This window comes from Cuculus canorus, chromosome 1 (assembly GCF_017976375.1).
Source record: "Cuculus canorus isolate bCucCan1 chromosome 1, bCucCan1.pri, whole genome shotgun sequence".
NCBI classification, from domain to species: Eukaryota; Metazoa; Chordata; class Aves; order Cuculiformes; family Cuculidae; genus Cuculus; species Cuculus canorus.
Window position 1 is genome coordinate 181,909,574 of NC_071401.1, and position 122,065 is coordinate 182,031,638.

A 122,065-nucleotide genomic window follows, 5' to 3' on the forward strand; every position below is an offset into this window, starting at 1 on the left:
AACACCTCGTCCAAAACCTGTTACCTCCAAAATCCTACACCTCCCTAAGACCCTGTGAAGGATGTAATCAGGAAGGATTCAGGGGAAATTTAGCAACAAATAAATGCCTATTTGCACCAAAGCTGAGTAAAACTCCTTTCCTTTGCCAACAAGCAGATGATTTAACATGTGAACCTCTTTCTCTGTCTGTATTAAGACAGAACAGTCTTTCCCACATTTGATTGCCAGTATTATTAGAAATACTGAATCAACAGACAAGATGCATATTAACAAGAAAAGCATCTGAAGTTTTCAGCACAAATTAAGGCAACTTCCCCAAGTGCACGTTTGAAAACCCAACTGAGTGCAGTGCAGTAAGTCAAAGTGCTTTAATATTACTAAAAATCTCTTGTTCTGAGAACATCAGGCAGCTGGGGTTGTTTACCACCATGGGATTTATTAGCAGCTGTGAACTTGTAAAGGCTCCCAGAAAGTGGGCACTACTTTAGGGTCATATTGCAGCATCTCAATGAAATTTTTCCAGCAAAATATTTGCTGCCCAGTGGCTCTAACAGTCAGGGCCCTTCTTTTCTTTCAGTGATTTTTCAGCACTCTTAGATGCGAGAGGCAGGATAAAAGGAAACAATGCAGCCCTGAAGAACATCCCCAGAAGGTGGGTAACTGTCTCAAGAGCAATCTCCAGCCCTGAGGGCTGGCAGCTTGCCTGAGCGCTGCCTTCTGCAGAGGGGTGAAAAGGACTGGACTGGTGACCGAGATGGACAGGTGGCCACAAAGCAGCCATGGAGTTTGTCTGTAATTGCTACAACAGTCCTGAAGTTTCAGCAGCCCTGGGTTGGAAAAAAAGTGACTGAGGTATGTAAAGAAAAGGTTAGATAACAAAGATGGTGGTTTGCCAAGAGCAGAAGTCCAATCAGAAGAAGAAAGCCTGTAATAGCTGGTTAAAAATCTGCAGGGAAAATCCCCCATTAAAGGATTATGCTTGCAGAGCTGTCTAAAAGAGGGAAATATTTAAACCTTCCTGTGCTGCCATTCACTATAAACTTCCTATTTCTTTTTCTAGGCCCATTCAAACTTTCAGGACAGATTTTTTACAGAAGTTCTGTGCTTACAAAAGAACAAATAAGCAAAAGTTCAAATGAGAAAAGGTGTAAAAAAACGAAGTTTAGTATGATCAGTGGCTCATTTCCAAGCTGTCTAGTGTTAGCTGACTCACATTTTTTTAAGCAGAATTTATAAAGAGATTAATGTATTTATAGTTCATAGTTCTTAGCTGTCTTTCTATATCTATTCTGCCTGGATGTTAAAAGATCTGTTAGAGTCAGACTCCTTTCCTAAAAATTTTATGTCTTCACTGATTAACATTTCCAGTGTACCTTCAGGTAAGAGAAAGTCCCAAAATACAGCATCTCTTCCCTTAAACCTACCTTTGAAAGTATATCTACACACTATTCCCTAAATTCTACTTGTAAATTTTCAGTCCTTTAATTTAATTATTTGCTGATAGATGAGAAAAACATAAAACCACATGCTGTTTTTTAATTCATAAACTAGTGTTAAGCCTCTTCTTACATTGTGAAATTAAGACAGGCTTGCAGACAAGCATAAGGATATTGAGCCTTATTTCTTGCTCTCCATCCATGGATGGATGATTTCCATACATATCCCTGCCTATTAGTTTCACTCAAAGCATCCATGCTTAGGGCAACTCATGAATGAACTCTGGCCATAGACTGGTCCAGGGAGCCTGATCTCCCCCATGTCCATCTGCTTAGGTCACCCAAGAGGGCACAGGTGCCAATGTGGTGTACGCTGAATATCTGAGCCCACAGCAAAGCACATATCTGCTCATACACGACACAGAGGCCGGGCTTGAGCAAGGGCTTGAAACAAAAATGGCAAGTTAGGCACATCAGTGGTGTTTTCATACAGCTGCAGCGATGTATTTTGTGTCATTTGTCCAGGCAACGGTAATTTCCTAAGGAAAGAGCAGGACTCTATAAAATTCACTCTATTAACAAAAGTATAGGAAGAAGATCGCTCTGGCACAGTAGAGAAATGTATTGCTTGGATGCAAACTGTGTTGCTTGTATCTACGTATGACAACAATAAAAAATACAACAGGTGAAATCGCTGACTCCCTCGTCTTTTGGTTTTAAAATATAATATTGATATTGACTTTAGATCTTGCCTGATTTACTTTAATTTGAGCCAGACTTCTACAGAAACCTGTTGCCTAGGTAACAAATGCTATGTACCATAATAAGGCAAATTGCTGTTGAAATAAATAGTAATTACAGCCCTGGTTTCAAAAGTATTATCTTTCTCTTGATTTTAAACTATCTTTGAATAAGACTGTAAGAACCAGCTTTGTTCATTCGCATTGACTCATTGCACAGCACCTGGGGGAAGGGAGAGCACACACCTCTGCATCCTCCCTCTGCCCTCCCCCCCAGCAGCTGTGAACGTATAGATATTTCCAAGTGGTATTTAATTCCTCAAGGATGCATCAATACAAAGTGCAAAATTCCTCTCAGGAAAGAGTAGGGGGTTGATATTATTCCTGTTCGGCATCTCTTACAAAAATTGCTTACAGATGAGTGCCTTATCCCTGGCTTACCCCAGGTCTCACAGTCTGTTCCACACACCCTGCAGAGTCCTGTCCTGACCTGGGGCCTTGCATATTCACTCACTTCCATGGCATGCAGGGTTTGTTCAGCATATATAACTCTCCATCTCATAGTTTGGTGATTTGCAGACAAGCTTGAAGTAGCTATGTCATACCTAACATTCATCTGTTTGTGCTCATAAACTATCTGCACTGGAAAAACAAACATGGAAGGGAATTTTCATGGTTCCTTTCACTATTTCCCTTCTTCATCAGTTTTGGTGGAGTTTGATGATCTCATAATATACCACAACCAACCATAGTGCATTCAGCTGCCCAAAGAGTTCTGCAGGTTGGCCACAAAGAAGTACTGACCATGGGGAGCACAAGTTCTATTGTCAGCTGGGACTCCTGCCACAGCCCCACCACAGCACACAGCTAGACCAAAGTCCCACATCCCATCTTTCTCCACAGTTATCAGCCCCCAGAGCAAGGAAAACTACTGCCAATCAGATATGTGAGGAGTAAACTGCAGTGAGACCATACAAGAGACTCTGTAATTCTACCACATGCCGGAAGCATCAGTGAACATATCTGTGGGAAAGGGGTATAGAGTATTCCTGCTTGAACCTATCACCTACATTGTGGAAGAGGGATGCTCAGATCATCGCTCCACATGATGGCTTCTCTGTGATCGGCAGATGAGGACTGAAGCTCCTCTTGTTTCCCTCTGCAGAAAACAAACTTATTTGACCGTTGAAGGTATCTGCCTGGAAAGAGTGACAGCAAGCCTACTGCTAGATATACTTGCTAGCTTCTACTGACACCAGATTTACTGGGTTGTAATGAACTAAAAAAACCTAACCTGCCATCCTTCCAGGCTGGTAGACTTCTGGAGTATTTGCACTCTCTTTAAAACGTTCTTCATCTTAATAATGTTCTTGTGATTTTCCTGGTGTTTCTACCTCTGCTATATGTTCGTTTTCCAGAGCTTTCAGGCATTCTGCCTGATGAACTACCATATACACCAATTTAATAACATTGATGGGACAGCAGCCAGGGAAGTAAGAGGATATGAATAAAACAACTGTTCAAAATGCCACTTTGCTGAGGAAGGTTCTTTCCTTTACGTAAGCTAAGTCCTGGGGTGAGGGCAGACTTGGCTTGAGGTAGAAGAGGTAAGGACAGTCGACCTCTTGGCTTCTCCTCCAGTCTTGCAAGGAGCTGCAGCACTCCTGCATAATCACATTCTCACACCAGGTTTTTCCAGCATGCCTCCAATTGGGTCAAGGTTTCTTTCAAATGGGGCCAAAAGTACTTTATGGGTATCCTTATGTTCGTGCTCCTGGTAAGCTTTGCACACCTCTTTGGAAATTCAATAGGATTTTTGAAAGTAAACTGAGCTGAAGAACCAGACATTGTGATGTAAGCTCTGGGACACTGCCCAGGCAATGGGTGCTTAGTCAGGCTTGAAAAGCTCCATGCTGACAATGGAGGATCAGCCATGGAAAGTGAATTTTCACCTACTTTGGCTACTTTTTGAGACTTCCAAAAATGTGCAGAGCATGGATTCATTGCTCCCATTTTGAGAGAATGACATTTTCTAGGGCTAGCAGCCCAGCTTATTTAATGAGCCCTGAAACCACTTTAAAAGTGTGTTTGTGTGCATGCATGCATGTATGTACTGGAGGGCAGGGAGGCAGAGGGAATCAGAGACATTTTATCAGAAAACATGATCTGTTCTTTACGGAGTTTGACACACACAATTTTATCTAATTATTCAGAACATTTAACATCACCTAACTCCAGATAAAAATCTCTTTCTTCCTCCCCTGCCCCCTCTTTACTGAAACTTAATACACGGAGACTAATACGGCACAAAACTGTCTCATTGAGCTTTAAGATGCAAGACGACAACTCATGACCTTTGCCACTGATCACCAGCCAAGTTACATACATATCAGAGTCTCAGCGGGCCACCATTTGTCACCACGCTGACAGTGAAATACAGCTCAGCCTATTGTTCTGCAGAAGTAACCTCAGCCTCGGCTGGTGGTGACGGGGGGCAGTTTGCAGGACGTTGCACTGTGTTCCCCGGGAGACCCTGTTGGGCTCTTTACCCTTACTAATCGTTGGGGTTTGGGAGAGGCCACAGCCATTGAGGCGATGACAGAGCTATTCCTTGGAACAGCTTTGGGAACCACAAGTGCCAGCATTGCCAGCCCACAAAAAGGGTGAACAAACATCATGCTTTGGGAAAAATCATTAAAACTTGGTTGAGAAAAGTCTTCCTCACCAGTGGGTTTCTGCACATTTCATTTAGGCAAAGGAAAGAAACTCTTAATCAGACTGTTTACATGGATGTAGCTGCTCTTCCACTGTTCTGGCCAAGTGTGCCTTCTAGACTTAGACATACAGCTAAAGGGCAAGCAGGCTGTCAGACTGCTGTTCTTTATCTTCTGTTGCCCACAATCTAACAGGTACAATTGCAAGGACATTTTGCTTTGTGTGAAGCAGGCATATACACAGTCCAAGCAAGCAAGTGCTTCATCTGAACTTCTTCTGTGTGGGAAAGTTCTTTCCCTCCAATTAGTATCTTCTCAACAGGAACTGAGTTTCCTAACCAACTCTTGAAGTCCCAAATCAATATCCTTCAAACCTCCTTTCAACACTAGAGATGCACACAAAAAATCCTAATAACTTTCTACATTTCTGCAGATAAGTATACCAGAGCCACATCTGTTTTGGCAACACTGAACTGTTTGAATGATCATCTTTCATTTAAATCCTAGTAGCACTGCTCCATACCTAGTAACACAATACTGTGGTCCTTACCCATCATTTGAGAATTGACTTGATAACTAGGAATGCATTTAATCGCGTGGAACTGATGCTGTGATGAAGATATTGATATCCAAACTAGTGTTCTGATTGGGTACGTGTTTGCACCTATTCGGGTTAACAGAGGTGCTCTCCTGTCAACTGAAGTAAAACTGCAGCCAGACCAATGGTCCAGTGCTACTGGTATCCTCCCCAGCAGCGATAGCCACTGACCTCCCAATTCTATCAACTGGACTGCTGGGCCATCTAAATAAAAGCACTCTCGATATTCCCAGCTAAGAATGCTTCTGATCACATGCATAAAATATTCAGAGGAGGCAGAGACTGTCTCCTCTCTTACAGCCTATGTGAAGGCTCCAACTGGTGCTCTTACAATGCTTAATGTTTGTGCGATGTCCTTAAAACGCTGACTATATATGCAGTGCTGAACAGAAGCAATAGCACAAGAAAGAATGGCCAGAAACACCCTGGAAATGGAAGACCTGGAATCTCATCTCACCAGGCAGTGGAAGGATCTGAGCGCTGATCCCGCTCACCTCAAGTGAGTCCCCAGACTGCCAAGCTACCAAACAAAAGCAGAAGGAAAGCTCTCCAGACTTGTTATGAGAAATGAGATGGAGGGAACTCAGCTCCTAAATCAGCCAAAGTTTGCAGGCTCCCAGCCCACAGGGTAATGCCCTGGTCATGGTACCTTCGTACCTTTTAGCATCCTAGGCTGCCAAGTTTATCTCACATGTGATTCGATATTTAAAAATGTACAAGCACATACACTTTGGTAAAAGAATGAAAGCCTTAATTCTTAGTGCAAATATTTGTACTTCTGCTTCTAAACGCTGTGGTATTTGACACTGCTCAAATTAAAACTCCAAATATTAATCTGATGCTCTAGTAGCAGCAGCATGAATACAAACTTTCTTCTTTGTCTTCCCACTGACTTTAGCTATTTTCTCTAGAAAAAAATTCATCCCTAGGATGCCTCCATAATTTCTGGCTTATCAAAGAAGTATTGCTGTGAGAAATCCAGTAGGAACTCTCTCATCTCATGTAAAAAGACTGACTATTTCTCTCTCTTGTGTTTAGCCATATATCTTTGTGGAGTAAGGAAGAAGGGACCTTGGTAGGTTGCTTTCTATTTTGATCATTGGTCTTTTACTGGAAAATCATCCCCCACTTATTAAATACCTGGGTTTTTTTCTTCATGTTAATATTTTCAGACTTTAAGATTAGCTCACTACATTAGTCTCCCTAAGAGATGATTCAAATAAATTAACAATAGAGTAGCAATCAGAAGAATATGTTAAAGGCTGTACCATATCAGACAGATTGGTCCATCTAGTCCAGTACTCCACCTGACAGCAAGCTAACCTCAGAGGAGTGTGAAAGAGTATTGAAAACAGGGTAAGCACCCAGTAGTACCCCCTCAGCCTCCAACAATTGCAGATACTGTGCTTCAGTTTGCATGTAATAGACCTGGGTGGGTTTTGCTTACTTGGGTTTTTCAGCAGAGAAAAGTCATGCCTAAGACTAGAAAATACACTGAGGAAACGAGATAAATATCAGATTTATATTTTACTCTGCTAAAGTCAATAGATTTACATTTTAATAAAGCTGGTGGTAGAGAGAAAAATAAAGGTACATTTTAAAATAGACTGTGGATGGGCAGAAGAAATTGTCTTGACTGGAATGAACAGGAATACATCATGCTACTCTTTTATCCATCTTCAAGCCAACTCCCAGCTTCAGATATAAATTGCACGTGATTTATAGTTTTCCTACATAATGTTGAACACCTGCACTCTTCCATTTTATTTCATTTCAGCACATTTGGGGCATTTTTGTCAGATAAATAGTAAGATTGATAGCAATACTATTTCCTTTTCCATTCATGTTTGAAATTGAATTAATATATCTTGGCTATAATAGACATCCTACAAAAAAAAATAATACTGTAATTCATGTTCATTGGAGGAAGAGATTATAGTAGAAAAGTCAAAATCATCTCAAAGAAGGTAGTCAATTCTCTTCCACCTCTGTTACGCATGGAGACGCACTGGTAGTGTGCAAGACCCCTAACCAGGCATGCTGGCCAGTTCTGAAGGACGGATGCAACGACCTCACCACTTCCATCCTCCCTACTCCCTGAAAGTAGGGGAGCAGTGAGTTTGCATGGCTTGTAGCTCAGCCTTGATGCATTGCAATAATTCAGAGTGGCAGACAAGAAGCCTGGCAGCCAGGGATGGGACAATCTGGAGAGTGACCATACAGCACTGAATAGGTCTCTGCCAGTTCCTGGGTCAGGAGTCTCTCTGGAGGATTACTGACAATCTGTCTCCTTCTATTGATATAACAGATTATTGTCTTATCCTTCTTCTTGAGAATTATCCAAAGCAGAGCTATATTAGCAAGAATGGAGGATCATGTTATGATGGATATGACAAGAAATGTATACTTTTACTGTCACAGTACAAAACCAACCTGTACTGTCCTCCTAAAAATCCTTGAATATGCAATTTATCAAGACAAAAAAAAAAAAAACATGAGAAAGGAGAAGATTCGAATTCTGAAAGTCATGGGGATGTATAATCATAGGGTATGTCTCCACTGTACTTTCTGTGAGTGTTTCCAGTCCTGACAGATGTTTCCAAGCTAATTTTATCTTAGTTACGCCAAGTAGCGACAACAACAGAGCTAAGGAGGCATGGATTATAACAGATCAAAATACTTAAAGGTCATGGCAGTTCATATGAAGCTCATTACCAGAAGGGCAGTTCCTTATTGCCGAGAAGACGACTAATCCTTAAGTTGTGTTGTGTAAAACATGCAGAAGAGATACAGTTCTGGCTATAACGAACCATCAACTTCTGCCTTCTGAAACCATTTCAAGAGTCTTTGTCCAGTTTTGAGTAAATGTGTTCAGACCACAGAAATTCTGTCACACCTTGTACCTTCTCACATCTCCCTTGAGCAGTCCCAGGTGGGGCATCCTTTTGCTCTGAAAAATAGCTTCCATCAGAGTATTGCAGTTCATTGTTGCTACAGTGTTAGGGTGAATGTAATTATGTTCTTCAGAAAGAAAGAAAACTTCAGACTTATAGTGACATTGCTTTGGGGAGTAAAATTTTTTAACAGCCGCTCCCTGTTTCAAGACTATAAATAACTCAAATCTCTAAACTTCTTATGCTATGATGGTCTGAAATAATATGCGTTCATCTCCTTTACTTCTCAAAGTAACAAAGCAATGTTTCTGTGAAAAGTGAGACAAGATAGCCAGTAGCAGACAACGCCTTGTCTACTAATTTAATTGCATCCTTGCAGCTGAAATTTATCAGAAATTTAGCTACACAAAAGTCAACAAATAATAATAGCAGTTAGATTATTTACCTATAAAACATAAGATGTTCTCTAGTCTTTACATTCAAAGCCAGATTATTTCAGCAAACATCTATTGAACACTATTCTCTTCATTGAGAAAAAAAGAAGAGTGTATAAATATACATATGCTTTTTACATATTTATACTAAGTGAAATGATAATTGCAAATGAAGAGACACTAGCTGTAAATGTGCTGGTGATGATCCCTCTAGTTCCAAGCTGTCTTACAACACTGTCTGTGAACCTCTTTATGGAATATCCATGTCCAGGTCTCTTCGTGCTGTTTCAGAGGAACTTCAAAAGAAACGTGTTCTTTTTAAACCAGGATGTCTTTCCTGTGATAAAAAAAAAATATTGGATTCAGTGGTAAGTATAATGATGGCCCATCATGCAGGTGCCTTGAAAGAGATGATCTGCACATAGTTCTGTCCCTTGGCTTTGTAGTTTATAGGCCAGTTACAACTCATACTGCATAAATTTATTCTGCATGTGTTTTTCTGTGTTTTCTGGAGCAGAAGTTGGAAAGTCACATCAGGTGCCAGTTATAAATGCATAATTATTACCTGGAACTTCTTTCTAAAACAGAACATCAAAATTACAAGATCAGATTTGAAATGACAGTAATCACTCCTGTTTTTAAACTGTAAAGTTTATTTCAAGTAACAACAAAAAAAAGTCAATTAATATTTAGGCTAATTAAAAAATAAGCACTGATAGGTTTAAGCTATCCATTGTTTTAAAATTTGTGTCATCCTCGCTGAAAACAGCACTCTTTATATGAAATTAGGGAAATTTACGTGGAAGACCATGTATTTTCATCCTGAAAACAGTTATTTCTACAAAAAGGTGAAAGTCACAAAAAATTGCTAAATCTTTCTTCAAAACTCACTTTTGGAAAGATTCTATTTAATCAAATCTACAAGCTTTTCCTTCTAAAATGAGTTATTGCAAAATACAAAAAAACCTGTGAAGTTGACTTCCATAAAACGAGATGATGCAATCTCTTTCTAACAGCCTTCCAAAATTATTTCCATCTCTCAGATTTCTGCTGTTTAAAGTTCAGTTCTCTATCAGGAAAAATTTTGTTATCAAACTCTGCAACAAACTAGCTTTATGGTTGTCTAATCACATAAGCCCTCACTGCCTTTATCAAAAATATTTTGCCTCTTCAAATAGTTAATCACAGTTGTAAAATTCAAATGTTCTTGCAGTTGTTACAGTTTGGTTTGGCTTTCACTTTTCCCTGCAGTGTTTTATTTTTCTTAGTTTCTTTTGGTATGTTTGCCCTGTAAGGTTCTTTCTGGAATTTATGGTCTCATCTTGCTACCAAACAGATTTTTATTGTATTTTTCCACCCTCTGAAAACATATAGTATTTTCTTCAGTTTACGTGAAGCATTGCACTAACTGGTATATTTCTATCTTGCAGTGCTGGGAGTCAGCATTGAGACAAAAGCCACTGCGCTAAGGAGAAGTTAGACCCACAAAGACTCTTCGTTTATCATCAAGCCTCACCTAACGAAAGACCTCACAGCCTCTATGCGCCCTGGACCAAACCTGCTCGTTGAGAGGTAAGGTGTGCCCCTGGAGGAAGGTAATGAAAGAGAAAAGTTGGAGCCTTCTGAGGATGCTGATAGTGACACCTCACTTCATCCTGCCTCTGAACTCAGCCACACCAGAGCAAACTCTACACATTCACCCATGGAGCTGCCAGGAAGTAAATACATACCAGTTCTAAAAAATGCCAAAGGAAAGCTGAAGTTGCAAGACAGCTACGTGCAGTGTCTGATATCCGCTCTGTGGGAATTATTGCTGACTTATCTTTTTAATTCACATCTTCTGTGTAGTACCTTTTTTAAGATTTTGAGTTATGACCAACCTTCCACTGTTAGGCTTTGCACTTCAAGTGAGGAGTGCAGTTAGGAGTTAACCCCAGCGGCTTTCTTGAGAAGAATAATAGGACTGGCTAGGTTATGTGTCATGTTTCCCCTTAGGTTTCTTATCTGTTGTAGTCTTGCCTCCTTTACAAGCAATTTTGTTTTCCATTTGATTATCAGTCCATGATGGCCCTCAGGATGGGATCCACCTAGAGCCAATGCTAACTTTTTAAGAAGGCAGCTCTACAGTGTTGTCTGGGCTGCTGAGGGCATGCTAAAATTGAAGTTTGAACTTGGCAGAACAGTTGCTCCCCAGTTGGATCCATCTCTCTTTATTGACTACAGGCAAGATTTGGCTAGTTTATATTACTAGTTTACATTACTTTTGCACTTTCAAATTAGGTGAGTTGAATATCATTTTCAGCAATTACAGGAGCTTGAGCTATATGTTTCGAATTCTGAGGTGATGAGCTCTGCAAAAATCAGCTCATCAATGAAATCTGGAGGCCTATGTCTGCTTAGCAGCTCTAGCGAGTATCAGCAGGAAGCAGATAGAAGCACGTTGTTTCTTCTGATTCCCCTGCTCTGTACAGAGGTGTTGACCAGCACCTTTTGTTGTTACCCCAGGTTTTAATCCAAGTATGCTCTGGGCAATGTTCTCGCTATAACTATTTCAACAAATACCAAGCACAGGAAGAGTAAAAATAACAGTTTTTCCAGAAGGTTAGTAAAAATCTTCAGCAAAACAGCCTGTGAAGACACAGCAGTAGAAACCAAAGCTCTTACTTGAATTTTAATCCTAAAGTTTATATACAGAAACAAAAAATTTTGCCCTCCCTTGGAAGTACCTCGAGAGCAAGTAAATTACTGTACGGCAGATTACGGTTAGACGTATTTTTTTTTTAACCTGATATTTTGCAGTGAGAATGCTGATTTATTCAGTTGAAAGCTGATAGTCTGCCAGTACTTTCCCATAATTTCCCTTGAGGGATAAACAGATTCTCCCCAGACTGACTGAGAAAGCACAAGGGCTAGGAACTACGCAGCCAGATACATGCAATAAACTGCAAAACAATGAAGAAACAACTGTGCACATGTGGGTGTGCAGTTCACACCCAACTAACATTAATTTGGCTTCTGAGACCTGAATGATGATCTCCAAGGATAACTTTGAATTAGAACATACTCCAAATGAAACCTGTATATTCTCAAAATCTGAAACATTTTGATATTATTAAGGAAAGTTTATTGGTTTGGGAAAGATTTGTTTTCACAGACTTATGGGACTGACATTAAAATAAGGTAGAACTAGGAAAAAAGTTCTGGATAGAAGGATGGTGTTCAAAAAAAGCGACTAAATCGATCAGGATTTGCCAGCTTGGAAAACTGACAATGAAGGGAATGTAAGAGATACAAAGAAATAAAAGTATGACAGAGAAAAACAAAATGTAAGGAAAAACCATTCAGTATTTCTAAAAATACAGGAGAAGAGATCAAAAAAAAGGACAAGGCAGAGGTGTTAAAACATACAGGAGAAAGTGCTGGATTTTCTAATTAAATTGTGGAACTCACTGGCAGAGGACACAGAAGGGCAGAAGTATATACAAATACAAAACATGGTAGGAAAAAAGGATGGAAGAAATGTCCTTGAAGAGCAATGAAACAAAAGCCTGAGGAATCAGCAGCTGGCTCAGGAAATCCTCCAGCCACAGACTGTTGGAAACTGGGCAGAAAACTGAGGGAAACATCCCCCTATGTTTGCCTTGTTCTTGTGTTACTTCCCCAGAGATGTGCTGTAGGTGACAGGAGTTTGATGGGGCTTTTTGGACTTTTGTCCTGATCCAGTATAGCGATTTTTTTAATCTTACATAGTTGGTGTCTCTCCCTGGATCTCTCCTTCATTGCTATGGCTACAAATACTTCCTGAGTTTTTCCAGAGTAAAAATACCTTCAAAGTGCATTTTGTCAAATCTGGTGAATTTTCTCATATTTCCTAGGTCCATTCTTCTCAAGTTATCTATCAGGCCTTTGTCTCCACAAATTCACTATCTTTGTCATATTGAGGACTCTCATCTATATTTCTTGATACAAGCTTTGGGATATAATGAGGCTTCCCCTACACATGTGTTCTTTCTTAAACCTCATCAAAACAAAATAAGTATTTTTGTGAGAAAAATATGAAAAATATACTTTGTGATATTCTTGACAATATTAAACAATCAAACTGCAGTAATGAGTAAGCATGTTATGAATACCAAGTAAGGCGAAAGCCATGATTAAACTAAATAAACAGAAAACTCCTTCCAGCAATTTGAGGACCATATTTGATGCAATATATTTTTTTCAATTAGCCAGCAGAAGTGTGAGTATGAGTAAGATTCAAGAGCTAAAACCAAAACAATAAGCCAGTGTTTAGATTTACAGAAGAAGGAAGCATGAGCAACTTAAAAAGCAACTGAGAAGTGGTAAACAGAAAATAATAAATGCAGCTGTAGAGGGAATTACAGAAAGTGAAATGTTTGATGATGCGAAATCTAAGTAGTTTAATTCTAAGTGTTAATTATTTCAAGTGCTTTTTGCAGCATGCTGAGTCTAGTGAAACAGTATGAATCACTGTCTAGGCTTAAAGATGAACCATAATGGAGTTTATGCCAGTGATGGTGTCTGTTTTCCCATTTTTGTACTAAAGCAGTCTTCAGGCATTTTTTTATTTTATGGGTTTAACACCATTCCCCTAGCTTTTGTTTTCTCTTTGTACAGCACAACAGCTCTTCTTTCACAAACGTCTTCATAGCTGGATTTTAAATATGCAGAAGTGCCGTTTTTCATTCCCCTAAAGGGATGAACTGTCTTGATACAAATATTGATATCACTGGTTTACTACAGCTGCCAATAGTTTGGTCTCAGGATGGATTCATGCTGCACATCAAGCTGCAACAATGTTTTACAAGAAGTTCTGCTTCAGATATTGGCTCCCACACGTATGGGATTTGGGCATCCTGGTGGAGATCCCGGTAAACTCAGAAAGCAAAGACAGCACTGAAGTTGCCATAGTACTTTTATTCGCAAGGCATGATTCATTAGGCAGTAACTGACAATATGCTGAAGAAATAGTTCAGATCCTTCAGAAAAGAAGATTCCTTTGGTTTTTTCCCTTTTCTTGATTTATTCATCCAATAGAATAGAGGACTTCTCAGTCCATATTATTTATACATCAAAATGGCAGAGGTGAAGGATTCCTCAGAATCACATTGCCCAAACTTTCTCAGAGATAAATGATGAAATTCCGTTCACATTCCAGTGTCTAATGACACATGGAGAAGTCTTTCATTTCTTATATTAGCAGCCTTCAACAATTTTTTGAATAATTTAATTCCAGGCAAAGTTAGCAAGAACTAATGCATCTCAGTATAGCATTAGCTTTCACGGATGATATGGAGGAATTGAGTAAGTGGCAAGTTTGGACTATTATTGCTTTTAAAGAACAGCTTATGTGAGAATATGCCTCCCAAATTTCAACCAGAAAGGAAGTGTTAGGAACTTCAGTTATGCAGTGGCTACACAAATCATAGTAATATGTTAACCTATATCATTAGAACCCTAAATATTTACAATAATTGGGAAGCTATCTCGCAAAATTCTGTCGGTAAGAAATGAGCTATTATTTGGTCACAAAGTGCAACATACATTTATGCCACTACATAAATAATGATGGTAAAATATGATCTAAGTATTATCTCAGAATCCACGAGGTGGCAGTGTCATAGTTTTCTTAGTATCCCACCCCGAAACATTAATTTTCTTTTAAAATATCTAAATGTCATTGTGATATTTATCACCTTAGTTTTGAAAAAATTGGGAAAGTATTTGAGAAATCTCATTAATTTTCAAAACCTGACAATGAAAAATGATTTTCCTAAGAGAAGGCAGAAACTGAAAAACGAGCAGCCAGCTTCCTGCCAGGCATCTGTCATGTTCCTGGGTGCTCAGTGCTGGGGTGCCCATAGAGGCTTGTGAAAGATGCTGAATTCAGATGTAATCATATCCTGCACAGAAATCAGAACATCACACCCTGAAATCACCCAATCCTCAAAATCTACTTTAATTTACAGTAGTAAACGTAAAATTAAAAAAAATAATGGCTGTTACTCCCTATTTCAGTTTTATTTTGAAAGTCTAATCACTTCCTGACTTTGTTATTTTGCTAAAATACTGAAAATTAGGCCTACGTTAGTTTATATCGGATTTCTTTAATAAAAGGTCCTTATTTAGGAAGTGGAATACAAAATATGACCCTATGTTCATGAAAAAAAATCTGCATTATATTTTTTGAAACAGTAAGAACGCAGAACCACTAAGAATATTTATAGGGAGAGATATCCTTGTCCTATTCTACTCTTCCCAAGGAAACACAACATCCCTGTTGCAAATGAAGTAAAAGGTCATGAAGAACCTAATAAGTGGTTTCTTTTGGATTCCCTGACTGCCGTTGCCTTCGCACCCACTGTAAGACTGCTTGCAGGCTGTTCTGCTGTGTCCCAAGGGCTGGGGTTGTGGCCACCATCCTGGCTGCTGGCTTTGTGCCAAGGGGGAGCAGGGTGGCCCACACAGAGTTGCCATCACTTTGAGAAGATTAATGCAAGTGGATAGATCGCATCTGTCAGGATCTGTCAGATTCCCAGAAGGATGATTAATTAATGTAATCTTATTTAAACACAGTATATCAATTCCAAACTTTTGTACACTCAACATCAGCTTTCCTCCCTTATTCTATCAAGCTCTTCAATAAGTGCCAGGGATGTGAGGCCACGGACATGCAAACAGAGTTGTTCTCAGCAGAGCCAGTACTGGGATTTCCTAGCCATGTCTCAGGGCAAGAGCTGCACTGTCAGCTAGCTTGACCTGTCAGCTCCTTTCAAAATTACCAGGAGCTCCTTGGCAGCTTCTTGGCAGCTATGGCCTTCTTCTTGAAAACTCACATCTGTGACTGTACCTCTTCCTTCTCTCCTGACTACTCATCATTGTGATCTTTTGCTCTTACCTTTTCCAGCTCTCCACAAGGCTCTACCTCTTAACACCTTTCTCTGGTCTCTATCCGGACATAAACTCATCCACATGTAACATCTCAGCTGCAATGTGAGCTCTCTTGCCATTCCAGACATGGTGAGTAGAGCTCAACTCAGTGACAAAGGCACCCACCTGGAGGTGCCTACTTGCAGATGTCTGCCAGTGAGTTGGGTACTATCTAAAACAAGTCCCACCATCTGCAAAATACACTTCATCCCTTTGTCTGAGTCAGCCTTTCACCGTCTCTGTGAATACCTCCCAGATGAAACCCAGTTAAAACGCAGCTTTCAGCCTTCCTCAAAGCTTTGTTTCCTGTCTCCTGCTGCAAGCCTGAGGAATGCCACCACCACCTCAGACCTATCTGCAGATGCTTACATCTGGCCTGTCTCTAAATCACAGGTTCTGTCTGATCGAGATATCTGTAGCCTTTCAAACCCACCCATAGGTATTCAGCTATATCGGTAATGAAACTTTAGTGAAACTGTTGGTAATGAAACTTTAGTGAAACTGTTAATCATCACAACTAATGAAATTATTCCTGTATACTTTGCTACCTCTTTAGTGTCAAAACAAAAAAAAAAAAGAGAGAACTCTATAGTGAGGATAACATTACCTTCAACAATGAGAAAAAACATCAACAGTCTTGAACCAAGAAATTTAGTAGAAATTTAGAATCTGTATAAATGTTAGGTTTTCATGTTTTCGTCTGTGAATTTTGTCTGCTTTCTCTCTTAAAATGAAAATTACCTGCTTCAATATCACTTGGACAATAAAACTTAGCTGGAATATTTTCACTAAGACTTGATCTAAATTGACTTGATCTAAATTAACTTGATCTAAATTTACTTGATCTAAATTAATTTGAAAATTCCATCTTTTCCATTTTCTTCAGTGTTTTGCTGTTGCACACAGGCAGAAAGGCTGGGTTCTTGCCTGACTACTCGTCTGTAACTGAGACTCAGATAAGAAGCATTAGATGTCCTGCATCTTGTATTTAGTACATGAAGAAAAATAAAGTGATTCATATTTTAGATGCACTGAATTACATTCTCAGATATTTTCCTCTGTGCTGCTTTTTACTATAAAAGGAAACAAGACTGACAAGATCCCCAGCTTGGGAATCTCAAAAGGCTCGCAAAGTGAGCTGAGCCTTACCCAGGTGAAGGGAGAGGGAAGGATTAGATGTGAACCCACCCCTAACACACAGGTCACCCCACAGTGAGGTGATGGGGCTGGAGACCTTCTTTTCCTTCCTAAAAAAAAAAAAAAAAAGCCTTTCCTTTCTATGTCCAACTACACCTCCACCCCAGCCACTCCCCTGACATGTTTGGGTTGAGATTAGGCCTCTTTCCTGATTAATGTCAATAGGATGTGTGCAATGAGACACATCACAGCCTCCTAAGATAATGTTAACAATTATTACATCATTATTGTCATTAAAAAGCACTAACACATACCAGCAAAACGTTCACAATACATTTTAGCTCTGAGAAAAGCATTAAAAACTACTTGAAGATGTAAAAGATCTGTCTAGCCTTGCACATTCTGAGGAAATTGAAAACCCCCAAAGAATGGCCAGCCTTCCTGCATTGCCTTCACTGTAACTTCGACAGTTTTGCAGAACTGATGCTTTATTTCCCAGGGGACTGAGAAGACCAACTGAAGTGACCTAGATGCCTCAAAGCGGACAGCTGACTTCACAAGCTGACTTGACCAAGGCAACCAAGGTGACCTACTTCATCTGGTGACCAGGATGCTCAAGGAAGGTAATCAAATAACTCGGATTTTTTCCCTGTTTCTCAAGGAATGGTTACAGACAAAAAATCCTAGATTTCACAAACAAGATTTCATTTCTGTGAGCACCTGGCTATGCAAATATGTTACTAGTATATAGATTAACAACACAACATCAGCAAAAGGAATATTTTCAGAATTAGCTTCAAAACTCTACAGGTCCCTATTTCAAAGCTGTCTTTTTCATTTTGTTTTCACATGAGGCTTCCCTCCCTGGCCTATTAAGGCATCAAATAAAGTGTTTCCTTTAGGAATTTTGGACCTTCAGAAAAATAATTCTATATTAGACCTACTTTCCTCCTTTTGCTTCTCTATAGGCTTCCTTCTGTTCTCACCTTAGAAAAGACTGGTTTTCTTTGTTCCTCAGTCCCTTGTCAGTAAAATGAAGCTAATAGCACTTCTCAGCAGTGGGTTTGGGGGAGGATTAAGACAGCAGATGTTTGAGATGTTCTTCATACATTAACATGGGACACAGCTGTAACAAGGAAGAGCATATGTAAGAAATAAAGGGTAAAATCTTTCTTGTTTCTTGGTTGGAAGTCAAACTTTGGGAGCTAACGTGGGAGTCAGTCAGAGCTGGATTTGTCCTGATGGTAATTGCAGCTTTTATAGGATCATTTAAATTGTCTGTCAAATGAAAATATTTCTGTATAATGAGCATGCTATTAAAAAAAACCCTGCTAAACTAAGGGCAGACGTAGTCACCATATCTATGGGTGACTGATACAGATGCACAGCTACCACCGAGCTGGGTGAACAGCAACACGTGATGCCTGAGCCTTCCCTGCCTCACAAGCAGCCTGGGCAGGTCAGCAGGGCAAGTACTGTGATTTAATTTTGAAAAAAGCATCATCTTCTAGTTCTTCACTTCTGATGTACTCACACAGTTAAATCTCCTGAGCTGGATGGGCTTTGTCCTACTGGTCCCCTTCTTCCTGCTGCCTAATTCTTGATGGGATGCTTTTGTTCCTTCTTAGAGATAAAATTAAACCTGTGAAAGTGCCCAAAATCAGAAAGGTGTTCTTACAAAACCCAAATTTTAGCTTTGAATTTTGCCTCGAGACCACGTGTTAAAAACCACTATGATAGCAGACAGAGGAAAGTGAAACATAAAATTATAATGCTGAAATAACCACTTTTGTCTTGGCTCAGTATTGCCTAGAAACTCCTTGTTTCGTTCGATTTGAAAATATTTGCAATTTCAAAGTTAAACTTTAAACTCACTTGAGTCCTTGCTGGTATGTTAAACGTGCCCTCTCTGGATGACATGCACAGCCTCACTAACTCCCGAAGGAATTAAAAAAAAGGTAATATTTTAATAATAGTACAAGGCCACTCTGGTTTGTTTGTGTTTTTTTTTGAAGAAACATATTGTTATCAGTACAGATGTATTGTTAAGGGCATAAAAATTTCCTGGCTACACATTATGGGTGTGCTCCTGCCTAATTTAAATAATGGGATTTTAACGTTGACTTCATTCTCCATAGCATTAGGTTCATAATCAGCACATGAGTCTAATTAAATTATGAAAGTTATTGAAAGGAATAATCTTCTATCAAGATTCTTATGAGTTGGGCTGTATCCTAAACCAGCGTTATGAAATACAGCTTTTGGCAAATACCATATACTGACATCATTACAGAATCAACAATGTTATTCTAAAGTCAGCTTTAAAATGCACATTCTTTAATGATAATGAACCAAATCCAGGCCTGGCTTACAATAAATTGGCTTGGTCACAGAACACATCTCTTTATCTTTAAAAATGTATCAAAATAGGTATTGTATATAAAATGCAACACATTCTAAACCACGTCAGGGAAATTTTTTGAAGACATAAAGTAAAAAGCCACTATGAAGTTTTAGAACTGTGATGTTCTTCTTCATGGCCACATAGAAGACAAATTTGATGCATTCATATGTGCATAAAGGACCTGGTTTTGCAAAACAACAAATAATTCTGTATATAAGCCCACAGAGGTGATGAAAAGATGATAATGATTAAACCAAGATGAAACCACGGTTCTCCAAAACTAAGCATTACAGGCAAATTCCCACTATAAACTACATCAATCTGAGGTTTTGCCAAAGACCTCCACTTTGGTAATTATAGAGAGTTAAGACGAAGCTCTTAGGTCTGCAAACACTTATGCATGCAACTGATTTCATTACCAAACACGTTCCATAATGCCTCTCCTTTCTTTCTGCTTTCCACATGCCTGCTCAACATCATGCCACGGAGTTATAGGTCGATACAAGACCTATTTTTTCCTTTACTCCTTGGTGCTTTGTGGAAGTTCTACAATGATAATTTCTGGTTTTAAAATGCTTTCCTATCTCTATTATATGTTGAAAAAATTATTAAGGAAAAATCTTTGAGTTAGTCTGATAACAAACAAAGTGCTCTAAATGCAAAGGGTAAGTAAGCAGAAAATAATGGGATTTTTTTCTAAAATCTCTCTGTTGCACTCCTGAGTTAGTGCTTACAGCGGCATTATCTTTCTGAGATGCTTTTGGATAAAGAAGAAATTTGAAGGTGATGGTTCTTTTTCAGCTTGCAGGACCTCACCAACTGCAATGCTTGTGCAAATGGCACACTGTGGACCTACATCATGACCTATAATGATGAATACAACTACAGAAACCAGGCTGCAAATTTTCGTGGCACTCAGCGTCACCACACTTAGGAATGTGCTTAACTTTAGGTATCTGTTTATCTCTACTGAAGCTTGTGTCCTTCAAAAAGTAGTCTGAATCAGGACTGTGTTCGTTCAAGTGTGCTCACACGCGTACTAGTACAGTCACACCCTTCCCCTGCCCACCAGGTGCATGCATAGCTAGAGGCAGGATTTGTCCCTGTGCTTTTAAATAGGCAGATTTTCTACTTCCAATGATCTAGCTGCTATGACCTTTGTAAACACAAACAGCAAAGCGAAGGGGAAAAAAAGGCTGCACCTGAGTCACAGGAGTCGGACTGAAAAGAGATTTCTGGAAACTTTCTAGCAGTTGGTCCAAAAATAATCCTGGAAATGACATAATCAGAGTGATTTTACCACAAGACAAATGCAACGTTTGCTGTCAAAATCAGGGAGGAGAGGAATGCATTTAAAATGTACTGAAAAGAATGTGAAGAAACAACAATACTTGTCAGACCATTTTAAGACAACTAAATGTACAATACTAGTGTACATATGAATACAATATGCAGCAAATTCCTCACTTTGCAACTATCTGACTTTTGAATATCATTGGGTTCATTTCCAGGTCTACAAATCTACTGTGCCAAAGTGGCACATATATGATACTGGGTTTGGGTTTCGCTATTGCGCTTTGATTGGAGCAGTTAATAATGAGCTATGCTAGAAAATAGTCCTCTACAGCTTCTGCTGGAAAAGTCTTTGCTTCTGTTTTGTAATACGGGCCACTGTACTTGAATTACGTTCAGGGACATGAGCATAAAATGATAAAGACCATGCAGCTTTCCATCCCTGGAATGATTTCTTGGTTTTGTACATTCTGAGAAACTAATTCAGAGATTTAACGTACTTCAACACCGTTAGGAGGGGTGGCAAGACTGAGGTGAAGAGCAGCACTGCAATCCACACTATCTCCTCTCAGCTCCCCTGCTGCTTTCTGGAGGGTGAGGTGCCTCCTTGTTTGAAACTAACATAAATCTTGGCTGCTGCAAACCCACCCTCCTCCTCCTTGGTCTCTGACTTCGCTCTTTTGCAGGCACTAGCACTCATGTTACTGCATAGCATATGGATTTGAAGAGCTGATCTGCCTGTAAACTAATCTTTGTTCTTCTGAGTGATTAATTTTTGCTGGATTCCTGAACTTCATGTATCAGCTTTCTACCTGATCACTCAGCCACTGAGGCTGGCACAAAAGGGACACAGACACATGGCAATCCAGACTTTAGATGTGCTAACCCCATCCGTATTTTCCTCCATTCTCAAGCAACCCAGTTAGGTGGTGTCCACACCGATCAGATCTTGGGAATGCTCAGCTGCGGTGTTCTGTTACAACCAGAAAGACAAATAAGGGAAAAAAACACCATCAAGTTAAACATGGGATTTCCATTTGCTTAGTCAATAAAGAGAGAAAAGAAAGCACTTGTGATACACAGCGCAATTAGTGGAAACGCGGTTGGTTACAATCTGTGTTTCCATACAAACGGACAACTGCCCAGGATAGCTCAGTGGTTAGAGATTAGGATTTCTAGCTGGGGACTTCTATTTCTGGCTTTGCAAGGGACTTTTCAACCTTCAGCCACAGGCCAAAATTTTTTCTCGTGCGACTGCTGACCCCTTACAAACAAACATTAAGTACTTATTTAGCTTGCAGAATCTATGCGCTGGGTTAATAAGTGCCTAGATGATTAACAAATAGCCACAAAATACAGTGATGATCAAATCTTCGGAGCCTACAGTTCTAAGCATCGATTATGATATTTCGCCTGGTTTCCAAAGAGGCAGAACAACTGTCGAGGATATGTTTTCTCCAGAGCTCAATCCCCCACTCACCACCGTCTGTCCCTGCCCACTGCATGCAGAAGTGAAAGCTGGATTCTGTCAGAATGACTTCAAGGGACAAAAAAGTCACAGGGAACTGTGCCTTAGGCACAACCCCTTCCCTGAGCTGCCCCCGGCATTTGCAGTCAGGCTACCTGCCAGTAAACAAGGGGCTGCAGGAATTACTGTTACACATTACTCCAGCAGACTGTGGCACTGATATTTTACCTTTGAATCATGGCTCTGTAAGGCAGTTGAGTTGGGTGCAGTCATCTAAGGCTCTTTATTTGTACTCTCCCTTCAGGGAAACTCAGACTGAGCAACCACCAGCCCGCGCTGCAAGGTGCTGCTGCAGGAGGGTACCTGATGCCCACCACCACTAAGCTCAGGCCCACAGTTCTTTGTCTCCCATGTTCTTAAGCATTAAATTATAATTATGCTCTTCCACTGTATTGCTCCTTGTGAAATCATTTACTCATGAGTAAGCCCTGCTAAGTCAGAAGTCTCTAGAGCCTCACAATGACATTTGCATTTTATATGTGCTCCCAGAGGTGTGAATGACTGCAGCAGAGGACAAAGAGCAAATTTACAGATGGTACCATATAGCTGTAGTGCCATATAGCATAGTGTGGTCCTACAGAAATGCACAGTAGACCCATTTTTGATTATGCAAGCTTAAAAAGGTGATTAGATCCAGAATCACAGAGATATCTTAATATTTTCCCTTTATTAAAATTAAATAGCAATTTGGTACCTAGGTGAATCTGGTCTTCAGACTCAGTTTTGCTACCTGTAGTTAGAATCAATAATTTCTTAGGTTCTGAACACGAGTCACAAACAAACTCATAGGACCAAACTGAGCCCCTTAGTGTGTTGTGGGTGCACTACTGCCAATGCATAGAAATATAAATCACCCTGTGTTTTCATTCCTCATCTTTACGTATGAAAGTTCAACTTAAACACAGTCTTGCAGCACATTTTTCTAACCGTATGCTTGTATCCTTAGACAAGTGATAGCATTCGCTCATCAGCTCCCTATCTCGAAACACGTCAGGGCTGGGAAGCACGTGCCAATACTCTCCCCAGTGCGTTCCAGTTCTCTTGCTGAATAGATCATACTGACAGACTCTCCTTTACACTTTTGAATTGTTTTTTCCAGTGCCGTAAGCTTTCTAAAATGTGTCACACTATGATACTTATCCCTTAAGAGAGTACAGAGGACCAACTCCTTTTAGACAGGAGGGAGAAGCAAGGGAAAGTTATATAAAAAATGGGATGATAAATAATAAGGTCGTAGTTTCTTTTTCACCAGTTCCTGCGTCTTAAAGATGTGTCAGGCCTCTGAGAAGCTGTTCATGGCGCATACACATCGTTGCAAGACAGTGAAGGGAGTATCTGAGGATTATCAAAGCCCTGCTGCTGTGTAGTTGTCTCATACAGCTAACCTAAAATAACATGGCATCAGCGTGGTCAAAATGAAAGGAAACATCTGTTTCTCCTTTTTATGTTAGTGACAATCCATTTGTTAGTTTTCGAATAGCACAGGCTGTCCCACTGATAACAGCTCGGGCGCTGGCTGTTCAGCCTGGGCAGGTGCACGAGGAACTGAGGAGAGAACTCAGAAAAGATACCATGCAGGACTATCCTTAAGAGGATGAACACCAGACTGAAATCTTTATCACTTTCTTCCAAAACTAATGAGAACAATTCTTCCAAATCTGACAGAACTGTGTGGATACACACTGATTAAATGATCGCTAACTGAAACCCAGCAAGTAGTACCATCTAATCGTAATCATGCTTTTCCCTCTAGGGGTTGGCATTCTATGTGTTGCTTCTCAATTTCCCTTTTCTAACCACTGCTGAGTATTAACTGAAGTAAAGATCACTGAAGTAAATGGGCAAAATTTCAGGGACTTCAAACAAATGAGATCGGATCAGTCAGCACATCTGTATCACTGGCTAGTTTTTAGCAATTTTACCTTTCAGGGAGCAGGAGAAGGGACTGATGTTATTTTCACATTTTTCACATGTTGCTCACACATGTGAAATGAGGCGGCAAAAAGTATAACCTCACCTGTAGCCTTCCTACACTTTTATTGCTGAAACAGGCAGTCTCTTTTACTATCTGTTGTCAGCAAAAGATACTGCAGAGTAAGAATTTCACAACACTTAAAAGGTTGTGCGCTGCCTCAATCACACATTTGTTTTTGCAGAGAATTGGTTTATAGCTAGGTTAGATGTCTTTATCATTAGTGACAAAAAGCCCATAGGACAGAGACAAACAAATGGTGAGAGCGCTGCTGATGCAGATTAGTGGAAGGCTGGCTAGCTGCTTTTTAAAAGCGTTTTGTTCTGATGTATAGCTTTGCTTACATACACATCACAGTGACATCCGTAGGCCTTAACCAAATACATCCAATACTTCATTTAATTTTCCTTTCGGCATGTTTTGATATAAGGTCTGACACTGTCACATGGTTTTTCATGAGACTGAGCAATATTTCTTACGGTTCCTCATACTTTACTCATGCAAAACATTCATTGTTTTAAATGGTATGATTAAGGGGAGAGAAGTTGGGGCCAACAAGGGAAGTGTGCAAAGGGAAAATAGATGTCTCCCATAACTTCTAGTGGAATACGGAGCCTTTCATTTTAAATTTGGGTTGAATCAGTAGCTGCTCAAAGTCATTACCACAAAAAAAAAAGATGGTGCAGGCCCTGGTGTTGAGATTTGCAGTGTCTCAGCAGCTCCACAAGTGTACATGGCACTGCTCGATGATGCAGTTTCTCAGCACCTCTGAAAGATGAAGACATCATCTGCTTTGCAAACCTCGGGAGGGAGAGACCACAGCCTGTGCCATCTAGTACAGCGAGGGAAGCACATCTGGGCAGAGAGAGCTATTGGATAGTGTGTGTGAACTGAGGTCATTTACTCTGAATTACACATGTCCAGAGCACAGTCAGCACTGACAGTATGACAGAGGCAATATGGGCTGAATTTGTCGGCTACTACAGAGCCTGCGGGGCGCAGGGAGAAGCCTGGAGGTGTCCGAGAATCGCCCTCGCAGGGTGAGGCTTCAGCCCCGCTCGGGCGCACACACCTGCCCGTGCCCGGCGCGGGGGGCGCCGCGCCTGCCGCCACCCGCTGGCCCCGAAAACGCCCGGGTGCGGGGGAACGGCGGGTCCCGCGGCTCTGCTCCTCTGGGGAGCCACAGCCACCCCTTCTGCCCCCGGGCCGGAGGAGCCTGGCCGGGAGCGAGCGGGAGAAGGAGGGACGGAGCCGGAGGAGGGAAGGAGGGAGGGAAGGAGGCGCCCCCTCCCTCCTTCCCCCCGCCGCGCACCCGGGCTCCTGCGATGTGGTGAGTCACAGGCAGGTCAGGACCGCGCCGGAGGGGCGGAGGGAGCCGAGGGGACCGGCTGATTTACCGCTGGGAGCCGCCACCAGCGCGGCGGAGGCGCCGCAGGGCAGGGCGCGCAGAGCCGCCCCGCAGCCCAGGTGCCGGCGGGAGGACCCTGCCCGCCGGGGCTCGCAGCCCGCAGGTAGGGACTGGCGGCTCCCGCGGACGGGGAGCCCGAGCCCGAGCGGCGGGGGGGGGGGGGGGGCTGCGGGGCAGGGGCAGCGGCGCGGAGGGGCGGCGGGTGCGCCCCACTCCGCCCCGCGCAGGAAGCGCGGCTGAGCTGGGTGCCCGTGCGGGGCTCTGAGGTGCCCGTGCGGGGCTGAGAGCGGGGCTGTGCTGTGCTCCTGCGGGGAGAGCGGGGAGCGGGGCTGTGCCCGAGCGGAGAGAGCGGGGCTGTGCTGAGTGCCCGTGCGGAGAGCGGAGCTGTGTCCGTGCGGGAAGCGAGGAGCGGGGCTGTGCCGGTGCCCGTGCGGGAAGAGCGGAGTGGGGCTGTGCTGAGTGCCTTTGCGGAGCTGTGCGGGGCTGTGCGGGGCTGTGCGGGGAGAGCGGGGCTGTGCGGGGAGAGCGGGGCTGGGTTGTGCTTGTGTGGGGAGAGCGGGGAGCGGGGCTGTGCGGTGCCTGTGCGGGAAGAGCGGAGCGGGGCTGTGCTGAGTGCCTGCGGGGGGAGCGGGGCTGGGCTGTACCCGTGCTGGGCTGTGCCGGTGCCCGTGCAGGGAGTGGGGCTGTGCTCAGTGCCCGTGAGGGGCTGGGCTGTGCCGGTGCCCGTGCGGGGAGAGCGGGTTGGGCTGTGCCGGTGCCCGTGCTGGGAGCCGTGCTGTGCCGGTGCGGGGGGCGCGGGGCCGGCCCTCCGGGGACCATCGCTCCCCCGGCGGCGCTGTCAGCGCGCATCTCGCCCCGGGAAGCACCGGCAGCCGCGGGGAGGACGGGGGGAGCCGCGGGACGAGCCGGGAGCTGGGCGGACACGGGGCGCGGCGAGGGCAGCTCCGCTCCGCAGGTCCCACTCGGACCGGCGGCTGCGGGGATTGGTGCCGGTCCCGCGCCCCTTCCGTGGGGCTGTGGAATCCCACGGGCTCCCCCGAGCTGGGGGTTTGTACTTGGCGGCTGTGCGTCCCTGCAGGCTTCCCCGCACTCATCTTATGGTTTGGGGGCTTGGGGTGTATTTTGGCTATCTTTAAAAAAGCAGGATTTGCTTCAAATGGTAAATAATTCACACCGCAGAATGGCATTCCACCACCGCTTCCGTATCAGCGTTAAATTAGGTGGGCTTTGGCTTCATAAACGCTAAATGCTCTCCTTAAAACTTGGAAGTTTCACGCGTATGTCTTAAAATAGGGATTAATAATCGAGTAACGGTGATGTTTAACAAACTGTGCATTTGTAACCCGTGGGAGGTTGTTTAAGCTGCAGTGCCTGCGTCTTCCAAAGAACCTGTGCCATGTGTGGTAGTTCATTTGCTTTCATCCTACAGGTGCTTTTTGTATTGTCCACTGGCAAAAAGAGGATGATGTCTTTTTTTTCTTCTTCTTTTCTCTTTTTTTTTTTTTTCCTTCTGAGAGATTTGTATTAATAATCAGGCAAGATAAAGTGTCTCACATTTTTCCATAAGAGCTGGTGAAATGTTTACGGATCATACACTGCAAGAGCAAAAAGCTAGCCTTTGGCAGGAGCTGCGTGTTGAAAACAAAGTAAGTTAGGGAGTGACTGTATTGCTTATTCTTTGTGTGCTCTAATCCTTCTTCAGTACTGTATGATTCTTTTTTTTTATTGTTTTCAAATAAAAACTGAATCATTGGAAAAAGGAAAATTTTGTAAAATATTCATCACTTTTTACAGAAAAGAAAGTCATATTCTTTGCCTTTCTAGTGGGGAGGGAATTGTCTTCTTTCTAATCCTATAGGGCTATATTTTCTTTCCAAGGATAACTCTGCATAGCAGGTCTTTATTGGTATACTAAATGGCATGTGTTGTGCCTGGAGAGTGGTTCATGGAGGTCTCAGTTGCTCGGGAAAGATGGCAGTGTGGCAGTGCAGCCTAGAGATGGACAGGAGCACAGTGAGTCAGGGCAAGTCAGCCAGAAAGCCAAAACTCAGCAGAGGTTCAATGAACAGCTTGTGAATGCAAAACTTAGTGGCAAATGTCCTCCCAGCACTGCCTTTTGAGTTCTGATTTTCCTGCATTTATAGTTTTGTGGTACCTTAGCTGATGACCTGTTACCTCCTCCTGCTGTTCCAATGCAATTGAAGGGGCCAACCCAGCTACTTTCATTCTTCTATGGTCTGCAACTGACTGCTCTGTATTTTTCAACACAGAGGAGAAATTCAAAGCCAAATCTGGCTTCCAGGACTCCAGAGAGTAGCTGGCGCAGTTGGCTGCAGTGGAAGAGCAGCAGCCTTGTCTTCACAGCCACAAAAGGAACCTGATGCTGGCCACATGCTGTGCTGGGTAGCCAGAGGGCCTGAGCTGCAGCAGTGGGAGTCCCAGACCTCTGGATACCTCTGCTTTGTACCACAACTGCTTGGTGGTGGTAGTGGTGGTGGTGTGTCTAGACTTTCTTTACTTCAGGCAGAAAGCAAGGTGAGGTTCTACATCTCCACATGTATGTGTGGAATATGTAGTGTAAGGGGAATGCTGCTTAGGATCTCTCAGCGCTGCTGGAGCACACATCATTTCTTAAATGAGAAAGTGATGGAGTAGCTGAATAGTCTTCTCTGAAACTACAAGAACATGAAACCCAGAAGGGAGTTGCAGGATCTGCTTGGTGCAAAAGAGAAGGAACAGATTACAGTGTGATACTTCAAACAGACCTTCCTAAAATTTTGTGTTGCAACCACACCTTCGTGGTTGGTTCCTGTGAAACCCTTATGTCCAGGCTTCCCACCCCAACCTCCCCATTGCTGCCTTGCTGGCTGGCCTTAGAGCCAGTGGCACAATCACAATTTCATATTTCATTAGACTGTTACCATAAGCTGAGCCATCAACCTGTACATCTTGTCTGTCATAGCCACAGCCTGTGATTGCCTCCCACGGAAAGTTTGTAGCCAGTAATTAAACCTGTGGTCATGCCACGACAGCTTCCGCTCCTTCCCAAGCGGCACATCATCACTGAGAAGGCAGGACCACAGCTCTATGGAGGACTTCACAGATGTCCCTCCCTGCGCAGCCAATCCAGGAAGGTTTCTCTTGTTCTCTCCTTGTAAAAATGTTGCATTTTTATTGGCAATGGTTTTAACAAATCTATATCTCATACCTAGGGACTGATGCGAGTACATTAGCAGAAGCCATTTTTAAAATCAGTCTCCTTACCCAGGGGAAATGTAGTATAGACAGGGCCTTCAGGAAACGAATAATTAGGTGACCTTTTTTTCCCTCAGAATATCAGGTCTGTTTTATGTAGAGCTATTTGAAGTCACACAAATTCTCATTACTCTCCAAATCTCTAACCTTGCCTTGTTTAAGATACCTTTTAGGAAATCAAATCAGTGTTTCAATCTAATTTCCAAAGGCATTCAAACACATGGTATGTGTGCTAACTTGCTTCCTATAGCATTAACAAATCTAGCAAATTGCCAAGCTATTTGCCTTCAGGAAAACTATGATGTTGTACAAGAAGACAAAGTATTTTTTTCTTCCTATTTTAAAGGTTAGGGGAAAAAAAGAGAGGTAAAGTTATCAGACCAAATTGGTCTAGGATATAACTACTCTGAAGGAAACAATGTTCCCAAGTAGATTGCCAGGTTTTTTTTGATCTTTTCTGAGACTTTTTAGTTGCGCTGTGATCTTTTTCAGTCACTTGATGTGGCTGAATGGTGACTGAGCCTCCTTGGCTCTGATGGACCTTCCTTGAATTAGTTGCAGTTGAGTACACCCAATATCAGAATGAGAAACAGAAGTGGAGATAAAGAATTTGAGGGGTTTACAACCCTCAGATTTTAAGGGGTTTGTAGCCCTTGTATTTTAAGGAGAGGCTGTGTACACAACCCAGGCACAGGGGGCATGTGATGGAAACGGGGATGTTGTGGGTGCCCTGAAACCCCTCTCCTCCACCTCTCTCCCAGGCACACCAGTCTCCAGGCAGGCAAATACCTTGGAGTGTTTCATTTTTCAAGTAGCTTTCAATAATAGAAGGTATTCTCTATTGCTGAGGAGCTTGATAAGCTCAAAATAATTAGACATAATGCTTTTTTTTTTGTGCATCATACAGCTCTACGATAGTCTTTTCTGCTTGTCCCAAGAAAATGAACATGCAATTGTCCTTTTGTATGGAAGGCAGCGGAAAGGATCTAATTTGAATTCATGATAAATTTCGTTGTAAATCCATGCAAAAGGAAAATTGCTGAATGCTTTCAGAAGATTTTCATTTTGCTCAAGTGTTCACACCACGGCCATCACCATGGTATTTGATAGCTATCCATTTTGTTGTGTACATTGCAGCTTTAACCTCTCTTGGAAGGGTCACACTGGCGTATCTTTTCCCCTGTAGTTACAGAGAAATAACAATTTCTATGTAAGTTGCTTTCCCCTACCAGAGCTCCTTCATTTTGACGTTTATCCAACTAAACAGTATCAGAATCTTTTTGACATGTACACGTATCATTTATGCGAAGGATCAGTGACCTAGCTTGATAAATATAAAAAATCAGCAGTTTAACTAAATATGTGACATTTATTGAAATTCATTCTTTGCTATGGAGCTACTTTCTTTCAAAAATATTGAGAATAGTAAGGGATTGCAGCTGCAATTTGATTAAATCTACAGTTGTTACCATTTGCCTTCTGAAAATTGATTCCCTCTCCTTCCTGTCCCCCAGCTTGACATACTTATTGATTAAAAAACTCTGCACTGGCCTAAGCCAGCATTTATTTGTTAGTGTTTTTGTGCTTCCTGTGCAAGTTCGGACAGGCTTTCAACGATGGATGCTTACTCTATCCCTAAGCTATTGGAAATAGTAAGGTTCCTTAACAATTGTTTAAACTATATGATGACACATCTTTGAACCCCATTGTACAAAGGAAAAATACCTTCTGACTGGAGAGAGATTTCCTGTTTATGTGTGTGTTTGCTGGAATTAAGCCTTCCCTTGTGTGTTGGCAGAGTATTTTTTTTTTTTGTAATCCAAAATGGCAACATGGCAAGTCACCTCCAGAGTTTATTTTTTTGGACAGGATACAGGTCTTTTATTTTCAAAATGCCATGACTCTGGAGTTGATGATGAAGGATAGGGGCCTCTCAGTTACACTTCTACAAGCAGACTCAGTTAATTGAGGTGGCACAGTTATAAAGACAGACAGATTTAGGCAATAAGTATTTAACTTTTATTGACAATTTTATACAATGTAAGTTTTTCACTTCTCACACAGGAAGTTTTTGGCTTCAGGCAGATATTCTTTCAGTGTAAGGATATGGAATTTGCCAAATGTATAATTTATTTTATAAAATGGCTAGAATAGTCTTTGTTTGTGACTGAAGAGAGCCCCATAAAATTTTCTGATTCTCTTTATAGAGTAAAGGGTAGCCCAACAGATAGCCTCCAGGCTGGGCCCAGCTGCAGGAGGATTGCATACAGTACCTGAATGGCTTTCAGCTGTGTAGACATGACCAGGGGACCAAAAAATAAAGCATATTACTTCTACCTCTTGGTATCCAGGGTGCCTAGGTTTGTGGCCTTGTAGCATGCCTCTGCACCCTAGATGTCATAGCTGAACACCTTGGGAGTGGAGAATTGGTGTTACAAGACTCAAAATGGCATTTTGCCTATAACAGTAACAAGGCTGGACCACCCTGAATTTAGGCAGTAAAGTAATAGTTATTTATTAAATACAGTGTTAAGGTTTCTGGTTTGTTTCAAATGGTGCTCATTTTAAACAACTGTCTGGGACTGGGAGAAACCTGGACTAATGGACTGATTACGCCAAGTGTTTGTTAGGGCTGAGAGCCACATGGCCCATGTGTGGGATGTCCACAGCCTCAGCTCTGCCGGCTGCAACCCCAGCCCACATCTGGCAGAACATTGCCTTCAGCTGAATTCCAGTACCTTTATCTCCCACCACAATGGTTCGGACCTACAACATGAGTGCATCTTAAGCAACTTACTTTTTGTCACTCCTTTTGTGGTGGTGCTACTTGCCTGCTAGGAACCATGAGCAAGACTGTGGCCTCATGGTTGTCCCTGGAAGTTTTGCCACTGATTCTTAATGAACACTGGGTTTTGCTATGCCTTTGTGTGTTTGCACAGTATTTGCAAAATGGATTTCCCCTCCTTCAGCTTTAATAGAAGGTTGAGGTATCTTTTTTCCACATGAATTTTTTCTCATTAATACTTGTACAAATTGGTAATTCCTGCAAGAACTATTTAGTTTTGTCTAAGTTTTGTAGAAACAGAAATCTTTTCTGAACATGTCTAATAAGTAGATTAAACCAACTACCAGCTACAGTTAAAATTCTGTACTTACTTATTTCCCCTTATTTGAGGAGATATTGTTTCTTTTGTTTCTTTGTTTATTTTTTAGTTTGTTTGAAATGGATGCTGAACCTCACCTTTCATTTACATTGTTTTTTATATATTGAAAATGTTCTAGCTACCATGGTTTCAAGCTTGGTAGGGGTCTATTGTGCTGTGTCCAACGCCTAGAGACGTATGTGGGGGGGTTTCTGGCCTTCAAGAAATTTCCCAAATCTGTGGATTGTCCCAAAAGCATGACTAGAAAAGAACATGTTTTGCTCTGTAAAACTGAAATAACTTCTTCACAGGCTTCATTTGTCGTCAGATATATACTGGGGTAACTCTATTGTTAAAACTGTTATACTGCCAAAATTGTATTAGAATTTCTGTTATAGGAATTATATATCCTTTATCTGTTATTATATACCCTTTTACCAGTTATGGGTATTATTATGTCATTTTCATTGTCTTCATGACATGTCTTCTCATCAGAAAATACCATATTTTATTGATTAAGTCTGAGAAAACAGGATAAAGCAACAGGAGACAGGTGTTGATAGTTGTATTCATGTCAAAAGTTGGTTAATTCCTCTTTCCTACTGCCATTGAAAATACTAAATTAATTACTGGAGTCATACTCCATTTTCCTGTATACTCATAGAAAGTGGCTACTAATTTTAACTGTTATATATTACTGTCCTGCAAAACTTTTGCTTAAACTCTTTAGCTTATTGCTTTGGCTCTATGGATTAGAGGCCAATATTTTTCCCGGAGAAAAAGCTTTCTTGTTGAGACTTAGTAGTCGATATCATTCTTTACAAATGCTCAAAGCTTCAGAAAATAAAATACAATCATAATATTAATAATGCTTTAAAAAAGTGGGTAGAATGCAAACAGTATTGGATGCCAGTGAAGCAGGAAGCCAATGTGAAGCTCCCTATGTGATTAAGTACTTCTGCAGCAGAGAATATAATCCAAATTTCACCCTGAAAAATGTGTTTACCATCCATTCAAATCAGAGGAAAATGTTGTGCATGTTTGAGGATGCAATGTAGCCCACAGTATCTGATTGGAAATTTTATCTTAACTGTTGTTTAACCTATCTAATGATGGAAAACTTCGACAACCACTTTGTTGTTCCCTTCTCGGACACATTCAGGGACGAGGTGCTGCATGATAATGAGTTTTATCCTCATTTGTGTTTGCAGCGCTTCCAAATAGTAAGTGGGGGGGGGTTCTCCCAGACAAGATGTAAGTGCTTTTAGTTAAACTCATGGGGTCTGGATAGAAGTAAATTCCATCATCTTCAATGGAAGCTATGCAAGTGCTGAGAACAGGCAGAGGACCCTCACTCATGCTATAGCATTCTAAGCTTTTCTTTGTTTTCTTTATTTCCTAGTATTTAATGTTTATTGAGTATATTGTAGTCAGAATCTGAACTTCCCAAATGTCTTAGTTTTCCTAGTATTGCAAACACTGGCCTTACGTATGAACCACCAAAGAACATGGCACAGTGGCAACATTTTGCTGCATCCTTTTACCGTCTCAGAGGATTAAATAGCTCCTTGTCTGGGGATGTCATCTCCTGTGACATTCTCCATATCCTAGAAGGTTTCCATCCTGGCTCATCAGTCAGATTTCTGCAGTGGGAAAAACCTATTGAATCTACCCAAGATGAGAACCTTACCATAAGTTTTGTAACTACCTATGAAACTTAGTATCAATTCTGTTTGTACTTCAGCACTGCAATATATTAAAACCCCATTACATTTTATCTTCCATTAAATTCCACAGAATTCACTTACTCTGATTTATGTCAGATTCCATTGGATTTTTGTCCTTATTATCATGATCTTATGTATACAGAAGAGGTAGATTGCAGAGCACGGCCATCTGTGAGAAAGGGATGATAACCTCCCTCCTGGTTACATTCAGAAAGACCTGACCAACAACAGTTATCTTTTTTTTTCCTGGATGACTATGGCAGCTACATGAGAGGATTAGCTCTGAATGCAGAGCATGCTAAGAGAAGGTCGGAGGGATGAGAGCCAGCCAGGAGGTAGGTGAAGTCAGCACAATGTGTGTGAAATCACAGAAATCATTAATGACCTTCTAATTGCAGAAATGAACCCCATGTTTTTCCTGCAGGACTAAAAAGGGGAAACACTATGCATGGTCATTATCAGTCAGAAGGACTGTTTGCCAGTTCACTGGAGTTTTCTTTCCTTCTGAAAACACATTTATAAAAATAAGCATGTGTTTGTTCTTCTTCAGATGTAAGCTGCCATGCTAAAATCAGCCTGAGGAGAGATGTTTTTGCTGCTTCCTGAAAATTTCTGCATGATTTTTTGTTTGTTTGTTTGTTTTCAAATTGAGAGGTTTTCATATAACATGCTTTGAAATAACTCCTTTTATGTAAATATTACCACACTTCTCTCATAAACTAAACACAAGCTGGGCCAACCTCTGCCTGCAGATAAGCACGTGTGGCTTCCAAAGTTCCCCTGACTGCAGCGGGAGGCCTTCCTGCTTATCTGGGGAGAGTATGTGCCTGAAATCCCTGCAGGGCACAAAAATAAGGTAACAACCAGTGAATTGTTTTCACAGTACAAGAAGTCTTTCAGGAAGCAGCAAGGAGCAATAAGAGGTGGCTAAAGGATAATAAAGCACCCCTTTCCCTTCATGGAAAAAGCAAATCAGAAGATAGGTTATTTACAGAGACCTTCATTGCATGCTATTAATAGGGATAAAAGCCCATCAGTCAAATATTTGACTAGGTATGGTTTATAGGGATTTCAAAGACATATGAAAAGATAATGCCTGTGTCCATTAGCTAGTTACTTGGAAATGCAATGTAGGTTAATTCAGTCTTTCTTTAAAGAGTAATGATTGTCTTCATTAACAATATATAAGATTTTTAAAGATTTACTCTTCTGCACCTATCGTCCCTGTTAAGTTATGCCTTCTATATCTCAGTATATACCCTGTATCACCTATTGCTTATTTTAAATGAAGTAATATTGAGATTTTGTCATGTCAACAGATCTTCTGCCTTGCAGGCTGTTTTATGCACCATGTTTTCTAGTACTTACTCAGCTCAACTTATCACAGGAATCGATGAGAATATTGTTTGCATAAAGGTTACGGAGTCAAGTCTTGGAAAGGGTGGCAGCTTCACGGTAAAAGAATGTGACTTATCCTGATAAACCTTAGATCGAAACCAGGCTTTTATGTGAAAGTCCAGGCACATACGCATTTAGATCTGTCCCATCATCACCTCCAACAGCTGTATTTTGTTCAAAATTAAATTGCTCAAGTAAGTAATTCATAATCATGTGAGTAGTCCAGCTTTTTATCTGAACATGACATACATGGTGCTAATAGGCAGTACAATGTAATTTGAATTTTTTAAATAGGAGCAGGGATTTAAAATAAAACGTTTGTGTTAAATGGCACTGACCTTTCTTTAGTCAGTGCCTGAAGTATTGAATTCAGTGGTATCAACTACTTAGCAAAACCTCATGCTCAGGATTAATTGTTGCAATATGAAGTCCTAAATTAAAAATATACATTAATTGACATTTCCTGTTTCACCACTGCCATTTTATTTACATTTTGGGTAAACAGACCAAACTTAAAATTATGGGTAGGATCCAGAGAGGCTACTTTGGCATCTAAAATGTGTTTTAAAGTGAGTTCAGGGCTTTAGTCCAAGAAAGGGATCCAGAAACCTAACACTTGCTGGCCACAAAGCTCTCAGGTGCTTAGCTTAACCGGTGCCTGCACTGTGTGCTGAATATTCCTTGGATCTCACCTGAACTTCAGCTCTGCAGGAGAAGAAATTATGTAGAACAGTAAGAGGCCCTGGGTCCTGGCCTGGTTACAGCTCCCAGCTAAGATAGTTTGCAGTCCCCAGACAGGATGGAGCCGGGCACCACAGACAAGTCCTGCTGCTTCTGATAGGCAGTCCCATGCTAATGCCAGTCTTCCTTTTGGCTCGCTTAGCTCTGAAGCATGAGGACTGCTTTGCCTAGGCGGATTCATGTCCACAACTTCCACTGTCTGCATCTTCCCATTGGGACAGAAGGAGAGGAGCGAGGAATGGGGTCAGATGCTGAATCTCTCTCAGCCCCTTTATGGCAGCCACTGTCCTACAGTCAGCCTTTCTGTGCTGTGCCTGTTGTAAACACCGGCACTAAGCCCTTCATATTTTGGAGGTGTTTTGTAATAATGAGCTAACTTATCCTCATGTCACCCCTATGACAAAGGTAAATACTCTCTGAAGTCTGAAAACAGCCTCTTTGCTTATATCATATCACGAGCTCTTTCTTTGAATCCGGCTCCAGATTTTCAAAGGAGACACTTCAGGGTCTGAACAAGTCCAAAACCTGGTACCAAGCCCTGTACAAATAACAACCTGTGAGAGCAGCAATTGGCCATTTAAGCCTCCCGAATTTCCCCAAAATGAGAGGAAAGGGCAGGCTGGAAGAAAGTAAATGAGGCAGCTGAAAAATCCATTCAGAAAAAAGCAAAAGAAAACAACCCATTAACACAAAAAAACTCAGACCGCTCAGCCATCCTTGAACACCTTCTTCAAACTATTGAGCTTTTCAACATCTTCTGAAGGTCAGCATAATATTTCAGAATAAAAGCTGTGGCTGACAGACTCTCACTGAGGGAGATCTGCCAAAAACGAGATCAGCCACTCTACTGATTGCAGCTGTGACACTGTTGCCTCTGGTGAGAGCCGGGGTGTCAGATAGGCTGGTCCCAGGCCATTTCGGGATTTATGAACACCAATACAGTAAAGTCCTTGGAAGCAGATCATGAATCACAGGTTCACAGCAAGGCGGCAGTCATGCCAATGAGCCATCATTAACTCAGTTTCTAAACTGAGTGAAAGTAGGGCATCAGTTAAAGTGCATTGCAATAACATAAACTTGCAGCGACAAAAGTGAGGTCAGCATTAAAAAGAAAAGGTCATAACCTCCTAACCAAACACAGATGGGAAATGAACACTATCCTTGACATTGCTCCTGTTTGATTATCAAAAAGCTGCTATGAAGCTAAGTAGACCATCAGGTTATTAACTTTGGTATTGGATAAAGGATGTGTTCTGCTAAGCTAAGGCATAAATATAGACTTCATTACTTTCACTAGCCGGTTTACAAACACAGCCAATTCATTTTTCTCTGTAGCTGTTCTGAGGTTCTGCATCACATTTTTTTTGTGGGGCAAAGACCACCGAGTTAGTTTTGCGTAAAGGCAGTTTGTGTTTGGCAGAGTTAGTTATCTGAGAAACACCATTACACAATCATGGTTATACTGCTTGTGGAGCCAGCTTGGGCATGGAAGGAGTGCAGTGTAGTTTCCAGCAATACAGACAAATCAGTGTCAGCCCAATGGGCTGTGACAGGCCAGACTGGTTCAGCAGCCCTACAAAGCACCAAAATGCAAGGAGTGGACTTGGAGGCAACGTAAAGCCCTCTGTGCAGTGCTGACACAAGTCCACAAACAGTACTTTTTCCCAGTTCCTCCTTTGCCTGGATAAGGCAGTAGCCTCATTCCAGCCCTTCAGCAAGTTGTCCAAATCTGGGGCCCAGCTCTCTCTTACAGATGTGCTGATCTGGCTGGGACACTGTGCAAAGTTTGGCAAGCTATCTGTCAAGCAAGATGTCAGCAACCTATTGGAAATCCTTGACCCTGGGTTTTGTCACTAATTTGCCTTGTGGCTTTTGGATGCACATTGCCTGAGGAGAGTGAAGTCATGGCACTCAGTGGCATGCTTTATGCGCGCCCAAGGAGCAGAAAAGCCACTGCCTGACACTGTCCTGCCAGCTCTTTCAGAGAAAAGAACAAAGCCAGCACAGTTTTTTTTGATTGGTATCCTAGGTATTAGTACCATACCTTGGAGGAATTCAGGGAATTGTTGGGGTTTAGTTGCTGTTATTATTATACTTGTTATATTTAGTATGTTGTCAAAAGGAGACAGAATAATTTAGTGTGCATGTGGATCCTTTGGTACAGTTTTCATATAATATGGTATACTTTATCACCACTAACTGTTGATGTACAGGGTGGGGTGTTTTTAGATAGTTTAATATTTGGCTATGAAGAGTTATTGTCTCAGGGACTTGTAAGAACCATTAACACCATATGACAAATTGCAGAAAATACCTTGCCTCAAGATCATTCATAATTGCTGTTAGAACATTTGCATCAAATCTGTATGCTGTCTTGGTTACTCATGGCTATCTGCTTTTTAATCTTTTTCATTTTATGACCCATGCCATTCCTTTAATTATCACGGTATGGAAGGCTGTTAGCTTTACAAGACAGAAAAAGCTTCCAAAATCTGCTCTGCATTTCAATACAAGAATTCAGGTAGAAGTTATAACCATAAAGCATAAAGTAGAAAATCTAAGTAAGTGTGGAGAATAGTTAAGGGTATCGAGCTAAAACTGTGCTTGGAGCCAGATTTGCCAACTTGCCTCTTTACAAAAGGAGGAACTACATTCCAAGGAAATTGCACTGTCCATGTTCTGTACAGACAACCACAAAATGCTCAAGCTCATGCAAAAAGCTGATTAAGTATCGACTCAGAAATACCAGAAAACTGCTTTCCCATATTGTAAGGCATTTTTATACACACAGAAAAGGACATGTATCTTTACCTGAGCTTCTGTGACTTCCTGAGTGAACCAGGGCACATATCTGCATTTACTTGAAATGGCTAGAGTCAATAAAGGACTTTGCATTGCATATGCAATGGAAATACATTAAGAGATGAATTAGTCTGTCCAGATATGTGAAAAATCGGGATGAAAACTAGAATTGCACTATACTCACTCACCTGAAACAGAAGACCAATGTTACTCTGTGTTATTGGTCATCTTGTTCAATAACATGCATAACATTTTATTCTACCCCACATACAGCTCCTTTTCTACTTGGACTGAACACTTGGACAGCAACTATGAATAAGATGTTCACATGCTGGTTGTCAGGCCGAATTATTTGCTGCAGATACCCAGTTTAAGTCTGTGCTAGAAATGGATTTTACTGCCAATGCAGTGGTGAAGAGCCACAATAGCATCACAGGTGTTTTCTTACTGAAGCTTTGTTATTGCTGACTTGCATTTCAAATGAATAGAGTGGATCAGTAGTGTTGTGCTGTTAAATGTCTATTTTCTGTTTTCCTGCTATCGCCAGGCAATATAATAATTTTTCCAAATCCTCCCATCTTTGTGCATCCAGATGTGTAAAGCTGTCCTCCTGTATCTAAAGAGCCAAATCCATCTGGAAATACAAGCATGAACGAATAACAAAAGACCTTCCTTACTGTGGGTATTTCCTCCCTGATTTTCAAATATTCTTTGTATATTTTGAAGTATTCTAGTTCCTGTTCTTTGTGGAATTGAGTCCTTAGCCCTTAGAATGAGTTCCACTTCCTCACATGAGATATTTCCTTGAATCCCAACAAATGCTGTATACCACCTTTTAAATTAATTTTTTTTAGCTCTTGGTGTGCTCCACTCATTCATAATATATCAATGAATGTTTGCTGCAGTTCATTATGAAAGAACCTGTAGTATCATTCTGGCCCATCACAACAAAAAACGATTAAATAAATCCAGTTGTGATATGGACCCAAGACATGAGTTGGCTTTAGGATGCTAAGATCTGAAGCAAGTTTCAAAGAAAACAGTCTACACTTTATTGTGCTGCAGAACACCCACAATAAATAATGCTGAATGAGAATAAGAGCAACATTTTCTCCTCTATCAAAGGATAGATTAATGTTCTTGTGTTTTAATGCCTGTTAAAAACAAATGTAGTAGACAAAGAAAATGCTTCTATTGATAGCTGCTGTGAATTACAGTAATGGACCATGTATATTAAAAAGTATCTGTTATGCAGGGAGGATTTAGATTTTATATTTTTTATTTGACTAAAAGGCTTACATGCTAATAACAAAAGCAATTTCTTCTGACACACATGACTGCACTGAATATGTGGAGGATTTAGTTGATGGTAGATCTTCCAGCAATTGCCTGGGCTATGCCCTGCCCACCAGTTCTTCACCATCAGCCATCTGCAGGTACACACACACAACTTGGAGTACCATAGAAACCTCCCAGCTCTGTTATGAATGAATTTCTGAACTAAATCATTGCTACCGAGTCCTGTAACTCTATGTGCTGGGAAAATGCATCAAGCTAGTGTACATACCACACTGCAGAAAAGTTATATTCCCACCTTAGTCAGGATGAGTAACCTAAACTAGAGTTAAAACAATGCTGAAGACAAAGGAACATGGATTTTAATTGAGATTAATAATTTGAATTCAACTAGAGAATCATTTCTGTGTTTGTTCATAGAATCATAGAATCAGTAGGTTGGAAAGGACCCACCAGATCATCGAGTCCAATCATTCCTAACAATCCCTAATCCATGCCCCTCACCACCTCATCCACTCGTCCTTTAAACACCTCCAGGGAAAGTGACTCAACCACCTCCCTGGGCAGCCTGTTCCAGTGCCCAATGACCCTTTCCGTGAAAAATGTTTTCCTGATGTCCAACCTGAACCTCCCCTGGCAGAGCTTGAGGCCATTCCCCCTTATCCTGTCCCCTGTCGCTTGGGAGAAGAGGCCAGCTCCCTCCTCTGCACAACCTCCTCTCATGTAGTTGTAGAGAGCAATAAGGTCTCCCCTCAGTCTCCTCTTCTCCAGGCTAAACAACCCGAGTTCCCTCAGTCACTCCTCATAAGACTTGTTCTCCAGCCCCCTCAGCAGCTTCATTGCTCTTCTCTGGACACACTCCAGAGCCTCAACATCCTTCTTGTGGTGAGGGGCCCAGAACTGAACACAATATTCGAGGTGTGGTCTCACCGGTGCCGAGTACAGAGGGAGAATAACCTCTCTGGCCCTGCTGGTCACACCATTTCTGATACAAGCCAAGATTCCATTGGCCTTCTTGGCCACCTGGGCACACTGCTGGCTCATGTTCAGTCGGCTGTCAACCAACACCCCCAGGTCCTTCTCCTCCAGGCAGCTTTCTAGCCAGACTTCTCCTGGTCTGTAGCACTGCACAGGGTTGTTGTGCCCCAAGTGCAGGACCCGGCATTTTGCCTTGTTGAACCTCATGCCATTGGTCTCAGCCCAGTGGTCCAGCCTGTTAAGATCCCTTTGCAGAGCCTCCCTACCTTCCAGCAGATCCACACTTCCACCCAGCTTAGTGTCATCCACAAACTTGCTAAGGATGCGCTCAATGCCTTCATCCAGGTCGTTGATAAAGACATTGAACAGGGCTGGGCCCAGTACCGAGCCCTGGGGAACCCCACTTGTAACTGGCCTCCAGCTGGAGTTAACTCCATTTCCCACCACTCTCTGGGCCCGGCCATCAACCAGTTTTCAACCCAGGAGAGTGTGCGCCTGTCCAGGCCAGAGGCTGACAGTTTCTGAAGCAGAATGCTGTGAGAAACTGTGTCAAAGGCTTTACTGAAGTCCAAGAAGACTACATCCACAGCCTTTCCCTCATCCATTAGTCGAGTCAGTTTGTCATAGGCGGCGATCAGGTTAGTTTGGCAAAACCTGCCTTTCATGAACCTGTGTTGACTGGGCCTGATCACCCAGTTCCCTTGCATGTGCTTCATGACAGCATTCAAGATCACCTGTTCCATGACTTTCCCCGGCACTGAGATCAGACTGACGGGCCTGTAGTTCCCCGGATCCTCCCTGCAACCCTTCTTGTAGATGGGCACAATGTCAGCCAGCCTCCAGTCCAGTGGAACTTCCCCAGTCAGCCAGGACCACTGGAGGATGATGGAAAGGGTTTTGGAAAGTACATCCGCCAGTTCCTTCAGTACTCTTGGGTGGATCCCATCCGGCCCCGTAGACTTGTGGGTGTCTAGCTGGGCAAGCAAGTCTCTAACCGCCTCCTCTTGGATCACGGGAGCCTCATTCTGCTCCTCTAACCCCTGGGTTTGTACACTGAGGGACCAACTTCCCTTACTATTAAAGACTGAGGCAAAGAAGGCATTAAATACCTCAGCCTTGTCCTCCCCCCCATCACTGTTGTTCCTTCTGCATCCAATAGGGACTGAATATTCTCCCTAGTCCTCCTTTTATTGTTAATGTATTTGTAGAAAGATTTTTTATTATCTTTCACAGACTTAGCCAGTTTGATTTCTAGTTGGGCCTTAGCCCTCCTGATTTTTTCCCTGCACGATCTCACTTCCTCCCTGTAGTCCACCCAAGACACCTGTCCCTTCTTCCAAAGCTCATAGACATTCCTCTTCTTTTTGATGCCTCTCAAGATCTCTCTAACTCAACCAAGCTATTTTTTTCCCCCACCAGCTCCTTTTCCAGAACATGGGGATGGCTTGTTCCTGAGCTGCTAGGATTTAATTTTTGAACAGTGCCCAGCACTCGTGGGCTCCCTTGCCCTTAAGGACTGTCTCCCATGGGACTTTGCCAACCAGCCTTCTGAACAGTCCAAAGTCTGCCCTCTTGAAGTTTAATGTGACTGTTCTGCTAATCCCCCTCTTCATCTCACTTAGAAATGAAAACCCTATCATCTCATGATCGCTTTGTCCCAGGCGTCCTCCAACCATCACATCTCCCACAAGGCCTTCTCTGTTCACAAACAGCAGGTCCAGGAGGATACCTTCCCTTGTCGGCTCAGTCACCAGTTGTGCGAGGAAGTTGTCTTCCACGCACTCCAGGAACCTCCTAGACTGCTTCCTTTCTTCTGTATTGTACTTCCAGCAGATATCCGGAAGATTGAAGTCTCCCACGAGGACAAGAGGTAGAGATCTAGAGACTATCCCCAGCTGTTTATAGCAGAGCTCATCAGCTGCTTCTTCTTGGCTGGATGGTCTGTAGCAGATTCCCATCACACTATCTGCCTTCTTGTGGGCTCCTCTGATTTTAACCCACAGGCACTCAGTCCCTTCCTCACCATAATCCAGCGCAAGGGTATCAAAGCACTCGCTAACATACAGGGCTATGTTGTTGCTGACTTACTCTCTCAAATTTCCTTGTTCTCTCATTTTAACTCAAGATAGCTAATTCAGGTTAGCAATTCTGACATTAGAACATTTTTAATCTGTGGACATAAAAAATGGGTGAACCTCAGTAAGTGTTTTACATATAACCAATGTTGCCTACCGATACAATCGGTTAATTGAAAAGTCTGATAAAGACGGATCCACTGTGGGCTTAGTCTGTTGAAGCTGGTGCCAGTGCTGTGGTGCCACTATTGCAACAACAGATCAAAGCTGGATGGATGGAGCTGTTATCATCTCCCCCTCTCATCCGCCCTGTCCTGGTAAATAATGCTGCTGTCTCCATGATAGGACATCTGATCCACAGGAATCAGGTCCTGAACTAGCATGGATTTTGGTGCAGCGTAGCAATGCAAACCGAACTCTCAGGAGCAGTTATCCTACATAAATTTGGCACCATGAGTCTATTAGAGCCCAAAGTAACAAGGTGTACTATCCCATTGGAAAAAATATAAAGCTATACTATGAAATATTTCCTTAAAGAGGTGGAAAGTCTACTATTTGCCCACAGTAGAGTTTCTGAAATATGAATTAACATGGCTCTGCTGTTACCTAATCTGAAATTACCTATCTGTAGACTAACTGTGTTCTTGTACAAACATGCTCTATGTGGGATACGCAGGACCCTGTCATTTCCTTTTCTGTAATAAAGGAGGGAAAAATGAGGTGCACCAAACAATCTACAGAACACTTCTTGTGCTAGCATGTTGTCTTAGCTTGTGCAGATCCGTGCAGTGCTTTGTGATCAGAGTTAAATGGGACACAAGTTGTTGGAATGAGGGCTAGGAAAGCAAGTATGACTGTGTTTTCTGACTTCTTTGCACATGACAGCTTGAGCATTATTCCACAAGAATGCTGGGCCTAACTTGTCAGTACAGCGGCAAACCATGTGAAGAAGAGACATGATGTTCAATGTTTGCAAATTGTCACCGTAATTAGGGAGAAAGAAACTCACAGGCAAAAGATTACCATTTGGAAGCCATTAGTGGTACACAAACACTGAAGACCAAGCCTGGTGGGAAACATCAGCCATAGCACTTGAAGTTGCCAAGCGCACTATTATGACACATCATTACTAGCCATTTGCCGTGGTTGACCAAAATCCATTTTCTCATCAGTTATACAAGCTACTGTCTGCTGAGAGATGGAAAAATGAGCACATCGTGACACAGGCTTTGAAAATATCTCTTACAAAAGGAATAATCCCTCCACAGCTATTGCTTGCTGATAGTTATCACAGGCCAAAGCTTACAAGTCTTCTGTAGACACATGAAAGACACACTGACACACAAGTCATGGGAAGGTCACAAAAGAATGGAACAGCATCCGTCATTCAAACCAAGCAGAGAAACAAAGGGATTGCTTGTTTTCCTTCTGCAAGTGATAGACAGCAGCTAGTTCTTTGACCTGTACTCAAAAAGTGCCTAAATATTTTGGTTCTAATTCAGCAAAATTCTTTAAGTGCTTAAGTTCAACTGAAATTACATTTGAATATGTGCTAAGGAGAACTAGGACTATTGGACCTTTGAAAATAAGTGAATTTTTAATTCTCTAGTTTCCCTGCTTCTTCAGAGTGTATTCAAGTGAAGTGTATTTGCAATGACCTGCTCTAGAGGTTACAAATACCCAGCTCTGTGCTGTGGGTTGCAGCAGTGGAATAGAGAAAGACCCTGAGTCAAATGCAGTTAAAAAGAGGCACTAAACATCATGGGAGCTTCACTGAGGAATAGTGGATATATGTTATGTGAGGACTGTGGAGAAACAGGTACCAGAAAAAAGGGCTGCATGCTGTGCTCTTTGCATAACTCCTATGTCCTTCCTAAGCTATAAATGTCTCGCAGTAGAGCATGTGCCTTCTGATTTCAGGCACCTTGAGAAAAGATTCATGGTGTGGTGGAGACATGCATTGTGGGGAACCATCCTCCCTAGAGCTGCCCATAAATCTGAGTCTGAGTTTCCCATAGGTGGGAATCAGCAGATTTCTGTCTGGGAGGATGCTTGACACACCTCAAAAGCATATAAATGAAAACACAGTGATAGAGCTCAAATATAAGAGCAAAGATTACTTGGTTTTTGTTTATTGCTCATATTTTCCTTCTTGTAGTGGTGAATACAGTACCTATTATTCCTGGCATCCTTTGCAGTACACTGAATCCCGCCCTTGTTCTTGCTGTTATTCGTTCTGATCACACTTGCTAAAGGAGTCTAAGGAGGAATTTTCTGTCTCCAGAGCACAGACTCAAAGCAGTGCTGTCGCACCAAATGCAGGTAGAGTTACCTACCCAAGGATACTGGCCTCTCATTCCAAGATGTGGTTTGAGGGAAAGAATAAGTCAAACAGTATTTATAGCTCTAAGTTCCTCTGCAGTGCACACTGATATTTACTGTTGGAGATCTAAGGATCCTCTTTTTTGGACACTGGGAGAATGGGAAGGGTTATAAACTGGAGACTGAGGCACATACTGGGCAGGAAATCTATTTGGCAACATAGTAAAACAAAAACATAGCACAGAATATACTGCAATAAAGTAAGTGCCTGTCAAGTAACCTTGCATCTTTTTTTCTGTAATGGTGGTCGATCATCCTCATCTAACTGTTGTCCCAGCTATTGTTTTCTCTCCACTGCACTGCCGCCTCTTTTTTTTTGGTTTAAACTTGTTGCAGTAAACAATATACCTGCCTCCTTGTTGTGTCAGAAATAGAGCAATTTGGAAATTTTGGAATTTTCTGCTTAATCTAGTATTTGTCAGAACATGTTGACTCGTCAGAAGTAGATCTGCAGGAATGTATCAGCTTTAGCAGTTTCTCAAGTGGAAGTGCTGGCTGAAAGGAGACAGACAGTCAGACAGTCTCCCACTCCTCCCACTGCGAGGACATTCACTTGGCGCTGGCGAGGCAAAGAAGTGAACACGGTTGTTCTTGGATTGGGTGTGACTTCTGGGTATTTCACAGAAACTTTGAAAGCTCTTGGTTTCACCCCTGCACACAGCAGGAAAAATTCTGTAATAGCAAGAAGTTTCAGAAGATGAGAAAACAGTTTCCTGCTCTATATAATACAGAAGTCAGCACTCTGCATACTGGGACTATTTTCTAACTGTAGCAATATCCCTGCTCTTTCTTCTTTCTTTTTCTTTTTCTTTTTCTTTTTCTTTTTCTTTTTCTTTTTCTTTTTCTTTTTCTTTTTCTTTTTCTTTTTCTTTTTCTTTTTCTTTTTCTTTTTCTTTTTCTTTTTCTTTTTCTTTTTCTTTTTCTTTTAAACTTAAATTCATGTTGGTTTGTATCCAGGATCCTGTTATCACTAATTAATATCAGAAAATGTTGTTGATTTGAATGAAGATCTAAATTTCTCAACACCAGAAGCGTTTCTTGTTCTTTCCAGCTAATACTTGCAAATAGCTTCTATTTCTGATTTTTATCCTGAGCTCTCGATCATGATTCTTATCAGATAACAGGGAGGAAGAATAATTCTTTGTTTCCAAAACCTATTATTTTGTGTAATTAATGAGGCAAACCACAGAAGCTGTTTGATGCTGAAATAAAGTGTCACAAGAAACGCAGGAGAATTATTGATGGATTGTTTTAACTAATCTAGTGAAAACACTATTTATGCACAGCTGAAACAATTCTGGTCTATAGTAATTCTTCCATTTTTCTTAAAGTCTTAATAAAATAAAAAGTCAATACAGAGCTCGTGGTTCTTATTGTTATTTTGTCATTTTCAAGATTGTCTATTTAAAATCCTTTCAGTGATCATAAGCATTTCTCTGTTAGCAACAATCGCTTAAATAGAGCCACACTATAAGTATTTTCCCGAAGTATGTTATCATATTGCTGCTAGAATGCATAATTGTTTTCTCCATGAAGAAGCTAAATTGGGCTTAACAACTGTGTCACGGCATTAACAGAAAATGTCTGGTGTGACAGGGCATAGCGTGGACACTGCACCGAAACGCTCATAACCACAGCTCATTTAATTGATCTTCTGAGGGGGTGAAATATCACACTAGTCATCTGCCTTTGGTTTTTCGAGCCACATCAAACAATTGTGTGGAGAAGTGAAAAAAAGAAAAGTGCTAGGTTGTTTGATTTCATCAGTTAATGGCTGTAGGTCACTTGATACCTCTTTGTTTACAATACAGTGATATGCCTGTATCTTGTAAAGGTTCACCAGAGTGACTTATTACTGTGGTACAGGGCCTAAAATAAAACTTGCACATGCCAGGCACCACATGATGCATGAAATATTCTAACAATATATTACAAAACCTTGTCAGCACTAGGGAAAATGACTATTCCAAGAAGTGTAGGACTGGCTGAAACAAAAACCATTCTTTTTCCAAAACAGGCCCTTCTGAAAGACAGTGATTTGGGGAGCTGGAGGGAGGGAGAGACTGGGGTTTATTCCTTTGGTCTCATGGTGAGAAGTCTTTTCCTTGGTTAATCAAAAATGTCAACAGAATAAAAGAGAAGCCCACTTTCAGCTTAAATCTTTGCATTATTTCATATCTTTCCTATTTCTCATTTTTTGAGCATCTGTGCTAAGAACCAGCTCAGCCCCTTGAGGAACTTGCCAAATATCTTATATGCACACACTGAAGCACTGCAACTGCTTTGTGTGCAATTGTGTCCTGAGTAACCTGAGCAGATTTACTTTCAGCTACTTAGGCACCGTCCTGTTCCAAACTGTATCTGTCAGCTGGTTTGACGCCAATGTGGAAGGAGTCATCTCTTTTCTGATGCTGTACAACACACAGAGGGGACTTGCAAAATTCATCAGAAGAAAATACTTCTGTGAATTGTTCTGAAAGCAGTTAAATGGGTACCCATGAAGAACAGTAGTTATAGCAGTTTCTAGCACAGGACTATTAATGAGGCTAAGAAAGATTATGATGTTCCTTAAACTGAAATAGTTCAGCTAATACATGCAGCCTAGAAATTAATTTCTGTTGACTGATAAACTGATGTTTTAGTATATGAAATGTAACCACTCTTCCCTTTAAATATGTTTTGACAGATTAAAATTCTGACAATGAAGCCTTTTACCGCATATTCTTCTGTGTTTATCGTATTCCTGTTTGCCTTGCTGCAGAGGAGCCATGGACAATGCAAAGAAGCAGCTAAAAAATCAGAGATGAATTTGAGTGTCAAATATGATCTTCCTAACTTCATCGCAGAAACACTGATTCAGAATGTAGTTTTATACAACCGTCATGTTTATATTGGAGCAGTCAACAAGATTTATGTGCTGAATGAAACTCTGCACAACATTTCTGTGTACAAGACTGGGCCCGTTTTGGAGAACCCTGACTGCGCGCCATGTGAAGACTGCAAAGATAAAGCCAACTTATCTAACAGTGTGTGGGAAGATAATGTCAACATGGCACTGCTCTTAGAAACTTATTATGATGATCAGCTCATCAGCTGTGGTAGCGTGTCCAAAGGTGTCTGCCATCGTCACATCATTCAGCCTGACAACCCTGCTGACATTGAAAGTGAGGTACACTGCATGTATTCACCCCGGGTGGATGGAGAAGCAGATAATTGTCCTGACTGTGTTGTAAGCACTTTAGGAACCAAAGTTTTGGTGACCGAAAAGGACAGGTTTGTCAACTTCTTTGTTGGAAATACTGTTGCATCTACATTTCAGCCTCCTCATGTGCTGCATTCAATATCGGTTAGAAGGTTAAAAGAAACACAGGATGGTTTTGAATTTCTCACGGATCAGTCTTATATAGATATCCTCCCTCAGTTCCGTGACTCATATCCTATTAGGTATGTCCATGCCTTTGAAAATGATCACTTTGTCTATTTTCTGACTGTCCAGAGAGAATCTCTCGACTCCCAAGCATTTCATACTAGAATTATCCGCTTCTGCACTCTAGACTCAGAGATGCGTTCTTACATGGAAATGCCTCTGGAGTGTATTTTTACTGAAAAGCGGAGGAAGAGGTCCATCCGAAAGGAGGTATTCAACATCTTGCAGGCTGCCTATGTAAGCAAGCCAGGTGCAGCTCTTGCCTATGAAATGGGCCTTGGATTGAACGATGATATTCTCTATGGTGTTTTTGCACAAAGCAAACCAGACTCTTCCGAACCAACCAACAGATCTGCTGTCTGTGCCGTCTCTGTGCGAACTATCAATGAGTTCTTCAACAAGATTGTGGACAAACAGAACATGAAATGTCTCCAGCACTTCTATGGGAAAGAGAGCAAATATTGCTTGAACAGGGTGAGCAAAAATTTATTTATTACATTTTGGGACTCTCATTCTCTCTCTGACTACTCTACTGCCAGGTAGCCATCCCTCAGTTTCAGTTACAAAATGTAAGTCCTTGTTAATTTCAGATTACTTAGCAGTGGTGATGATTCATCTCTGTAAGAATTAGTTCCTGTAAACTGACTGTTAAAATCAGTGAGGTCCTTATGGTGCTAAGAAAGCATTAGTGGAACTGGAAAAAAAAAATATCTTTTTTTTATAATTTGTAAGTAGTTATTTTTCTGTACTCTTGAGAGATTGTGATGCAGATAAATGGAACATTGAGGCAGTTATTTCTTTCAGTATCTTTAACAAGTATTCATTAATATTCCTATCCATGTGCACTGAGGAGTCCCTGAAAATATCACTCATATTTTAAACTGTGGGAATGCTGAATCACTGCCCTCTTTAGAAAAAAAAAAAAAGAAAGAGCTGGTTCGGAACATGCCATGAAGAGCCAGATTGTAATACAGTTACTCATGCTCGACACATCAACGGCCCTGCTGAAATCAGTTTTCTTAATGAAAGAAGAGTGTCTTAAAAGTGTACCTGAATGAGGATACCGGTACTCCTGGATGTGGGGGTTGCCTCTCTGTACACCGTGTGTTCAGGTGGTTGCTGCTCTCCAAGCTAAAATGTTGTGAGTGAAGGAAGCACAGAAGTTATTTCTTCCTTTCTGGACGGTATCTGTGTTGGTGTTAGCTCTGGTAAAGGATATACAGAACCTCAGAATCCAGTACTTCTAACATTTATTTTGAAACATGAAATGTTAGCACTGTCAATTGTACCTGCTTATGCAGCAGGGTCTTAAATAGTGTCTCTTTTCTCCTATAAAATCAAATTGGAGCTCAGGGGTAGCACCCCCACTCTACCGGAGGACAGGGCCAGAGCTGTTATAGAGGTACTCTGTTCAGCCTTGTGAGCCAGGATGAAGCCTGTGTCAGGATAGAGCAACAGCTCAACCTGCCTTTGGGGCTGAATGAGATCCATTATGTCCTGTTCCTGGGAGAGCTTGAGGTGAAAGTAGGAACCACAGACGATTGTCACCCCAGTACCACCAGAGTGCCCCTCAGCATGGCTGCGCAGCACAGGGCATCGGGGCATGGTAATGGCATGTGCCTCAGTTGGAGGTGGGAGCCTCTTGCATGAAAGAGAAGGGCTGCTCTTCACTGCCAAGAATGAGAGGGACGGCCTGGGGGGGGGATATGTGTTACAGAGCTGCTTTGGCAGGAGAGAGATGTGTTACAGAGCTGCTTTGCCAGCAATGTGCTCAGAGTGGGGTCTGACCCCATAAAAGCATCATAACAACCTTGACATCTGGGGCACAATTGCTTATCACAGGCTCCAGGTGTTCAACACATATGTAAGCATTGCCAGTGGATGCTGATGCAGCAACCACAACAGACGTAGCATTTTATTCCCCTTTTCTGGGGGGAAGGCAATTTTCAGGAACTAGAAGCAAGTTAGCAAGCATTCAGCACAGTAACTTCTTCTCTTTCTTCTCTGTGTTATTGCTGTCCTAATTTTTCATTTCAGGTCTTAATATCCTTTTTTCCCCCTTTTTTTCAGTTCATTTTTAACAATGAATATTGTTATTCTGTGAACATCTTTTTTTTTTTTTTCTTATTCCTGGGGTATTTTATTTGTGAGTGACTGTCTTTAAAGCTTATAGCCTTTAACTTATCTCATTCTGTTCTTGCCTATACATCTGTTTCATAAAGGTGATCTTTTCATAGCGAAGTATACCATTAAAATATTGACAGAATAATTTGCCACTTTTCACATGCTGGGAAGTACTTTCCTGTTTCAAAAGCTTTTCCAGAGTCTGCTGCTGCTTTGCATATCAGAACTGAATGTCTTATACCGCAGACGGTTTATTATAGTTGCCCATTTTCAAGAAATGTCATCAGAACTCTGGTTTCTGCTACCTTAAACTGATAAAGAGAAAAAATGTTTTTGTGATTTCTTGTGGTTCTTTAAATGACATAAAGAGAGTCAGAAACTTTTGTGCTGATTGTTTGCTTAACACTGAAATATCAAGACTGTAAAGCTTTGCCATTCCATTTTCTTTGCTTTATCCTAGTGGACTCATTAAGGCTCCAGTGAAAAGTGCCCTGTGAGTTTTTTCAGATTTCAATTTGTCAAAAAACTTGTCAAGAATTTGCCAGGCATCCTTTGTACACTTGTTTTCCTCGTGTGTGTAAAATACACCTGCAAAGTTGGAAGGTGAAAGAAGGGAAGGAGCAGGCAGAAGGAAAACCCATTATATCTTTTGTTTATGCAGGAATGTCATATCTGATCTTCCTTGATTTTTCTGGAGATAAAATAATTAATAAAAAGAAATCTCAATGCCCTCAACTCTTCTTAGACCCTTTTTTATACATTATAAAAACATACATGAGGACATAACCCATTTTTTCCCCTTTGCAAGTCACCATCAGCTTAAAAGAAAGCTTTTATAAATGGTGAGAGTTTGTCAGAGTTTATTTTGGCAAAATTCAAAACCTGCTTCTTGTAATGTATCCAAGATGATCTTTCTCTTTCATGTTGAAAGAATGAAACCACAGACCACTGATGCAAGTGAGAGGCATTGACCACTGTGAGATTAAGTCATAGGACAGTGAAAACACTACAGCTGCGAATACGGTATACCGCTAAAAAGAAAAATGAGCCTTTAGCAATATTTGCAAGGGAGTGCTATCTGGTAATTTAGTTAGAGAGTGATTGATGAAGGCCATTTTGTGTTATCAAAAAAAATCCCAGAAGACAATTGTACAATATTTTATAGGACTTTGGGTAGTCCATCTTTTTAAGTGGCTGTTCCTCAGGACTGTTTAGTCTGAAGGTGCTAAAGGTAGAATTAGGCCAAAATAAACCAGAATAAAACATCCAAAACACTTCCCGAACCCAACTTCTTCTCAGATTTAAGCATTTAAAAAAAATTACTCATCTTGAAAATTTGCTAGTTTACAGCCTTGTGTCCTAAAGGAATGAAGTTTATGTGGTCATGGCATTGTATGTCTGTCTTTCTATTGGTTGTCCTGACAACCTCAACAATAAGAAATCTTAAAGATGTGAATCCAGGTGTGAAACCAGAGACAGATACAATGTACATTCAGGCTGTGAAAACCAATGAAGTGTAAGAGGCCTCTTTATAAATATCACAAGGACTCATAGGGACCGAAGCACATATTGCTCACCCATGGGAAAAGTCTCCATCAGAGCTTAGTTGGACTGCAAAGTCAACCAACCACAAGATATAAATCCAGGCACAACTGTGCTTCACTTATTCCAGTTCTCATGGAAAACTTCATAAAATCAAACTAAAACATTTCCACTTGTGTTTAAGTTTGATTGATATCAGATGTACCTCACTGGAGCTGTGACCACTTAGCACTTTTTAATTGTCTTCTTCAGTGAGGAGCTGGTTGTCACTTCAGTGACAGCATGGAGGAAACAACTGTCTTTGCATTAAAAGTAAAAGTTGGAGTCATCATAAAGGGGTTTTATTGCCCAAGGCAGGACAAGGATAACTGAAAGGTAGCTGCTATGGAGGGTTTTGAATCACTCTTCAGGAATCCCTTCACCCACAATGAAGAGAAAACTGGATGTAAGCTTTTAGCAGAGTTCCTTTGGTCACAGTCACTGTCAGTCCCGGTGTGGTTCTCCTCAAAGCAGAGGAGTACTTAGATCTTAGATGAGGAGTTAAATGCTGCTTACTTCATTTGCAGACGTGGTCCAGTAGTGTGCATCTCTATCATGGAATAAATGTGCTTCTCTAAGTGAGAAAAATGGGTTGAATTTATCTTTGACAATCTCAACTCTACATTTGAATTGTTGTTAGTTAGATCATGGGCTTTGCTTGGCCTTTCTGTCTGATAAACTGGTCATATCACTCTCATCAAATGTAAGGCACAAACACTTTGAAAAACTTGAAATGGAAACAGAAAATAACCAAAACAAAAGATAAAGTGACAGTAAAATAAACATATGGTGGTGCTTCTGTATTACTGTTACACACATGATAGATGAGTAAAATTGGGTTATGCTTATATTGTAATGGAAGAAAATAATTGCTGCCTTCTATCAAGAAACCGCAAAGACACTTATTGATCTGTCATCCTAAGGGTATGTCTAGGAATATTTAATAAAATAAACAGAGACAAATAACTCTTTTGAGGCCCAGTAACAGTAATATCCCACACCATTTGGCTTAAAACTTTTTGGCAGGTTTAAAAATAACAACACATCTCTCTGATTAGGAAGGATTGATGTGGCTTATTTAGATAATCTCACAACATGAACAAAATGTTTTTGTTGCAAGTAGAGCTTTGAATTGCCTGAATATTTTCATAGAATCATAGAATGGTTTGGGTTGGAAGGGACCTTAAAGATCATCCAGTTCCAACCCCCCTACAATGGGCAGGAACATTTTCTACTAGACTAGATTGTTCAAAGCTCTGTCCAAGCTGGCCTTAAATGCTTCCAGGATCCCATCCACAACTTCTCTGGGTGACCTGTTCCAGTGCCTCACCATCCTAAAAGCGAAGGATTTCTCCCTGGGATCTAGTATAAATCTACTCTCTTTCAGGCACCAGAAACTGTCAGATTTGTTCAGTCACTTATTCCTCTGGAAATGTTATATCAAATGGCATACAGTATTCTGCCTGGGCGCAAAGCCTGCTCCCATCCACACAGATTTTGTGCAAGCTTCTCTATGAGTCGTGACATCTTAGAAGAATAAGTTAAGAGGGACTTACTGATGGGCAATGTGCACCGACACTCTTTAAAACCAGCTTAAACTATAGAAGTGAGGCGACAGGCTGCATCCACGTTCCTGTTCTGGTTTGGGATGTGAGGTATAGTAGAGGAACAGTAGAAGTATGAGTATGGTTTTCTCAGGCTGGGCCAGACTCAGCAGACACCTAACTATAGAGGTAAGGGCTGTTCTGCCTCTGGGACTGGCCACGTGGACGTTGTCACAAGGGAGTTCACAAGAAAAAGGCAAGGCAAGGAAAAAGGTAGATCAGAGAGTTTCTTTGGGAAGTACCACACCACCCCAAGTTGTAGACATTTTTGCATACTCTTCGGAGTCCTAGAAGCTATAGGTTTCAGGGAATGACCTGTTATTCCCTAAGTGCTGCTAGGAGTTTTCCTTCTGATGTGTTAGGGGCTTTCCTCTGCTTGTCTCCCAGCACTGCTACTTTGTGTTTCGTCATTTTCTTGATGAAAATTAAATTTCTCTATGAAAAAGTGGTATCCATTAAACTATCATTTTCTGTAAAGGGCACTGCTTTATCAGCCAGAGTTACTAATAATGTTCCATTTTTAGGCTTTTTAATCAAATTCTTCCACCGAAGGCAGGGTTCCCTATTGGTTGTAAGTGCGGAGGAGTGACTGCTGCCTTTTTCTGAAATTGCACAGAAATAATTTTAGGCAGAAAGTAATATTTCATTTTTCTAATGTGGATACTGGATTCTCTGCTCATGTGGATTTTATGTTTCAGGGTGTCTGAAGGTCGTTAAATAACTCCGAAGACTAGAACTGGACACACAATAATTTTCTTGTCCTATGTAACTTCGCAAATTTTAAAAACTTCACAGTCCTGCAAGAAGAGATGCCCAAAATGTAGACTACCAAGTATGCATCATTAAGGACACTCACTGGAGATGTGTAATATTCATATCTAGGACAGTCTTCCTAGGTTCAAACCAAATTCTAAAGCTCCTTTACCCTGTTTAAGTTCCTGTCTAGTCTGCTGATGGCTATTCTGCAATGGGACTGTGTCAGCCCCTCCTGAAAGATGTGCTTAGATTTCTTTATAATAAACAATTCCATGTTTCAGAGAAAGAGAAGCTGATTCTGCAGTGCACTGCATGCATATCTAAGACCTGGATTCACCCCACCTGGCCTTCATAGGTAGTTGAGACATCTAAGTAAGCAATGAATTTTCCTCAAGTTCTGCTGCCAAACAAGAGAGACATAAATCCTGACAAAGCAGACATCTGCCTTTCAGCCCACTCAGCACCAATCTTACCTCAGCAGTTTCTCTACTTAACTCTACTAGATCTGACTCAGGACCACATATTGCTGTCATTATTGCTCACTAAAGCAACAGTAGGTAATTACTATCCTGGAGACAGTTGTGTTACTCGGACTTTCTAGGCGGCATGTGGGTCTCTGATATCAGATAGCTTTTGCATCAAAATGAAATTACTCTTCCTTGCCATACATACTAGTAAAACCAGAGTTAAATCCCACAGTAAATAAAAAAAAAATACTGCTAAGGAAGAAGATCCATGGCATAAATGGTTCAGAAATCAAGTGCAGGTCACAAAGAAATATTACTTGCATTGTCCTTGGACTGGGTGAAAACAATGAAATGTTAGAGGAAGAATCTTCAAGGTAGTGATAATAAGAGTTTCATTTTCTTAAAGCATGTGTTACCCTGCTTTCATAGACAGCCACTGGAAATCAAGGCAAATTGCATGATTTTTTCCTACTTTCTGGACTTCTTTCTATCCTACACATCTCTTGCGCCACTGTTTTGGCTAAACATGCAGTTGTTGTGCAACGTTATCTTGGAAAAAGTCTCCACACTCAGCATTATTTTAGGATAACTGATGTACTTGAAATTCGCAGCTTTTCTATTTCATCACAGCTTCCATGTAAATAAGGACTTCTATGAAAAATGCACCTGATATACCCTACAAATGTACAAGCAAAACTGCTTTTATCCACACAATGTCTCCAATGCATTATTTTATTTCTTCAAAATGTGAAATTAGTCAACACCTCTCCTTTGATAATCTGTATACTGAGTTACATGTTAAATTAATATAAGGGAAATCAGCAAAATACAAAGATTACTTAGGTCCATTTTCTCTGCTCAATCAATAGGATTTACTTAGTGCTAATGCACTAACCAGATTATGAGAACTAAGGCAGCACTGTTCAATGACAAAAGCAAATAACTCTTTGAATGATCTTGACAATAGAACAAGTAATCATCTTAATTTGTATTAACTGATTACATTTAACATGGATGTCTTTTTACTTATTACCTTAAGTGGAGCATCAGTACAGTAACTTCCTTACCCCCTCTCATTTTAGCTGTAAAGTAGATCAAAGCAACAAGTACTAAGAGTCAGAGGGATGTGAAATTTTACATCAATGGACTTCTTTTACAAATTTCTGTAGAGATCATAAAAATTTGTGAAATCTTTCCATTGACTTCAGTGTGTTCTAGACCAAGTCCTTGAAGTTGAAATTGTAGCTTAAGGTAATTAATCCTTCAGTAATTCCCTCTAAATTGTTCCTTATTTTGCACCAAGAAATATTTGGAAGTGGTGGCCTCCTCTGTAACTCAGTCACTCGCTAGGTAGTAGCAACACATAGTATAGCCACTGCATAGTTAGGATTGCTTGATAGTTTTCATCTTAGAGGCCTCTTTCCAGTTGTTTACTCTGCCTTCAGGTCTCCTGTATTGCAGCTGAGATTTGAAAAAATTATTCTCAGAAAGGGAATGTGCTTTTGTATTTTATAAAAAAATCTTTTAATTGCTTTCAAATACTTGAGAAGTGTTGGGAAGAAGAGGAAGGAAGAAGAGGGAAGCAATTCTTTGTTTAAAACAAAAAGAGGAAAAAGCTATTTTACCTCTTAGAGTAAAGCTTCAGTGCCTCAGCAGTTCTTAGAAACAGGAGAACCCAGTCCCCTGCCCAAGGCACATTCAGTTCTCCACTGGGCTGAGTTCATAGCACCTGTATCCTCGAAGTGTCTTTCACTGGTCAAGAAGAAACCAGAAGCACAGTGGATCTGCTTCTATTGGAATTGCTTAACACACAAATTTGTGTCCACTGGCAGAATTGAACTGTTTCAATTATTTCTTTTTTTTTTCCTTCCTTAGGATTCCAAGAAGAGCTTGGTATCAGTGTCTGGTGTTACTGTGCAGACATTTGTTTTACAAAGCATGTAGCATTTTGAATACTATGGTTTTCAATACTTTTATCTTGTCGTGTGACTTCTGAATGATTTCTGTTCCACTTCCCAGGAACATGGAGCTCTTGGGAAGAACAGGTTAGTTGTTTGGAAAAACAGGGCTTGAAGAAGAAAGAGAAATTCAGAAGAATTAGTACCTGTCATGGCCACATTAGCATGGAAGTTAGCTGTGTTTCTGTGCTGTGAGAGCAGCAGGTGGGCTACACACTATATATTCGCAGAAGACTGCTGTAGTCTAACGTCCGTGTAGTCTCTACGGCAAATAATAGCTGACTTATTCATTTGGGATACCTCTTTCTGAGGACTTACTAACCCTATCAATACAAATATGTGCAATAATTCAATATGAAAGACACAATCTCTTAATTGATAATATTCGATAAAGGAAGTGAAATCAGAGAATGCGAATGCAATGCAATCTTGATGCAAATAAGGAACACTATTCATGTGCATTTGGTCTGCTCTTGAACAATACTTGTGACTAGTACTGATGTACAGCCATGACTGTTTAGTTTCCCTCAATTGCTTCTCTTGGAAATGAAGCAGCAATTTTTGGGAACTCACCCTGCAGTTAATGCTGACCCAGTGGCTCAGGAGTCTCTCTGTGGACTTGCAGTTGATCATGTTGGCAAAACCGACATGCTACATTCAAAGAATTTCTGTTTCTCATGTTCCACAATTCTGGCTGGCTTCTCTTCTGCCTGTTGTACAGAACTGGAGTTTGTTCACAAGAGATTCTTTTCTGGTCAATTACTTCCAAAAAATAAATGTGTTCATATTTTTTCCATGTATCATCATTGAATGTGCTGCTTGCAACCATAAGGAATTCAGAAACCCTGTGACAGTTATGTATAGTGATAACAATAAATGTGACTATCAGGTTTTAGAATTGCTAGTAGTAAAATTTTGTCCATTTTGCAAATTTTCTGTCTTGCAAATTGCAGTGGAAAATATCCCTTTGTGATAGCATAGTAGTATAGAAATATTTATATATTTCTCCTCTTCTCCATTGTGCTTTATTGTCTCTAAGCAGCTATGGCATAAAATCATGTAGGAAAAGAGAAGGGAGACAGTCCCTTTGCCAAGGGAACTGATAGAAGAAGGCATGAAATGAACAGAGTCTGTAAATGCACCAGAAGCCAGCAAGTTTGTCCTGGTTATTTTTCTCCTCTTTCTATTTTGTCAAAGAGCCATAAGTACAAGGATCTTGGTAGTCATATCTAACTGAGTCAAGAATTAAAAAGACTGGAGTGGGACAGCTGGGAAGATGCATGAGGTTTATGAAATTTAAGGATTAATTGCTTTCAAAGATAATCATGATAGGCAGGCTAAATTTATAATATTCCTCACTTGTATTTACATGGGACTGGGAAACAGTCATTGTCTCAGCCACGAAGTGAATCCTGTCTTTGTTGAGTTACTGGGGCCAGAATTTCACTTCTTGTATTTCAAATAGCGAGAAGCGCACTTCTCACCTGAAAATAAATACTGCAAACTACCCAGAAAATCCAATTGTATTACAGAGCAGCAAACCTGTTAATTAAAAGTACACAAGAAAATTTAGAGAGGAAAATCTGATGGGGTTCTTTTATGTTCCTCACAGTTACTCTTCCTGTTTAGAGACTGCAATTCACATAAATTCATCATTATGTGCTTGATTCCAGTATAACACATCCCTGCAAACTAGTTTTATTATTCATCTTAATTAACTGACCTTCACATCCAAAAAGATAAGCAAGTCATACACCGTCTCAGTTTGTAATCAGCTTGGGAATCAATCTGATATGTAGAAACATCTATTTACTCACTCTACAGTGGTTTATTTGAAAAATTATTTTTGCCATTTGCAGACATCAGGATCCCGCTCATTTATCAGTAGCTCATTTCCCCCTGCTCCATGTTATGCTGGGGAAATGCTCTAAGGAGAAATGTTGTTGGCACTTGTGGATGACCACTTCTCGTGAGGGAGATGTCTATAATCTATAGCATAAAATAAAAGTTGATACTTAAGAATTTGATTCCTGACAGCCAACAAATTAGAAGTCATATAAACAAGCCAGCAGGTAATAAGACTCCTGCTTCTTCCTACTTTCACTTGAGTTCTCCTTCATAGCTGTAGTATTTTACAATTGACACTAGGAAATTTTACCTAGTTACTTTCAGACCATTTCTCCAATTTGTCAGATTAAATTTTCATTTTAATGATTTCCTCCGAGTTGCTCACAAGACAGTGTTAATGTTCTGCAGTAATTAAGTCATTAATTTCTAGTTTATTCAAGACATTAAGCATAATATCAAGACATTACACATAATATCACTTCCTAATTGAGCACTGCGCTTAACTAAGAAGAACAGATGTTGGCCAGCTCTAGAAAGACAAGCCTTGAGAGGTGTTTCTCTAAATGACAGTTGCTGCAAACAATGGAAAAACTCTCAAATAGTCTTTGGTTAAAATTTTGATTATTTTTTTACCCGAGTCTAGTTCTTCAAACTAGAGACTAGGCTTTATGATCGGTTCTGACTCTGACCTAAGTATTTTCCTTGAGATTTTCATCAGTGACTTTAAAATTTCCTTCTTGCTTTTGCACTTTTGGCTTCAAATGTGCAACTCTGAAATATTTTTATGCTCACTGAATAAGATATGTATATCATCAGTTAACTGCTAAACAGTGACAGTTCCTGATAGCCCAGTAAAATGGTATCTAGAGACTTTTTTGGCATGTTCATCTTCTGTGGACTGAATCCAGGTTAAATTCGGAAACACCACAACTTCCCCTACGAACAAACAAGATAGCATTGGTTATCTCCTACCCTCTGGACACAGCTAAAAAGCAGGCCTTGCCTACATCTTGTTGCATTCCGGTGGCACACATACATCAGCTTCACAAAGACCTCACTGTGAATCACACACACAATTGGCACCTCTCATCCTACAAGAGAAGCAATATAGCCCAACCCAAGAACTTACCCACTCTCTAATCGTCCATTGCAATAGTTGTGTGATTTGTCACTGGAACTTGGCATACTATCCAGAGTGCATCATCTGGCATCAGTTATTCTTCCACATTGACAGCCAAATGAATACTTATGTATATGCTGAGAGAGAGGGAGGGAGGGAGAGATTCAGGCTTCAAAGAGTTAATTTAAAATAGCTTCTTTGCCAATGTTCTCCATGTTATCAATCTTCTTTTAGTTTTCTACGTAGCCTTTTAATCTCTGCATTTCTACTCAAAGATCAAAGCCTTCCTATTTCTTAAACAGCTAACCTTGCATTATGGTTAATCCACGAAGCTCCAGGTTTCGAGAGTGCCATATGTGGACCACTCTGCAGGTTCTTGGGCAGACACCCAAAATTACAACATCTCTGAGGAAGGCTGAGCTGACCTTGTGGCTGAACTGACTTCAAGGAGTCTAGGAAAGATGTTGGGATACCCAGGAAAATCTAGCCACTTAAAAAAGAGTTTGCACAGGATTTCATGAGGTGTGTCAAGACATTCAAATTGTCTCTAGGATGACTAAACTACTTTTTTAAGGTCAGCACAGAATCATCTCTCCCCAAAGTCGTTTGCTCATGGAAAAAAAGGAGTTACAGCAAAGAGCAGAGATCCCAAGATGGGAGAGGGTAAATTCAGAAATCTGCCTTATTTCAAAAAGCATGAAAACTGTACATCATTCTGCGCTTGAACTATTCATACTCGCTGTATGAGTAATCTTTGCACAGATGTGTCAGGAATACTTTTAGAATGGATAGGATATGAGTGCAAAAGAATAAAGCTTTTAGCTTGTTTGGTGGCCAAAACAAAGAAAAGCTAAATTTGTCCCTTATTGATCAGTCAAATTAAAAATATTTAAAATATAATCAATGAATGTTCAGTGTATGAGCTCTGATATGGAAGCCTTCTTTCTATATCATTAGGCAGTGGACAATGATTTCAGTTACTCTTGTTTGGTCTTACAGATCTGTTTACGTAAGTGATACAGTAAATTGGCAGAGAAAAAGCTGGCACGACAGCTGACTGCAGCTCCTGGGGATCACAGAAAACTTCACCTGCCAGTGAAGTTGTTGTGTACAGTTCAGAAACATTACAATTTAACAGCAAAGGACTGAACTGTTTGGTTGAACATTTTGTTAATAGCATTTTCAATGCCTGTTTTTCTGTCTAGAATTCACCAGATTTAAGCCAGCAAGAAATTCTTGGTTCATTGCTTGCTTTCTGATAGTGCTTTCATTATAAGTAGTTGAAGGAAAAACTTCTGAATCAAGAAAATAAGAAAACATAATTTTACTCCTCCTTCTTCTTTAAGGGTATGATCCAGATCTATTGAACTTAGAGCAAAGGTTCTGACTGTCTTTATAAGGCATAATTCAAGGGGATTTGTAAAAAATTAAGACATGTTCGGAACAAAAAGAAATCAGTAAATAATTTAGGAGAAACGAAGCTCTGTTGATTTCAACAGAAGGAACCATCATACGATCCTTTATAATCTCCCTACTTCTTTATTCATAAAGTATGTCAGAGCGGGAATATTCGAGATGACTTCCAAATTTAAACTCGTTAGAGATCCTTTAGGGGAGTCCTGGTTATTATGTGTACCATCTCACCAAAACAGATGATGTAGTATCAATAGTAATGGAATTACCAGTTAATAGATTACTATTGAATTGTCAGGACAGTAGGTTATATTCTTCTCAAGAGATAACTTAAAGTGTATTGTTTAAGAGATGTTCCAATGAAAATTAAAAACACGTAATCTGTATTCCCAGACTGAAAGAGGAAACCCTGCAAATGCAGCAACTATTGTAGTACACTCAAGACATATATAGATCGGACAAAATAGTGCATGAGCAATAGATTATCAATACAATAGCCTAGGTAATTATAAAGACCTGGCTTCCCTGTGGTTTCATTTAAATATACTATCAGAAACATATTTTTCCTGGTTTATCTCCTTTTTCTCCATCTTTTTCTCCTCTTTTTTGTTTTATCTCTGAAAAAAATGTGAAAAGAGAAAGAGAAGAATACTGAAAAATTTTATTTTGACGCCAAAAAAAAGGTTAAAAAATCAGCAATGTTTAATTTTCTAGGAATAGCTGTTTTAGAAGCAGGTGTGTGTGTGTGGGCAGGCTCTGCAGTCAAGGAATTCTGAGACTCTTGGAGAAGAAACATTACAGAAGTCACTAAGAAAGAGGATACCTTGATTCATGTGCTCATATATATATATATATATATATATATATATATCATCTGGTTAAATAAGGACCCTATGGTTTTATTCCGAACAGACAGAATAAAAGTTGAAAGAAACATTCCCATAACATTAAGAAGTCTTTGCCTTGTTCATGGAACATCGTAACTGATGAGGCAATTAAGTTTGAAACATTTTTAAATACTTTTGGTCAAATGCATTTGTGCTAAATGACTTCATTCTGACAAAGATCTATTCCTACTCATAAAGACAGCACTCATCTGTACTCCATTTTCTAACAGGCGTTTTCAAGAAATGCTTCATACTGCAGAGCACAAGATGATGAATATCGCTTAGAAGTTACGACTCCTTTGCAGAGAGTTGACTTGTTCATGGGCCAATTCAACAGTGTCCTGTTAACTTCAATATCTGTCTTCACCAAAGGGAACCTTACCGTTGCTAATTTGGGAACTTCAGAGGGACGCTTCATGCAGGTAAATATTACTATGACACCTTCACAATAAAAAAAACTGTTGGGAGTTTAGCAGGATGATGAAAAGTGAGGAGCCGTATTACCCCAGTTTAATGAGGGATTAGAATATTGAAATTGTTGATAAAATTGAGCTTCTGCAATATGAACAAAGGGCTTAATAGAGCATTCAGTGTTTACAGTCTTCACTTGGGCTTCATGGTTTAGTGCAATGATTTTGGAGCAAATTCTACCATGATATCCACTTAGTCCAGTTGGTTCAGTTCACAGGACAGTTTTGGTCCATACAAACTAGATTTCTTTCAAAGGAAACTAAACTGAAAGCTCTGTCTTGTATACACATCAAATGTGCTCCAACCCCAGCTGGGGCAGAGATGTCTGAAACAGTGATTGATTCTTCAGAAAGTTTCAGAGATATACTTCATTTGGTCATTTGATCTAGAGGATCAGATTAAACCTAGTTCAAAGTAAAATGCCAAGACAGTTTACAGTGTAAGAGCAGGAGCCCTGGCATTAGTTCTTTCTATGTACTGACCCACTCCTCTGCCACCAAATTACTTACTAATGTACCCATAGACTATGACTCGCAGCTGTAGCATTGAGATTAGCTCCTCTTCCACCTACTTACAAGTCTCTCTGAGTGCATCTCAGATTCTTGGGCTCTTGCTCATTCTCACACTCTTCTTTTGGACAGCAGTTCTTCCTGTCTTAAATCAGGTTTTCCATAATAAGTGGTAAATTGCCTTCTTGAGAAGTCTGTTTCCCTCCACTGAGTACATAACTAATCTAGACAGGTAGATTACACTACATGGCTTCTTTGTAGATGACTAACAAAATAAATCTAACCCATAGAGCAAACAATCTTTTAAAAATTTGGCAGTCAAAATCAAACATCAGAAGACAAAGTACTTTGAAACAACCAATGCTTCCTTTATTCACCAGTCTTGTTTCAAGCATTGTCATCCTGCACTAACCACCTTGGAGAGCTTGGATTCTCCAGATGCCAGGAGGGTCCAGTCTGGATGTGCATCTCAGCCTGAATCCTTCTTTCACCCAAGGATCCATGTCCTTTCACTCTGCCAGTATTATTTGTCTTCTAGTGGGCCTCCTGAAGTACTGGCAATCTTTGGTCCTTCTTGCTCTGCACGCTACAGAAGGTGATCACAGTTAGTAGTGTTGTTCCCCCAACCATCATTAACTGAAACTTGATGAGTTTTGCCATCATAAGTTGTTGTGCCCTTCCAGCTTTCCCATTTCCCAAAGTCTTCCATTAGAAAACACTTGGGCACTTGCACCTTTTCATAAAAATCTTTGTGTCCTGTAAGTCATGAGATAAGATTAACTAACAAGCGTTTCCTTTCTTCTCTCCCTTCTTCGCATTCTATGTCTTTGCCACATACAGTAAGCAAGGCTACATATTGTCCAGAGCATTTGTTAACCCACTCCTGGTATCCTTTCTGAACAAAGTGAATTCTGTAACTCCACCTCTGTCTTCTGCACAGACTGGACACAGAACCTGCCCCATAATGCAAAATGTGTAATGCTGCAACAGGGAGGGAGGTCAAAGTGATCTACCACAAAGGACAGATGAAAAACTGGAGAAAATCAGAGAAAACCACATTTCTCTTTCCCCCTGAAAGACGGGAAATTAAGAAAACATTCAGTGACAGCCCTGCCAGTTTTTCCTGAACTTCCCATGATATCCTTGTTGACTTTAAACTGCAGTTTGTCTTCAGCACAGGAAAGGCAACTGCTGAAAGCTACATGCTGAGCACAGGAGCAACCGATGTTCTGTTCTTGAACGTAGATACTGTTTCACATGGCAAATGTGAACAATTTAACCTCTCTGAAGCCATTTCCTTATCTACAAAATACAATTAATAACAACTACTGTCTTTCTAGTGACATTTCTTCATTGCTGTCCCAAAGCTTTTAGGGAGGTTTGTTGGAAAGCGCAAGGCAGCATTATTTTTATTTGTAACATTCTTAAATTATTCATTCAGGTCCTGCACTGCACACTTCATTCAGACATTTGCCCAATTCAAGGAATAATTAAAGTATTTCCAGAATACATTCCCCATTACAGGTTCAGTTACAGATCAAAAGAAAGGCTATTGTGAAAACTACACATTGCCGTTAGCAGAAATATTCTCATCATTGAATTAGACTGGCTTGAGGTACAGGGAGAAGCCAGCACTGGGCTCATAAGTAGGAGCTTTTTCTTTGAGGGTCTAGTGCAACCAGCAGAATAAGCATACTGACTACATTTAATGATGCAGCCTCCAAATAAAAAGGTTAGTATTTGTTTTGCCTTTAAAGTGATCTTGGAAGGAATACTAGATCTGTAGATACAGCAGATGCAGCTTTCTGCAGAATGTAATGTTCACTTACATTAAATTTTTTTTTTCACTAATAGTTATCTAGGAAATGCTTTCAAGCATGTTCATTAGCAAATCCCCAACTAAAGTTGATTTGCAGTGTTTCTATGGAAATATAGCTATTGACTGCAGTAAGATGGGGATCGTTAAAAATTGAGCTATTAAATGACCATTACTGAAGTAAAATGGGTTAAAAAAATACGAGGATAATCTAACAATGACTTAATTTATCAAAAAGATATCCCCAAACACTTCCCCACATTTTTAGCAAAGAAATGTAATGATGTTCTTTGTTGCTTCATTCACAAACCTACTGGAACATATTGCAAAGAATCCTCATTTTTTTCACTTATTACGCACCTCACTTTTACACTTGCAGTCACTTGCACACATATTTTTAGCTCTCTGGACATGCAAATATTGAATTTTCCTATGCAATCTACCTGCAACTTGTAGCTATTCAGTTGGCTATATCTCTTCAGAGACAGGTATGCTTTCAAAGAAAATTAGTTGCAAAATTCTGCCTACCAGGGAAGCTGGTATAAAACTGATTATATTGTATTAGTATCTTGCAGATATATTTCCATGCCAACTATTTAAAAGCAAAAGAAAAAATATTCATATATAGGTTTCTAAAATTAGAAAATCAGCTCAGCCCTTCCAGTGAATCCAGTTCATCTTGTATCCTATTTGAAATACCAAACCTTACCATATTTAGACAATTTAGTTTATGAAATAAATTTCAGCACTAGCAGTCATCCGTGAAATTAAAGCAAATAGTAGCATAGTACCTCTGTCTCTGACAACTGCACCCTGAAGTGCCCAAATATGAAACAGCTTGGTGAAAGTAATAAACATTTTATTCACATTTTTGCTATATTAATTTAGGGTTTCCTTTATTGTCAAGAAACATTTTGTGGGGAAAAAAATATATTTAAAACATAGGATCATGCCACCTACATTGAATTGAAGCTCCAAGTGGAGGCCAGTAGGTGCAGCAGCAAGCTGCTAATACTCATCCTGAAAGGAACTGATTTGAAAATGTTTTGCATATTCTCCCATTATACTTTCTTATACCTGATGAGCAGCCAGACACTTGATTCTCCTTTTCTTTCTTTCCTTCTGCACTTTCTTCTGCTTATCACTTTCTGCCTTCCTGCCAAGCCCTCACCTCTGACTCTGTTTCCATCTCCATCCTTTTTTTCTCTCTTTACCACAAGGCTATAGCATAGCATTGCTGGAAAAAGTCAACAAGTGGTTTAACACATAGTTTCTGAGAACAAGGTTTTTCCTTCTGTAGATGATGGCTACCTGACTCTGGAGTTTTGATGTGTTTAGAGATATAACACAATGAATAGTTCCTATCTTCACAAGTGATTCCACTGAAGCTTATGGCATTACCAATCAAAATCGTGCTAATGACCCAACTCAGAATATAGCTTGCATTTTGCTTACTTTTAAAAAAATCACGTGAGGAGCCAGTAATACTCAAAATGCAAAAGCAGGTATGTTTTTTCCAGTGAAGGTATAGTCACCTGTTGTTTTTCTGCTTGTGCTTTTAGTTTGATTGCACAGAATTACTCAATAAAACAGCTCTGGAAAGCACTATGACTGGGAAGGAAATACAGCCTCTTTCTATAAGTGTTTATTTTTTTCAGCCAAAAATCTGAAACTAAAATCAAATTGATCTGGATAGTCCGAATGCAGAAGATTCATGAGTTCTTTTAAGGAGGATAATTGGGGCCAGGAGGTGAATTCCAAAGCTTTCCTGGAGAGTAATTGCAGCCCATTGACATACTGTGCATGTTTTGGCTGCATCAGAAATGTTAAATCTGTATTTGGCCATGAATAGATTGGAGTTTGTAGTTTACCAAATATTGTGGAGTTTCTGTTACAAAACAGAGCAGTAATAATTTTTCTAAGACAGCTGACATGCATGAGACAGAAAAGAAAAATTATTTTACTTCCTTCCTAAGCTGGAGCCTGACAACAACGGGTTTTTTCCCCCTTTTTTTTCTGTGGAGTAGTTGCAGCTGTTTCGGCATTTCTTATTGTGCTTGTTTTCAGAGTGTGACTGGGAACAACAGGCTGAAAGTACAGCTGTTGGATGCAAAGTGAATCAGGTATTTCACAGTGGTTATTTGATTAGAAAACAGCACCCAGTCACACTGCGGTACTTGGGGAATCAGATTTTCAGCTGGTGTAAATCAGCTTTACTCCACTTGAGCCCAAGATGCTATACTGAGAATATGACTCACGACTGAAAAAGACACTTTCATTACCAGACAGTATTTTGTAAAATTATAGTTTGTCAAAAAAAACCCACTGTGATATATTGAGATAAAATATCTTCTAATTTTGCTCAGTTTCAAGGCAGTTTTGTTTTGGTTTTTTTCTTTGCCTGGAGCTTGGTGTTATTTCAGAGGGTGACTTTTGAGTGATGAAGAAAAGAGCAAAGTTCTCTGGGAAGGGGAAATCTTTCTGATAGCCCTGGGGAGAGTGGAATATGGGAAAGTTTTAGGAAATTTATTCTGAAAAGCTCACATTTGGTCTGGCCTTAAAAATGAACAAGAAACCAATGTCCTTGACTTATGCAGAGGCTGGTTTTCGGCATAAAGCTGTGTTTGGAAGCAGAATATTGCGTGTGCTCCTTACCTTTGAAGCTGGCCTCACAAAGGTAAAGCCCAAGCAAATGCGTAGCTTGTTGGTGACCTTCTTGAGAAAGAGAGGGATAGAGAAGTTTTCACTGTATATTTTAAAACTACTATGGGCAGCCATTGTCTTTAAATGCCATTTTGGCAGCAAGGCCATCTTGTCTTTCTGACTATAAGAGTGAAACTCAGTGCACAGCGGAGCAGCACTGGGCTGCATGCAGAGTGAGGAACTCCCCGTGTGCCCTTCCATCTTCATGGGTCAGTAGGATGTTCGCCCTGTTGCCCCTGGTGGTAAAGAAAGGGTCTTCCCGTGGATAAATATACACCCTGAGATGCAGTCAGACACATGCTGACTGCAGTCCTGTCCAACAAAGCTGGACATGAGCCAGCTCTAGCTGAGATGCCAAGTGTTAGCAAAACATGGTCACACACTCTCATGTCTGAGCAGATTCTAGACTGAAAATGGCTTAGGGCACAAGAACCAAAGCATGATAGCACAGACAAGCATCATCAGAGTGGAGCACATCACAGAACAGGCCATTCACCCTTCTCAGGGCCTCTCTGCGCTTCTTAGACACAAACCAATGCAGAATAATAATGAGCCTTATTCTAGGGACCCAGTATATGCCAGTATTTTTAATCATATTTTAAGTCAGAAAGGATGTATAGGGTCAAGATAATGGTTCAAGGAGCACAATCTCCTATCTTTGTGAGGGGCTAAGGTGCAAAAGGGGGAGTTATGAGGCAAACAAAGGCACACGATACTTCTCCCAGTACCCTCCTGCTTCTGGCACTCAGTGGCCCAGAGATTCCCTGAGCTGGAAATTGCACCAATTCTGATGATTAAATAATCCTTGATGGACTGCTTTTCCATCAATTTTGCTTTTTATTTTTAAATTATTTGTTGTTTTGCCCTCCTCAGTATGCTGTGCCAATGACTTCCATAATTTCATTCTGCTTTGAAAAAGGAAGAGCTTCCTTTGGGGTTTCCTTAAGCACCAGTTTTATAATTTCATTTGGTGCCCGTGATTCTGTCTGATGAGGAATAGGGACTGAGCTCTCTCAGATCAGTGGCCTGGGAAACTGTCAGATGCTGAGCACAAACCTGTTGTCTTTCACATCCAAGCAGACAGAAAACTTGATAGTCACATTCATTTCCCAGGAATAGTTATGATTAAAAACAAACATCACCACTAACCAAACTGTAACACACATCTCATTTCCCTGAAAAGAGAGAAATTAGCATGTGTTTAGCTGCTTTAATAGGTTACATGCCAGGGAACATAATGCATACTACAGAAATTAGTATAGACAAAAATAATCACATCTGCTTTTTATTTGTAAATGCAGTCAAAGCTTGAAAAAACTTGGCCTTCATTCAGCATTGCTCTTCTCTTGCAAACAGCAGAGTGGCAAGACCTCGCCTCTCCAGGAATCAAGGCTCAAAGCCATGATGCCTATGAGCAACATGAGTTGATGCAGAGCAAAGATGCAGAGCTTTGCAGCTTACAGCATTCAAATCCAGTTTATACCGCAGCATATTGGAAGCCATTTCCACATTTGAATCAATCTAATATCTTTTGGTCTAATTCCAGTCCTACTAGACAAGCAGACTTGTAACAAAACTCACCAGTGCAAGAGGCAAGCCATGTTGAAGCAAGCATGTGGAGGTCAAGAAATAAATGAGCACAAACTTTAGAAAGAGTGATAGGATGCCTATGGAGTCATTGGAAAGACTGTCCTCAGAGCCTGCTGCTGTCCTTCCTCAGCGGTCCCACAATTCACCTGGCTTTTCAATACTGGTTGTCTGACATATTTAAAGCTAAATGCAAACTATGCACACATGCATTTGTAGGAATGTGAACAGTTGCAGTCTTTCCCACTTTATTGTTTTTGAACCAACAGAAAACTGTGGCAAAGTCTACATAAGTAACATTTTTGTATGTATGTAACAGTTTTATGATAGCAGTTCTGTCGGTGGTAAAGAATATATCTTGACGCTCCCAGAAAAGATATCAGCTATTGCATAATGTAAAATCCATATAGTCAAATTAAAATTAACACCTGGTGCCAAATAGCTGTTTTGAGAGCACACATGTTTTAATATTCAGTTTGAGTAGAAAAGCTTACACCCTTCGGACGAGATCCATTATACTCTCCATGGATTAGAATGATATACAGCATTTAGAGGCTACATATGTGCCCTTTGCAAGGCTACGCTGCATATCCCTGGGCATTTGAGGCATTACACAATAAAGTTAACCCTGAGCCTATCTCTACTGGGTAATGGCCTACACCTGCCAGACATCTATGGAAAAAATAACAATATGATACTTAGATGGGATTGCTTTTAGAAGGCCTCTCATTTTTTGCAGAAGATATTTCAACATGCAGACAGTAACATTTGTAATTCAATCCTGCTGACTAGCAGAACTGAGCATCAGAATGATTTTCAAAAGAAGCTGTTGCATGCTGGTTTTCAGCTCAGGTTATTACAGTCCTAATTTGCCATAATGTGCATAAACGAACCTAGAGTCAAGTCTTCTTACTTAAATTAATACTAGCTGATGGCAATGAAAGAATATTTAAACTAATTATTTTACTGCTCATGGACCTAAGTGATCATTGAGTTCCAGTATAAAGTATGTATTAATTAGTATATTCATTAATTAACTATTGGTTGTTATCTTCATGGAAGTACTCTGAACAGTTCTGGAAGTTCACATACTTTTTTGTTTTTCTCATAGAGGAAGATTGTGTGTACTTTGAGAAATATGTCTGGGGTTGTAGGTACTGATAATGAATGCGATTCTCCAAAATGTTGTTTGTAAGAACATCAGAAGAGCCACATAGGTTTAAGCAAAGTGTCCATCTAGTTCAGTGCTCTATCTCCAGCAGTGGTGACAAGTGATTGCCTAGGGACCCAGTCAACATACGTAATACCTTCTGCTTCATGCCTCCAACTGTTCTCCGTTCTGGGGATTTCCTGAGCTATTGGTTTTTTTGTCTGTTTAGCTCTTTCCATGTACATGTCGAGTTTTCCTTTGAATGTGTATTCCTCTTGCATTCACATCCTTCAGCAAGGAGCCAAACGGTCCTCATGTATGGCTAGGGAGCCTTAGTCTTGTGTTTGCTTTGAACCTGACTCTTACTTTTGTCTTTTGATGGTGTTCAGTACTTTTAGAAGAAAGTGAATGGTCAGTTTCTGCCCACTCATGATTCTGTATGCCTTTTTCATAGTGTTTCCACACCTACCCTATGCAGTCATTGTTCATTACAGCCTTTTGATCATCTTTTTTACCCTTCTCTGAAGTTTTTCCCATTTTAACGTACACTTTTTGTCATGAGGCAACCAGAACTGCACAGAGAATTCAAGGTTTGGGTAAGCCATGAATTTGTGTGATATCAGGATGTTTTCTGATTTGTTCTCTAATCCTTTTCTAATAATTCCTAAGTGTTTGAGGGGGGGGGGGTTGGCTGCTGCTGAGCAGTGTGATGATGGTTTTATGGGACTATCTGTCATATACACTTTAAATTCATCTTTTTTGTTGTACTTCACCTGCCACTTTATTGCCTTGACATGCTGTCTTGTAAAGTCCTTCTGCCATTCTTCATAGTCTGTACTCCTTGAATGCCTTCAGATCATTTCCAAACTTTGTCACTGGACTAATCAAAGACAACTCCAACCCCAGCACAGACCCCTTGCAGCACCTATGGTGACTTCTCACTAGTGCAAAAAATGACCATTTATTGCTAAATTCTGTTTGTTCTCTTTTAGTCACTTATTTATCTGTGCAAGACCTTCCCTCTCTAGTAACTGCTTGAGTGCAGGCACATAGATATACTTCCATTTCTCTTACGCTGTAGAAAAATGCTTGATTATTAAATTAATTATTAAAATGTAAAAACCCCCAACACTACCCCACAAAAATACCCCAGACAAAAATGCAAGCCAGCACTTTATTGTCTGTGTAAAGAGAAATCCTTCTGTAGTACTGAACCACTTCCATGGCAGAAGTTGCCACTATAAGTGGTGTGTCCACAGTAGATTAAAGGCACACTGTACACATACCAGCCAGTCCCAAGCAATAAAAATCAGAGGCTTCTGAGAATGACACTAGAGTCCTAAGTAGCCTCTTCTTCCTGCTGTAGAAGCTGTCTTCAAATTCCCGTTTCTTCAGGATTATGCTGGATAAGGGTAAGATAGGATTTCAAGGACTAGGCTGATGCGTGCAAAAACTGCATAGTTATATAGACCAAAAAGAGGGGGTTTGCATCTAGTATCTGTTACAACAGCACTGTAGGCTGGTAGATTAGTTCTAAGCAAACTCCAGACTTTCACTTCATAGTCTTAAATGAGTAAGGAAGTGTAATTTGAGCTCCCTGCGTGTCATGAGGTCAAAGTCTATTCACTTGGGCTTTGAGCAGGTGATTTGACTATCAGCCTCAGTAAAATAAAGGTCAGGCAGTGTTTGAAGTACTGAGTAATTTTTCCAAGACTGTAAAGATGGGATCCAAATTTTCATGTATTGCCCTGAGGTCTCAACACAGTTGTGTTTAAAGGGTTAACACTGTGGCTCAATCAGAAGGAATGCCTGGCAATAAGAGAAAGCCTGGATTAATGATAGAAAAGAATTCTTAGCATTTTATAGCAGTGGGTATTCAAGATGAGACACGGCTAATGATCAACTAAAAAGGTATTTGCAGCTGTGGTGCTACCTCTCCCCATAATGCTAACATTAATCAAGCTTTTTCATGCAGCTTTGCAGTCCATTCTATTTTTCATTGTCCTGAATACAAAACCAGAGCTCATGCCCTAATACACTGAGTCAGAGACCATACTTCTGTGTCACAGAAAATGATCAGACCTTATTGATTTCTAAAAGCTACACTTTCTGTACTGTGAAAAAAAAACCCTGTAGCAAAGTCTTTAACAAAGCCAGTTTCATTTTAAAGTAGAAAAAACCCTCTTATAACCCCAAACTGTAAATACTTGGGGGATGTGAAACACTTAACTGCCATGAATTAACTGCTCATATATTTTATTTAAGTCTTGAATTACAACAAAACATCAGCTGTAATTACAGCATCTCTAAGTCTAGTTTTGGAGTTAGCCATCTTGTTGAAAGACCTTGGCAGTGTGAAAAGCCAGTGAAATCATGTAAGTCAATGTCCTAGCTGTTCTGATGCTGCCTTCGGAGTCAGAAGAAAAGCTTCATTATGATGAAAAATTAAACATTTGACATACAAGTTATTTCCAGAATGGCTTCAATATTTTTAAATAATGAACCCCATTGAATCTCAACTTCTCAGCAAATGTTGATTATCTAAATTCCTTAAGTAAACTTCATGTGATGCAGCTTTTGAAACATGAACATGATCTACCCTCATGTAAACAATCCTCTGCCTTTGTTGCCTGATGCTATCACATTTGAGCGCACATCCTTCTGGATCGCAGGCCCAAGCCTATAAAATTTTGCTATCAAATATCCACCCCAATCTGCAGATGCTTTATGCCTGTGCTTAACAGCCATGACTCATCCCATTAAAGTCAACAAAGTTACAGTAGTAAAGTTAAGCGTGTGTTTGCAGGAATAGGCCCAAGTTCTCAGAGGTATTTAGGTAACTCAAGATGCAGAGAGATGACTAGTGGGGGAATTTCATGCTGGTGTGACTAATCTCCATAAGATCTGCTAAAATCAATATATATAGAGAGGGCTCATGCACAGGGGCTTCAGGACAACTAAATTAGGCTCCTGTTTTGGAACATCTTCCAAAGAAACCTCCAGGTCTCCTGTCATTTAAGAAGTGCTTTGAGTACTCTGCCCTGGACACCCTGCTCTGGCAGAAAACAGCATGAACCAGACCTTGAGGTGCCTTGCCACGTCTTGCAAGGATCTTGCCTGCAGCGACAGCCGCCTTCCTAGCTCTGGGAGTTGAACTCCGTGTGCTTGTGGCTGTGTATCACTGCTCACAACAACGATCTGCTCCTGCCCCTGCTTTGCGCTCTAATAGTCGCATGTGTATCAAGACCAGATACTGTTGACACAGGCTAAAGTTTACTTTGCAAACTGATGCACCGAAGTGAAAATAAGTGGAAGTATCTGACTTTTGAAGGCCTGGAGTTTTAAGATTCTTTTACATAGACATTGTAGGCAAAATTCTTCTCTCTTAAATGTGCAGAGCTGACTAACTGACCCATCTTCATTTTTTACTGTTGATTTATAAATAACTGAACTTGAAGGGCTATAGAACATGCAATGACTCCTTCATATTTTAGTAAATGTGATGTATTTTGAGGGTCCTCCAACAGCCATGATTCTGCTGTGTTAAATGAAGTAGATTTTATAGTGCTTTAATCAGATCATGATGGAACATTATGCAAAATATTATGCAATGTAATGCAAAGTAATTAATGCAAGCAGAGAAGTGGTAGAAACATGAGACCGCTGAGCAGCATGCATTTGTGTCACATGCTGCCTGCTGATTTTCCCAATTTCTATCTTTCTTAGATAGTGGTTTCCCGGTCAGAACCCACAGCTCCACATGTCAGCTTTCAGCTAGACTCCCACCCTGTCTCTCCTCAAGTTGTTGTCGAGAATTCATTAGCAGATGATGGCTATACCCTGGTAGTGACCGGGAGAAAGGTGAGTGGTTCATAATCTAATCCTTCTGTGCACTGTGTAGATCTCCCTTCAGAGTAGCAACTTTCAGTATGAGCAGCTATTCACACTGCTGTTTTATTCTCTGCATCCTCCCAGCCCTGCCATTCCCTTGGGAACACTGGAGAGGCAAGTTTCCTCCAAGATTTTTTTTTCCCCACTAAACAAACTGACAGCTTAATATTGAGAAATGTTTAAATAATGTAAGAGCTGTGATATAAACCAACAAAAGCCAGGAAATGCAAATTTTAAGGCTGAAACACTGTCCTTAATTCAAGTGCTTGCAAAGAAAAAACACACAATGGCTTAAGGAAAGAATAGTGCTGAGAGTTTCCTGGTTTTTGTTGGTTTGTGTCATAACATTATAGCTTTTTAAGGAGTGGTGTGTATGCAAGAGTTCAGTGTGTTTAAAATTGGGAGTCAGTATTCACAGGTCTGAAGACTGCTTTACATGTAGTCTGCAAAGGGTTAATAAAAAATGAAGAGCTGTCATAAATATGCTATTGTCATGAGTAGATATGCATTGCAGAATGACTTTAAAACATCAGCAGATAATATTACAGACAGTCCTAAACCGTGATCGTAAGCAATAACTTGACCCCTTGAGTTCTATAAGAATTTAGAAAAGATGCAACAGCCATTAGTAAAGATAGGTATTAATCATTTACTAGAAAAGTATGAGGTATTTGTAAGAGCAGTCTTCAAGACAATGTCCAAAATAAGTTTAAGGAAGGTACTGAAATGTAAAGAAGTATGATGGACTTACATAGTAATGCAATTATATACCAGCTTTAATATTTGGCTAAAAAGAATTCCTGTATATTTAGAATGACTATTATCGTAACTATCTTGATTTTTGGAATTACTTAAATACTATATGAATAGATATAGTATAGTTTTTAAGATGGTAGGTGTTAAGCAACAAGTACACGGGCAGTCATGTGCTGTAAGTGTGTCACAGATACTAGTACAACCTTGCCAAAGTTGAAATAGCCATCATGCCTATTTTTACAAATGTATGAACTAAGGCATACTGAGATCCACTGTTTTTTTTCCAAGAACTAGTGCAGAATTAGGAGGAGCACAGTGCTGTTTTTCCATCAGCAAAAAATGCTATCTTGCTGTAAACACCAGATGCTGGTGGTAACTGTACGTAACATTAAGATGCCTTTAGGGTTTCTCCCAAGTGAATTTAAAATCATGTCAGTTAAATTACTTGTAAGATCTTATAATTACTGAGCTAAAGAGAAGCCGAACTGCAGCTTGCACATCTCAAACCTGAGTAGCACCACAGTGCGTTGCATAAATAGTGACTCTCCTTGCCACTCGACATGTGTATTAAAAGGAGCCGTGTGCCATGTCTGTCTGCCAACAGGTGACGAAGATCCCGTTGCAGGGGCCAGGCTGCCACCACTTCGGGTCCTGCAGTCAGTGCCTGCTGGCACCTCCCTTCATGCAATGTGGCTGGTGCAGCCAGAGGTGCCTCCGGTCTACCGAGTGCCCTGACAGCACCTGGACACAGGACACCTGCTTGCCTCGGGTTTATGAGGTAAATCAGTGAGTTTCTCATATTTATCTTGAGAGAAGAAAGCGACTCTGTGGACGTCTACCATTTATTTTTATGCACTTATGATAAATTAAGTGCCTGCTTTCCTGAACTTCCTCACGGCTTTAGTCTGTAAAGCCTCTAGCTGGATGCACGTGCTCTCCCTGGATGCTGCAGGCTCAGGTGCTCACAGTGGATGGGTCTGTCTGATCATGGGAGAGCCCTGGCCCTGAAAAGCATTCGTGGTGGGGAAACAACATGGGTCTGAGCCAGCCTGGCAGGGGTCTGATGGGAAAAGCCAGTCACAAAAAGAAGCACCCTTCCCCCCAGACCTTCCTCAAAAGGAGGAGGTGGAGGAAATTGCTTTATGCCAACAGCTGCCACAGCCTGACCCAACGCGGGAGGTCTCCAGCCCCTGCTCCTCGTCCATCCACACGCTGGCTCCAGTGATGGAGGAAAGGGAGGTGTTTCCCTGTGGGGAAAGGTTCCTCTATCCCCTACCTAAGCTCTGCAACAGAGCTGTGAGCCAAAACACCAGCCTAGGAGAGATGTTTTCTCCTAACTCCCCTCCCCAGTTCCTTGTTACCGTGGAACCACTTGCCACCGAGGGGGATGAGCCTGTAGATGTAGCCCTGCCTGGGACAGGGACAGCCGGAGGCTGCTGCCAGCCAGCCAAAGCCCATAAAGAGTGTGCAAGAACAAAACTACATGGGTGAGCACAGAGCTGCACTGATGCGTTCCTGTTTTAATTTAGCTATGGTTAATGCAAGACTCCCATTGGCCAGCTGTAGGTGTAGCCAAATCATCCGTGTGAAGTGTGACATCGCTGTGAAGGCAAAGGTCTATAGGGCAGTTAACAGACTACAAAACCAAGGGAAGGACAAACATAAAACTTTTTGTGGTAGCACTTATACCCATTTACTTTTGTTAATCCATTTAACCGTGTAGTTAAAAATGCATTTTTCTTTGTGGGCATATGGCTTATAAATGGAGATGAAAATTTGACACACTAAGGTCTCAGAGAGAAAGGAAGTAAAAAGGGTTTTTTTTAAATAAGTAATGTATTTCTTTCAATCAGACAGATGATTTCATGTACAACAACTTTTTAAAGAGTAGATGGGCAAACTGCTAATAATCTAGAAACAAATCTGGAAATACATTAAATACAGGTTATTTTTTCCTTTCCACATTCACCTTTCAGATACAAAATTTAGGATAAACACAGGCAAAATGCAACAAGCAAACAGTGAAGCGTTATAGGAATCAAAACCAAAATGGGGAAAGGAAGGGAGGGGGGGTGTTTGCTTTCCTTCTATTGACATTTACCTGCAGGCAAAGGAGATGTAGAATATCTCTAATGCAGAATGTGAATAGTTTACTTTCACTCTATACAAGAAGACATTTATTTCAAAAAGTATGCATTAGATGATCAAATAGTCCTTTCTGGTCTTAATTTATATGAGACTATGAATCATCAGTTCAAAGGGATACACTGCAAATTAGCGCCGATACATTTTTATGTACCTCTGCAGGATCAAGCTACCCAAACCTATCCTGCATAGCTTGTTTAGTCTTTCCTAGAACTCAAGCACAGCTAACAGCCCTTAGTATTTTTTCTCAGCAGAACTTTCCAGCAGTGGCTGTATATTGCCATGCCTCCAAAAAGATTTCTAAGGGTCTGAACTGCTTACTTCCTGATTTTCAGAGGTGCTGAGCTCATATAGCCCTCTTGAATTTCAATTATGAGGCTGTGTGCTCAGGATTTTTAAGAACCAAGCACCTGGAGCCCATGCAGAGGTGCTCAGACTGAGAGGTGCATCCTCAAAGCCACCCCTGCAGTCCCTATGAAGTTGCTGGGAGGACTCATCCAGGGGAGTGTGCCTTGGACGTGGCGTGGCGGGAGCAGGCATGAGGCCAGCCAGCTGCTCCCCTTCCTCACAGGGCTCAGCCCTGCCTGCTCAGCACAAGCCCAGTCTACCCCGTAATGAATATGGATCTGTGGCACTGATGGATCTTAAAATGAATCTCAAATTACAGCATGCCCGTATTGGTGGAAGTTGCTTTTAGAAGGCTCGTAAGGCAAAATATGCAGCAGAGTTCTTAAATCCCATTGGACTGCTAGCTGTTAAGACAGATTTCATGCTCTAGTGGGCCATGACATTTAACATTATTACTGAAAAAAATATAAAACAGATTATTCATCATCTTCTGATCTGTCTTAAACTCATATGCATAAAATATGAGAAACAAGCTTGTTTTGTTCCTAACAAACAGAGGATGACCTGATTTGCATAGTATCTGAAATTCAGTCTCAACTCCCCACTAATGTTTTGCAGCTTTCAGAGGGACAGATTGCTCGAGATGTGTCATACGATCACTTTAACCTGAGGGGAACACAGAACTTCTCCAAGTCAGGTCCAACAGACATTAACAAAATCTCCAACAAAGTTTTCTGTGGTTATTACATAGACTGGTGTGCAATGGGAAAAAAAAAAAAAAAAGATATTTTTTTTTTTTCCCCTCAGGAGGGACAGCAGAGAAGAAACCTAGCTTTTTCCTGTGAAGTCCTGCAGATCCTTTGTCTCTCTGCCCTGCTCTAAGCACTTTTCCGTGGATCCATTGGTGGTGGGGAACAGCCCCACACTCCAGCCTTTGGGGGACTACAGAGCTCCAGCTCTGCCTAGGCATCCCCCCTGCTACAGACACATCCTGACCACAGCCTGGCTCCTACCCCACGCCTTGGCGCCATACCCTACTCCCATCCACCGCCTTTGCCTGCAAAGAGGCATGATTTGTCAGCCTGGATGGGCAGTGCTGGGGAACTCAGAGGAGGTTTCTCGGAGATCACTACGTGCTGGAACAAATTGCAGGTGTCTGCATGCAACGTTCAGGTCGCGCTGAAAGGTGAACAGTGTAAAAGAAGAAATAAATCGATCTCCCTTTTGGTTCTTTGTTGTGGTTAAAAACCTGACATGGTTTGTTGTTGAGTCATTTTAGCTAGCTTTTATCTCAGACATATCAAGAACATTAGGCCTTCTGCTGCCTGTTTAGGTTTGAGTTTTTGCTGGAAATTTCAGAAGTGTCCTGTATGTGTTCTTGCCTCTTAATTGAAATTAATGGGCCATTGAAGCTTTGATACATAGATACTTTCTTCCAACAATTTATAAAGCATGTGAGTGGATATCAGCATAATGGCTGCTAACATAAACAAAAGAAAAACACAATACGTAAAATTTTTCCAAAAAGAAAAATAGAAGTTAACTTTTTCTCCCTTAACCTGAAGTCCAGAGAGGAGTAGGGACAAGCAGGACATCAGGCCTTGCAGCAGGAGTTACGCCATCTTATCAGTGGAGTTTCCTTGCTATAGAGAACTTTTGAACTCTAAATTTCACAGCATTTATAACTGATTTGGGTTTTGCTAACTTCCTGTTACTACCTGCACAATGTAAGCGCACAGAAGATGCTCATGTTTGCCCCAGTTGAGGTTCACTGTCCATTCCTGTCAGCTCTCTCAAGAAAATGTCTGTGAAACTACATTTGACTCAGTGGTTTCATTGTACAGAACAAATGGAATAAAATTAAAGAAATTAATAAAAACAGTCTGAAGGAATTCCTGCAGAACAGAAATAAGGCAGTGTAAGATTTAGTTTATTTTTTGGTATCTACATAAAAGTCTTGTCTCCTAAATTTGCTGGCAGAACGTAGTAAATACTTTCACTGTCGCTCAATTAAGGCATGTGGACTGCTATCACAAGCCTCTTTTGGCAGATAAGATCACTCAAAACCAGTTAAGTATCTTCAGTTTTTATTCTGTATGACTCTGTGAAGCCTGATTTTGATGCCCTTATTTTGCTAACTTATGGATTACATTTCAGACTCTTCAAATGCCGCACGTCAATGCATTATTGTACAAAACATGAGACATCCTGTACCCCCACAGAGCAATTCAAGTTTTCGCTAGCATTTTGTTACTCCAAAAATAGCTGGTGTGCTGAGATATTAAGTAGAGTGGAAAACTAGAATCTGAAGTCAATCCAGATTTTGAAGAAAAAAACCCAAAGAAATAAGGGAAAGTTAAACTTCAGAACAGAGGAGACTCCACGGGATACAGTACTGCTCTACGCTCTTAGCTGCAGTGTTGTGTGTTAGGGGGCTGTGTGAGCATCACTCCTTTTTTATGGGATTTATGTAAAAGTACTGCTCCTGCATAGGTTCACTCTTCTTTGCTCGTTGAGAGCTGATTCAAGCTCATTAAAATAGGAAAGATTCCTACTGGCTTCAGTGCATTTTGGATCAGACTCTTTGTCTGGTTTCTAATGGGGGCAGTAAATTTCCTTGTATAGAATATATGGTATAATTCTTTTGAAGTATTCTTCAGCTGCATTTCCATCTACAATAGTTCATTTGTGAGAGTCTTGGAGTATGACTACAAGAGAGTTGAAAAGAAATGTGCTGTCTTACTGGATTTCCAGATGAAATAATAGCCAAGTATCTCTCAAACACTTGCCTTTCAGCTTGAAACTGAAGTTGAGTCCTTTGAAAGGCACAGCTGTATTGCATTTTAGGGGCAAAATTACGTATCACTAAAGCATTAAGTCTAAGACATTTAGGCACTATGACGACAAGAAAAAATTTAGTTTTCCATTCCCTGTTGTTTGTCCCATGGTACTGATATGTTTGCAAAGTTGTGCAGCATTGTTAGAAGTCCCCATAAACCCAGAATCAATGTCTTTTTATTTATTTTTTTTTTTACTGGTGGTACTGGCCAGTAAGTACTTTTTCGGAGCTTGTAAGACTTCTATAGTGTTCCTACATTTTTCCCACCATTGTTATATTTTACAGGACAATTTACAATATGCAGGAAAAAAAGCATTTCCTTTATAGATTGTCTCTGTGTTTCTGAGAGGTAGTTTATTTTTAACTTGGAATTAGAAGTGAACAAATGTAAAAGATTTAAGGAAAGAATAGCAGAAGTCACGTTAACTTTATCACAGCCAACGCAGTATCAGATTTTGGTGTCTTTGAAGCTACTTCACTCTGAACCTGACTTTCATCAAGCTGACAAAAAAAAATGGTCATTTTGGAGCTCTTTTGTGTTCAGCATTCAGCTTCTAACAAAATAAGTACATTGTATGTTTAACATGCCAGAAATAAGATGTGAAAGACAAGAACGGCAGGATTTAAAAGTCTATTACAATGCACAGCTTGTTCAGTGCCCCTAAACACCATCCTTCAAAGCTTTCTAGTATAGGTTTTGTTATTTATTGCTACTGTCAGAGAAAGCTCATAATGTGACAAATGAAAGGTGAAGAACAATTAAGATGAATGGTAGGACATAGTCTACTAGAAGAAGTGCTTTTCTAAATTTATTCCGTTGCACATTCTTTAACTCCATTTGAAGTTCAAGAAGACCTGATGTAACTAGCACAATATTTTTTTGACAGATTCTCCCGAGCAGTGCTCCTTTAGAAGGTGGGACAAAACTAACACTGTGTGGATGGGACTTTGGATTCAGCAAATATAATAGATTTGAATTAAAAAATACGATAGTCCATATTGGAGGACAAATCTGTGCTCTGGAAGCAAAATCTAGCAACAAAAACAAGTAAGAAAACTGAAATATGAATGTTCTTTTATATGGATGTTCTTTATGTAGTATGGATTTTTTAGTGATATAAACATTCAGTGTATAAATGTCATCTCCGATTCTGAAATTTCAAAAAGGAAAAAATCCCTTGGTTTTATTTGCCCCCCAAGTGTTCGAACTGGAGATCAAATAACTCTAGTTAATGCCGATAGTCCTGCAGCAGCTTTTTCTGGTTTGTCTGCTAAATACTATTCAACATCTCTAGGAGCTGGCAAGAACGAGACTATTCAAAGGTTTGAAAGGGGGGAAGGTTCCTTTGGCCAGGATCCTGCTGGGCTCAGTTATGTCATCTCCATCTTCCTGATCTGTGAAGATGCTGGAGAGAAATTTGAGAAGATGCAGGGTTTTATCATCCAGAGACTTATGACCCTCAGCTGCACCTCTCCTCCTCTTTCTCCTCTGAAATACCTATTTGAGACGGAGGGATAATGGCTTAAGCTTAAGACGAAGTTTATTCCAGTCGTTATCTTGAAGAAATAGGAAGTTCAATGAATATCCTCTTGGTTCAAAGCATATGACTATCTACTACCAAAGCAACATGCGAATCATTGCAGAGCTTCCTTGTTCGTATATACATAGCAGCAGAAATGTCACCCTCCAGAAGTACTGAGCATTCTCCTAACTGCTATTCTGAACAGTCCGAGTGGAAACAAAGACAGCTTAAGGAGACTAGCTCATATATGAGACTGTACATGTAATGTAATATGTTGACACATGCTGCCACTAAAGTCCAAGTTTAAATTTTAGTAATATTTAAGTTTACAAAACAAATTTTTATATATGATACATTTTTTCTAATCCCGTTGTCTTCCAAAATTTGGCACTAAATGGAAATTCTGAAAACCAACTAAGCTGTTGAATGGGAGGTATTTTTCTTCTCTAGCATGCTTTTTTTTCTGCAATTTATTAGATATACTAAAATTATTTTCCGAAGCTAAGTATAAATGCCACAGCGTTTGTATTTAGTATTAAAAAAGACAACTGTAGTTCTTTTAACTGTTATTTCTGAAGTGTCCCTGATGCACACAGATTGATGATTTGTTTAGTACGATTCCTCCATTATTATGAGTTTGAAGTGGTTCTATTTTAATACAGAAAATCAAGCCAGAAAAAAAAAATCTAATCTCCTGTTTTTCCTTCTTTTCCAAAGGCTGGAATGCACAGTTCCTGCTGCAAAAAATCCAAGTTTTAATATATCCAGTAGCATTTCTGTTGGATATGGCAAAACAGTATTCAATACATTTTCATACGTGGTAAGCACTATGATTAAAAATTTATTGTCAAAATTAGCTTCCATATTAACTGGAAGGAGACTCCTTGTGAGTCTAATCTGGTATGGTAATTCTATATTCCTGTTTGCTTTATTATTACTTCATGGAAATGTTAATAAATATTTTAAGATTCTTCCTCTTCACATTTTGATATTTAACAATCTGTTGTTCTTATTTTTACCTCCTCAGAATCCTGTAATAACAAGTATCTCACCCACCTATGGCCCCAAATCTGGAGGAACATTACTAACTGTAGCTGGAAAATACCTAAACAGTGGAAAATCCAGAAAGATTTTTGTTGGTGAGAAACCATGCACCTTGAAAAGGTAATGTACTTACTAAAAAGTGAAGCCTTTGGTGTTGAAATGGCTTGATTAAAATGTCGTGGAGTGAAAAAAACGCAAAAGTGCATTGTTCTCTTCTCCTCATGTTGCATATCAGAGAATTGATACTGCAATAAGCATTCAATTCTGGATTACACTCTGAGATTAAGATGTCTGAAAGGTTCCTAGAAGGGACAATGGTTCCCCAGAAAACTTGTTTATTCTGTAATGTTTCATTAACCTCATTAAAAGGTTGCATAGAGAAGTATTAAATCGGCTTCTAATGGACTGAAAACTGCCCATTTCCCATCATTTTTGTTACCCCAGCTCCCACACACTCAGATCTCTCTCTTCTTTTAGCAAGAGATGTTGTTCATGCAGAAGCTCACAGTGTGTGTCCAGTGAATACTGTGTGCAGGTTACCATTTGCTACTGGTTTGTTTGGTGGAAACCTGACCAACTTCCGAACATGTATCCCATGGAGGAACAGTTATTTCTGCACTACTGTCAGGGAACAGACTCTGAACCAGAGGCAGCATCAGTTTGGGACATTTACTGGTATATATAAAATTGTTTTGAGGATTAAGCCAGAATTTCTTATGGTTCTGTATTGGATCCAGTAGGAGCTCAGTCAAGAATCTTTTACACGTTCTGTGTGGAATATAAAAGCTGAATATAGAAGTTAAGTAACAAGCACAGATTCTCTGCTATGAGCAACAAGCGTTCTGAATTTCATTGCCATTCTACCTGCTCAGTCCTGTTTTCAGGTACAGCAGAGTGGCTGCTGCTGGGGTGAACAGAATTGTCACCTGTGGAACCAAGGGCAGAATCTGACCCACTGTGTTCCAGGATCAGGATGTCCAGCAATTCCTCTAAATTTTCAGTATCTCCTAGTGATTACGCAAAGCTGTAGTGGTAAAACATCATACATGCAGAAAACGTGGGGAAGCAATAGCCTATTAATGTTAGATTCAAAATCAGGAGAGCTAGATTTTATTCTTTGCTGGTAAATGATTTATTGAATGCTCTTGATCAAATTAGTTAAGTCTGACTAAATCAGGAAAGGGATTTAGGTATTCAAGTCTGATATTTAATTGCTATCAAGATCTTCAGCACTTCTGTTCAGCAGCTACTTAATAGTTTAGGATGACATTTATTGGTGTCATTATCTTAGCTGGTCAACTAATGGACAAATATATAAAGCTTCTTGTAATGGTTCATCCGATCCATTTGAGACATACTGTGGAGATGAGATGACGGCCAGCTCAAAGGTAGATGTCTGCTTTGATCAGGTGAACTTCTAGGTATCAAACCACTGGATGTGGTTTGGCCCAAATTACTGAAACCAGCCCAAAATATCCTCCACTGGTCCCGAATATGGTTTGGGCTATATTACTGAAACCAGCCGCAGGAGTTGTATTTGCTTTTCCCGTCAGTTGTTATCCTTGCCACTGATGAGCCTTGCTCTCTGCGGCCACTTTTCATCTGCTGCAAGCTTCAGGATCCTTTGCTCCTCTACTGCCCACTGAGCTTAGGTAGAAGGAGGACTTTCAGGGACAACCGTGAGAGAGCAAGGAAAAGGTGAATATCCTGGAGACTCTACTGCTGTGCTGAATTCAGCCAACTTGTCCTGAACTTTCAGCCTCTTGCCCCTGTCGCCCTCTCCTGCGCTCGACTTGCCCCTCAGCAGTGCCTGGAGTCGGCAGGTGCCCTCGGAGCAGGACATCTCTGACATGCTGTTGCATCCCTTCCCCCACTCCAGTCCCTTTTCTTGGATCAGAGAATCATAGAATCATTTAGGTTGGAAAACCCCTTTAAAATCACTGAGTCCAACCATAAACCTGGCACTGCTGAGTCCACCACTAAACTATGTCCCTAAGCACCACATATACACATCTTTTAAATACCCCCAGAGATGATGACTCAACCACTTCCCTGGGCAGCCTGTTCCAATGCTTGAGAACCATTTCAGTTAAGAAACGTTTCCGTAATATCCAATCTACCCAACTGAGGGTTTTAACACGTGGTAAATGCTGTGGATTGGAAACAGAAAGAATTATCCCTTGGTTACAACAGAACAAATCATCCTCCTTAAGCCTGAAGCATGGAGGCCCTTTCCACCCTGTGCAGGGTGCAGGGGCTGATGTGGCTGATACTCCCCTTGGCAAGGTGCAAGGCAACCAATTTAAGATGAATCTTGAACCTAAGCAGTGGTGTTGCCGTCTTTACCTCACTGCAATATGATCAGACAGTCTGGGAATTGACATTTTTTTACAGAGTGATCCTTAGGCAGGGTTGGGCCTTATTAAAAGGCAGTGTTTTAAACAAAGTACCTGTTTTATAAAGCTGACAAGCAAGCCCTTTTCTGTCCTTTTAGCGTATCAGCGAACACTGTGGAGTGCTACACTCCGGCACAACGAATTCCCCAGGAATATCGTGTGAGGGTGGGAATTGACGAAGCTATTCGAGACTCAAGCAGTCATTTCACATACAGAGAAGACCCCGTTGTTTTAAAAATTCATCCAGCCAAATCTTTTCTTAGGTGAGTAAAAGTTTCTTATAGAAATAAGAAGAGTAATGAATGAAAGAAGAATGGCTATGCTGTGCAGCAATCTATCAAAAGAAATTGCATTTTTATCTCTATCTGGCACGCCAATTGCTTCTATTATGGTGCAGTTGCAGAGGGCAGATCATTTCCTTTCAGAGGTGAAGGAGAAGGGGGAAGGGCACCTCTTTTCTTTATGTGATTTAACTCCTGGCTGCTGGTGAGCGTACCTGTGATGTCCTGCTGAGATATCTACTGTATAGCTAAGTGTGTCTTCTATACTGTGTCTGGACATTACACTGATTAGTGAGGAAAATCATTTAATGTGACAAGTCAGCAGAACCCAGGAGAGCAAATGGATTTTAAAATAGTCTAAATCCAGCGCTACATAAATATTATGAACATATGTGTATTATAGTATATGTGTGGTTTTAAGTGACATATTTATGGTCTCAGTAGCTCTAATCCAAGCCATCTGCCTTTGCCAAAAAAACATCAGCAGTAAAAAAGACACATTTTTCAGCACCACTGAAAGCAACAAGTTAAGTAAGTTAGCAAAAGCTAAGTTTAAGTGTACACCCTCCTTTAAAATGTACACATTTGGTTTATATCCTGGAATACCAAAATTTAAAAGAATGTTTTTCTTTTTCTTCTGTTTGGTTAGTTGTTATAGCAAGCATAAAATTTGTTTGCCATACAAATAATCTCACTGCTCAAAACTATGTATTTGCATTCACCCCACATATCCCTAATTTTGGTTTTATGTTGTCATTTACTCTAAAAAGTAATTTGTAATTAAGATTATCATAGCAGATGTATCATTATCCTACTCATCTTCTTTTTTTTATTTATTTATTTTTTATATTTGCCTAGTGGTGGAAGTACAATCACAGCTCAGGGAATCAACTTGAACTCAGTGTGCTTTCCTCAGATGGTGATTACTGTACCTAAACTAGGAATGAACTTCTCTGTGGTGAGTCAGTCTTGGAGAAGACAATCTGTTATCCTGTCATCTTTGTGTGGTGAATGGCACAGAATTTTCAGTCAAAATACTTTGATTTTGCCTTGAAACTTCAGGGCTTCCACTGGCATTTTAGTGTTTTCTGCACAGACTGTTTCCACTGCATAGGCAAAACTCTACAACAAATTTGAAATTAAGATGGGTGTAGAACAACATTTTCCAAGGAACCTCTTCCAAAGAAATAAGACTTTTACAGTATCTGGTAACAAGATTTTTATATTGTGACATAGCAATGCAAATTCAGTGACTAAACAAACTGAACAACGCAGTATACGTATGCCAGATTACATGGCAAGTTCAAGTGCTGCTGTGAAAGGTAGGAAATATATCCAAGTGGTAAGTATGGACATAAAAGGGAAATGGAACAAGCATCAAAGAAAGAGAAGAAGTAAATATATAGATCAAAAGTAAGTACTATTTAGAATAATTTCTGATTGCCAATTTGCATACTGGGGCAAATCTATCCTTACTTACCAAAGTCCAGCAACTAAGTTTTAAGAGAGGTTTGAGCTTTTACAGTTGGATGTCTCTGCATGAACAGAGGGTCAGTCAAAGATCTGAGCCTTCTTTTGTTACCTGATTTGATAACAGACAGTGTCTAAATCTAAATAAGGCGTTCAGATATGATCATCTGATCTACTTTAATTTTTATAAGCCAAAGTTAACATTTATTGGCTAGTTGTACTGGAACGTTTTTCTGTAAGCTTTTATCTACATATTTGTCTTGCACCTGCAACATTTTCTTACCTGTAAGTTCTGTTTAGCCTAACTCTAGCTAAATTGACCTACACTCTTCACGACATGCTACATTAGTGCTCATATTCCTAGCTTATTTTTAATGATCATCATACACCGTTTTCTGTATTGAATTCTAAGTGTTAGACCTGGGTTTGCTCAAAGCATTTTAAAAGGTATGTCTGGAAATTTGCAGTCTCTTATAGCTTCAAGGTCATAATATTCTTCGTGATCCTAATTTGTATAACATTATGAGTGTCAAGACCTGAATTTCAGCTGGATGTAGTCGTGCCTTGTAATTTAATGGGTTCAGATTTTAATCTGAAAATCAGTGCCCCTGCAATGAAACACGGAGTTCAATGTTACCAAAAACACCCTTTACCCATGACTCCAAAAGAATAACATTTCTGTGAAATCAACCAAACTCAAAATTTATTAGGTTTTTAGTAATGTGGGCATGTTTATTTCTAAGTACAAAAGATTACCAAAGAAAAGATCATTGCCAAAATCAGCTTTTTAAATTTTGTTGTGTGGATTTGAGCAGACTTTCTTTTCAAGTAAAAAGAAACATTCTCTGTTCCCCTGTGAGACTGTGCAATATTGCTTCTCTTCAGGCCCTGATTCTACATACCTGGCTTGTCAAATATTTGGGACTTCCTCAGTATTTGAATATATTTGGAAGTGTCTGAAGTTTTAAAGAACTAAATCCACTGTCTGAAAGTGACTAGCAGCTCCAGGCAATGAAACACATTTACTCTCACTCCCCCAAATACAGGGAAGCTACATTTCCTTTGATCAGTGGTTTGCTGCCATTCTGCCTTTTAACCTGCTATTGAAAAACAACATGGACATAGACAGTCAGAATTGTCTCCCTTACTCTTCTTCTTTTCATGCTTTGCAGTATGGGTGGCATTTGCCAACAGACAAGAAGAGGCACATCTGACGCTTCTTCTCCATAAGGATATCTGTCCCTTACCGCTGCTGATCTCTAAGAATCTGTCCTAGTGTAAAAACAGCTGTACACAAATTCATTCTCCCTGCACAAAGGCTGGAATATAGACAAACAGATTATAATCCAGAGTGTTTGACACCGTCCAAGTAATATATTTTGCTCTATTGAAATTAAAGGCTTCTGGCACTCAGTGGCTTTTCCTGCCCCTGTGGCAGTCCAGCTCTGCTTGCCATTTGTTCTACCACCAGTCTTTACCTTGAATTCATTTCTCAAGTAAGGATTATTAGTTCTTAGAGAGAAGGGGAAGATTTCTAAGTGGCAAAACAAGACCACAGTGTGTAACTGAGGAAAGTGCTGGTGGAGGATGCCTATAGCTGCAGCTACCCCATCCTGCAATGGAGTTTCTGGGCTCTATGCATGAGCGCCATGCCAAGAAAACAAACGTTCATCTAGTCAATGACAAAAATAAATGATAAGGAACTATGTCCAGCAAGGATCTAGAGTGCTGTAATGACCAGCTATCCATCTTATAAAGGATAAGGCTGTGGTCCTTAATAGATCAAACCCAGACAAACCAAAATGATCAAGAAGTCCTATGGCTGAGGTATTGTATCTTGTAGCTTCCTTAGTTTAGGAGAAGAGAGGTAACTGACTCATTTTTTTTAATTGTTATTTAAGCCCTTTTTCTTTTTAGTTTTCTCTCGCCAGCCTCCACCAAGAAGCTGCTTTTGTCAGCATTCGGAAACTCTGACTCTTGGGAAAACCAGAGCCAGCACTGAAACACATTCCAAAGCATCAAAGAAAAGTACAGCTAGGAGGGACCACAAAGACCTAGCCTGGTCCACTTCCCTGCAGCAGGAGCAAATTTACGCAGACCACAGCCTGACGGATATTTGTCTAGGCTGTTATTAAAGCCTCTTGTGAAAGAAATTTCACAACCTTGCTTAAACAAGCTGTGGAGAGAGCTGCTTTACCTGCTTACCTAGTGGTTTGGAAAGACTTCTTTCTAATAATTAACCCAAATCCTGGCTGCTAATTAGCTTTCTTCTTGTTTAACCCTCAGTGGACACAAACAACAGATTACCAGTCTCTCCTGCTATTTTTATTTATTTGCACTACATTATGATTCAGCTTTTCTCTTTTCCAATTTAAGCAACCCAGACCGCTCCAAATTTTCCTGGTGTTTTTCCCTAGAACTCTGTTCATTCCTTCTGCCATCTCCCAGACCCTCTCCCATTTGCCTAAAACAGTTGGTACCCGATTTAAAAGAGGTCTCACCTTTTCCTGTCAGCTATCTGTCCCTAAGCCCTTAATTCATCTCTCAAGCTTAATTGTGGCCTAAGGCCCTAATGGAGTCACAAAGTGAGTGAAGGTTACTTTTGTAAACAGCAGGAGCTGTTGGAGATGCTCTGCATCCGAAAGCCTCAGGGAGCAGAGCGAGCAGACACACCCTAGGGCATTTACTCTTCTCTATCTGTTTCTTTCCATCCCAGTGGAAGAGATGAGTGTTACTACTGCTATAAGATTTTTTTCTGGAACAACTCCCCATAAGAAAACCAATTTCACTGAGACTGAAAAGTTTTGGGAACAATATGGCAGCCCCCTACAGAAGAAACATTTAAGTTGAGCTTTTCAGCTTCTATGTTTGAAGTTCAGTATTTTTGAAACTTTTTCATCTATAAGGCAAAATTGCCTTGCTTCAGCTTTATTATTTTCATTTCGTATTTATTTAAATTTCCTTAAATTTATTCAATACTATGCTCACACTAGTTGTGTTTATATTACACTCTATGTTAACACTGCCAAAATTGTACATTTTGCCTTCTTTGAATTTGGTATTTCAATGAGTGAAAAAAAATGTTCTAGGATTATTGAACCATATGTTTCAATACTTGAAATGTGTTTCTTTTAAATTTCTATTTCATTTGTTCTTTCAACCATTTGTTCTGACTAGGAACAAAAAATATTAATTTAGGCAGTGCTGCATAAATTCCTGACAGCTCTAGATAGTGTATAAAGATACAAAAACCTTCTGCTTACATACACTTCTGCTCACATATCCATGTCCTGTGTAAGGTGCACAAGAAAGGAAGCAGATCATTCCTTCCTTTCACTTTGTATTGTGCCTCTAAAAAAGCTTTACACAGTTTGGAATGGTGTTTGGTCAGGAGACTGTTTACAAAATAAGTGTCTTTTAACCTCAGCTGTAAATTATGGTAGATTATTCTGCTTCTGAGGTACTTGGGGCTTGGAAAGCCTGTATTTTGCATTGATTTCCCAATAGTGAACAAGTGTTTATTCAGGTGTCCTTTGCTGTAGCGTTTTTAAATTCCATCCTTTAACTAGTTTGGTTATATATTCCCACAGCTTAATCCCTTCTAGCTGTCCAAGTCCCAAGATACGCAAGGTTGCAAAATTAGTAAGAAGCACCTTTTAGTGCATGACCTTCAACAAGTGACCCTGTAGCTATGCAAGATCATCTCTTTCCACTGATTTTCATTATCTCTTCGTTAACCAGCCTCTTGAATGATGTTTAGCTTTTCTCAGTTACTCCCTGATAGATGCCATTTCCTGCTGTATTCCATGAGAATTTTAAAATACCGTAAAATTCCTTGAATATTTACAAGTCTGTGAACAATGCATACTCATAACACTCTTCAAAATGCCTAGAATTCACCTGTGAGTGTCTACCTTAGATTTATTAAATAATGATAGAAGAAATTCCCTGGAAGCTGTGGATGGTGATATTATGATTGTTGACTGCCTGACTACTGCCAAAGACACTCAGGGTTGGAGCCTCTATCTGTGTTAACTCTCTGGCATAAACCTGCCACAGAAGCCCAGCAAACGGTTTCCTTCATGGAAAGGAACTGTTGAACTTTCTTTCTGTGCCAAATCTCCTGGCAAGGAAAGAGGCACAGCAGGGAGTGTCAGGGAAAAGCCTGTGCTATGAAATCACTGGGGTGCCAGGGATGTGGTACTGGCAGGTACGTTGACTGTTCCAAGCCCGCGGAGAAATTTAGACTCCCAGTCAGTATTGCACAGGTTGTGCAAAGGGCTGGTTCTCAAATCCCAGAGCAAGAGAGGTTTTATCCTACCTTCTTGTCCAATGATCTGATAGAGTTGAAATATCATCTCCCATGCCTTTGTCCAAGAAGACAACTAGAATAGGAATGATACCAATCCATTAGTGCCATTCATTGCAGTACCCAAAATGGTAGTAAAAGCCTATGACTTGTCTGAAAAATCATCAAGATACCCTGCTTGAGTGTCATTGCTCAGTTTCTCACCAATGCAGAAAAGCCTTCTGAAAAGGCTTTCCTCAAGTCGGACCCGAATTCTTATCTCTTTCTATTGAGAAATCATCCTGTGGCCGAGAAAACTGGAGAGTCTCCTGGCCTGTCTTTAACTGCATTCATCTTTCATTCCTCACTGGAACTCCAAAAGTTTGCATTTTATGAAAGGACAAGTTAGCCCTTTTCTCCCTCTGACTGCTACAGATCCTGTAATACATATCCAACTGCACCTTTCTTAACTGGGTCAACTGCTGGGAGACCTCTGGAGCTCAGAGATCCTCCCTCATACTTTTCCTGTTGTTCTATCAGATGAAAAAAAAATTGAACTGGGCACTGAAGTTCAGATTCTGTATGTCAGGTTTGAATTAATTGCCTCGGGGGTCATATTTTACAAACGAAGCAAGAATACATACCTTTAAGTGATGAGTCATAAGCATTGTGCAATGAATTATTATTCCCTTTAGGGTATAGTATTTACTTATCCTTGTGAAATGCTCAATAATTTTTACATCTTTTCTTCCTTATTGTCTTCAGATGCAGATTTTAGTCAGAAGAAAAATGTAGGCTTAGCTTTTAAAGTGAATTTAATTTAAAGCCTAATTAAATAAAAGTTAAAGGTGCTGGGTGATAGGCAGTATCTTAATTGAGAAGGCAATTGATTGAATTAGAGTTTTTTTCTTATAGATCCTCAATCCAATATTTCTTGAAAACTAAACCATCATATTCTTCAATTGCTAAAAACAATTTCGAGGTAAAAATGTCATGTCAAATCATGTACCAATAAGGGCATTGCAAATAAGATTTTTCTTGACCTTACCAATCAGTCACATTGGATCCCCTCCAAAGAGTATTATTAGATTTTTATCATTTTCTGAAAGCTTCCTCTTTAGAGACCAGCCTGATAAAGTAAAGTATCTGGTTCTAATAGATAGCCACAAACAAAGTTATGAATACCACTGCTATTCATTTAAGGTACATCACTACTCCACAGTAGATAAAAAGTGTAATGAATTTACATTAATCAAATAGATATAATGATTACCTGGGACATATTTGGTTTTATAATTACATATATTTTAGTAATCCCTTTTTAGAATCGACGCAATATCTTTACAAATATTCATATATCATGGGAAAGTATGGCTAAATCATATATCACACTAATGATGCATCTTATTATTACCATACTGATACAAATTAATTTCTAGATCCATGTGATATAACAAAGCCTGAGATACGGTAAATGATGTATAACAAGGTATTCAAAAGAGCAAGAAGTCTAATACTGTAAGCAAATGGAGCGAAATGTTGCCTTGTCTTGTGTCCCACAGATTACCTTATTGTCATGGACAACGCACAAATATTCCTGATTTTGTGCTAAGAATCTAAATGAGCTGTTAGTTACATGGGTGCAAGTCCTGTTAGCGTCACTGGGAGCTGCACCAAGTTAATTAACTGAGTACCGAGCTCACAGCTCACAGGCACGTAACCCTGGTAGTACAGCTGTCAAACTCTAGTGCTCAGTTTCAGAGCCTTGAAAATGTTTCCCTTTGCAGATTCAAGATTTCATAATATTATGCACAGAAATATGAATTGCTGTGGTAGTAAGAAAAAAAAGTGTTGATTTGTAGATAGCTAATTTAATCCTACTTTTCAAGCTAATGTAAGTATATAACTGATATAGTTTGAACAGTTATGTCACTGATTTGAAACAGCAAAATTACATTGCATTAATTTAGCATATTAGAGAAAAATGTAAACTAATTTCACAGCTCCTTCAGGCAGCATTTTATAATGAGAACCAATTTAATTTGAAAAAGAAAACAGAAAAGTATATATTTTTTTGGCCTTCTCTACATGCACAGAAGTATTCAACGGCACTGTTGGTTTTCCAGAGAAATTTCTTGTAGAGCTAATGTAAGATTTATGATGACTAGGAGCTAAGCCCCATTCTTACCAGGCCACATGTCAGCCACTCTATTTATAAAAAAATTTAAAAAAAAGTGCAATCTCTGCTGTCAGGGCACAGTCTATAGGGAATTACTTACAGAAGGTTTATACACTTGGAAGAGAAACACTTCTGTGGAGCTCAAGCAACTCTGTGCCAGAAGTCTTTCAACCATATTCGTGGTAGGCAACATGAAAGGGAGGCACAGTGAAGGGAGTACGCGATACAAGCACAAACAAGCCACTCTGCAGTTTGTGTGACGCTGCCCAGCACCCACCGTGTCTCCCATCAATGCTTGTTGATGTGCTGTTGACATTATAATCAAATTATTCATGTAGAAACCTTCACAGTCAAGAGAGAGAATTCGACCCTTCTAGAGCAACATTAATCTAATTAAAGCTGTTGTCTAAAACAAATCAGATGAATCCCACTCTAGGTGACCTGTTTCCCTCTATTGAACATAAAGGGAATTTAGACAACTATCATCAGTGCAGGTGTCTGGGTGGAGACTGGGTGAATCCCATCTATAAGGATTCACGCTGTCTCTGCACACTCCCTAAACTAAGCTCCAGATGAGGCTGACTGCAAATTCCTGCTGCCGTTGCTTGCAACACAGCAGTCCTTTTAGGAAGGACCCGAGTCTGTCTTTTTGTTTCATGAGTCCTGTGTCAAAGCGCTGTGGGATAAAGGGGAGCACCCTGGCCAGACATTTCACACTGGATTGCATCCCCACAGCATAAAGCACGCCCTAGCAGGTCTTTCGGAGTGTGGGGTGCACCAGCAGCTTTCCCCCTGGGAAGCACCTCCAGAGCAGGCCCTCAAAAGGAATAAGGGCAGAGTGAGGGGCAAGTGTGGCCTCACACCTGTTGTGAGGCAGCTCCTGCTCAGCAGTGAGTGGCAAACATCTCCTATCCACTGGTCCTGGGAGATACAGAATGAAGCACATCCCACAGTCAGCACTCCCAGGAGGGACTTACACGACACCAGCGTACATAAGCACCAAATGCCACACAGCTGGGGCCTTACACATGCATTTTTCAACAGATACACACTTTGTTGAGTTTTCATGGCCCAGAATCCTACAGTGACTTTAAAGCACTTTCTCCCAGTGTTTGTAGTGCCTTTCTGGAAACACAGCAGCCTAGCTATGCTGTGGGTAAATGATGATTTGCTTTCTGCAATTCTATCAGATTTATTTGTCCTATTTTTACCTTCTCCTCCAGTGGTCCCTTGCTATTCCTTTGGTAGTGTAAAAGGAAGAGAAATCTGTGCAGCAGTCACTTTGACACAGGCTAGGTAAGCTGAATTATGGCTGCCAGTACATCAGGATAGCCTCCTGATGGCCCTTGGCTTTGAAGATCGTTTTCCATTAATTATCTGCAAAATATTTACTTTAAAAGTGCTGTGAACAATCAGGCCAGGAAGCTTGTTTACTTGAACATTTCCTCAACAAGAGTGCAAACACCATTGACATGAAATTTTTATACTTTTCTCCCAGCTCTAAATAAACGCTGTGTAGCACTGATCAGGATTTTGCTTTGGTTAAAGAAGAACAAAACCTCTGGTGTTTATTTTTTCACTATATGTGTATTGTTAAAGAACAGTTACGTTTATTAGCGACTTCCTATGCATGTACTTATTCGAATCACCTCTTCCTTTTTCTCTTACAGGCATGTAACCACCGCTCTAGCTCAGAGATAATCTGCTGTACAACTCCTTCACTGAAAGCTTTCAATCTTCAACCCCCATTTGTAACCAAAGTGTTCTTTATTTTTGATGGTGTCAGCTCTTTGTACTTTGATTTTGATTATGTAAATAATCCTGTATTTAAGCATTTTGAAAAGCCATTGTTCATCTCAAGAGGCAACCAAAATGTTCTGGAAATTAAGGTAAGAAATGTTGAAATACATTTTTCAATTATTCGCAAGTGAACATCAGCAGCGTAGTATGGAACAGACACTTTGATGAAATAAAGGAGTCCCCAAGGAAGCAAGGGCAGAGAGAGGCAGGGAGCAGTGTGTTCAGGACTGTGTTCCTCAGAGCCCATAACTGTCGCAACTTAAAAGATACAGGGTCAAAAACATAGATGTAGTAGGTGGTTGTTGGCATCAGGCTGGGTAGGAAGAGGGCTTTCCTCACCCTCGTGGGAGGACCATGCTGCATCAGCTTCCAATTGCTATGAGCTGCATCACCTGTTCAGGATTAAACTTGACCAGCAGCCCAGAACCTGAAAGTGTGGTCTGAGTGGAAGTCCTAGCTCTTACACTCATATGGTTTTGTTTTCTTGTTCACAAAAGACATGGAGTTGCCTTTAGAAAGTGACCTAGTGGCTTTGGCTCTCTAGAGCTGAAAGAAACTGGCCTGTGAACAAAATCATTCATGAGTCAGTCCCCACCGTAGCCTAAATATTTACGAATCCATGAAAAATGCAAAGTAGATGCTAACTGCCTGTTAAAAGAGCACTGAGAATAGCCTACACGGAACTGAGAAACATCTCCTAGGAATTTAAGGCCCTCACAGGCACCGTCTGCTTCACACAAGAGTGCTGCAGAGAAAGTTAAATCCATTTTATGAGTCCAGTTTCCTGAAATCTAGTGGTTTTCTGAGTTAGAGTATCAAATAGGACAGGATAAATACACATATTTCTAATTTATAATGAATGTTTATGAAAATATATTATTATGTACATGAAATTTATTTAGAATATCTATAACTTATATAGAATATAATATATAAAAAATGCTTTATGGAAGAGAATCAGCCTTAAGACTAAGTTCATTTCTTTATGCAACATCTCCATAGTTTTGTAAGCCAAAACTCTTTTCATCTGTAACAGTCATGAAATTTTGAAGTCCTGAGGTCTATGACTCCAGGATTCCAGTGGGCCATCTTCTTAGCTGCAGCAAATCAGAGGGGGTTACCTCAGAGCTTCTGTAAGCCATACTGGGTTCTAGTAAAACTGTCTGAATAATGACCTGCCTTCACAAAGCATTTTGGGCAAATTCCAAAGAATAATCAGTCTGGGTTTGTCTGTTTGTTTGTTCTTTTGTTTGTTTGTTTTTCTACTCGGGACTCTTGGCCATACAATCAGTCCTTCCTCAATGCATAGCAATTCTCCTATTCAGTTATAGAGAAATGCTAGAAAGCGTCCAGCTATATATTCCCAGCTCCCTGTGCAGGTCAACAGGGAGCTGGGAATATATAGCTGCTGCATGGCTCAATGCCTCTGTACAGTGACAGCAGTGTTTTCCAGTATTTTCCAGGTCATGCATATCAAACGATTGGAAAGAAGACTAATGTGAGAGGAGTCACAGAATAACTTAGATTGGAACGAACCTCTGGAGGTCTTCGTAGTTGAACCCCCTTGCTCAAAACAAGAAAAAGTTAAAAATTAGGTCAAGTTGCCTATTGTCTTGTCTAGATGAGTTCTGAGTATTTCCACAAATGGAGATTTTTACAGCCTTAAAAATCCCAGCTCCACTACCCTTGCATTGTGCCTCCTGTGCTTCATCTCTCTTCCTGGCTAAGTGTCTTTCTATTGTACTTCATGAGGTTGTCAGTACCTCTCTTGTTCTGTGGGGTTCAAAATTTGACACAATTCTCCAGGTGTGGTCTTGTAACTGCTGATCAGAAACCAGCACCTTTAACCTACTGCCTTTGCTGCTGCTGAAGTGTGTTGTGAGCCTTCAGCACTACAATGGCACACTGCTGCTGATTTCACCTTGTAGCCCACTAGGAGCACAAGTCCTTTCTGTAGAGTGTCTTTCTACCCTGTTATCCCTAGTATGTCCCAGTGCATGGAGTTATTCCACCTCTGGTGCAGCACTTTGCATCCTCTTTGTTAAATTTATGAGGTTCCTGCTGGCCCACTCCTCCAGCTTGCCACAGTCACTCTGAGCAGCAGTCCTCCCCTCCAATATCTGTCATTTTCCTGAATTTTATGTCATCTGCAAGTGCAAGAACAGTGCATCCTGTCCCTTTGTCCCGGTTATTGGTGAAGATTTTAAGAAGTATTGGTCCTTATATCAGCCACCAAGGAGCGCCACTTGTTAGACTTTGGACCTTAGAGCTGATGGCCAGTCAGTTTTCCACCCACTTTATCCAGTTCACCACATCCCAGTTTATTTTCCATGCTAGGGGAGACTGTGTTGCAAAGCTTGCTAAAATCAAGGTAATAATTGTCCAGTGCTCTTCCTTCATCTACAGAGCCAGTCATCTCCTCATAGAAGGCAATCATCCTGCCCAGGCAAAATCTACCAGCAGTGCTGGCTGTTCCATAATCTTCTTGCTCCATAATCTTCTGAGGGACTGAGTTCAAAAATTTGGTGGTTTTTTACTCTTTTCTTTCTTTTACTCTTGAAGCTTTTGTTCTCCCTTAAGGAGAAGTCCCTCATCTGAATGCTCTTTTTTGTTGGGAAGAAGCCATTCAGATGAGAAAGGATGGCTGACTGTCCCACTGACAACTGACCAAAGTCACAGTTTTGTAATGTTGCTGTCACCTATAGTCATGGCACACAACACAGATGTCTACTGACATGCCCTGATTATTTCCTGGCAAACAACTGGAGAACAATGTTAGTGAAAGCTGGTCCTCTAGAACAAAGCAAGAACAAGCACCAATTTAACATCTTCCTCTAAATAGAATTAGGTATAGTGGGATGCTTGTACCAAAACACTAAGGCAACTTTCATTAATTATAGTCAGGAGCCAAAAGATCATTACAAGCCATGTTGGCAACACGTTTCACTAGCCTTGTACCCGCATTCAAAAGTACACATACACAAGTTTACATGCCTCATGGTCATATTTTGTGCAGTAATTAAGCAAGCTCAGCATGAAATTAAATGGCAGCTTGCTCCAGTGAACAGTCTGTTCTATCCAACCAAAGTTCTTTTATCTTTTCTTAATTAGTTTCAGGGGGGTGGAGGGAGCTTTTATCAGAAGTTTTTCAATCAAACTAATCTAGTGTGGCATATTTGGCTTTCATCAAATGACAATGAGTGCCAATTGAAAGGCTCTCTTTGGTTTCCCCTGATGACCATAAGATGTTTTTGTAAGAAAATGTTACACACAAGAAAACATTAAGTCTTCTATCTAAAATACAGTTAGGACGCTGTGTGCCATGAATGCCAGCCCTTCTTGTCTTCAGTGCCAGCCCTTTTGTCTTTCACACTACCAAGCCTTTCAAAGCCCCACATCATCAGTGTCATCGTCTGCCAAGTATGTGGCTCTTTGAAGTCTCTCGGTGCCCACCATGCACCAGTCAGAGGGGTCATGGCAGTGTGGCTTGAGGCACTTCTCTGCTTCACCACCATGAAGACACTACTTCAGAAGTGCTCCAATCTCCTGACAACAGGAAAGCTGTTAGAGCAGTAAAAACTCTGGTGTTTTGCAGTTGGGATGACCAAAGACTTGAGTCTGCTCAAGAGGACAAAGTCTACAAACTGCCTCCTGCAGGATTCACTGACCCAGACCTACAAGGTGCGCTCAAGGTGCGCTGCTGACAGGGCCCAGTGTGTCCTACTTGTGGCACAAAAAGAAAAAAGAAAAAAAAAAAGAAAAAAACCCAAACCAAATAAATAAGGAAAGAAACAGCTTCTTACCTCAGTCTGCTCAGAATCTTGGCCTGGTCAGGGGTGGTGCTCATCTACCAAGCCAGTGTGGGTCTCTCTGTATGCTTCCAGAGAAGGCCTAAGAATGGACTGCTAGATGACGAAGTTGTATTTATAAATATAAATCTTCCACTAGCAAAATAAGGAGCACAATTGTTATTTCGTGTTACACATCAAATCTGAGATCTTGGCTGTCCTCTGGTACATCAGCTCTGAAAATAAGTTGGACAAGACTTACCAAATTGCCTACTCTGTTCCTAAGCCAGTACAACGTATTCTTTAAGAGACAATCTTAAGGAATTCTTCTTGTCTCTTTGTAGGTCACTCTATTTTTAACCTTCTTCCACATTGCATAGAAAATTATGTTTGTCTCAATATCTGGTCCAAAAATGTGCAATATGAAAACCTTGGTATTAATGAGCAAGCTGAGTAACTCCTTGTTCTTCCCAAGTGAACCTGCTCTGCTTAGGAACTGCAAAAATTCTTCTGACACCACTCTCAAAACTTCTACACCTTGGTTTGTGGCCCTTTACTACTTCTAGGCTTTCACCCGAATTATTCCCATCTCTTTAAAGTTGTGAGGTAGTTGGTCTATCAGATTGATTTGCAAAAGCTAATCTAGTAACTGTCTTCCCCAGCTTGCCTGCAAGGGCATTGGTCAGCAAGTAGGGGGTAGTACATATTTTAAAATAGAAAATATTTTTTCTTAGTTCTCAGAGGAGTCAGTTTCCTCCTTTTCTTAAAATGATAGGCAAATTCTGTGGTCCTTGGAAGAGCAAAACCACTGCTGTAAGAGTTTTGAAATGCTTAATATATTGAGATATTATACGGGATATATTTGAAACTATAATAGATTAAATGTAATATAACTGTAATCATTGTACGTAAAACCTACTATCTTCATTATAACTGGTTAAGGACTGCCTTAGGAAACCTCAGCAATATTTTTCTTTTTCCTTGGGGGGGGAGGGCGGGGAGGGGGGGGGGAAAGAGGCCACTCACCCACAGCCTGCAGGGTAGTAAATTGATCCTCAGGTGGAAGACCCCCATTCAAGTCTTTTGAGGTGTATCATTCAAGGGAAAGATTTCAATATGAATGGCTCACTATCTGCAACAAGCCTCCATACTAATGAGCAATAAACATTGACTATTTACTTAATTAACACCGAACAGAATGGCTCCAAGTAGACAGAAGACAGTGCAAAATGGACTTCTTTGACCAGCAATTTAAAAGCACTCACCTGAGCTGTGACTCTGCCAGTCAAAAGAGGATGTTAAACTGTCTCTACTGTATTTTTATTAACATATTGCCAGGGCTCAGTATGATTCTGCAGCAGACGCAAAACATATTCCAAAGTAAGATTTTTTTTGCCCCTCGGACTGGCTTTGTAGCAGTGTCAGTCATGACGCCTTCTTGTGAGAAACTCTTTTTTTTTTTCTTTTGGAAAGCTATACTTCTGCTACCATTTGCCACCTGAAAATCAAAGTGTTTGAGATGCCTTTAGTTTATGGATCATATAATGCCAGATTTGTATAAACAACACTCACATAATGCTTCCTTTCTTGTGCAAATCATGCAAAAGTCTAAACAGGACCAACAGAATTGTGCCCAGGTGGCCCAGAGGGCCAGTAGCATCCTGGTTTGTATCAGAAGTTGCGTGGCCAACAGGACTAGGGAAGTGATTGTCTCCCTGTACTCGGCACAGGTGAGGCCACACTGGATGCTGTGTTCAGTTTTGGGCCCCTCACTACAAGAAACATGTTTTGCTGCTCCAGTGTGTCCAGAGAAGGGCAATGAAGCTGGTAAAGGGTCTGGAGCACAAGTCTTGTGGGGAGTGGCTGGGGGAACTGGAATTGTTCCACCTGGAGACCAGGATGCTGAGTTATTGCTTTCTACAAATATCTTAAAGGAGTTTGATGTTGGTGTCATTCTCTTCTGCCACAGGTGACAGGACAAGAGGAAATGGCCTCAAGTTGCACCAGGGAAGGTTTAGATTGGCTATTAGGAAAAATTCCTTCACCCTTTCTGTCTTGTCCGTCAAACTCCCATTTACATGAAGAAATCTGATACATGCATATTGACAGGGCAATGTAAATTTGCATTAGTCTTTTATTTCACAATTGTTTTTCCATTATAAACATCTTCCGAGGTAATGAAAGGACTTCTTAACTTTTACAAGATGGTTATGTAATATGACATTGATTTTTTTTTTCCAAGGGAAATTATATTGATTCAGAAGCTGTTAAAGGAGAGGTGCTAAAAGTTGGAAATAAAAGCTGTGAAAATCTCCTCCTGCAGTCGGAATCAATTCTGTGTACGGTTCCTAGTGATCTCCTGAAATCCAGCAGCGAGCTAAATATAGAGGTGAGGCAGCTAAACCACACACAAGATATTAATGCCATTTTTATTATCATTCCCAATGTCACCATTGAACCTATAAATTTTACATTTAAGCATAAGCCTGTGTTTACAGAGTTATCTCAATCCCTCTTTGTTTGGGGTGGAAATTCAAATAGTATTGACTATTTTAAAAGAAATATTATCAGCATTGTTGTTATTACCTGTTTGTATAGAGACTTTCTGGAGCCGTGGCACAAAGCAGGAACTAAACTAAGCACAGGAAAAAAATGACAGTCATTAGTCCAAACACAAGAGGACATATATGGGGAAGAATGGGAAGCTATAATGGAGTATGTTTGTTTTGGAGCTCATGAGTCCTTTTTCACAAAATTCTGCTGCAGTCAAGAGGAACAAATCCTTCCTGAAATATTTTTTTTCTACTGTTTTTAATTTCATTTCAATTCTTTTTGTAAGATGCAGGCGCTTAGGAGAAATGTTTGAGTTTTAAAATTACTGTTCTAGACGTCATTCAGAGTGCTGCTGCAAGTTTAAATTGTAGATGGTTTTAACCTGCTGATTTGTAGAAAAAGACACAAATCTTTTGGTATCTTTGTTTTTTTTTTTAATATAAAAACAGGACAATCAGAGTGGAAGGGGATTACCTTTAAACTATGAAATCATAGTTATTAAACTATGTTTAGTTATTAAACTTAGTTAGTAAACTATGAAATCATGACATCATGAACTGTGATTCACTGAGGACAGTGGAAACTTTGCCAGTCATGTAAGTGTGACTAGGATCACAGTCCGTGTAAGCTCTTTGGAGTGGTGACTAGCTATTTTTATTATGTCTTTATGGCATTCATCTCAATAGGGTCCTAGGCCATGAATGGTATTCCTATGTGGTCCTGCAATCTAAGTGAATAGTAATAGCTGATTTGTTTTATTAATAGAGTAAATATTAATTTATTTTAATATTAATTTACTTTGACAAGTATAAATTAAATTTCTTGGATGCATCAGGCAAACTATAAAATTATATGCAGGTCTCCTTTTGGCAAATCTGTTTCCCAGACCTATAAATGTCTGATTTCACACAATATTTGTGCATGTGTGGCATTCTGTACCTGTTCATATTTTACATTTGCAACCAGGACTGTCACTATATTTGATCAGTTCCACTATGTGGTATTTTCTTAACCTCTGAGAAACAGATGTGCACGATATGTATTTAATACATAGAAAAGAACACAACATAAAGGGGTTAAATAAGGTTTCTGCCTCTTTACTGGCAAGGAGCCTCAGAAATTGCAGTCTGCCCAATGAAGAAGAAAATTTGCTCTTTTGACGGGCAAATCCATCATTACACTGCCCAGAGGAATGAATTCCACAGGAGGAAGAGAAAAGATGGCCAAATACATTCCAACTGACTGAGCTAGTGACCTAAAACAGTTTTTCCCTGTTAGCTGTTTGGTGTTTGTTTGGTTGTTGATTTTTTGAATTTTTTTTTTGTTTTGTTTTGTTTCTTTAAACTGTCCACAAGCTGGAAGCTGGCAAGGGACAGGCTCACGTGACCTTGGGAACTAAAATGCAGGCAAGCTGTCAACAGAGAGTTTGGTGTTACAGCTTATTTATGCCAGAAAGGCACATATTAAAGATATTTGAGATAGTTTTTTTTAACATACATGTCAGTCCACGTACTCATAGACCCAGACATTTTGCTGTACCACTTGAGTAAAAATATGAAATTAGTATTTTGAATTAACACCTGGTACCAGTGGGACCCTGTTAGCCAGAGTGCATGTGTGAGTGTGTGTGTGTGTGGTGTAGCACATACATAGCTATGTCATTACCAGAGCACTTGAAGGCATGTAGTGAGTCATAAAAATGTAGAACTGCTTTTGCATACACCAATATAATAATTTCTCCACTCCCAATGCCTTATCGCAGTACAGCAACACGAAATCAAGATTTAATACATATGGAAAATATCAGCTCATACTTTAGTACTAATAATTTACTTCTTGTCTTTTGAAATCATTGCAATATATTTTTCTTTGTTTTTTTTCAGTGGAAGCAAGAAGTTTTGTCAACAGTTATTGGAAAAGTGCTGATCCGGCAAGAACAGAATTTCACTGGACTGATTGCTGGAGTTGTTTCAACGTCAGTTTTAATTTTGATCTTCTTAGTGTTTTTCCTCTGGAGAAGGAAGAAGAAACAAATTAAAGGTGCGTCCTAGTCAATTCCATCAAATAGTTCCATTATTATATCTTTGAGTTTAAAAACTGGCATCAACTTATGCTTGGCTTCACTGCCATGCAATGCCCTGTTGTAACCTGTCAGTAGACATTTCACAATCAAGTCCAATGTTTACTTGCATTTCAGCCCTTGGCTTTTGCTTGAGCTGGGTGAAGGGCCGCACTATGCCTAAGGGAGAAGGATTTTGGAGGGACTCTGAGCTATGAAGAAAACTTAGTAATTTCTGTTCCCTAGTCAGCCTTGAGAGAGAGGACAAGGAAAGAACATGCATGGAATCAAAAGCACTTCAACATTTCACAGCTGCCATATAGTCCTCTAGCCTGTGCCTGGATTGTGCAAGATCGAGCACTGTGATGTCCTGGTCTCCCGTTCAACTTAGTCAGAGCGTGCCTCCTCTCTGGCTCCTGTGTCTGGGTTTCCTTCCACTGGGAACCACACCACTATGCAAGCAGGAAGGAGGTGGGAAGCTAGTATATAACCAGGTCTTGATCTGGCACAGTGTTAGAGTTAGATCATGTTGATGGCCCCAGAGGCTTCAAAGCTCTCTTGTGTCTTCCGTGGTGGCCAAGAGCAGGGTTTTAACACAAGTTATAGAGGTTCTTGTGCTGTTCAAGTAGGTGAAGTTTAGGTCCTGCACCTGTTTGCCTCAACAACCATGGGGCCCTCTTCTCAGCAGAGCAGAACACCTTAATCCTAAACAAATACCTAAATGAATGTTGGTGGTAAACACAGTAAACATGGGGTTTCCATTATTTCTTTCTCCTCCCCATTCAGATCTGGGAAGCGACCTAGTGCGCTATGATGGCAGAGTGCACACTCCTCACCTGGACAGGCTGGTGAGCGCAAGGAGTGTAAGTCCAACGACAGAAATGGTTTCAAGCGAATCTGTAGACTACAGATCAACTTTCCTAGAAGGTATGCCTCTGTATGGATGATACCATTTCATACGTCTTGCTTCTCATGTTCTCAGACTATAGCTATTTTGATCAATATCTTAATTTTACTTTTTCACCTGGTTTGTCTGCGTCTCCATTTTGTAGGACTTGACATGTTCACAGGTTTTTTTTTATTTTAACTGAGCTTTTCAGGTGCTTCCCAAGATTCATATGTGAAGGATTTTTACTTTTACTCAGGTTGGAGGAATATATACCATACTATTAGTAAAAAATCACTTTAAGTATGCTCCACAATTAGCTAGGAGCTGATGGATATCATGATTTTGACTTATCACAAGGTTCATCACACCATGCAGCAATTCACTCTGAAAAACTGATTTTTAAGGATAGCATCAAGTGGTTGTAGGTTTAGTATGTCTCAGTGACTTCATGCAGTCATCATAAAGCAGTTCTGTCAGCCCACCGTGGGACAATGAAGTTTTATAAACTGATATTCTTTTGTGTGTTCATGCTTTTCCTATAAAACAGCATGTTGTATAGGAATGTTCGTTTTAAAAATTACATTAAAGGGATGTGAAAACTGTGACAAATCAAGTGGAAGTCCATGTGTGCTGGCACGCCAGGGTCAGAAAACACACTGTTCATTTCCAGGGTGCTGGGCATGAGGGAAGAACAACCCTATGTTGAATACATTTTTGTGCCTTATCACACCAATTTAGAATGGGTATTCTCCAGAAAAGCACTCTGCTGTGCTTATACCACTTTAGGCTGAACGTTTCCTTTAAGATGTGTGGAGCCCATGTTCTGTGATTACCAATAAGGAGTATTCAAGTACTGGGAGTTACCAAATTATGATATTTGAGATATCACAGGTATTTGTTAGTCTTGGTATAGTCATAGTCTTGTACTATTTCAGGTGCTCAATTCAACTCAATAGAAATCACTCCAAATCCTTATTCCACCTTTGTAATCCCCAACAGCAGAGCTGCTTGAGAGGCAGACCCATTCCCAGCTTCCTTTATGATTCTTTAATTGCTGCCGCCAGCTCGCACAGGAAGCTTCTTGATTGAAAGATTCCCAATGGAAAAGGGAAGTCTGTGCCACTGGTTAGGAGGGAAAGTGGTACATGAGACAAAACTACACAAGGAACCTCGGTGGAAGGTAAATCTGCAGCACTCCTGGGGCCGCTCTGTACTGACAGAGCATGGCAGAGACTGCACCAAAGAAGGAGGAGTGTCCACCTAACGTTCCTGTAGGAATGTTCAATTATTATCAAAGAATAAAATGGCAGCAGCATTAGAAAACATGCAAGTTTACATCTGGCAGCTGTAAAAATTATTTTCTATTATTATCTACCATGATTATTAAGTAGATAGTTGGTAACATAAACTGTCTTTGTGAATGGAAGAGTTAGTGTTTTTCTTCTAGATAGAGCAGCACTAAGTTTTTCTCAGCACCTAGCATGATAACAGCACTATATGAAAACTTCACAGATTTTATACGTAAATATATAAAACATGTCTGTTCAACACCTTTTACATTTTGTGATAAAGTATCTGATAATTTCTTTTGTTAAATTTATTACCTTTTTTTTCTTTTTGCCCTTGGGCTAAATTCTGCTCATTTACTCCACTGGAATCATTCCAAATTGAAATTGGTGTAAATTAAACTTAATCCTTGATTTTATTACAGCAAATACTAGAAAAAATGCTTTCAAACAACAGCTATTTAAAATACCTGAACAATATGCTGTTGACAAAAATAATTTTCTCAAATAAATACTCCTGGCTTGACTGAAACATTTTAATTTCTGCTATTTTAAATCAGCTGGCTCATGTTATTTTCATGAGTAGCACCAACTGTATTATCTTCAGCAGTTACAGGATATGAATCACCTCTAGGCATTTCCCTGGTTGAATATTTACCATTGGATAAATATAGCTAGTCACCAGCAGTTTGGAAACCTTCATGAAATGTGAAGTTACCTACCAAATTAGAACATGACAATAATAAAAGGTTTCATGTTTTTAATTGTTCACTACTTCCTCCTCCTATACCGCTGTCATTTTTCCATTTAATTCTTGTTACTCCCAATTACTAGAAATGCTTTAACTACATTTGGCAAGATGTGACAAGGCTTCATTACCTCTCCTCAGAAAAGTGGAAGTTTTGCCATTTGCTTTCATAAAAGTAGAGCTGAGAGAAGCATAAGTTTCTAGTGACACAGTTTTCCTGGAGTTTGGCAGATTAGCAAGGCGTATTTTCATTTTCCCTTTGTGACCAAAACTTCTGCAAAGCCAAGCCACTTCCAAACTGATAAACTCAAACATTCCTCACCAATGAAATGAAAGTCTTCATTCTCCAAGGAGAAGTCTAAAAGGATCGTAACAGTTTCTGTTCGTCTTGCAGACCAGTTTCCAAGCATGTCTCAGAATGGATCGTGCAGACCTGCTCAGTATCCTCACTCTGACCTCTCTCCAATTCTGTCCAGCGGGGACTCAGATTTAGCAAGTCCACTTCTCCAAACTAATGTCCACATTGACATCAGTGCCTTAAACCCTGACCTGGTCAAAGAAGTGCAGCATGTGGTTATTGGTGCTGACAGCCTGATTGTGCACTTCAGTGAAGTAATAGGAAGAGGTGGGTACCACAACTGTTGCCTTGCAAATTGCTGTTCTTTTTGCACACACATTCATTATGAACTGTTCTGAATAAGGTGTCTACACAGAGGTTTTTCAGGCTTTTTACTTCTTACAGCACTACATCCCGTGCACTGAATCAAGGGGGATCCAAAGGGCTCTGCTTTCAAGTCAGATGAAGGGTTGCATGTTTGTTCAGTTGGAGAAGACACCAGAGGGAGGAAGGAGTCTGCCAGTTAATGGGACTCCTTTGAACTCAGGGACTTGCTGGTTCCCCCTCAGCTGCCTCACTCTCACCCTTTTCTGGGCGATGGAAAGGCTCAGGCAGGGCCTCTCATCCACAAGGCTGTGGAGCACAAGTAAGGCTGCTACAGAATATTGCATAAGCCTAAGGAACGTGCCTAAATAGCAGATGATGCTGAGATGGGGGCACCAGCAGTCTTAAGCTCAGAGCCTGATAGCTGTCAGGAATGCTACATGACACTGAAAACTCCTGTGGTCACTACTGTGTCCGGTGAAAGTCTGCATGGGCCAGATGAAATGTATACACCACTTTTCCCTCCACAAGTTTCCCCCAGCTCTGAGGAATTCTCTTTTTGTTTCCACCCTCCAATGGCTTTCCATTCCCCCTCATTCCGCTGTCATCACAGCTGCAATAATGTGTAGCTCCTGATTCACTTCCACTTATTTTTGTCCCTGATACAGCAAGCCCTTATTTTTCTGACTTTCTACCATCACCCCTTTTCCTCTACATCTCTGTGAGCAGGTTTCCTCCTTCTTTCACAGAGCAAGACAGTATTTCTGTTAGGGGCTTTTTTTTAAACTGTACTATTCGGTATCAAGGAGAAACTGGATTTTCAGTATTTCTGCAGATCATGCGTGAAAGGTATCTTGCTGATTATCAGAAAACTGATAAAAAATTGGCTATAAATGATATTCCTAATGCCTCTTCTGCAGGAAAATAGCCACAAATCAAGCAGTCAGTGTGTTTCCCTTCCATGTATTACACACACTCATCATCCCCAAAGCAAGGGTGGGCCTTTTTCTTTTCTTTCTTGTTTCAGAAAAGGCCAAGTAATTTCCTATATTTTAAAATGTTGAAAAATATCAGGAATGACACCAATATAATTAACCTTGTTTAATTTTCTCCTCTATATCTAGAAATGGGCCAAACCCAAAAATATTTCAGACACACCCGATTCAAGCTTTAGGATTTGTGCCCAGGCTCCAAACAATCTGTGCTCTGATGGGATTTTAGTTGCTTTTATAAAACAAACTTCATATTAATTTTAACCCAAGCCAAAATCAAAGCCAACTCGGCTTTCACCGGCATTTATGACTGGAACCTAGTAGAATTAATCAGATAGTTTTGTTCTTTCTGAAGAACTCACACTTGACCAAAAAATATTTTGCTTTCTAACTGCAAATATTAATATTTTAGAAGTACACAGTAAACAGTACATCTGTGAAGGAAAGTCACTATTATGTGCACATATGATTTGGATAAATAAATGCATGTGCCTGGAACTCAATGTTCTGTTTCCTAAACAGGTTAACCTGACTTCTCCTAGTAGGTTTCCCCACACTGCAGACTATCCCATTTGCTTGACAAGAAAATGCAGGATCAGGAAGGACTTCTGTGTCACTGGTAGTTTATTTCACTGCTTAGACCATCACCTAGAAGACAAATTTCACTCATTATCTTTTCGTGATGTTTTGCAGTAGGAACTAGGCCACAGCAGAGACCATAAACTACCACTTATTGATGTTGTCAGTTTGTGATTGGCACATTAACTCACAAACCTTTCACGGCCAATACACCACTCGACATTTAAACACTCAACATTTTCCATGGAATAGCAAGACCTGAGAGACTGTAAACCCACAGTGATGCTCCTTATGCAACTTCCCTGAAGATGCATCAAGGCTGTGCAGTCCTGTGGACCAGTTAGCATCAGCTTGCAAACCACTGGAAACCACTGAGTCAGTGGTCACCTCAGCTCCTTCTAATCGCTTCCCTGTGCCTTCTAGTGCCCTCCTTTAACACGGACCTAACAGGAGACCACAGTGGCAATGGGCTGAGATGTTTTTTGTGTGCATAGTCATTACAAGAATATGAAGCAATTGTGGCACCAGCCTTGTCATTGTTTATATTTTCCATCCAGGTCAAGAAATATCAATTATGCTGCAAATAGAGTTTTTATTTTATGTAGTGATGGTTTCATGTAATGATGGTTTTATGTGTTAATTAAGAAATATGCATTACAAGTGTTGGGAATTGGACAGAAATGGAGTGTGATCACTTTTTTAAAGTATAGTTGCTATCCAGTGGAAAATATCAGAAAGCTAATTTTACTTATTAAAGCTAATCTTTCTTTTTTTTCACAGGACATTTTGGGTGTGTGTACCATGGGACATTGCTAGATAATGACGGCAGGAAAATTCATTGTGCTGTGAAGTCACTGAATAGTGAGTTACATGTTTAATAGTGAGACTTTACCATAATTCCAAAGAAAAACAGGGTGAACTAATTAATTACAGTGAATTGCACTTTCACAAATAGAGATTCTTAGTTGCAGCTGGATTGAATTCATCTCTGGAGCAATTCCAATGACTTTAGATTACCATGAGGCATTAGTATACATTTGTGCGTCAAATGAAAAGCCCATATATTTCCTCTACAAAGAAAAGGACAGAGGAAAATGAGGGAAAGGCAGTGTAATTTTTTATTCTACTGACTGCTGAAGATTTGGGTTTGGGAGTTAAATTGCTAAAGAGCAGGCAAAGCTGCTGGAAAAACAGGAAGATACTATAACAATATTTATTAAAGGCTTTACTCAAGTGTTGTGGGTCAATTCTAAATAATTCATGATTAGAAAAGGAGAAATAGAATTATAATCACCAACAAAGTGTATCTGGTCATTGTAAGAAAACCAATGATCATAATGTGGGATCACATTATGGAGGTGGAAATCATGTTTGTATCTTCTCATTATTACTTTGTTGTGCAATGACATGCTGTACAGAAATGAACTATAGGTTGGTTAGGTTTCTTTTAATTAATTCATTTTATTACTGGATTTATCAGGGATTACAGACCTGGAAGAAGTAGCTCAGTTTCTGAAAGAAGGAATAATCATGAAAGATTTCACTCATCCCAATGTTCTGTCACTCCTGGGAATCTGTTTGCCTGATGAAGGTTCCCCCTTAGTCGTTCTTCCATACATGAAACACGGAGATCTTCGAAACTTCATTAGGAATGAGACTCATGTAAGTACATGGTGAGGTCTACCAAATGGTATTGCGAGTCTAGCCACACCCTGCTCAAACACCACAGGTTATAAGCTCTGATAATTACATTATGGCTATAACTTGCTGCTGTTATTACACCTTAACCTTTAGCACTTGCTTAGGCTGGCACCAAGCCCAACCACAGTGCTGCCACTCCTTCCCTTCCCCCTCAAATTCCTCTCTTGAATGTTTCCCAGAAATTATCAGCAATAAGTATTTCTCATTTCCCATCCATAAGCCTCTTTATAAACAAATGTGTTTATGAGATCTAAGTCAAGGGGCCCAACCATCTGCTGGTTTAAACTGGCATATCTCTGTTGACTTCAGCACAGCTGTGCCAGTTGTCACCATCTGCTCCTACAACTCCTAGGTAAGGGATCTTCATGTCCAGCTAGAGACAAAGTCTCATTATAATCAATATTTTTTCTTCTTAGCTGACGAGAGAAAAACAGTAAATACATACAAACTATGAGTACTCTCTTATCAGAGATTTTACCCACTTTCATTGAAAGACTACAGATTTCTTAAACATGTCTCACGGCTTTCTCTGAAGTGTGATACCACAGGTCTTGCCTCAGATACTGTAAGCCCAGTATATACTGTAATATTTCACCCATTTCACAGTGCTAGGATAATATAAAGCAACTTCTGAGCCAATGGGATTTCACCCATCTCTATGGCAATCAACAATAGACAGTAAAATTTTTGTAAAAGAAAAGCATCTTGACAAATTGTTGGGGGAGTTAAGCTTTCTGAAGTAGGGATCTCTTCCCTTTTGAGCTTGTTTTATTCTACAGGCACCAGGGACCTTGTCTGTGTTTAGTCCTTCCTGAAATAGATAGTATAACATCACTGTTGAACAGGACTGTTCCATAGAAGAAAATTATATGGAACAATGTCAACAACACAAAAATCTGTGGGACCTTACTATTACATAACAACTGTTGCTGTTACATAAAAGAGTTACAGTTTATAATTATTTCTGTATTTAACATTTTCAGTAAGGTAGAACTAGTGCATTGCAGACCAGCAGAAAGAGTTACTCATCTGTGGAAAACCTTCCTCTGGCAACTGCTAAGGTCTCCTTTGCCTTTTCCAAGGCACCATACTGATGATAGTTTGCACCTATTTTGCTTCAGATAGCACTCTGTCCTTTCTTGGTCATTTCCAGCTGATGAGCAGCATAAGTGAGCTACATACTATTATTCTAGGTTCACAAATGTGAATTTTGTGTATCAGCTGTGATGCTGAAGTTTCAGTGTATTGTTTCACTTCCCAGCCCAGGTAATGCTGCAAAGTCTGCTTCTGGAGTCAGTTTTACTACAAGCACCAACTTCTCTTGATCATTCTGGTGGCAAGATAGGTGTGTCAAAACTGGGAGTCACAGCAAAAGAACAGTCTGCTCCTTGGGCTTCTGCATTCATTGTATCACAACTGTTTGTATTTTACAGAATCCAACGGTAAAAGATTTAATTGGATTTGGTCTTCAAGTTGCAAAAGGGATGAAATACCTTGCAAGCAAAAAGTTTGTCCATAGAGACTTGGCAGCAAGAAACTGTATGTAAGTACAGATATCTAATTCCAGCTATATTATCACACTCTTCTCTGTAAGACAAGATGAGATACACAAAGATGAGATACACAAGATGAGATGAGATACACAAAAATTTCCAAGATTCTGCTTTTTAATCAAAATAGGGTGTTTTTTTCATTGTTCCATAATTATACCAATGTTTGTCTTGCATACTGATGAGCTACTCAGCTTGCTAAGGGCTCATTTCTTAAACATAAGCTTTTTTTGAGTGTGGGAAATAAGAAGAGCTGAGGTGAAAGTGTTGTCTCTCAAAATCATTGGTTAGAGTTTAAAAGGCATCTCCTAAGGGAAGTTACACTGCTGTTGTCTCAACTTGCTGTGCTTCTACCCAACCTCTTCAGAAGCAGCACATCTCTGCTGCCGCACCTAGTAGGAGGGAGAGGAGCACAGGGGAACTTTGTGAGAAAAGTAGGAACACAAAGAAACACCAGTGAGACCTCTTGACAATAATCTTTCATTACATGAGTATGAGCTTACTTTGGCTCAAATTGCACTCACAAATTAATGTTAAAAAATCAGAGCATGCAGAGTCTTAGTAGTGTCTGGGTAGCCAGACAGTTCAGTTTACACAAAGACCAACCGATACAGGAGTTCCTGATACTGTTAGGCTGATTCATCACCTATGCTGTGAATTAATGAGGTACAGGATTAAACATTAGAATTTATTTTTAGCGTGTCATAATCTAAAACTCTGGCTGCAAAAAGCTTATTCATCTGTGACATCAGATTTCTTCTTGTTTTTCAAAGGGTGCACACTTGTGCAGCTGAACAGTCTCTGAGAAAGAATGTTTTCTTACAGCTGCTGGATTTTTTAAGGAAGTAAAAAATTCACAAGCAACGTGGTCTAGGGGGAGGTGTCCCTGCCCATGGCAAGTGTTGTGGAACTAGATGATTTTTAAGGTCCCTTCCAACCTAAACCATTCTATGGTTCTATGATTTTCAGTTTTCCTAAGAAGGAAGGAATTGGGTTAGTGGATGGAAGTCCTGGTTCATCTAATCAAAATCCAAACAGTGGCAACAAGGCATTCCCTCTGGCCTATTGTCTCCCTTGGGTGAGGAGGAAACAGCTATCAGGATGTCTCACATCACCAACTGCGTGGCTGCTTTTGTACTTCTATATGGGTCAGCACTTCAGAGCCTTAAGAGCCAGAGGAAGATGTAGAGTAGAAGACCCATGTTCCTCAGTGGCCATGTGCAATCCAGCTCTCAGAAGCACAGCCCTTGCCACAATGGTTATGTTCACGAGAAAGAAAGCAAATCCAGTTCCCGTGGACTCCTGACTCTATTTCATTATTCTGGAAGAGGTGCAGAAATCTGCTATGGCATGAACTGTCTCCTATTGACTCATCAAAGTTCCCTCCTACTCCCTTCATTGGTATTGATTTAGTTATTGCATCAGTAAATACAGCAGATGGTTTTGTGCCATTTAGTGGGACTTCAATAGACCAGAGAGTTGTCCAGACAGGAACCTCGTAAATTCAAGACAGGGAAATGCCACTTGTGGAGGCTGAGAGATGGGATTGTTTAGCCTGGAGAAGGCTTAGGGGGATCTTATCCATGTGTATAAATACCTGATATGGGGGAGTAAAGATGAAGCCAGATTCTTCTTAGTGGTTCCCAGGGACATTCCAAGAGGCAGAGGGCACAAACTGAGGTAAAGAAAATTGCATTTAAACATAGGAAGAAATGCTTTTATTGTAAGGATGACTGAACACTTGCATGAGTTGCCCGAAGAGGATATTGAGTTTCCATCCTTGCAGATATTCAAAACCCAACTGGTCATAGTACCAGGTAACCTGCAGTAGCTGAGCCTGCTTTGAACAGGGAGGTGGTGGTGAACTAGATGATCTTCAGAGGTCCCTTCCATACTTGCCCATTCTATGATTGTGTGCTTTTGTAGAGAAGCCCAAAAGCAGGTGTTTGCGGAGGCTAAGTCTGCACATACAATGGAGGGTAGGCTTAAGCATGCCAGCATGCATGATATCGCTTATCAGGACAAACACCAAGCTTAAGAGGAGCAAAGCTAGGGAGATCTTCTGATGTGGTTGAGATGTAACCCCAGAAGAACTTTCCTTATGCCACCATTCTTTCCCAGTACAGACACTAAACACATCCTCGGCTACAGGACTACATTACTATATATGGGCAGTCACTGAGATAATGATGAGTCCTTCCTTACCAAAACTGAAAGTGAATACGCAAGTTGATGCCTTGACTTGGAAATAAAAATGACAGGTTTCTAAGGATACAGAAGAAGAAACAGCTGTGGAAGAAATGATGTAGCACACAATCAGGAAGTATAGCCTATTAGCAAAAAATCTTTTTATACGGAGCAATTGTTTTAAAAGAACTGTAATTCAAATTATATTACCAAAACAATATCAGTAATTTCCTGAGTTCATTCACTGTGTTAAATGGGTGTCAAATATACTTTGCTGCACTTTTTGTTTCACTGTTACATTAGTTAATAGATCCAAAATAAAGTACTGCCTTCCAAAGCCACGGTCTCAAAATGCAAGTCACTCATTATAATCCACTGCCACTGTGAATCTCACCTGCTCAGTTGCAGATAATACTTTTTGTCATTTCTCTAGGTTGGATGAAAAATTCACTGTCAAGGTTGCCGATTTTGGTCTTGCTAGAGATGTCTATGATAAAGAATACTACAGTGTGCACAATAAAACAGGAGCTAAACTACCAGTGAAATGGATGGCTTTAGAAAGTTTACAAACTCAGAAGTTCACAACAAAGTCAGATGTGGTAATGTATAAACATATTTGTATCCCCTATTAATTTCTCTTCTACTGCCTGAGGCATCTCTCCAATACTTAATGAATGGACTAACTCCAAACCAAAACTTATACTCCAATGTAACTTTAGTTCACATGAGAGTAAGAGACTGTTTCTACATTCATAAAGGGTATTTGTCCCAATCATAAAGCAACAAGTTGTTGACCTGATTATCTGTTACTGCTCAGGAAAGAATTAGAAGTTGAATCTCACTCCAAGGGAAACTAAGGACATTTCAGGAAGCCAAGTTGGAGCTTAACACAGCTATAGGAGGGGCGCTGGAAAGCTTGACAAAACAGGTTAACCTTGACACTCAAAAAATTTATTTGTTCTCAAAAAGACTTCATTTGCTTTATAAATACTTACTGACTGCCTACAGCAATCTCAAGTAGTACCTGGCCATTTATGAAGAAAAAATTATAAGATGAAGTCATTAGTTGGCTGGATCACTTTGTGTTTTAGCTCTCCTTTCAATCCAGATTGAAATTAGCCTGTGATGCATAGACGTTCACCACATATATTCTCTTCAGTATGTATTTACACAGGGTTAGTCAGATCATCAGCTCATGTAAATTGGCAGAGCTCCATTAACCTCAAAAGAGGTCTGCCAATTTATACCAGCTAAGTAGCAGGCCTATAGGCTTTTATTTTCTTTCATTTGCTTAGTTGAGTTTCTCTGGCTCTAATTTAAGTGGCTTCTCAAGTCCCTACAGCATTTACTAGCCCACTTAAAAGAAAGCTGAATGCAGTAAAATAACTTTTCAAAGGGAAAGTCCATACATTTGAGTGCTTAAATCTGTCAAACCATCTTCTAAAACTGGAATGTAAAGCCCTTCAATCCTGTCACTTATTGGGTTTTTTTCTTTGTTTTTTTTTTAGTGGTCCTTTGGTGTGTTGTTATGGGAACTTATGACAAGAGGGGCACCACCTTATCCTGATGTAAATTCTTTTGATATAACTGTTTATTTATTACAAGGAAGAAGGCTGCTACAACCTGAATACTGCCCTGACCCACTGTAAGTAAATAGTTTGCACAGCCTTCTGCAAATGGTGCTCACTCAGATATTATAGGAATTGAGACTGTGGGAGGAAAGAGGGGGTTTGGGTGGGTTTGGTTTTTTTTCCTTTTCACGTTATTTCATAATTGAACACTTCTTTTATTTGAATGGCAGGTATGAAGTCATGCTGAAGTGCTGGCATCCAAAACCTGAGATGCGTCCAGCATTTTCTGAACTTGTTTCAAAAATATCAACTATCTTCTCCACTTTTATTGGGGAACACTACGTTCATGTCAATGCTACATACGTCAACGTGAAGTGCATTGCTCCCTATCCCTCTCTTTTATCATCACAAGACAACACAGACATGGATGTTGACACATGACGGGTATGTCTGAAATAGAGGAAAATACATTCTTAGTTGTATGAACAAAAAGCAAAACATTTTATCTACTAGTTTCTACTGCCCAGTCTTTGTGAGAACACTGTTGCACATGTTTATGTTGTTGCCCAAGTTGCACTAGTACAAGGACATGATACCATATTTTTTAAGGCTATGGGATTCTAGAAACCATCACAGTAATTTCCAAGTATTTGGACAACTGCATCAAATTACCAAATGGAAGCGTTGTGTGCTACCACCCAGAGCTAGTTTCCACTGGCTCTCATTAATATGTGCTCAGACCCAAGAGCAAAGATTCATCATTAATGCCATGAAGGAAAAAGTAGAATACTAATCAATACAGCTAGAAGGACTGTTACTGTTGCTTGTACTTTAGGATAATGAGCAGTGCAGAAATGGTTTTCGCACTAAAGGCTAAAACAAACAATGAGATTTACAAGAGTTTCAAACACATGGTTCAAACTCTGGATTTTTGCACTATATCAACAAGGTTTCTTATAATATAAGCAGCCAGGAGAGCCAGCCTCATGGTAAATGTCTTAACAGAAATCAACATCAAAAAATGGTGTGCAGTAAAACAAGTACGTCGGTCTTGCCAGTCCTCTGCTGTAGTCAGACGGTACACAAAATGAAGGGGAAATCATCTAGCTTAAAGCATTCCTAATGTCAACTTCATTCCAACATTCAACTACTTCTTTGAGTAACAGCCTATATCGACAGACATCTCAGTGAAAAATGCAAAGCCTCCACTTCTTTCAGTAAAGAATTAACCACTCTCTCAGAATAAAAACTTGAAGGCATTCATAATAATTGTCAGGCTAATCTCTGGGGTGTAGTAATGTGGGCTGCATTGTTCCAGAGAGGAAGAGGAGACAGGCAGACCGGCAACCTTATGGAGCTGCTGTCTGGCAAGTCACACGGCAAGTTGCTGAATCTCTGCCACCTACCCTTGGGTGGAGCTGCCGCCTAAGGTGAGCAAGGAACGGAGGCGTTGTAGCCAGCCCTGAGCTAAAAGGATTGTGCCACAGCAAGAATGTTGGTAACTTCTTCGCACCAGCTCTAAAGAGCTGAGAAGACCAATCAAAAGAAGAAACTGCTTTAGGCCCCCGTAGTCTCTTCTTGGATCACACAACCCAGTGAATTATGATACCTACTTTTATTTCTAAATTATGGCCAGAAAAAAATGGTTTTGAAAAGTGATAGTAAATAAAACTTTCATTCATTAGGGAAGAGTACTGTAGCTTTAGGGCAAGCATCACATGTCATTTTTGTTCCTGTGGAATTCTGTGCATACTACTGTATAGCTTGTTTAGAATAGGATAGAACTAGGTTTGTTGGTGTAAACACGTAAAGTATTCTATTTTTATATTAAAAAAAGTTTATTTTTAATGACATTTACAAAGTTTGGTTAGGCCACAAAATACTGCACTGTGAACATTTCAGAAAATGTATGTCAATGAATTGTAGCAACCTTAAAAAAATACTGTGTAAATATTAAAGAGGAAAAGAACTGACTGTAAACACACTCCACCCTAAGTATAATATCTCCATTGCTGCAAGCCAGCCATTTTAAGATCTTCAAAGAGAGGTAGTGCAGATAAAGAATTGATATAAGGGAGATATATTGTTCTTGGGAGACACTGTTATAACTAAGAGATTTATAATGAGGGCAGAGCGTGTAGGCAAACTATGAGCAGATAATATTGTATTGTGTTTCATCACCACTTTCATTTCAGAAATGAACTTTCATGTCTGCTGAGAGCAATACTAATTGTAGATTGCTCAAGGACAAAAGGCTTTGCTGCAGGCAAAACAAAATCATCTCTATGGTTGTTAAAACAGCTAAGGAAGTTTATGACATACAGATTTGGGGAAGATACTCCAAACTTGTACATACATGCTTGAGGAACGCTGCAATGTGAAACAGAGGACGTTTTTACTATTTATGAACTTTTGCTTAATAAAGTTAATGTTGTGTCTGGGACACCTGTAAGAATACGTGATTCTGGTAAATATTTGATGTTAGTAAGTTCATATATCTGCAGAAGAGCTGAATGGTACTTATGTTTCTAGTTGTTGTTATGACCTAATAAACATTATTAAAATGAATTATTGTAATACTTTACACTCTGAGTGCTGTAATTACTGTTACCATTTGACTGTTAAGCTGATAAAGTCTGTATGCTTTTTCTGACTACGACCTGTGGAACTGTGCAAGGAAACAACTCAGAAACATAAAAATGTGGAGGGTGCCCCAATAAATCAAGCATGCAGTTCCTCAGCCTCTGAGCCATTAACAGATGCCTCAGAGGAAAGTGCAGAATACCCTGTCATGAACAATGATGGCATAGCCCATTTGAGTAGAAAGTCTTTTGCCTAACCACGGGCTGCACCCAGGCATAGCCTTAAAATTCTTCATGCACTTGGTGTTGGGGGTGACATCTGAAGCTCAGAATTTGGGCATCGTAAAGAATAGCAGCTTGGCCCAGCAATGATACCAGTGTTTGCATTCAGCTCCAAGCTCCCTAATCAGTCATGATCTCCATGAAATTTCAAGCACCTGAACCTACATCACTTATGGCCGTCCACCACACATTTCATCTCAGCAAGGTGCTTTGTACCCGTGACACCTGAAGAGAGAAGGCATTGCAGTTCCCCAGTTCTCCTTGGGGAACAGGAGCCAGCCCCACCCTTTTCCACAGATTTCCTCCCAGGTACATTAGATGCCTCCCACTGAATTCACAAGGTCACTTCTGTGAAATATATTTTAAGTGGGTACCCCACAAACCCAGCAACATGCGCTGTGCTGTGCCACTCTAGAGCCAGATGGCACTAAGAGCTGGCTTCTCCAGCAGCTTGCCTGAGGGGGACATTTTATACTTGACTCACTCAGAAATACTTTGACGCACAAAGTCTCAGCTGATTAAGACCAGCATTTATACACTCCTGTAATTTCAAAATAGCAAGCAAACCAACATCAAACCACATTTTCTCCAGACACATTTACTTCTTAACAGAATAATGTATATGCTCAGTTTCAACTCAAAATGTATTTAGGGGGAAAAAGGGATTGAAAATAGCAGCTAAGAATGAAAACATTATTCCCTTGTGTCACAACCACAATCCAGCTGAAAGGTCTGACATTTTTTTATTCTAATAATTTACATCTAATATATTTTCCAATACACTTCCAGGATTTCCCCAAAAAGTCAGTAAAAAATCTCCGAGGTTTTACTGCAGTACACTATTAATACTAGGGTCTTCAATCTAAACCAGCTTCATACGCAGCCAAATGATGGTCTGAACTTAAATACCAGATTTGCAACACATTCCTCTGATTGCTTCTCATGATTTCTAAGGGATGCTATATATTCCATTTTTTAGACAGTCAACGGAATCACAAGCTCCCTTTTTCATCCTAGAAACTTTGTTTATGCCAGGTACACACTGCAGCAGACCTTCAGCTGCCTTGCACTGGCAGCTACCCCCAACATGAATATTGACAGTGGACATGACCCATGGCCAAAAAAATTGCATAACAGATACTGTACACAAAAGCCAAGAGATTAAAAAAATAGGGAGGGATATTCTCACCACACAGAAATTTTCCTGTTGATTTCACATCATTTTTTGCAGTGCTTTATTAACGCAACCATTTTAAATAATATACCTATATTAAGGAAGATTTTTACTCTATCCAACAATATTAAAGGTTTCTAAAAAATCAAGGGAATGAGTACACTGTACCGTTGGGTGGCCAAAGTTTTGCATGTTGCTCGTGTGGTGTCTCTCATGTTAAATTCCATCACGAAGAATGGGCCGACACATCTTATGTAACTACACAAAGAGGAAAGGTAGGTTGCAATTTTCTCACAAGGGCAGAAGCAGTACAGAGAGCAGCTACTGCAAATTGGCATCAAAATAATTTTAAAACTAAAACTGAAACTCTCCCTTCAGAAATTTCGTTTCTGGAATTCGGCTATAACACTATATCAAAGAAAAAGCTCATAGCAGATAAATGAAATACAAATAAATTATTATTTTACTTACTAAACAAAACATCTGTTCCTGAGAAGTTAAAATTCCTATTATTTTTAACAAATAGGTCATGAACTGAGTATCCCAAGCATCGAAGAATGACACAGGAAATCTTAGGCTTTTGCCAGACTGACTAGTAAAAACATTTACAAGAAATTGTGATCTCACAGGCAGCAGGGAGGGTTCAGAACAACTTGATTGACTCAGTGGACATAAGCCTGGTGGAGATTTTTTTTGCCCTGGAACTGTGTGCTCTGACAGTAAACCTGAATTTGCCTTTTGAAATCCCCATCGACCTACTAATGTTCGAGGTGTAATCACTTCCAATGAGGACACTGAAAGATTTTTTTTCTGACTAAGGTCAACTGTTTGTAGGCGCTCCACAATGTACTGGAGACAGAGAGAGAGAGTGAAAAGGTTTCTGGTTTGTAAGGAAAACTGCTTCCCTGGCTGGTGTTACAGTAACTTTGGTGCCTACCTTTCCAGAACCAGCAGCCTCTCCATGACACACCATGCACTAGGAGAGTTCCCGGAGTTCAACAAAGGAGCATCGTTGTAGTGACAGATTGAAGCAAATATAGCAAGAAGCTGTAGGTCAGGCTTGATAGGATTTTCTTTGCACAGCCCAAGGTAGAACACCAAATAGAGGTGACCTATTTAATCTGGTTTCCATGCACTTTTCTCTTTCAGGAGTAAGTGCTTTGCCACAGCCTGGTGCCGTTAGGAGGTTCATTAGTATCCGTTGAATGTTCTCACATTCATTAAGACAATTTAATAGGTAAGTCATCCTTACTGGGGCCTCTGAGGCCCCGTCTGTTTCTAGAAACGCTACGTATTAATACTTGCCAGAGTTCTAATTGCAAAGCGCCCATTGAGCCCCTCTCTGGTATGTATGACAGCTGAATATCCTCCTTGAGGATGTGAAAAGTGTTACTGCCAAAAACTTTAGGGTGCATGACCAAACATGGACCTCAGCTGCCATGAGGTTGCAGCTCACTGGGGCTGTTGGCATAACTTTGTAAGTGCAACAAAACAAAAAGAAATGCTAAAAATACAGTTCAAACTTTAATTAGCAAGGGAAAAAAAAGCTTCAGACAATGGTGGTATAGTCTCTATCTTTTGTGCATCTCAGAAAAAAATGAACTTAAAGACAGGGGAGCTGCAGCCTGCTGGATCATATAGAGATGGTGCAGAACTCGTGGTAAACATTTGCAATGATGTGACGACATGCAAGTGGGACATAACAAGGAGTGAGTCACATCCAACTCCAATTGTATGCTAATGGTTCTCTTAAGAACAGCTTTTCTTCTTAGAAGA

General features: G+C 40.2%; 1 protein-coding gene across 3 annotated transcripts; it reads left to right on the forward strand.

Moving 5' to 3' along the window:
* The first annotated feature begins 18,803 nt into the window (after positions 1-18,803).
* Positions 18,804-118,814, forward strand: MET (MET proto-oncogene, receptor tyrosine kinase). Of its 3 annotated transcripts, XM_009566651.2 has the most exons (22): positions 27,036-27,155; positions 47,993-49,207; positions 62,722-62,913; positions 74,454-74,588; positions 75,979-76,152; positions 81,594-81,754; positions 82,947-83,049; positions 83,257-83,393; positions 85,768-85,932; positions 86,809-86,908; positions 95,558-95,776; positions 101,718-101,864; positions 103,912-104,068; positions 104,874-105,014; positions 107,405-107,635; positions 110,023-110,103; positions 110,723-110,904; positions 112,377-112,486; positions 115,114-115,279; positions 116,189-116,325; positions 116,482-116,695; positions 117,570-118,814. In XM_009566651.2, exons 1-21 carry the CDS (start codon positions 27,087-27,089, stop codon positions 116,690-116,692), a joined length of 4,233 nt encoding a protein of 1,410 aa, XP_009564946.2. In that variant the 5' UTR covers positions 27,036-27,086; the 3' UTR covers positions 116,693-116,695; positions 117,570-118,814. The 3 variants fall into 3 exon arrangements, with proteins under 3 accessions (XP_053938801.1, XP_009564946.2, XP_053938785.1); XM_054082826.1 differs by lacking the exon at positions 27,036-27,155 and adding an exon at positions 18,804-18,862 and having other exon boundaries at positions 116,482-118,814; XM_054082810.1 differs by having other exon boundaries at positions 116,482-118,814.
* The last annotated feature ends 3,251 nt before the right edge of the window (positions 118,815-122,065 follow it).

What these genes read in the sequence shown, in the direction of transcription:
- MET (XM_054082810.1), top strand. Translation starts at nt 27,087, where the DNA reads ATGTTTACGGATCATACACTGCAAGAGCAAAAAGCTAGCCTTTGGCAG. An exon ending in GCTTGCCTCGGGTTTATGAG is followed by an intron (nt 76,153 to 81,593) that starts GTAAATCAGTGA and finishes TTTTTTTGACAG; the next exon opens with ATTCTCCCGAGCAGTGCTCC. An exon ending in GCAGCGAGCTAAATATAGAG is followed by an intron (nt 101,865 to 103,911) that starts GTGAGGCAGCTA and finishes GTTTTTTTTCAG; the next exon opens with TGGAAGCAAGAAGTTTTGTC.